Source organism: Panthera pardus, unplaced genomic scaffold, assembly GCF_024362965.1.
Source record: "Panthera pardus isolate Hobbes unplaced genomic scaffold, ASM2436296v1 HiC_scaffold_8, whole genome shotgun sequence".
In the NCBI taxonomy this organism is placed as follows: Eukaryota; Metazoa; Chordata; class Mammalia; order Carnivora; family Felidae; genus Panthera; species Panthera pardus.
The window spans coordinates 99,607,425-99,738,226 of record NW_026527013.1 but is presented as its reverse complement, the minus strand read 5'-3'; the positions used below and the strand labels follow the sequence as shown (position 1 = coordinate 99,738,226).

General features: G+C 42.2%; 2 protein-coding genes and 2 long non-coding RNA genes across 5 annotated transcripts; 2 read left to right on the top strand and 2 right to left on the bottom strand.

Moving 5' to 3' along the window:
• Positions 1 to 12,460: 12,460 nt before the first annotated feature.
• DLX5 (distal-less homeobox 5) lies at positions 12,461 to 17,010 on the top strand. Its single transcript, XM_019443395.2, has 3 exons — positions 12,461 to 13,118; positions 15,054 to 15,238; positions 16,330 to 17,010. The coding sequence occupies exons 1-3, from the start codon at positions 12,764 to 12,766 to the stop codon at positions 16,657 to 16,659; spliced, it is 870 nt and encodes a 289-aa protein (XP_019298940.1). The 5' UTR covers positions 12,461 to 12,763; the 3' UTR covers positions 16,660 to 17,010.
• Positions 17,011 to 25,467: 8,457 nt separating this feature from the next.
• LOC109263725 (uncharacterized) lies at positions 25,468 to 69,572 on the top strand. 2 transcript variants are annotated; one of them, XR_002078354.2, is made up of 2 exons: positions 25,468 to 25,905; positions 66,729 to 69,572. It is a non-coding gene; the product is annotated as an uncharacterized LOC109263725 (long non-coding RNA). The 2 variants fall into 2 exon arrangements; XR_002078353.2 differs by lacking the exon at positions 25,468 to 25,905 and adding an exon at positions 33,142 to 33,521.
• On the bottom strand, positions 26,684 to 31,965 carry DLX6 (distal-less homeobox 6). Its single transcript, XM_019443394.2, has 3 exons — positions 31,257 to 31,965; positions 29,786 to 29,979; positions 26,684 to 27,939 (listed from the first exon to the last, which is right to left on the bottom strand). The coding sequence occupies exons 1-3, from the start codon at positions 31,675 to 31,677 to the stop codon at positions 27,688 to 27,690; spliced, it is 867 nt and encodes a 288-aa protein (XP_019298939.2). The 5' UTR covers positions 31,678 to 31,965; the 3' UTR covers positions 26,684 to 27,687.
• On the bottom strand, positions 45,646 to 59,081 carry LOC109263726 (uncharacterized). The gene is made up of 4 exons (XR_002078356.2): positions 59,007 to 59,081; positions 55,623 to 55,680; positions 55,389 to 55,531; positions 45,646 to 46,606 (listed from the first exon to the last, which is right to left on the bottom strand). It is a non-coding gene; the product is annotated as an uncharacterized LOC109263726 (long non-coding RNA).
• Positions 69,573 to 130,802: the final 61,230 nt, after the last annotated feature.

The window sequence follows — 130,802 nt, the reverse complement described above, 5'->3', positions numbered from 1 at the left end:
CCCATGGTGCCTGAAACATCTAGAATGACTTCTGCTTTCTACACTGAACCCCAATATAGAGAAGAATGATCAAAGATGTAGAGGTGAAAAGGTTTGTGGTATAACATGGAACAAGGAAGAAATCAGCTTGACTGAAGAAACAGGGTTGGGGAGCTCAAGGAGATGGAGATATACTGGAACAATGTGGTCATAGCCAGACTCTGGAAGCCTTTCGTGCCAGGATGTGGAGCTGAGACTAGGTCTGGTAGGGAATGGCTATCACCGTGGAGTCAGAATAGGGTAGAGGGGGATAGAGTGGAACATGTAAGGGCTGTAAGCAGGAAGACTAATTCGAGGATATTGCAATGGCAGGGTTTGAGATGAGGAGGGCTTAGAATAAAGTAGAGAGGCTGGAGTGAAAAAGGAAAAAGTAAATTCAAAGGTACAAGAAAAGACTGAAAGTTGAGGATAACATATAAAAGAGGCAATATCCCGGACATCAAAAGTTCACTTGGTTAAAACGCTAATTTGTCACAAAATAGATATAACTGCAATGGACATACGTATAATCTCAGGAGCTACAACTTTATTCAACTGATGTTAAAATTTGTATTTTTCTCACTTGGTTTCTTCCTCTTACAGGCGGGTGGGGATAGGTTTGGTAAAATAGCATCAAAGTTAGACAAACTGGTTCTGATCCATCTCTAGGCTCCACCTGCTGACACTGCTCCCTTTCACTGCTGAATCACTGCAGACAGTGTCCAAGTAAAATAATAATCCCTGAGATTCTGGAATGTTGCCCTATCCTGGCAGTGTAAACCTAGCAAAAGAAAGGCCAAGAGTGAAGAAACGTCCCCTGAGAAGTCTGCTCCCAAGCCACCAAAGTTTCTGCCCTAGTTCCCAGGCTAGTCAAGCTCTCCCAAGTTATAGTAATCGTTCCTCTTTATTGAGAGCCTACTATGCCCAAGCACTGAGCCAAGAGATTTCCATCTGGCAATCTCATTTACCACCATGACAATCTTTACAGTAAACACTTTCTTCATAATTAGACAAATGAGAAAACTGAGGCTCAGAAAGTGGACAAAAATTTTGACTAATTTGTATAACCAATTTATACCATCACCTTAAAACTGGAAATGAGGGTGAATTACAGAACTTAGGAGAAGACAATTGGCTCACCCTCTCCTACCCAGATAACAGATAAACTCTCAAATATGGGTTGTCATTGGTCAGGCATTATCATTATTACATACTTTAGAAAAAGTATAAAGGAAATATCAAGGCTTTTCAATTATCAAGATTTGTATGGTCCTAAAGTTGCCTGTATATCATATAAGAAAAAATTACTTAAGTTTTAATCACATGATTTCCTGATTAGTGATTAAAACTTAAGTGATTTTTCTCAGACCAAATCAATTGCATTTTGTTAAATGAAACCTTTAAATAAGTTCAGATTATGTATTTATCAACATTCACAAAACCTAGTAGAATGGACTTTCATTAATTGTCATGATAATCATGAAAATGAAAAAGAGGAAAAGTGGAATTCCTAAATGAAGTGCAAGTTTCTTACATGCCTAGCCTTTCAAGACAGTGATTAGTAACTTCACATCTTTATACCCAAATTTTTTTAGGCTAAAAAAGTCAAATAAGTTAAGAAAAGTTCAGCCATTGCCTGGTCCTGTATATATTGTCTAATGAAAGTCAGTGCCTTTTATTATCCTACTTGGAAAAAAAAAAAAAGAATAATAAGTTTCGCTGGATCCCAAGAGCGTTGGGCAGACTAATTAAGAGCTATAAAATGCTCTCAAATGAAGAATACTATATCTGTATGTGCTAACTTTTTTTCAGTGATCATGTTAATACCCTATTCATTTCACTGGTAATTGTATAGCGCCATCACCATAGTGTAACGATGTGTGCCATGCAAAAGTCAGGTGAGATAATCTAATGATGTCAAGATGAAACGCTGTCAGTGTAAGTCTATAAAGATAGTATAACACTGTCAAAAATGAAAGGAAATTATGGCATTGTAAGTTCTACTACCATTAAAAGATGTTAGAAGGAAAGGGTTCCACAATCTGGGGCAATGTCTGTTATGACAGATGTACTCAAGCAACTTAAAAGACAAACTAGCATCCCTCATCTAATTTTCTTTATCCAAAGAGTTTTTATTAAAATTCTCTGTTAATTTCCTACATGAATATCTTCAAGCCCAGAATAGGACTATGATTCTCAAAAGCTATTTGTGTTTGAAACATTCATTGTTCTTTGGGTCTATGGTCCAACATTAATTGCACCAGATCATCTTATCTTTGTCAAGGGCAGGGAGAACATTTGAAAAGTTTTGTGAAAGGTAATAGTTCTCCAAGTTTCGCTTTCTGAAGACACCTTGGCAGTGAGAGAGATATCTTTGTTATACATGGCACACCTCACAGAAGAAAAGAAATACAGCCCCTTAACGCATGGTTAGTTTAGGCACACCATTTATCCTCCCTATATACCAGATTTGGAAAAGCCTTAGGAAGGTCCAAGCTGAAAAGAAAACAAAACCTTTCAATATACATTTGTGCATTTGGGAGCCTTGAATTTCAGTTCTCTGAAGTTTTCTATTATGTGGGGGATTCAGATGAAATGATTTTAAAAATGCAGAGGCGTGATCTCTGCCAAGACTATTAAAAAGATAATAATCAAAATGAAATAAGGGATTTAGAGTCAACACATAAAAAAGTCAGACAAAAGATTGGACCATGCTGTACTCAGGGATTCCATCAGTCTATGCAGTGAGAGTTAGAGTCTAGTGAAGTTGTGTGAGTTAGAAACAGATGCAACTTTCTTGGAGCAAATACAGCCCCTTCCTGAACACATGGCTGGTAAGTATGGTTAAGGGCTGGATTTCAGCTCCCAGTTTCCTTTCATCATGGCACCCTTGTGTAGTGCACAACTTGCACTACTACAGAAGGTGGTCCTGACTATTCTTAACTAATCCCCTGGGTAGAGGCTAAGTAGCTCAAATCCAAAGCACCTAGAAAATCTCTGCTCTACCTACCATGCAAATTCCCATGATGCCAGGCTACAGGACAGAACTTCCCAAGATGGCCTCCTGATAGACTTTGAGGAGTGTTAGAAATATACCATAAAAATCAAAGTTTGGCCAGAACCATCCCAGCTTATTCCTGTTATTGTAGGGTAGTTATTACCATCCCCTTTTCACTTTCAAAAGCGTCCTGGTTTGAATGATACAATATATAGTCACCTTACACACAACTGAGAAGAAACTGAAATTTTTCCCAAAATAGTCTATAAATGGGTGTGTGTGATACATATGTGAATGTGAAGGTGGATGGGGTGGGAGAAAGGAAAGAATGGAGGTAAATGGAGAAATAGGATCTCTAGCTCAGTTTTATGTGGGTTTGTCCGTAGTTAGTTCCAGGGACCAACTGCTCATTGACATTTAACATCAGTTATGGAATTAAGCTTTCTATTAGAGCAACTTAACCTGAATTTCCTGGCTCCAATGCTAACTCACCCCCACACTCCCAGATATAACTCACATCTTAGTTCAATTTCCTAAGTTGTGGATGCTAATATCCAGCAACGGATCCTAAAGAAAAGTGTGATTCATTACAGGAAAAGGAAATTGTTGATGTAAACAAACCATTATAACTAAAAGAGTTATTGCATGTGTCTGTAGTGTAAGAATACAAAGAAAAGGAGAAGATCAACAGAAATGTTATTCTGGTATCTAAAGCCAAAATTTTTGGTTTTCTTTTCCATAGGGTGTAGGATTTCTGATTTTGGAGATTTTCCCATGCAATAAACTTACTAGCCACGGGAGCCTAATTAAATTTCTTATCCTCTGTCTCTCATTCGTCAGTATAAATGGGTGAACAATGGCACCTCCTTATATTCTGTTGTAAAGATGAAATAAAATAACACACAGAAAGCAGTTAGCACACAGTCAATGCCTAATGGATGTTATTTTTTTTAAAGAGGAGCAAATTTGTTTCAGTTTAGGACTCTCTCTCTCTGTCTCTCTCTCTCCCTCTGTGTGTGTGTGTGTGTGTGTGTGTGTGTGTGTGTGTGTGTGTGTGTACAGATAGCATTTTAACGATGGAAAATTTTGACTAGTCTTAGGTAACAGCACAGTTTTATGTAGTGTATGTCAAATAGGAAGTTAGGAAGTCAGGTTTCTCAAAGCCCTACTTTCCTCTCAAGAATATTGTGAGGGAAAATATTAAATTATATGGGAGCCCTCTGTTTCTTTTAAGTTTAAACCTCTAAGCAAATTCAAGTATGATGATGATGATGATGATGATGGTGATGATGATGATGATGTGATGGTGATGATGATGAAAGTGGATTCTTGGGCTTCCGTTTATTAATCTGTCACATGGATATCCAGGAGTACCTTTAATTCAAAATATATGTATTTGAAAGCGGATAGTTATTCTAAAGAGCTAAACAGACATGAAGTCCCTAACTATGGTTCCTCCTGGTGCTTCTTCCCCCTGGCCCAACCACCTAGAGTGCAGAGGAGGCAACAGCTTGTCTTCCATGGGCATGGGGGAGCTGAGCCAGGCATCTCTCTTTCTCAGGTGCCCACTAACCTACAGGGACCAACAGAAGCTCAGGCAAACCCAATGCCCATGGAGAGACAGAGAATTGCAAGGATGGTGGTATGAAGAGAAGAGGAAATAGGCCAGGCTGGAGAGAGGGCAGCCCTGCATGAGCCAGCAATCCCATGCCCAGATATTAAAGACATGGTGTGGCATGAAAGGGACACTCACTTGGCGGCGTTCACACCAGCCCTCGAAGACCAGGTGCTTTACTCCTGACAGTAGTGCCTCACAACATTGCTACCACATAATGGCTCAATAAAGCACGCGGTAGGAGTGCCAATATGGAGTATGGGTTCAAGTTAAAGGAAAAGCAAATGTATCAAAGTTGAAGACCACACATAACAACCTGACATAGCTACTTCTTTAGGCTACTATGAAAGTAAAGTGAATTATGTAGTTGGAAAAAAAAACATTGAAAGGCTACAAAATTTGCAAAAGACATGCCAAATGTTTGTCATAATACCATAAAGAGGAATGGAGCCCAGCCTTATATTGGAAAAACTTGGAGAACTTTTTTTCCTGAAGTGTGATATCAGAGCCACATGGGATTTTAGTGACCCCAGTTCTAGTAACAGGAGAGTCAAAAGAAAAGAACCGTCATTAGCACCTTCTATTTCATTCATTCCAACTTCTCTAGGAAGTATTCCCCAAAGACAAACCTTGGGTGGACAAGTGTTTTTTCCTAAATGCCACCCTAATGTTGATTCTAATTCAGAGATGACAGGGTGGTTCTTAATGCCTGGCTGTTTTTATCTTTTTGCTTTCCATTCTTCCACCTATTTCCCTTCCAGTCTTTTCCATTGTTCTTGTAAGTTAGAGATTTACCAGGTGATTTTAATTGCTGAATACTTTTTTCCCTCTAGTTTCACACCTAATTCACTGGCTTCTACTAAAAATACTATCACTGGACAAAGATGGTTCGTTCACTTCTTTTCTCAGTGTTAAAAATTTCTCCCTATCCTCTCCAAGTTTACTATATAGCTTAACTACCAAAGACCTAGCACAGTTATTCTATGACACAACGCTGTAAGTGTCTGAAACTATTAAATGGCAAGTATGGAAAAGCTGTTAAAACCCCTGAAGCAGTGAGAGAGCCAAACAACAAAATGTAGAGAAAGAATGGTATATCCATAGAATATGTTCAGTTTTTCCATGTATGAATGCAGCTACACTCACCTGTATTTGCTTTTTGTTGATTAAATTTGTTGATCTTCATCCTCACTTTTTTTCTCTAGGAGAGGATTTAATGCAGCGTCTGAGGATATTCCGTGTGGCTAGCTGCAGTCCAGAGTTACATAAACAGAATTATCTTTTCCCTCTATAGTTCCAAGGATTCCTTGGAACTTATAAGAAAAATTCCCCATTTATTTTATTTTTCCTGTTGAAGTATAATGATGTATAACATTATATTAGTTTCAAGAATATAACATAATGATTTGATATTTATACATATTATGGAATGATCATAATAAGACTAGTTAACATCTGTCCCCATAAGTAGTTACAAAGTTTTTCTTCTTATCATGAGAACTTTTAAGATCCTACCCTCTTAGTAACCTTCAAATATGCAATACAGTACTATTAACTATAGTCATCATGCTATACATAACGTCTCCATGACTTATTTATTTTATAACTTGGAGGTTTGTACTTTTTGATCCCCTTCTCCCATTTTCATGTCCCCCCCATCCCACTTTAGACTAACCATAGTGCATGCAGACACATAGTATGTTGCCTGAAAAGAGGGGTCTGTTGAAAGTTACAACAGCAACGAAAGTGTTCCCTGATTTCTTAAGAAACCAATTGAAATGCATACATCCATTGGGGTTAAAACTGTGAAAATGCACTCAAACCATGGGTGCATGCAGTCACAAACCCAAAATTGTAAACCAAGATGTGGCAATAAATTATATGAATGTATATGTTCATATGATACTTTGCTAAATGCACCACCCAAGAGCCTGTTGAGACCATGTTGAGTCAGTGAAATAAAACCAAAGAATTAATGTTGCAAAAGCAAAATTTGACATAATATATATCCCCATGGCTAAATAAGTTGACCATAACTAAGATTCTGGATGGGAGAGTAATGTATCTTTTCTGCCCACAATTTTTAAAAGTGACTCCGTTGCTGTGTCAGCTACACTTCACTTGGAAAGCTATTGAATTTTCCTTTCTGTTGCCTTAATTTTCTTCTGCAGGAGCACAGAGGGATGCAAGTCCAGGTGGGCACTGTGCCTTCGACTGATTATGCTGTGTAACACAGCAGGGAAACCTCTTATCTCAGGCTGGGGCTGCCTGTTTAAGAATCTTTTTCTTTATAAAAGGTATAAGGTAGTAAACACAGCTGTAGAAAAAGACTCTGTATTTTCTTGCTGTTTGTTTTAATCTATTAAAATAATATAATTAAGAGAGAGCACAAAAACATCTATAACATTATACTATCTGCCCATGTGCATATACATTATGCGCCAAGTTTTACCCAGCTCACAGTGTTTGAATAATCTGAATGGATTTGACTTTAGAAGTGGTTTTTTACATCTTTGCCTACAGTGTTGTCAGATCATAAAAATACAGTGGCTTAGGATCAATGAACTTTAAAATTCTAAATTGATCTTGGAATTAGGATGTTATTAAAGATGACTTAAGCTTCACTCTTGCTATTTCCTTGCCAGAGTTGGATCATTGCTCTGAATTCCTGTCTGCCGATTACTTTTCTTTTAACTCCACAAGGGGTATTTTTTTTTAATTGGAATATTTATATATCTTTAAGAAGAATAAAGGTTTTGTAAATAGTATCACAGCCAAACCTTCCTTTCAAGAAGATGAAATCTGAGTTTAGGATGAAGAATATGACTCAATTCAGTTTGCAAAGACGTATAATAATATAATCCCATTTACTTCCTACTTAGATGAACTTGAAGTGTTTTCAGCTGTGGTATATTAAATTCGTTTCATAGAGAATAGATTAGAGTGGATACTTAAGGCCTTTTCCTAGCCAGTTATGTTTAAGTTAAATGAATAAACATATTTTAATGTCTTAATTATAAAAATAAAATGTGCAGAAGCCTATGATCTGCACTATCATTTGGAAATAAACTGAAAAACCCTGTTAGGTTGGAATTAAGTGGAAAATAGTTTCCCCCTCTGGGGATTTTTAATATATTCAGAATATTTCTATAATTGTTTGCTAGTGAATCCTTTGAGATGACTTTGGTAGAGACACTCTTGAACTCCAAACACGTTTTTCTTGAGGATGGGGGGCGGGGGGGGTACTGAAATTAATTTCAGCATGGGAGGAATCTTTCTACCTATCCTTTCCATCAACTCCCATACTCTTTCCCTCACCTCCCTCCCTGGGTGAGCTCATTGTCAATTCATAAGGGCTTCAAAGCATTTTGGGTTGGGCCTGGTTAGTTCAGCCTTGAGAATACATGGGAAGAACTTTAAACTTCGGTGGGGGAATTAAACAGTTTTGCTAACTCAGAGGGTGAACCACCTCTGAATGTCAGTTCCAAGCTGGTGTGCCTTGCTTTCTGTTGGGAGACACAAAGGCCATTCAGCTGAGTTGCCAAAACCAATGACCAACAACTTGTGATATTTTTGAAAGCTTTCACCACTTTTGAAACAATCGTTCCTGTCTTTTCACCTCACCTCAGTTCATAGAAATATATCTCTTCTAAACAAACATCAGATTGAATATTTCAAGGCTGTTACCTTAAGTTATTACGTGGTCTTAGAGACCTAGTTCAAAGAAAAATGAAACTCCATTGTAAATAGAATTATTCAGATCTATCTCCACAAAATGTATGACAGCCAGCTTTGTTGTGCTTGATATTTCTGGGATGAAAAGTACTCTACGTGGTTCATGATCAATAAAGACATAATAACAGTGAACTTCTCTGAGAGCTTTTTTCACTAGACAGATAAAGAAAAGTAATGGATAAAGCATCGCAAATAAAAAGTAAAATAAGCCAAGAATGGGACGTTTAAAAAGCAGGTAGTTCACTGATAAAAATCCTAAAGTCCAAAAGCACTGTATCAAGTTTGCACATATAATGCCAGTATCATATTATGGGTTCCTTTATCTACCTGAATGGCACATCTGATGGATGTGCACAATGTTTTAAATAAATGAAACAATAGTTTCCGTATTAAAAAGATCTTAAGTACATAAATTAAATATTTTCAGATGCAGTGATTTGACTGAACTTCAAGTCCCAATGAAAGGATGTTCTGCTTTTCACAAGCCTACAAGTAAAGAGTCTTCCAGATGGACCAGAGGGAGAAAACTGCATTTAATTCAGCTTATTAAAATAATCTTTCCCAACCCTTTCCAAGGCACTCCTCCTTCAAATTCAGCGGCACTACCATTTCAGCCCAGAGAAGCAGAGAATTACCAGCAGGCTCTGGAGCGCCTCATCCAGTTAGACGAGGGCCTGCTTCACTGTCAAGGAGATAAGATCACCGCCAACTATTCCCAGTCATCCCAGTTGAGCAGATTGAACGGAGCGTGTTACTCCCCCAAATCGCCAGATTTCGTACTGAATCCCAGAAAAAGCTGATCCGGTGGAAGGAGGGGAGGAAAAGTGTGAATGTATAAGTAGTAAAGGAAAGGAGCTAAAGGGCATGGGGTGGAGAGAAAGGTCTGCCGGAAGCAAAAAGAAGGAAAGCCACGTAGTAGTGTACTCGAACCCCAAAGACCCGCCAGCATTGTCCAGCCAGCGACTCACAGCTCGGGAAACGTTAGGCATTTGCGCGCGCCATCCCTCACGGACACTGGGTGGCGCTCACGGTAAAGACTTGCACTTCTCTTAGGGTCCATCCCGCCCCCCACGTCCGCCCCCTCTCGCCCCGTGCAAATTTCGGCTACCAGGAGATGGAATTACTCACATTCTTCCTACGTGTCTCAGTGGGGAGAGTACTTCTGGATAATTTTGCTGCCGTGGAGCTGTTCCTCCACGACTGGGCCTGTCGGTGGGTTTTGAAAGAGGCAACAGCTCGCTGGCCTTAAAGCAAAGTTCTAGGCCTTTGGTGTGATTACCACCCACAGTACCAGCAAAAGTTTCTACCCTGAGAGCCGAGATTCTCAGAGCTTTTGCGCCCGGGGTTTTGATCCGAAGCGGGGCGGTGGGGGGGGGGGGGGATGTGGGGGGGGGGATGGGGGGCAGGCCCGGTTGCCACAAGGACTCCAAAACGTTAAATGAAATGGAACTATATTGTGATCAAACTCCTTTTAACTTAGAGCTCCCTCCTCCTCCCGCTGCCTATGAGGAAAGGGTAGGGGGAACTGGAGTCCAGCTAGAAAAGAACAAAATCAAGAAAGTTAAGGCTCTGGATCTCCAGAGGCACACCCAGATTTGGAGGTCTCACACAGCAGCGGCCTCTGTGCCAGTGCCTCTAGTCTGGCATGTGGGCCAGCGCTTTAGGAATTGAAACAAAGACGTTAAATCCTTCCCTACCACCCCGTTCCTTTTTGTCTTGGATAAAATACGAGAATGTCTTTTTTTGACGGAGGGAAAAGCAAAATTTAGTAAGGTCTAAACTAACTTAAAAAAAATAAAAATAAATAAAATAACTTAACATTGTAACATTGTGTTCTCGACCAGATCCCTAACTTCTAAATCATGCCCCAAATTTGCAGTTTCCAATCTCGTACTAGTTGAAATCTGCTTTCTCAGCAAGGTCTAAGGACATAACCATTTGGAGCATAGTCGTATTGACCTTATTTCCCTCTGTCCAGTAACTTTTAAATCTATAACAAATAAAAAGTGGGGGGTGTGGGGACCCGCTAAGGCAGCCCAGCTCCCTGCTCCACTTGCCTTTGCCAGGAGGTGCTTTGACCCATCCTTGGCATTACTCTGGGGAAGCGATTCATGTAATTAAATGGCAGGATGTGTGTAAGGTGACTCAGTGGGTGCCAAGAACTTCTCCAGCACAGAGACCAGAACTGCAAGCAGTATGGGTTTGGCACTGCTTTCCCGATGTCCTGTAGTTCTTCACAGTTTAAACCCAGGGGGTGAACTACGATGCCAAAATCGACAGCGTGAGGCAAGGGGTAAACAGCCAAGGCTCTGTTTCCTGGTGGACTATCTCAGAGAAGTTCAGGGCTGCACAGGCCTAAAGCAGGAGGCTTGGGCCAGGGTGGGGAGGGGGGTGCAGGGAGAGGGGGAATGCTGTGGGGACCCTGTGACACACACCTCCCCTTCCCTGTGCATTCCTGTCCTAAAACTGTCCTCAAAGGGTAGTGCGGCAATAGCTGTGGTTTTACCACACCCAGACTGCAGAAGTGAGGAGTTAGTGCACGTGTGGTCACTCCAGTTCGCGGTTCCGCAGCTAGGCTGACATCCTGCTCTGAGTTCCAGAACCCTGGCTCTCCCTGCCAACCTATTTTGGGTCAGAGTAGCTCTATGACTAAGGTAAGGCTAAACTAGCACTAAACACAACTAACGTGGACACTTTCTTCGGTTGAGAGTGGGTGGGTGAGGGAATGAGAGGCCCCACCAGCCCAGGTTCTAGGTTCTGGGTCTTAGGTTCTCAGACTCCCTGGAGATAGATGCTGGGAGGGCCCAAATCAGGATCCAGCTCCTGCAGTTGCCTATTTTAGGGGAGTGGATATGAGGGTGCGGTAGTTTGACTTATGTTAAATTTCTAAGCTCCCAGCTGCATCACCACTACAGCAGTAGTGACTGTCATGAAAAGCAAACTCTGCACCTCCAGTACCAAGTGTTTGATTATGGAGCCTTTATTCCCTTTGCATATCAGTTGAGACATGTCTGCCACGCGAAATGAAGGGAAGGAGAATACAGAAAGCGGGACTTGGGAATTAGAAAGGCAAGCCCTTTGCTGCCACGTCCATGGAGTTTGGAGGGGGATATTCGCGGACTTCACACAACCTCACCCCAAACAGCTTTTGTCCCTACTTCCTAGTCTTCCTAGGGTTTCCCCATTCGGTACTGGAGTAATGATAGATCGTAAGTGAACCATTCACTTCTGCAGGAGTATTTGGCCACTGAACACAGTTATAGACCCTCTATTCCAATGGTGTCCGCGTAGACAAGAATATTGAACAAAATGTGCGGCTGCCTGCTCTTCTTGGGGACCAGCAATTTTGGCATCATTAAGTTATTTGTGCTTGTGACAATGATATTTTTAAGTGATTGTAGAGATTTAGGGTTGCAGGAACTCTCTCTGCCATTAACAGCTCAATGGACAGCGTGCATTCTTGAGCATCCTTATCCAGCCCTTGTCTGAGAAGTAAGTACTCATCTTGTGAAAAAGAAGTGCTTGCTGCAAATTTGTGTCATTCCCCAAATCACAAATTTTCAACACCCGTAAGTTGCAACTTGGTTCTCAGCACCCCACCAAAAATATTGCTCTCTATTCCTTCCCACCTCCGGTCCCACATCCCTGCTCCCTCCCCCCATACCCTGCTTTGATTCCTCATTTCAACATCAGCCTTCAGTTCCACACAAGCCCCAGTTGCAAGCCACAGGAGTGGGGAGGTAGGGAACAAGGAAAGACCATCGCCGACCTCATCCCCCAAACATGTGCACTTTCCGAGGCTGCTGATTGGAACACATTGTCTCCAGACATTACTGAGCTGGGTGTTGGGGCTCCTGCGTTGTCTTTGGTATTCACTGAAAACAGATTGTCTGAGACACCCTCCCCCAACAAGCAACAACAACACACACGCGTGCGCCCCCCCCCCCCGCGCGCGCGCGAGCGCGCGCGCGCACACACACACACACACACACACACACACACACACACTCCTCCCCACCCCCTCCATTTTTTTCTCCCTCTTTTTTAAGCAATGCTTTGTTGTGCTAAAACTAGTTGGACGAGTTAGGGTGTTGCTGCTGCTCCCGAGGCCCTGGCCAATGGAACCCGATCCACCCCGCTGTGCGTAAGCGCGCAATTAAGGATTTAACCAAGGCTGTGCTGCGCCTCAGCCATCAGTCAGCCAGCCGGAGACAGAGCCTCCACGACTCCCAGCCTCCTCCTCGCCGCCGCCGCCGCCTCCTCCTTTTCTCCTCCTCCTCCTCTTCCTCCTCCTCCCTCGCTCCCACAGCCATGTCTGCTTAGACCAGAGCAGCCCCACAGCCAACTCGGGCAGCAGCCGCCGCCACAGCAGCAAGGACAGCCGCCGCCTGTGAGCGATGACAGGAGTGTTTGACAGAAGGGTCCCCAGCATCCGATCCGGCGACTTCCAAGCTCCGTTCCAGACGTCCGCAGCCATGCACCATCCGTCTCAGGAATCGCCAACTTTGCCCGAGTCGTCGGCCACCGATTCCGACTACTACAGTCCCACGGGGGGAGCCCCACACGGCTACTGCTCTCCTACCTCGGCTTCCTACGGCAAAGCGCTCAACCCCTACCAGTACCAGTACCATGGCGTGAACGGCTCCGCCGGCAGCTACCCCGCCAAAGCTTACGCCGACTACAGCTACGCCAGCCCCTACCACCAGTACGGCGGCGCTTACAACCGCGTCCCGAGCGCCACCAGCCAGCCAGGTAGGGAGGGGGGGGGGCGGGATGGGGGCAGATACAGGGGCAGCCAGAACTCCAGAGGCGCGAAGTGGGGTGGGAGATTGGGGCCCGCGACAACCACTACAGTGGGGGCGCGCCCGGCAGAAGGGAGGGGGGCCTGGACTCTGCAACCAAGAGAGATTCTCCTGGGCCAGCATTTTAGGGATTCTTAGAAGAATCCTCCTTAATAGAATCCTCCACTCCGGCACCTGGGAGTGGGGGGCCCTCAAGTTTCTGGATTCCCAACTTGCCTGGTCTGGAAGCCAACTAGGCTGCAAAGGGGCTAGGGGTGGAGAGAAGAAAGAATCAAGCAGCCTGAGTGGCGTTTGCGTAATAAAGGGGAGGTTAGTCGTTGGAATTGTTGGTGAGCGTGCTCGGTTGGTGCGAGTGGGAGTGGAAGGCTGCCTCAAAGACTCTGTCGGGATTAGTCTGAGAGCAGCCACGAGCCAGCGTGGTGTCGGTGCCCTGGGCGCGCGGGGTGGGGGTTGAGGACTGGGGAGCTGCAGCCCGCCAGAGGAAGAACGCGCAGAGAGCCTTGTGGTTTATCCAGGGCATTTCCAAAAACAAAAAGGCATTTAAGGGTGGAGGAGGGTTGCTAAGGGGTGCGTACAATTTCTCTTCCTCTTCCCCACCTCCTCTCTTTTCGCCTTGAAACTTAGTTGGAGAGTTGAAGAGGGTTAGCTTGGGCGGTAAGAGAGGCATGAGGTCTCCTTGGAGAGGTTTTGCTGGTTGGGTTTGATCTCTTCCCACTAGCACATTAATAATCCTGCTAATATTAGAATCCCCTTCTTTGGCAGAATAGAGACCACAGCTCTCATTCTCCACCCTTTCCTCTCTCCCAGGAGCTTGCCACACACACACACACACACACACACACACACACACACACACACACACACACACACAGGGGAAAGGTTCTCCACCCCTTGCAGAGATGGTACTTTTGATAAGGTGGTACTTTTCGGAAAGGGGACTTGTGGCCCCAGGGTATGTTTGTAAGACAGGCTTTCAGAAAGTCTTCCCGCGCCCCCCCCCCCCAAATATATTCACGACTTTGAGAAATTCGTCCTGACCTGCCGCCCCTTTCCTACGAAAACACCCCAGCACCCAATCCTTTTCAATGTGTGACTCTTACTAAATTTTAAAAGAGAGCCCAGGGGGTGGTATGTCTTCGTTCCTTTCAGTGTCTCTTTATTTCGTGCATAAGTGAAAGATTTTTTTTTTCTTTTGGCCAAGAACTTATTAAGTCTATTTGTAAAAGAAACCAGACACATCTGTGCCCTCGCAGATCTGCAGGGAGATTATGGGGGCTGCATAATCGGCCCTCTGTCTGCAGCGGCCTGGACCTTTTGCTGCTGAATTGAAGGAGCATAGTTTGCTTGTGGGTCTTTGAACTTTGGAGACCTCGGTTAGCGTCTTCCCTGCCCAAGCGTCTGGTCTCTGCGGGCGCCCGAACAGACGCCGACAGAAGTAGCGGGGCGGAGGGGGGGGGGGGGGGATGTCAAGGCCCAGGGCCTTCCCTTGAAGCCCCAGGAGGGGCTGGCCACGCTCGCCCCAAAAACGAGGGTGAGCACAGGGTGGGCGTAACAACAGGTCAGGGTGCAACAGGAACGGCTGCAAGGGCTAAATCCCAGACTCCAAGAAGGGAGCTGTGCTGTACAAAGAGCTCTGCACAAGCCCACAAGAACCTGAATGAACAGAGTAGGGAATTAATCAAACCACCTGGCTTTTCCACGGTTTCGGAGAGGGGCATATTTCTCTGGGTCTTGTTAAGCAAAGGAGGTGCCACGGGGATGGAAGACTGCGTGGTAAACAGAACAAAACAACACAAATAAACAAAACCCCTAAGGACTGTATTTGAGGGTTCTGTAAACGAAACACTGTCGACAAACTCTAACCGAGTCTGTTTTGATTATTTAGAGAAAGAAGTGGCCGAGCCCGAGGTGAGGATGGTGAATGGCAAACCAAAGAAAGTTCGTAAACCCAGGACTATTTATTCCAGCTTTCAGCTGGCCGCGTTGCAGAGAAGGTTTCAGAAGACTCAGTACCTCGCCCTGCCCGAACGCGCGGAGCTGGCCGCCTCGCTGGGACTGACGCAAACGCAGGTAAATCCGCCGGCGGCCCGGCCGGAGCCCCGCCTCGGCTGCCTGCTGGGCCGCGCGGTTCCGTCCTGACGGGCTGGAACCGACTGGATAGCACCCGCCAGAAACTCGCAGACAGAGAGACACGGCCCCCAGCCCTTACCTCCACGAGCCCGGCCGGTGTCGCCGCCGTGCGACTGTGGGGACGGGATGGAGACGTCGCTCACCCCCCCCACCCCTCGCTTCGGGCCTCCAGGGGCGAGGGGCCGATTTCCTAGATGGGAAACAAGGGGAGGGTCATTTCTAGGACACTCTCACGGCCTTGAGAAATTGGTCCTCTTCACAGTGCAGAGCCTCTGGGGGTGAGCCGGCCCGGCGGCTTCGCGTTGGTCCCGGGCAGTGAAGGTCGCCTCCGGCAGGAAAGCTGAAAGGTCACGCCCCGCTCCTGCGGAGCTTTCGGCCATAGCAGCTAGAGGGTCTCAAAGTGGAGGGGGGGGAGGGGAGGGGGCGCTGTGGTGAGGGGGATATCATCCCCTGCTTGTCCCATTCCCTTCACCCCCACTGCAACCCTGCTGGGGCCTATTAAAAAAAAATGAAGAATGTTCGAATCGCCGCCCAGAGCTGCAGGCGCATTCTGACCTTTGGAAGCTGAGGAGGGAGTGGAGGGAATTGGGCGGGAGATGGGGACACCGCTCCTTTCCCTCCACACTCGCGCGCACACAGCCAGCCCCAAGGCCCTCGCGCGGCTCTCGAGCCATTGTTTTGGAGACCTTCGCGGCGCAGCGTTTCGCGCGCACGGCGCAGGCCCACACGTGGGCGCACGCCGCGGGGACCTTCGCGCCTCCCTCCCCCCGCGCGAACAAAAACTACAAACCGCGGCCTCCGAGTCACGCCCTTGCGGCGGCCGGTGAGCGCCTAGCCGGTCAGGGTGTCCTCTCGGGCCCCTGATCCGGACTTGGCCTCCTGCTCGGCCCCCTGACTTTAGGCCGCGAGCCACAGGGAGACGCCAGGTCCGGGCCACTTGGAGGCCCAAGATGCCTCCAGTCGCCGCTCTGGGGAAGGCGCGGGCGGCCTCTGAGTGACCCGGTAACGTGTGCCTTTGTTCCCCCACCCAGGTGAAAATCTGGTTTCAGAACAAAAGATCCAAGATCAAGAAGATAATGAAAAACGGGGAGATGCCCCCGGAGCACAGCCCCAGCTCCAGCGACCCCATGGCGTGTAACTCGCCGCAGTCTCCGGCGGTGTGGGAGCCCCAGGGCTCGTCCCGCTCGCTCAGCCACCACCCTCATGCCCACCCTCCGACCTCCAACCAGTCCCCCGCGTCCAGCTACCTGGAGAACTCGGCTTCCTGGTACCCGAGCGCGGCCAGCTCAATCAATTCCCACCTGCCGCCTCCTGGCTCCTTACAGCACCCACTGGCGCTGGCCTCCGGGACACTCTATTAGGCGGCTTGCTCTTGCTCTCTTTTTGGGACTGCTGTGTTTTGCTGTTTTAGAGAGTCATAAAGAAAGGAATTCATTTGGGGAAGGTTGGAAAATGGAAACAAAAAAGATTCATGTGTAAAGCTTTTTTGCATGTAAGTTATTGCATTTCAAAGGATCCCCAGCCCCTCTTTTTTTTACTGACGAACTTTTTTGCGCAACTGTGGACACTATCAATGGTGCCTTGAAATCTATGACCTCAACTTTTCAAAAGACTTTTTTTCAATGTTATTTTAACCATGTAAATAAGTGTAGATAGAGGAATTAAACTGTATATTCTGGATAAATAAAATTATTTCGACCATGAAAGCAAAATGTTTCTAAAAAATACTCCTTTTGCCCTCCTTATAATCGGCTAGTGACGTTTTATGCAGGCAATTAAAGGAAGGCCAACTCTGCAGGATCCAATCCAGGCAAAAAGGAAAACAGAAATTGGGGGCTGCATGGATGCAAAGCTGTACACGTGTATGTGTTGGGTGCTGTACTTTATGTGTTTATATACATATGTGGCCTGTTTATAGTCCTGCCATAAAATATATATTTAGGTGGGGTTTTGTTTTTTTTGTTTTTGTTTTTGTTTTTTTGCCTAACCACAAAAACATTTAGATAATTTTAAGTTTTACCCCAAATTGTTTCAGGTAGAAAGTAATGCTGGAATCTAAATCTGGTCCTCCCACCCTGTGTGTGAGTCAAAAAACAGAAATCCATCAATAATCACTCTGAATTCTAAGCTCAAAGCAATTATCATGGAGAACCCCACCCCCCCCCCCCAAAAAAAAACAGCCTCTGTGTATTGGCAGAGCAATTAGACAAATTACAATCCCTTCTAATGGGAGCTTCCAGAGATGAGGAGGAGGAGGTGGAGGAGGAGGAGGAGAGAAGAAGAAGAAAAGAAGAAGAAGAAGAAGAAGAAGAAGAAGAAGAAGAAGAAGAAGAAGAAGGGCAAGAAGAAGGAGAAGGGCAAGAAGAAGGAGGAGGAGAGAAATTATTGAACAAGAAGAAGAAATTTTCCTTCCTATTACAGTTTTTTTTTTTAATTTGAAATATTTGCAGCATGGCAAATGGTAGGGTCTTGGATGCCTTGGTGTATGATTAAAAATTTATTTCAGCTCTTTCAGAGAGGAAAGGATCACAGGGCTTGAGAACAATGATAAACCTAAATCAGTAAGGCAAGCAGGGCATGGGGGGGGGGGGTCATTTCTTCTGCCAAGAGAGGGAACTGCAGAGTGGAGGAAAGGAATGAAAGCATTTTGGCCCGGTTTTGATTTCATCTCGTGTGAGATAATATTATAAATATTTTTTTTTCCTCCATCCTCTTTACCACTCTGGTTTTTCCACTAAGGAGCTCTTTCTGCTTTGCTTTTACATAAAACAGTGGCAAAGCAGGTTCCAAACGATGGGAAATTGAATCTGTTTGCAGGGATTTCTCCTTTGTGAAGCCTTCTTAGGGCCAGAGAGGAAGGACTTGTAGCAACTTTGGCCTGTGTCCCATCCTTCTCCCTGTGGCCCTGCACAGAGACATCCACACTGTGACCAGAGATGCAGCCTGGTCTAGAGCTGTGCTCTCCGGCCTGACTTGTGGGCATCTTTTTGACTGTCGTTTAGTACGCCTGACTCTGTTTCCTCAGGATACCAAGGGAAATCCTATGTTGGGAATTACAAGATGCGTACGATATATTTTACAGCTAAGAAGTCGGCAGCAATAAATGTGACAAAAGAGTCTTCTTAAGTGGGGGGAGGGTTGGAGATTATCACATAAAAAATTACATCCTGTCATCTGAGGATTTCTGAGAAGGTTCTTCCAGGGTTGGGAAACTAGACCTGAAAAGGCACGCTACGTGCCCGGAGGGGAATTTACCTGTGTGTTCGCTTTTTCTCCTTCTCTCTTCCTCTCCTTTCCTCTCCTCCCCATCTCCTCGATTCCTTTCCTTTCTAGCCTGCCCACTTGCCACGGCTTGGGCCTCGGTGGGAATCTCAATAGTCTTCTTGCGCACCCTGCCGGGACCCCGGGGCAGCACCTTGGCCCAGGCCAGGGCTGTGGACCCCTCCTCCTCCTCCATCCCCAAGCCGCGCGGCCGCTTTTCTTGCCGCTGCTTTTCCTCCTCTGCATTCCCCTCCAGCCCTCCTTTCTTGCAAGAAGTTCCGGGTGGCGACGCACCTGGGGGCAAGCCTAGGAAACCCCACTTTGTTTTTTGCACTGGCAGAGAAGGGGAGGATGGTGGGGAAGGGGTGGAGGGATATACTTCCTACTTTGCTTTCTTCTTTTGTAAAGATTTTGAGTTTCCTTTACACGGAAGCCGGCGCTTTATAACCCGGGAAACCGGCTTCGAGAAACCTGCGCCGCCGTCGATCCGAGAGCAGCAGACGGACTTTCCCCTGGGCCCTCGAGTGCGTGTTTCGGGAGGCTGGAGGGGGCGCACCTACTGTCCGCCTCTAGCATTTCCCATCCACTGGCCGCCTGAGAGTGGAGGGAATGTGCGTGGAAGATGCTCCTTCCTTTTCTGCACACGGAGAGGGCTGATGTTTTTCTAGCCTTCCCTGTTATCTCCCCACCTCCATTCCTGGCTTCTAAAGGGGATCCCTTCCCTACATCCCCAGTCACCTAGATGGTCAAGCTGAGAGAAGGGTGAGTTCGGATTTTTCCCGGGAAAGAAGAGAGAAGCTCTTCTTTAAGGACCACCCTTCCACCTCCAGCCTTGACGCTGCTTGCTTTTAAGGACATTAGTCTGTCGCTGCGACACCGGCAGGCATAGCGCGGACAGGCTTGGTTTCAGGATTGCTTTCCGTGTGCTAATCTCACTTCTTCCACTCGCAATAGCCTCTTCTCTCGAGCGGTTGTTGGTGTGTTTTTTTTTTTTTTAACTTGGTCTGGGAGCCATGGACAAAAATATTCTGGCAAACCATTCTGCAGCGGGTTTTCCCTGGCACCATGGGGATTCTCCCAGGAGAATTTAACTCCCTGCAGTCCTGCGCCCAAGGATGTAAAAATAACAGATCTTGAGCAAAGTCTAAAAATATCTGTGTGATGTTTCTCTCCCTTGCCCTTCCTCCCACCTTCCCTCTTTCTCTTTATTGTTTATTCCTGTATCTAATACAAACGTGCACTACTCCCCACCATTATTTGCAGTATGCCTGACCCACCTCTCCGGGGCTTCTGTCTGCCCCTTCTGGTTCCCACTTGCCTAGCTTTCAATCTAGTGCTCCCAAGATGTTAAGCCCACCCCCAAGATTTAATTTTCTTTTTCGTGGGCCTCTTCACCATCCCCACCATACTCCCGAGCCTCTACGCCTATTTTCGGTCCTCCTTACAAAGCCCAGGAGGCCCGGGGCATGCCGGCAGGGCCAGTGCGATTCCTTGGTGCCCTCTCCGCCTCCTGGGCCCTCCTGTAAAAGATCAGATAAATTGGTCTTTGTTTGAAGCTCTTACGCGGATTTCTGCCCTTTTCCCCCCCTTTTTCCTGGCGGCCACCTCCTTGTGGAACAGGGGGCGGCTTGGGGAGCCGGGAGAAGCCGCATTCCTGTGGGTGCCAGGCGGCTCCAGTGCTGAGCCACAGGGCCTGAGACACACACACAGAGGAACCCGCAGACCTCGCTGCCCTTGATCTCTCTCTCTCTCTCTCTCTCTCTCTCTCTCTCTCTCTCTCTCTCCCCCCCTCCCCCTCTCCATCTCCTTCTTCCTCCCTCCTTCTTGGGGCACCCAGCCGGGAGCCTGTCGACCCACACTCAGATCCACCCAGGTCTCGGCCTCCGGCAAGAGCATGTTGACCCGCACACCAAACACACGCACACACCCCCTCCTGGGGACCATAGCCAGGCCAGGATCTCCCCGCCCATGCCAATCCTTTCTCTCCCGCCCCTCATCCCACAATCCCAGACGCGCCGGCTGGACTCCGTTGGCTCCTTTGATCCCACTGGATGCCCCACGGCTCGCGGCGTCCTGGCCGCGCAGTCCTGGGAGTCGCCCACGGCGCGCCAAGGCCTGGCGGTGCTCGCCTCCTCCCGGCGCGCCCAACAGTTTACTCCGGCCTTGATACCATTGGGTCTCCTGATCTCCCCCGCCCGAAGTGCAAGGGATGCCTCCTGGAACATTGCCCCTGACCCCCGCCCTCCATCAGTCCTTCCTTTTATTCGAGGAGAGGACCTTTAGGACTACCCAACCAGCACCCTCCCCGCCTCGTCCCCGCAACCCCTTGGATCGCGCGCCTCCCACTGGCCACTGGGATCTCGCCAAGCCGGAGCTCTCTGGTCCTCTCCAGAGGCACGCCCTGAGGGCAGACGCCCTCCGGCACCTCTGGGAAGCGCGCCACGACGGCGGATCCGCCTGCGGTCACCCCTCTCCTCCAGCCTAAAGCACCCCCCTGCCACAGCGGCTGGGTGGAGGCTTCCGCCTCGGGTGAGGTTGGGGAGGGGGCGCTGCTACTCGCTCCCGCCCTCCACTCTTGTTCCGAAGTTGCCTGCGGTCCTTGCATACTGTACTTGGTTTTTTTCAGAGGCACAGCGAACTCTGGGCCTCGAAAACAGCCCAAATAGCGGTAGCACATGTGGGATTGGCTAAATATTTTTCTACGCAGCCCTGCCGCCCCCCCACCCCGCCCCATCTGCGTTTTCTTTTGCATTTGACAAGCTTTAGGTTCCCCTGTGGTAAGGGGCAGAAAGTATACAGTGTATCTACTAAGGAGGGGCGGGGGTGGGGGGGGGGAGGCTTCCACTTCAATCATCCAGGGTTGCCAGCTGAAATGTAATAACCTGTTTTATAGGTCGCGCTCTAACACTGAAGATAGGAACCGGGGGAATTTACATGAATCTGTCTTTAAAGGATATAAGAATTTTGTTTTGCAGCGATTAATGTTTCTGTTCTTTTGTTCGCTGGGACTTCTTATTTACTTCTGATTGGTGGGGGTCCGAAGGAGTCTCTGCCAAAAGTGCATATATTATTGAGTCTGTTCCACATCCTAAACCAAGATTTATATAAAACCGTGAAATACCACACATTACGACCTTTCCCACAGGAAGGGGGAAAAATGGTTTCATAACATCAATACACACACACACACACACACACACACACACACTCTCCAAGTTTCAGTAATGATTCTATCTCCACAATTCACAGTCTAATGTATTTTTTAAAGAAGTGAGTGGGGGTGAAGGGCTATAAACAGTTCCTAAGCTATGATTTTTTTAAGTTTTTTTTTTTTTTTTTTTTTTTTTTTTGCTTGCAAAGGTGAGAAGACAGAAATCTGCCACTGGAAGCTTATTGTCATCCAAGGACTGTTTTGGCCACTTGCCATTTGCAAGGTGGGATATTAGGGGTAGGCGAAGAGGCAGAATATGGACTCAGCTTTCATCTATAAACAGGGGTCACTAAACAAGGAACATTTCATTTTTGCCCTTAAATTCATAGGCGCTAGGAAGTCTGCTTGCCACTGGAGGGTGGCTCTGGTTGGGCAGCTCCTAGGGCTGTGAGGTGGTAGGAGGAGGGAAAATCATCATATACTGTTATAGAGGCTGGAAGAGAGGCTCAGGAAATTCTCTGCACTCCTGGTGAGAAAACTGAGGTCTTGGAGATATAAGGGTCCTGACCAGGACATCCCCACCAAGAACCAGAACTAGACTCCAGAAGTTTCAACCAAGGAGGGCTCACCCTCCTGGAAGCCAGCTAGAACCCTGGGTTCTCTTTCACTCTGGACCAGCAGAGTACCCCAGCCTCTCTCCATACTCTTTTGCTCTATGTTTCATACTCCCTCTCTTGAGTCCTTCCGTGTTTTAAGGAGACTGACCTTGCTCTTTTACAACCATGTCTGGGAGCAAGAATAGTCCTTTATCAAAAATACTGGACTTACTGGAATGCAGAAAGAAACATATCAGTGACATATAGCAATAGAAGCAGCTGGACTAGTTTATACGGGGGGAGGGGGTAATTAATAAAAGTTAATGATAGGATTAAAGCCGATAGCCAGCCTAGCCAAATAGAGGAGACAGCTTCCCAGCCGGCTTTATTTAATTAGCAGCAATTAATACGGTTTCTGCTAATATCCTTTAGGCCTCTCAGTGACTTGTTCACAGTGAAAGAGAATGGAGATGGAGCTCAGGAACACTTACAAGCACCCAGGGCATTTTGCTCTGACAACAAGAGAGATTGCAAATTCATTTAAGCAAATGTTCATAAACAAGTGACAGGCACACTCTGAGGCAGCATTAGTGGAAACAATGGTGAAACTGACAAATATTCTTTGCTTAGGAGAAGAGCACTTTTCTTTTTTAAGCAAGGAAATGCTTTAGCAGAGAGGGGGGAAAGACAGGAGGTTTAGAAAGAAAGAATGAACGAGAAAGAAAGAAAGAAAGAAAGAAAGAAAGAAAGAAAGAAAGAAAGAAAGAAAAAGAAAGAAAGATAATTTCAGACTCCAGCAGAAGCACATACAGCAACCCTTGCAAACACATCAGCCCTACACATATTGAAGATTTGTACACGTAATGCTTCAGACCACTGATTTGCTATTTTCTTAATTCCCGCTCTTCTTTTTCCATATGAATCAAACAGTCTTTTGTCCTTCAGGGTTTGATTTGATCGCTACTGTTCACATTTCACTTTTGTATTTTCCTCTTCCTATACCATTACTCATTGAGTGCCCTGTGAAATTACAATCGTACATTTTCAACTCAGCAACCCATTTGCAGTGCAAAAATAGGGTCTAAATAATGGCTGAATTAGCCCTACTGGACAGTTTCAGATGTAACACTCTGTAATAATTATATTGCAGGCTGGATTAGGATGCTATTATCATAATCTGGACGTTTACAATTATCTGTAATTTGCAAAGATGCGCCAGGTCTTGATTACAGCAGTTTTTTTTTTTTTTTTTTTTTTTTGTATCACGCTAACCATCACTAAACAGTGACAGTAATAACAGCTAATTTTGCTGGCAATATAAGAGGTGCTGGGGTGTGCAAACAATTTCACACCTGGATGTGCTCACTCAACCAAGAATATAGAGAAAGAGCTTCTGCCCTGAGACTCAGACAAATATTCTCCTCTGCTTCTGTTCAGTATAGATTTCTAGACCCCGATCATTGCTTAAGAGATATTCACTGGTGGTAAGTTTTTATTTCTTCCATACTTCAAGGCACAGTTCATATTTCTATTCTCACACTTTCCAAGCTATATGTATTGCTGTTGTGATTTATTTTAGACTGCAACTTTGCTTTATTAGATTTTTCAATTCTGATCTTTTTTCCCCCTTTAACAGTAAAAGTGTTGTCGTTCTGGTGAGTAAAAGGATTCGGGTGAGAATGGGATCCTTAAGAACTCTTGTGCCTTTTTGTCTTTCTGTGCTGTTGATGTATTTGGTGCAGCTTGTGACTGGAGACTGAGAAAGAGACCAGGTTTCTATAAGGTGTGGAGGGAGCCGACTGGAGATTCCGAGCTAAGATCTATTTGAAAATTGTTATTCAAAGCTAGTCATACGCGAATTTAAGGTCTTTACATTTGACGATGATTTTCAGTTTTGGAGCGTCGGGAGAGCAAAGGGAGCTCGCCACAATGCTCCTTTGGTATCACAAATATGCAGACATTAGCAACGGCAGGTGTAGTCTGAATCTCTAGACTGTATAGCCCCCTCGACATTTTCCTCCACTTGGGAGAAAGTTTCCGGAATAACTGGCCTCTGAAACCCCTCAGGGCTGCTTTGCAAGGCCTTTGCCTCAAGCTGATGGGGGAAGGGGGGGAGGAGAGGGGGAGGGGCGGGATGCGGTTCTTACAGCTATTGCCTGCGGGTCCCAAACGCTGCGACCTTGGGGTTGGAGGGGCACGATTGGCTGAGACGCAGAACCGAGCTGTGGAGCTAAGGAACCAGTCCGATTTAGGAACGCACCAAGGAAGACTCTAACCAGAAGCGGTGCTGTTCTATCTATAGATGACGCTGTTTCCTGACCCAGTAGAGATTTGGAAGCAGCTACAGATGTTAAGTGCAGGAGCCTGAGACGTCTTCGGCTCCCTCACCCCTGTACAGAAAGGCCTTTCTCCGGCGGCGGGGACCTTTAGGCTAAATTGTGTCAAAAGATAATGAGATGCTTATTGGCGCCGGGGAGACATTTCCCCCTTCACCCGCACCCCCGCAGCTATTGTTCTCTCGTTCTTTTTTTACCTGGAAAATATGGTCAGAACGAGGCTCTAGAACACCAACTCCGCGGAAGTTTGAGCGTGGGGAGGCGTAGTAGGCATCGCGACGGGGCGATGCCTTTTACCCACCACGCCCCTCCCACCAATTTCTCTCTCTCTCTCTCTCTCTCTCTCTCTCTCTCTCTGTCTCTCTCTCTCTCATCGGTTTACTATGGGGTCAACACTTACTAAGAGCGAAAATATTAACCCTTCATGTTCAAAGGACCCAGAGGAAGCCCAATTCCAAGGACAGTTCTTGGGAGGACCTCTTTGCAGAATTTCTTGTATAATTAAACTCATGTTAAGAGATAGAGAGGTCGTTACAGGCGCATCATGACAACACCTTCAACGTGTTAAAATGCATTTGCTAGGTTTCAGAATTCCATGCACTCACAGTGGTTTGGCATGCGTCTGGTAGATTTTTTTTTAAGAAAAATTAGTGTTGGTTTCGATGTAGGGTAGCTTTTTCTCTAACGTAATTTGAATAATTCAGCAAAGCCCCACTACCAGCTGTACTTCTGCAGCCTCTTCCATTCTTTTCAGCATTATAATTTTGGTTAATTTTCAATTTTAGGTCCTACGTCTCTGCAATTTGTGTATGAATAACAGAATAATTTCCCTCTTTTGTTTCGCCTTTCCTGTTCCTGAATCTAAATAAAGATGGCTTTTTAGTATTAAAAGTGGAAGAAAATTACAGGTAATTATCTTTGACGGTAAAAACGCTGTAATCAGCGGGCTACATGAAAAATTACTCTAATTATGGCTGCATTTAAGAGAATGGAAAAAAACCTTCTTGTGGATAAAAACCTTAAATTGTCCCCAATGTCTGCTTCAAATTGGATGGCACTGCAGCTGGAGGCTTTGTTCAGAATTGATCCTGGGGAGCTACGAACCCAAAGTTTCACAGTAGGAAGGGGGAAAAAAGAAAAGAAAACATTTTTCCTAATGTAACAATGCGAATGCTAGAAAATGACAAGACTGATCGGTTTTAAACCATTCTGAGACTGACTGAGCGTGGAAGTTGCTCAACAAAAAAAGGAACGGGTATATTGGTAAGTAGTCTTTGCTTTGTGTCTAATTATAGTGACTGTCCTTTTGCACGACTGTATGTCGCTGTCATTATATGGAGCACTCTGAGTATCTCTATTGACTTCTGATAAATGGCTCAGTGGTTTCAAGGTTCATAATTTGAAGGATGCCCAGGTCTGTAGCCATTAATTCTCGCAGTATGGGGCTTCCTGCTTGTATGACGAAAGGGCTTTTCATTTTCATTATTTCTGTGCTTTCCACAAGATCGGAAGGATGTATTTCATCCAGGATCATGCATTTTCCTACCTAGCTAGCTTGCAAAGGGTGTAAACATGAAGTAGTTATAATTGTGCATTTACTTTGTTTTTTTCTTGTATTCTTTCCTCTTGTTTTAAAAAAAAAAAATTGCTTCCAAACAAAGACAAATACAGCTGTATTATTTTGACTGAGGAAAGGAAAAGGAGAACACTCAGTTTCAGCACTAGAAACTATTGGATGTCTAGAAGTTAACCTGGGGATAGATCATTCTAATGTTTTAAAAAATAGATAAATGTGTAGAAAATGTAATAAAAATATAATATATAAAGAAAGCTGAGAAAACATCCATGTTTAATGTTAAAGTACTTAAGACAAAGGCTGGTGCTGCAAACTGACATCTTTGCAGGCACTTGATGTTTATATATAGGGCTTCCCATATTAGGAAATAGGAGTTCTTTTAAGAGTGATAGAAAATATACTGGGAGGGACGGAGGAGGGGGTGGTGAGATGGAGACACACAGAGAAATATACAGGACACTCCCAGCGTTTTGTGGCTTTTACTCCATATATGAAAGAAGACAAAACCATACAAAGTATATGTACAACTAAAATTCAACAATATATACAGAAATGTTTCTCAATATAAACGTCCCTATTAGCTTAGTGAATGCCACCAATTCACCTAGTAAAGGTATCAAAGCAATAGAATGGTGATTTTGGTTGTTTCCTCTGTCTTTCCTGATTCCAGTTCAGGGTTTGGGGGTGGGGTGGGGAAAGAGTGGTTTTGTTTTGTTGTTTTTTTAAAAAAAACATCATCGTTCTTGCTCATTGCATTTTGTTAAAACATGCAGCGTTCTCTTTGTGGCAATGTTCTAATCTTACAGCCGATTTTTCCTTTTTCTTTAAAGAAGGGCTGTTAGGTAAAGGTTTTTTCTTTTTCTTTTCTTTCTCTTTTCTTTTTCTTGTTTTGTTTTGTTTTATCAGTCTGGGATTGGTAAATAAAAATGCAGGAGCCCGAAATGCTTCTTTTTCATCATGTAATGTCTTAAGCTCATTAAACAAGTAAAAACGCTGCCATGTTTGCGCAGATTCTTCTGGTGGGGGAAAATGTCTGTTAAAAAAAAAGTCGTTTTGATGGATATTCCCAAAGAGAAGAGGAGGCTCAGAGCCTGGATCCCAAAGGGTAAGGGAAAATGTCCTTGCAGTGAGGAGTTTCAGGAGCACTGGCATAGAAACCAGTTTCTCTCTCTCTCACTCACTCTCTCTCTCTTTCTAAGATGCAAAATCAGTTACTGAGGCTGCTCAAGGGAAAAAGCAGATGAGAAAAAGAAAGGGAAAAAGAAAAGGAGGGAAGGAAAGGAAGGGAAGGAGGAGAGAGGGAGAGAGGGAGAGAGCGAGAGGGCGAGCAAGCGCCCAGACTGTCTTGCCACACAGAAGAGTTCTCCAGAGCCTGCTCCTTCGGCTGGGTTTGGCAGATGCAAGCAGGTCCTGGATCCTCCTTGCCTTGTTCAGACGTTTCCCTAGGGTATCAATTTCCCTCAGACAACTCACATCATCTGTGGTCTCTGCATCGTGTCCTGGTGTGGAGAGGAGTACCAATGCGAATAGCCGGGCATGTAGCTGTTGGGGGGCATACTGACGCCCTTGGCTGAGGCAGAAACGTCCCACACTGGAGGCAGCGCCGGCGAGCGCGGTGACAGGGCCGCTGAGCCCGGGAGGGGGTCGCTCTCGTGCGGGTTACTGCCCTGCTTCAGCAATTTCTTAAACTTAGAGCGTTTGTTCTGAAACCATATCTTCACCTGGAACGAAAGGCAGCAGCGATCATTAGGCTCAGCGAAACACCGAACCAGTGCCTCTATTCCAGGCTTTGGAAGCAATACCCCCATCCCCAAAAAACAGAACAAACGAAACTGCAAACGCCAGGTCTCCGCCTTCCTCCACCTCTTTCTAGCCTCCTCTCTCTCACCCCGCCCCTGTCTACCAGGTATCTTGTCTGGATACCTAACGTTGTTGTGCTAAGCTCTTCAGTGGGATGCAAGTCTAGGTTTAAAACAGCGGCATAAATAAGAATAAAATAAGAATGAAGGCGAATGAGATAGTCAGGTTCAAAGTCTAAAGAAGGATTTTTAAAACAGAGAACTTTTCAGATTAAAGCCACACTTCCTCTGATAGTCTGTTTCGTATTTACTAATGCCCAAACCTGACATTTCTATGCATGTACAGTGAGCAAATGACTGTGAACTGAGAAAAACCTGTACATTTATAACCAAATGCCTTGAATATACCTATGCATATATTGCATGTGCATGAAGCATCTTTCTCCTGAAGTAAATATATCCTCATAATCCTGTAGGGAATAGGGATGGTACCTCCTTGGTTCCCTACTTTGTATGTTGTTTAGTCAAATTGTGGTCAACAATCATCACATGGTTGTTAGTGCGGTCACTAAAAGTCAAAGGACTCCTGAAAGTTAAATGTGAATCAGAAATCTGGGATGGAAGCATATCTAAGCTACTTGGTTTGAAGAAGGAAATTCTATGGTGCCACTTCTTTCACCTTGAAAATTCCTTAGCCATAGGAATCTGCTTTACCAAGAGTAATACAGGTTACTGAGTTGCAGGAACCCCCAAAATTTTTGGTGGCAATATGGCAAGAGAAAGCAGGCCGAATTGAAAAGAAGAGCTTTGGGGACATCTGTTCTAAGGCAGCACACAATCACTCACCAGCTAGAGTCTCCTATACCCTGGAGTCCCCTTGCTGAAGATCACCCACCTCACATGAGGCCTACCACCCCATGCAGCTAAGTTAATTGACAAGGACAAAAACCACAGGTGATTGCAGCCTGGCTTTATGACCAGGGTCCTAATATACCTACTTAAGCCCCTTCCTGTGAAGTCTAAAATGCCCCATATGTCTTTCAAATTAGTAGGACAGGAGAACTTCAGCAACTGTACTTAACTGAGGCTTCACCTGCTGTAATTTGGTGAGCATTCCTCTTTGATCTTCAACTCTGCCATTGCTCGCAAGTCCTGTACTCCAGGAAGGCACCTCACCAGCCTGCACCAGTCAGTCACCCAGTATGATTTAACCATTGAGCTTAAGGGCAATCTTCAGAAAAACCCACCTCACCTATCCTAGGATGGATAGTTTGCACTTTGGTTCCTTTAGTAAATCCTGTTGGAGCCTATACATATCTGGTCCTCCCCCTCACCCCAATTTCATAACTATGCCAGTGAGTTGAAATCCTTATTAAGTCCCATGACCACACAAACAGATCCTTAAGAAACATAGCTCTCATTCTGCATCCTGGCCTGAACATCTTTTTCTCCTACATGTTTTTTCTCTTTCGTGTCGTTCTGCTCTGGAATAGGACTCGATTAATTTATGAGTTTGGTCACCAAAGGACACTAGGCTGGGGTGGGGTCGCCGAGGGTTGGGAGGATGTGCAAATCCAATCCAGCATTAAATACCAGGTCATTTATTCCAAACTGTTGTCCCGGAAAGTGTGTAATGGAGCAAAGGCATTTGTCATTAAGCTCTTTCCATCCTTAGTTGACTAGGCCAAGAATTCCTCCTGATGTGCTCCCTGCCCGATCTGTAAGCAGGATCAGCATTTCAGGGATACTTGGGCTTCTCGGGAATTACCTGTGTTTGTGTCAGTCCTAAGGAAGCTGCCAGTTCAGCTCTCTCGGGAAGGGCCAGGTACTGAGTTTGCTGAAAGCGGTGGTTTAAAGCCTGGAGCTGCAGGCTGGAATAAATGGTCCGAGGCTTCCGAATCTTTTTCCCTTTTCCATTGAACCTGATTTCCCCGTTTTCAATCACTGTGGTTTTTTGTTGATCTGCAAGCAAAAAATACAGAGGAGCAGTCACCCGTGAGGCCACTGCTGCAGCCTTCCTGAGCTTGGCCTGGACTGCGCCGGCTCTTCCCAAAGACCCAAAAGGATTTCTTCGAAGCGTCCCCACGCCACCCTGACCTCTCTGGGTTCACAGTGCCCGGGTACTTCCTGTGGGTGCGAAAGCTTCTGGCCGACCCTGACTCTGGCCCTAATAACGTGGGGGGGGGGGGGCTGGACCGCGGGAGCGCTCTCGACCCTGGGGCAAACAGCCTCGCTCTGCCGCAGCGGAGGCGGCGCCGACCGCTCTCTAGGGCGCGCGGCGCTGCGGGGCGGCTGCTCTCGCCACGAAGCGGGGGCCCTCGGCCTGGAGTTACAGTGCCTTAAGCTGGGCTTGAGCCACCCTGATGTTTATGCGGCCAGTTGACTTGATGTCACTAGCTCCGAGCCCGGTGCATCAAGACCCTCGTCGAGTCCGACATTATTCTGCTGAGAGGGACCGAATCGAATCCCCAAACAAAACACAACCAGCCGCTCTGACCAGCTCCCCAACGGGCTGAGCATCGCACGGCAACTTTGAACCCCTCGGGGGGCTGAGCACCGTCCGCCCGAGGCCCTCTGCTTCGCCTCTCGGAACAAAGGAGCAGCCAACGTTGTAGCGAAAACCCAGAGGGAGGGGGCCTGGGCAAGGGTGGGGGGTGGAGGACATCTAAAAGCCCGCGGGAAAGAGCCCAATTGTCACCAGTTTAACCAGAGCTAGAGGCAGCGTCAACTTCCCTTCGGGTCACCGAAGCTCACCGGGCGCCACCCGCAAAGTAGGCCACTGGCTGTCCAGATCGGGTTGGGGAGCAAAACACGCTCCCCAGTTCCGGCTCAGAAATGTCCCCAGTCTTGCCAAACGCCGGTCACAGACCGGAGGGGAGGAGGGAGGCAAAGGGCGCACAGACCCAGCGAGCTGGAGCGCGCAGTGCGGACCAACTCGTAGAGCGAAGCCAGCGCGGAGCCGGAGGTGCGGCTCGAGAGGCGCACCGGAGACCAGGGAGCCAGGCGGGCCGCGCCGCAAGGAAGCCGAGGGTCCGCGGCGGCGAGAAGGGGCCGGGCTGGGCGAGGCCGGCAGGCAGGCGCCAGGCGAGCGGGCGCGCACGAGGCCTGGCCGGGGGCGCGCCGGGCCGCCTGGGGGAGGGGGCCGGCGGAGGCCCGGGCGTTGAGGAAGTGAGCGGGGCGGGCGGGGGTGGGGGGCAGCCGGGAGGCGGGAGAAGAGAGCTGCCCCAGCGGCCTCTCACCTGTGTCGTCCCCTCGCGTCTGGGCGGCCGCGCTGCTGTTGTGGTAGGACTGGAGGTAAGGGCTGTGCTGCGAGTGGCTCATGTAGGGGTAGGCGGCGAGCGAGCGGTGGTTGTAGGAGTTGCCGCCGCCCGACGCGTAGGGCGAGCCGTGGTGGTGGTGCTGGTGGTGGTGGTGGTGCGAGCCGGCCGCCGCCGCCGCCGCCGCCGCCGAGTGCAGGCAGTGCAGAGGGTAGTGCGCGCCTGCCATGGCCGGGGAGCTCTGCTGCGAGTGCGGCTGTGGCGGCGGCGGCGGCGGCGGCTGCTGCTGTTGCTGCTGCTGCTGCTGCTGTTGCTGCTGCTGTTGTTGCCCGAACTCCATGAAGGCGGATTTGGACGAGTCCTGGCCTTCCAAGCCGTCAGCCATCGTAGTCATGGTCATCATCAAAACTTTGGGGCTGGAGAAAGCCTTCTCCCGGGTTTCCTCCACCCTCCCCCCACTTGGCTCGCGCCGCTCTCCCCTCTGCAGCCACCTTAGCTCTGGGGATTCTTGCAAAAAAATAAATAAATAAATAAAAAATTAAAAAAAAAAAAGAGGGGGTGGAGGTGGTTCTCCCTCTCCCTCGCTCTTCTCTAATATATATATTTTTTAATATAAAGAGATATAGTGAGCAGGGCCTTGTTAACTCAAAGGGAGGAGGAAGGGGGAGGGATGGGAGAGGAGAGGGGGGAGGGGGGAATCTGCTCTCCCCCCCTTCTTTCCCCCCTTGGATTTTTTGGGGGCTGGTGCAGTTTAAGGCAGAGATTTTAAGGTGGATTCTGCGAAAGTTGCGCGTCTGCTTTCAGACTTGATGCAGACGCCACGAGTCGAATGGTTTGTCTCCAAAGGGCAGCGCCTCCCCATTGGTCAGTCGCCCCCTGACGTCACAGGCGCACGGCTTCTACTGGTGTGTGCGCCGCTCGCCGAGTTCTTCGCCTACCTTCGGCAACTCCAATCCCAGCACGGAGCTGCAGCCGGGGGCCGCGCGGCTCCGCGCTCAGTGCTGCCGGGGAGGGAGGTGCCTCGGCCGGGCCGGCCGCTGACGCCTCCCGGCGCAGCTCGCGCCCCCAAACCCGGAGCCTCAGTTCCCCGTACCGCAGACCTGGAACAGCCTGGCTGGAAGCCGCTCCCTCTCAGTCCCCTCGCACCCCAGCAGGCTGCCTGTTCTCAGAAGCAGTGCCCTCTGCATTTAAAGCAAGGTCCCCTCCCTTGACCTCCTCTCCACACCCCCCTCCCCCAGTCCCACTATAGTCCCGGGGGAGCGCCCCGTCACCGTGTATTCTTCTAGACGTACTTTATTGAAACCACAGAGGAAAGAAGACCCCCACACCTGGGCACCACCCCTTGGTTTGGGGGGAGGGAGTGTAAAGAAAAAGAAAAATCAGACCCTGTTTTGGCGAGGTTCCTGCCGTTTCAGGCCGTAGTTCCTATGTATTGAACAAGAAAGGGGGAACTTCCCCCCCCCCCCCAGAACGCGCAGTCTGTTCTGAAAGCGAATCGTTGGAGGACTGACAGTAATGCATTTTTTCCTATTGAAAACAGAAGCTACTGTAATGCTTTCAAATATATGCAAATGATACATGCGGTTAGTGGTTTGGCAAATCTTGATTACAATATAAACTACCCAAGTAAAAGTGCCTTCGTCCTAAATTTGTCTCTCGATTACAATTCCAATTGATTTTATTTTATTGTCAACATTGTTAATGATAAAAATAGAGTCGTTTTACAGTTATTTTTACTTTCTGGAAGGAGGCAATTAGAGTTCTAATCAGGAATACACAAAAATCTCCCATGATTAACTGCAGTACTTTGTTCAAATTGCTGCTATAAAATTCAGAACAATTTGCCTGTAATGATTATGGACTGGGTTTATTTTGGGAGGTGGAATAAAAGTGGATATAGCATAAATTATCCTCTAATTATACACCAGTGTCGCCTCAATTATCCTCTTATCAAAATGGTTGTCTAACTGCCGCATTTAGTTTCAATTCTCTCCTTTTTTTCTATAAAAAGAACTTCATACCTTGTTATTATTAATCCATTTATTATTTGCAAGGGGATTTATATCCGCACATCCAGGTGGTAGAACCACTTCTCTTTCAAAGATGGACTGGGGAAAGACATTAAGTTCGGAGCAGCCCAGGGCTGTGGATCTAGCCTTTCTCCGTCTAGTCTCCAGACCTACTCAGATCCAGGCAGCTGAGGAGAGACAGCGGAGTCCCGGAGCGAGGCTCAGGCCCGGCCACCAGGTAGGAGAGCCGGACTGGGGACCAGGCGCTGAGGAGGGCAGGCCGGGCAGCGCCAGGAGTCGGGTCCCGGAACTGCGGGGAGGCGAAGGAAGTCTGCATTGTCAGTGGATCGGGACTGGGTGGGCAAGACATGCAGACCCCCATGGGCTCGGCGCCAGCGTTCAATCTGCGACTAGACCCAGCCAGCGAGCCTTTGACCACACGGAGAAGTGTACAATCTAACATCTCCAGCTCAACATGTGTAGGAACGAGTCTGGGTCTTTGGGAAGACGCCTGGGGACTTCTTTGCACCCTATTGGCTTGGACCCGTAAGGAACCCGAGAAATTGACAATTTAGCGGTACCGCTCGCCCGGGTAACTCCTGGAAAGGTGGCTGCAGCAGTAGCAGCTTGGACTGTATTGACATACTGTGCGCACCTCTGCAGCATCGGCTTATGCTAATTGATTTACCCAGCGCCCTGCCCGGGGTCTCCAGGAGTCGCCAGGCTAGTTTGCCTTTTTCTTTCCTTCCTTCCTCCATTTTATCACATAACCTGAAGCTCGCTGCCCGTGGGCTTTCTCCAGGGTTCTCAGGACAGCAGAATTTACTCTCCTCTCCCCTCCCTTCCCCAGCCCGCCGCGCTTAACTTCTTGAGGCTCGGGAGCCGGTTCAGTAACTCTGAATTCATTTTTAAGTGGATTGCCTTGTTCCCCTTCTTTTAACAAGAGGTGCACTTTAACACGCGAACCAGTAACCCGATCCACGCGTTTACAAATCGGCAGTGAATTAAAACAACAACAAAAAAACCTTCCAGGAAAATGAAAGGTGGGCCAGGGAAGGGGGAGATGTGTGTAGGGTGTGTATATGGGGGGAGCAAACGGGAGGTCAGAAAAAGAGCAGGTTCCCCCCACCTTCCCTGGCGGGCTCTCTGTGCACCCGGGCTTTGCGCCGGGCTTGTTTGTGATGTCCTCAAAGCCAGCAGGTAGACGTGGCAATTTTATTGCTTTATACCCTGCAGCTTGCTGTTAACACGGTGAAGGCGTTTCTCTCCCCACATTCCCCCCCCCCCCCCACACAACCCCGTGCATGTCTATGTTTCTCTTTATGCTCGCAGGTGCACCTATTTCCTCGCTGGCTTCCCCAACTCTGGCCGCACCCGGAACGGGTCGGGTCGTGGCGGGCCCCGAGAAGGTCCCCGCACTGCACACCAGATCCAGGGCTCAGCAGCCTCTATTCAAAGGGTTTTCCCCGCTTGTTAATTCCTGAGGAAGCTTGGAGAGCTAGAATTGTCCGGGTTGAAGCTGCAGGGCTCTCATCCCACCCCCATTAGAGGATAAAACCACAGCACTGTGTTCCAGAGGAGCAAGTGTGCAGTTACACCGAAGTAGCAGTTGTTGCCAGTGGCAAAGGTCCTGCTGAGAAGCACATTGAGCCCAGTCAGTCAAGGGCTGGAGAGCGGCGCGAGCGATGGGTCCCTCCGCCTGGGTTGAGGTCTCGGTGCGACTGTACTGGATTGAATGCTACACTGCTTGAGCTTCCGGCTTTGCGGGCACTCCGGGAACAGCTAGCCAGAGAGCTAGTCCGGCCCCACACAGTGCGCCAAGGTGGCGCGCAGCGAGTGGCCGCCACGTGTGGCCTCTGCCACCAGCAGCCTAGGCTGGAGGAGTTCGCTGCGCAGTGGCTGTCTGCCGAAGGGGCCGCTCCCTGCGGTCGCTTCTCTCCGACCGAACCCGGCATCTCGGCTGCCGAGTCCTTCGCGCGTCGTGGGCGGTGGTAATGCGCCTAGGCAAGTCAGCCCTCGTTTGTTCCAGCCAACGCGCACCTCCGGCCCTCCTGAGAGGCACGAACTCTTGGATTCTTCAGGGCCTCGCAGCAAAGGCGCACGTCTCAGGGCCTCCAGGCCCCAGCGCTCGGCAGGCCGCCCGCCGGGCGCTGGCTCCTACTTCTTTGTCTTGCCCGCCGGGGAACCCTGGCCAGTTCTTGGGGGTGGGACGAGGACGGCAGGCGAGTCCCGCTCAGTCTTTATCATTCAAAATAGAAGTGAAGCCGGCAGTCGGAGTAGGAGGCCAAAGGCTCTTTTAGATCCTGCAGTAGGCGAGGGTCATATTCACTAAGAAGTTACAGAAGGCAGACTTTGAGGCCTATATTGCTTTTTTTGCTTTTTAAGGTGTCGAGGTTTGGGGACTTATATCCCAGCTGTCAACGTTATTTAGAGAAAAAATAACGATTGTCAATATAAGACCGCGTGGGTCGAGCCCAAGGCCACGGGTGGGAGGAATGGGATCTTTGGGACAGAAAATCCCCTGTCGTTTTAACTGTAGAGGGATGCTAGCACACTCCCTTTGGGTGCTGACGAGGGTTTGCAGCCTCTGCACCCTGGAGAAGTGCATTCAACCCCGGGCAGGCCCTTGGTTGGGTCTGGTTGCTAAGTTGGGCTCAGTTATCACGTTAATTCTAAGGAAATTAGACCTCAACAAATAGCCTTTGAATTCAAAGAAATAACTCGGTATTGATTTACATAGCCATGCTAAGAACCTCCTTCTCAAGAGGAGACCTTGGTGGAAAAAATTCCTGCTAGTCTTTCCTTCATTCAATGTAAACTTCTGTTTGTGTACTTGTGTAGGGAAAGGGTACTTGATGTCCTGGAAACCCAGGCACTCTTTTCCCCTCCCCCAACACATACACCTGGGGAAGCTTGGGAGTGGAACAAGAGAGCTGCCTCTTTCCCTTTCTTAGCCCAAGTCAGTGATGGTATGTTCAGGGGCAGGCAAAAGTATCTGACTAGGCAAGGAAGCACTGAGACTGTGGCATTATTTCCTTTAGTTATAAAACATAATGCCCATATTAGCACCCTACCCTCCCAGGCCCACCCAAACCCTCCCAGGATCCCCAAAACTCCACACGCAGAAGGAGGCTCACTAAAGTCTGGAAACATCTCCCTCATCTCTCCAGTTCAGGGTCCCAAGAACAGGTAGCTAAGAAACTCCAACACGGATGTCACTGGCCTTACTGGGCCAGTGATGCCCACTGGGAGCTTCGCAGACTTTTTCTAGAGTGTCCAATTTGGAGAATATTAATTAAGCATATTCTAGACTAGAGGCCCCTGCTCCAGGGCAATCTTTTCAAACCTGGATTCCAGGGAAGTTATGAAAGCAAAGCCAGTCAGGTCCTCAAATTCAACACATTTTGCCTCTCTCTGTCCCATTCCCAGACTGTGAGAGCATCCAAAGCTTTCCTAACAGAGGGAGCCAATATGTTGGGCATACAGTGGATTCAAGGGGGGAAACAACACATGTTTCTACCATCCTTGTATACAGAAGTCTGTCTGTTCTCTTTTTCTTTTCTTCCTTCCTTTTTTTTTTTTTTTAAAGTTTATTTATTTTTGACAGAGAGAGACAGAGCATGAATGGGGGAGGGTCAGAGAGAGAAGGAGACACAGAATCCGAAACAGGCTCCAGGCTCTCAGCTGTCAGCACAGAGCCGGACACGGAGCTCGAACTCACAGACCACGAGATCATGACCTGAGCTGAAGTCGGATACTCAACCAACTGAGCCACCCAGGCGCCCGCCCCCTCCCTCCCTCCTTTTTCTTTTTCTTTTTCTTTTTCTTTTTCTTTCCTTTCCTTTTTTCTTTTCTCTTTTCTTTTCTTTCTTTTCTCCCCTTCCTTCCTTCCTCCTCTTTTATTAAGCATAGGACTCCACTCCCTAATACACTAAATATTCTTCTTTCTTTCAGTCCAGGAAAAAAATAACTCAATAATGTTTAGACACTTAGATTAAAACAAAATGAATAGCGATGTTGGTATTTTTAGCCTGTTGGGTAAACCAAGGCTGAGTCCCCCAGATTTGCCATGCTGGGAAATGTACCAAGGCAAAAGGGGAAGGGATAGGGTGTTTGAAGTCAGCTTTAATCAAGCCAGTCCTTGGAAACTAGGACCTCCTGACCATTGGAGGATAAATGCAGCCCTGGAGTGGCAGGGAACAGGCATCAGCAGGAAATGGCAGACTATTTTTAGGGTAATAAGGAGTTAATATAGCTGGTCAAGCCTCTTCCTAAATGCCTGGAAGCATCCTCTGTTTTAATTTCTTCATCCCTTCATCAGCAGTAACATAAAAAAGTCATAACAAATGCCTCAACATTAAGGGAGAGCCAGTCTTGGATAGCTCTTGAGGAAAACCTGGGATGGAAAACATCCTCTTGCTATCATGTGAACTCTTAGATGGTTCTCTTGTTACAACAGAAAAAGAAATCAAAACTGTTTCCCATTAGAGACAGAGAGAGTTGTACCTGACTACCTTTGTGATATAGATGTTCTGGTGATTTTCATATTCATGACTATTCCTAGGTACTTCTTATCTATGTTTATTTCATATGTTTATGAAATCATATGTTTATTTCATAACATCCAAATAAATGGAAAGGTAATTTATTAGGTTTTTAGTAAAACTTTCCTAAAGGGGCAACTGATTGGAAAACTCTTAAAAGAAGTGAGGGGTTTGTTTATTTGTTTGAACCCATTCTCTCATCTGTGCCCTTTCTCTTTTGTTCAGAGCAAAATCCTTTTTTACACAAATCTAGGAGGAAGAACACCCCCCTTCCATCCTACCCAGAGGGCGATGCAATAGTACTCTTCCATAGGTTTCATAATTTTGTGCAGAAACAAAAATGCTTTCCCCCACCCCCTCTGTCAAGTGAGGCCCCCTGCCTCATAGAACTCAAAGCCTTTGCTTCTTTAAATACTCACTGAGAGTTGTGTCCATTTGGATACATATTCAGGTTCATATTTGAGTTCAGCATTTTTCTTCCCATATGCTCTGTGGAGAGGGAGATGGAGAGAGTAGAAAAGCTGGGAACATACAAAGAGAGTTGAAAAATACAAGGGAGTGAACAAGAGAGAATGAGTGTGAATTTGCTTCATTTGGAGAGTACCTCCCCTCGTTTTCCTGTCCATCCAGTTCTCTGGAGACCACTGCCCCACAATGTTAGTTGCTCAGCAAATAAAACCAAGTCTGATAAAAGCAGTCCTCTTTGCTCTGGGGGTTGGGGGATGGCTGGACCCAAACACCTAGCAGCCAGTTAGTGTTCTCTCTTGGACCTTTCTCCCCATCCCATTCCCATCCCTAACCTGCTTTCCCCTCAAACCCTTAGGGCATCTTGTTGCTCTCTCTAACAGCTGCAAAGTCAAAGGAGGAGGAACCTTTAAAAATTACAAAAGAGGTCACCCTCCCCCGAGAAATGAAGCCTTTTAAGAATGAGCCTCTGGAAGCTCAAAGGTCTTGGGCCCGAGAGTTAAAAAGCGAGCATAGTGTTTCAGGATTTCAGTGCAGCAGTCCCAAACAGACAGGCAGGCGTCCAGGGCTCTCTTTGGGGCTGGGGTGAAAAAAAGGACGGGGGAGGGCAGGAGCTGGGAGGGCGGGCAGAAGCTGAGGGCGACAGGAACGCCCGCGCCCGCAGCTGGCTCCCACGCGCCGCTGTCTGCGGGGAACGTGAGGCTGGATAATGGAATTCAGGAGGCAGAGATCCTCCAAGAGCCAGCCACTGTCTTGTACAGATTTGTAGAGAAACCCTCACTGTAATTAAAACCGTACAGTCAGATTAATTCAATGTGTTGCTCGGCAGCGTTTTTAATAGTAAAAATCCGCTTTAAAATTGAATTAGGATCGAAGAAAATTTCTGCGAGACTCGCTGGATTTGCCAGCTTTCATTGAAGCCAGCCAGAGCTGGACTTCGGCGGTGGCTGCACAGTGTCGCCCCCTCCCCCTTCCGTGGTCCTAGACAGGGATGGGATGGGGGGAGGTGGGGGGTGGGGGCTTGATCAACACGGGGTGCCAGTTTGGGTGCGATTCTGGGAGGCCCGAGCCAGGCCCAGGAGGAACGCAGGGCCTGCGGTCACCCTTCTGATGCCCAGTTTTGAGATTATGCAGACTTTTGACACCCATGACGCCTTCTACCCGCCGTTTCGCGAAGTTCGAGGCTCAGGTAGGGTCCCGCGAAAGAAGAGAGTTCTGCTGTATCTTGAAGCAATTTCCCACTGTGTGTTCCCGCGCTGGCAGAGGTTGGAGCCCTCCCTGTTTGGATGCTGGAGTGACTGGAGAAAGTTGTGGTTCTTTCCACTCACCCCCACCCATCCCCCTTTCACTTCTTGAAAGTCTTCCAAAAATTAAGAGTAATATTTCAAGCGCGCTGTCAAAATGTCTCCCAAGCTTTGATTTGGCTGGCCGCCCCCCTTTTTCTCCCTTCCACCCCTCATCCTTGCGTCTCGGTGGTTGTGAGATAAACGTTATTGTCATTCTTAAGGTTTCCCCTTTAAGGTTAGACACTTTGGAGCTGAAAACTTGCTCCAAAGTTCCTGGAAGAGGTGGCGGCTGAGTGCGAACCTAGAGGCTCTCACTTGAGACCCGCTGGAGTGCGGGGGGGGGGGGGGGGGGGGTGGAGGTGGGGAGGGGGTGAGCGGTTAAGGGAGCTTGACCCGGCACTTTCCCGGAGAAAAACTGTGTTTTCAGGGGAGCAGAAATGGTCCCAGCTTCCTCCTCCCCCCACGGACTTTTCAGCGTGTGTGTGCTGAAACACCCCACACCCACACACCCTGGGACGAAAACTCCCTAACGAGTTAGTCCCATCATCAGGCCTGAGAAAACAAAAACCGCTGTGGGTCCCTGCTCCTCCGGCAACATGTGCAGACGCTTTAATTGCCACAAATTGTCACTCTGTCCCCTTTTCATTTTCTCGCTCCTTCGTTTATTTTTAGTACACTTCAAATGCCTACACACATCCCTAGTAAGGAGAGCGCGGAGCAATTATTGCCTCTGCCTTCAGGGCCTGCTTTGCCAATCACTGAATGGGGATGGAGTAAACAGGGCGAAAAGCGAGGCGCGTTATTGGTCTTGCTTATTTCAGGTGGAGGGCGGTAAATAACTCTCCCTACTGCGCCACCCCCTTCTCGTTTCTTGGGTCCCAATTATCTAGAAGAAAGGAGATGCGCTTCCCTCCCTCCTCCTCCCCATCACATCCCACCCCATGTGAGCCGAGTTTTACTAGAATCCAGCAAACCCCGCCAGAATTGGCGGGTTCCTCGGAGAGTAGTTAGTAAAAGAGAATTCCACCGGGACCCAGCTCTTAATTCGGTATTGAATAGAAAGACGCGGCGTGTGCAGGCACCTTCCCTGCCCCCATGCTGGGAAATAGGGCCCTTTTTCTCTGAGGGCTACCCCGGTGATAGATGCCCCCAGGTAGGTGATAGAGAACCCGATAAGGGATCCTTCCCCGTCTAGAGAAGCTTTGAGGTTGGTTTGGAGGAGTTCTGGACAGTCTGTGAGAAGCTGTCCGATCAACATTGCTGTTGTTCTAAATATTAGCCAGGAATTCTTAAAGGAGAACTTTAAATTTCGAGACTGAAGTGTGGTCTTGAATGGTGTAGAGGTCGTCCTGTACCCAGCTCCTCTTCTCTGTTTTTCCTGGGATAGGCACAGCGGTGCCGGGTGGGGAGGGAGGCAGGTGTCTGTAGCAGCAGCCGAACGGGGTATCTGGCGTCCTACAGATGGATCCAAAACAAATCAGTGCGGGATTAACTTGTCTGTCTGCTGAATTGTCTGCAACTGCAAACACTGCGCCGGCCGCGCCTGCCCGGGCGGGTTCGGGTTACTCCGCGCGTCCTGGGCGCGCTGTCGCTACCATGTGCCGGCCTGGGCTGGCGGGCCGACCCGGGACCCGTCGGGCGCCCGGCCGGCTTGGCAGGACGTTTTAAAAGAACGCGGCGAGTATGAACTACTCCATTCTCACACACACCCCCTTCCTATTTCTTTTTTATGAAAACATTTACAAGAAATCTAATTTCAGATTGTGGAAGTAAATTTCATGCTAGGATATACTTTACAAAACATATAATCTTTCGGGCCGAAGACGTTTAATTAAAACCATACTCTGACAAGTTGAGTTTCAAAGCGAATTCACACCAGCGCAGAAGGCTAATTCATATTCAAGATGCAGCCTGTAGTCCGTGTTGTTTGAAAACGACAGCCAGGGCAATGCGTGCTCTATCTGCTCGCTATCTGCCCAAGGGCCGAAGGACTCCCAAAGGGTCCTGCGCTTCATCCAGAGCCCCCCAGGCTAAGCTGCTCTCCTGCGGACTGGCTAGGCTTAGCTGCCTGGTCTTGAGGAGATAGAGGAAAGCTCCTCGAGCACCTTTAGTGTCCTCAGAATAACTCCCACGGGATGGTAGGGGGGCCGGAGGGGGGGGGGGGAGGTTGTGAGGTGGGAGTGGTCCCAGACACCGGAGACTAATCCAGAGAGTAGGCAGGGGGCAGACCTGCAGTCTAGGCGCCTCAAGAAGAAGTAGTCCGGGTGGGAGAGAGTGCCAAGCCCCCTCGCCTCCTTATTGTTCCCTGATTGACCTGCTAGAGAAAAGGGAATCCCCTATCCTCCACCCCAAATCTTCATTCCTGAAGACCCAAAACGTGAAGGGGAAGTTTGTCCTGCTCCAGCTGATTTGTGGGCACCATCCTGAGTCCTCTAGGAGGAGGCAGCATTGGTTCCAGAAGCCTTCACAGTGTCAGTTGCATTCTTATAATCTTCCTCCCTCCCCTCCATTTTGCTGTTTCCCTTTAAATTGACCAGTCTCAACTCAAATAAGAGCAGTACAACCCCACATGGGAAGGATCTGCTCCCAGCTCAGCTGGTTTACTAAGAAGCCCTGATAGCACAAGGTGCTAATGGCCAGTCATGCCTGTTGGGATGGGCAGGAGCTAGTAGGTATCCTAAGGTCCACACTGATGGGAGACAAAGTGACTGCAAGATAGTTTGGGTTGGAGCTGAGGTTGCCTGTAAACTGCAATTCCAGACACTGAAGCTGTGGCCTCAGCTGGGTTCCAGGTCACTGTCCTCAGTCTACACCTCACTGTTCCCTTCCTCACTTCCAGCCTGCTGGTCTTTCCTTCTCTTAGAGGTGACAGTGAGTTGTCATTAAAGTTAGACCCCTGACTGCTCTGAAACCTGCCTCAAGAAAGAAGCTGGGATATGAATGAGACGTATGTTGGTTCAATTTTACTCCACATGGTCAAAAAGGTAAACTTCATATGGCAGCCACTCCCAACACAGGGAAGGAGGATTTTGCCTCAACTGGGGACAGTGAAATTATTGATTGGCTGATGGACTTTCTTTTAAGTCTGTATTTCCTTTCAAATACACCCTTATTTTCTATAAAGCACAAAGACAAGTCAGTTATAAGAAAAATCCTAAAGTCTAATGGTCAAGAAGGATTTAAAACAACGTGGCCATCTCATCTTGAAACCTCTTGATTTTATTGGGCCAATTTAAGAGAAAGCTTAATTTTTGCAAAGGCAATTCCAAACACAATCACGATAAAGTTTTCTCTCTCTCTCTCTCTCTCTCTCTCTACAGAGACTACCAAGTGAGTATCTCCTTAGAAAACAGACATGGATGTTGGCAGCTAAATGCTTAACAGTATGTCATTTTAATACTTATTGGTCAAATAATATTGATCTTAGATTAACCAGTAAGACCTTGAAGTCCACTCTTTAGTGCCTTGCATTTTGGACGTTGGGGTGCGACTCTCGTTCATATGCTCCAAAAAAAAAAAAAAAAAAGTTATAATTGTAGGCCTGGAGGGTGAGAAAGAAAGACCTTAGAGACAAACAGAGGCACTGCTGGAATGGTTTTAACATTGTTTGAGCTGAGCACTAAAAAGTGTGTACCTGACCAAATGCATTTGAAGCCTAATCCTATGTTGGAGACTTGTGAATTACACAAAAGGGGAGAGGAACTGCACATAATAATCCCCACCTGTTTTATTTCAGTGATATGAACAAGCAGTTTTCCTGTCACAGACAGGAGCGCTCTCAGGACTGTTGGAGGCCCATTTGTGGGCAGTAATTCTGGCATGGATATATGGTGGGAAGAGTACAGGGTGGTTGGTAACTGTCAGGGTGCTGCAGAGGGCAGGCAGCAGTGTTAGTGTGCAGAAGGGGCAGGATAGGTAATATTTCCCATCTGGCCCACCCCTTCTGCAGCCCCAGAGAATCAACCTCATAGTTTCCAGCTTCAGAGCTTGGGTGGAGGTGAGAGAGGCCCAGACAGGCAGGAGATTTATGTCATTTCTTTACCTTTCTAGTTCCCTCTGCCCTTCTTTAATTAGCCCCATTTCACAGATGTGGGAGGTAACACATGGACCTCAGTACATAGACCACTTTGGTGTCTGGGAAAGGGAGAAGGATGAAATGCAGGTGTTCTAGCTTCCCATCTCCCAGGCAACCCTGGGGGCTGGTGATGCGAATGGAGAAAGCTTTGGGTTTAGGGTTGGTTTCCCAAGACAGGCTCGCTTGTACACGGTAATGTTTCTGCTTCTGAGGCTCATTTGGTCAATGAGGTAGGTGGGATTTTCATGTGACAGACAAGGCTCGAGAGATTCAACTTCGGGCAAGTCTGAGGGTTCTGAAGGCAGCAGTCCCAGGATTTCTTGATTTCCCGCCAGTGTTCTTTGAACAGACTCCTTTCTCCAGTCTAATAACTTTCTCTTAAATTCTGAATACTTTAACCCTTGCTTGTAGTAAATGTATTTGTAGTCCTAAAATGTGTCTATTTCCCACAGAAATCTAGCGTGCGAAGGCGAGAATCGATACTAAAGTACTCTTTTTTATTTTTAAAATGGGTTTTAAAGGCCTATTGTGGGGGGAACCGAGTTGTCAATGTGACCCGGAGGCGCAGTGGAGATCGGGATTCTATTGGTTGCCACAGCGGGCCCGGGCACAGCCACAGCTGACTCACGTGTGAGCCTTATCATGCAAATCCGAAGGCTGGGCATGCGCACTGCATCTCGGGTGTGGGGGCGGGGGTACTCGCCTCCGTCTCTTAGTTGGGACCAAGACTTCCAGATGCGCAATAATTAGGTTTCCTCATTAAACAAAGGTCTCCCCATCATTCCCCTCCTCCCACCGTTCTCAGCCGCCGGAGCTCCTTACAAACCAAGCTGATTACCCGTCCCCCCGCACGCCCCAATCTCTGATACCCAGACTTCGGTCCACGGCTTCTATTTGTTAGGGTCTCCCCGAATTTTGGGGTCCTTTACATACCTCTCCATTATTCCCTTTCTTTGGGCCAACTTTAAAGGATATTAAGATCTGATTCTCTCTTCATTTTAGGTCCCCTCCCTCATCTCTCCTCAATTAAGAGAAAAAAATTCCCCAGAGGTTGGTGCGACGGCAAGAGTACCAGCATCGCTGCTCCCCATTCTCTTTGGGGCTTCGGCCATCTCCACCTCCCCTTCCCCACCCCACCCCCCCACCCCCGGCCATGTGGATTTCAGTCCAAAGTGCAGGAGCGTTGGATGGACCAAGAACTCTATGGGCAGTAGAGCCGGTCACCAGTCAAGCCGGACGGCGCACTCCCAGGCACGAGCCCCGGCCGCTAAGAAGCCCAAGACCAGCACCTGCAAGCCCGCCTGCGTGGGTGGGCGGCTGCTCCGCGGCTTCCAGCCCCCACCTCTCAGGAGAAGCGCCTGACTCAGGGAACGCCTGCAGGGATGTCCTCTAAACCTCTCCAAGACCCCCAGTGAGGGCACGGAGACCCCAGAGATCCATCTCCTTGGAGCAGAATGGCCTTTTCTGGAAAGGGATCTCAGTGGGCGACAAATAGCCACCATTACGCTCTAAGCCTCCCGCGGGAAAGCTCCGAGTCTGGGCGCTGAGCTCTGGCAGACCCGCGTGCGGCGTCGCGCGGAGGACCGCGCCCACACGCGCTCCCGGAATCGCAGTGAGCTCATTCTCCCCGGTAGGAACGGGCATCGCTCCTCTGGCTTTCAATTACTCTCAGCTTACCTGCAGGGAGAGCAGACTTGTATTTTTCCTCCGAAAAACCTCTTACCCTCGATTCCCCCAGATTTCCCCTTCCCCCTCAACCGACCTTAGCCCCAAGAAGGGCGAGATAGCGGCTTGATTCTTTGATATGACACGAATAGTTGTTGCATCATGTAACTTCCTGCATCTTGGTTTTAATTTGCCGTGAACCAAACAAAGATATTTGCAATTTTAAAATAAGCACTCGATTTAATAAATGGGAACATTGTGCAGGGAAGACTATGCTCCCCCCCCCCCCCCCAAGACGTTATTAGCTCTGACAGCATGCCGCTCAGGTTTGCGGAGAGGATTTTGTAAAGGGATGACAGACAGGAAGGCCAGCAATCATGGGCTCCTTGGGCTGAAGCTTTTTTTTCTTTCTTTCTTTCTTTCTTTCTTTCTTCTTCTTCTTCTTTTTTTTTTTTTTATCAGAATGTTCTGTTCGATGCCATTTATCCTTGATGATAGAAAATTGCGCTGTTGCCAGGACGCTGCTGCCGCCGCTGAAATAGAGGGCAGGAGCCACATTTCCATTTTCCGGCTTGAAAGCTATTCAAATGAATTTGTGGAGAGGTGGGGGGAACGTCTAGCGATAAACAAATGAGAATAAATCGAGTTCCCCTTTCCATTCTCTCCTTTAAATGGGTACTCTTCATTTCCGATATAAAGATTTTTGTTCATCAGTGTTTAGGAATACCTGGGAGATAGTGTGAGCCAACGTATAATTTATTTTGATGTTCTTAAAGTGACTAACCACGTAAACATTTAAAAGGGATGCATGTCTAAACATATATAAAGTATAAGAACTATACATACAGATCCCGTACATACATACCTTCACACAATTCCAAAATACAATGGAAGATCAACTCTTCAGCAGAGTTTCAATCGAATACAATTTGCAAGCAATGCTGGCTGTTGGTAGTTGTGGACTTCTTGTTAGTTGTGTATATGCAAGGATTGTTAGATGGGATCATTTTTTAAAGCCCTCCCCATATTATATATTTCAGAATGCTATCTAATTTTATTACTCTGTAGGTCTTAACTGATTTAAACACCCTCCCCTCCAAAAAAAAAAAAAAAAAACTGATGAAAGTCACCCTTTGTTATGTGCTTCTTTCAAGTTAATTTTCCAAATTTACCTTTAAAGTTTTCTAAGTTAGCAAATACAAGTCAAAAGAGTTGGTAAACCCTACTTATAACGAATTGAAGAGAGGCTGAAACCTGCACTTCCCTTCCTTAGAATTTCGATTTTCTGCTGGATTAAAAAGATCACATATTAATAGGAACTTAAGGAATCATGCCCAAAACATGAAGTTTTAAAAATGAGAGCTTAAAAAAATACAACCCATGAGAATATATACATACATATTAGCAATGTCTTGGCAGAAACTGTAAAACTTACAGGGCTCCCACTGCGCTTTAATAAGTAACTTTTACTAAATTCTAACTCCTATATTTTGCAAAGTCAGACACCGGCGGTTAGAAATGTTTCAGCAATATAAAGTCCTTTAAAATACAGCGACTAATTGTACTTGAGTTTTCAGGTGGTCCTTTAAACTTCGGGAAAAAACACCCTGCAATATTTTAAAACTTAACATTTTAAAAATGAATTGTGGGTCTCTAACTACTATCCTTTTAGCTACAGGATGGTTTCCGAGTGATAGGCCACCGCTGTGCAAACCAGGGCTGCAGAAAGAATAATAGTGTAAAAATAGGGAATGAGAGGGGGAGGGTGGGTGGGCTGATACTGATGTTGGGAGCTTTTCCAACAGAATTTTCGGGCTGAGTCCCTCAGCCAGCCAAGATTCCTAGTTACCGATTCCGGAATAATCCCTGTTCAACGGAAAATTTCCTTGTTAACAAATTAGCATGATAATGAGAAAACAATTATCAACACAGCCAGCTGTAGCTAAATAAAGCAAGGACAGTCCAGTTTGCTAGTGTTTGTTGTGATTAAAACAACTGGAGGTGAGCGTAGCGTGTTTAGGCACTGAGAGAGATTCCTCCTCCCTTATCTTGGCCCTGGGAATTGTATTCCGGACAAAAAGCTTCACCATCGGGCTGCTTATCCAGTTGAGGCAATTCACCGGGTTCCTTGTTGAATTCCCTCTCCAGGTGGGAGCTCGGGGCAGGCAGCGGGAGTCCGGCGCCGCCAGGACGCAGAAGCGAAAGTTTGAGCTCTCGGGCGGGGCTGCAAGGACTGCAGCAGAGGAGACCCCTGGCCTCGCACTCCTGGCCCTGGAGACAGCCTGACTCCAAGCTCCCCGCCGCTCCGCAGGGGACAGGCGTATTGGACGTTACGCAAAAGGAGGTGGAACCTCCATGGGTGTCAGGGCGGGGATACGCGTGGGAAGGCCCCTGGGTCCCCGCCTTTGGGTCCTATCTAGACCTTTATCCCCAGCGTGTCATGAGGTGTCTTCTTCTTGCGCCACTTTTTGGGCTTTGGCCACGTAGCCTCCAGCTGGGTTTGGAGAGACTTGGTGAAAGGGGGAAAAATGGTCTTCGAGCACTAACCTAAAGGAACTTGGAAGAGCGAACAAGACGAAGGTGCTCGCAGGAAAAAGCAGGGCTTAGCTTAGCAGTGAATGGGCTATTGGAGTTGGGGACTTCTTGTTGTGCGAGTGTCTTTGTGTGGCTAGGCGTGCAGAGTTGCGGAGAAGGTGAGTTTGGGGTGGAATTACGTAAACCAAGAGTGGAGACCGTGGGGTCACATCCCTGATTGAGAGAGCCTCCGCCCCTACCCGCGCAATCCGGTTCTCCCCTGCTGTACCGAGTCCCTAAAAACTGCAGCGCCCTCTTCTAGGCAATGCAGCTGAAATCACAGTCAGGTTTGGCGGAGGGGGGCTTTCTCTACCCCTCCAAGAGGTGTATACATTAAGCATTAAAAACGAGAGTGATTTTTCCTTCACCTTCGGAGATCCCAGGAATATAAGACTTGCCTTTTTTTCTCAGGAGAACAACGAGCACCTCTGAAAGGCTGCAGAAACACTCTTTAGGGGTTCCGGCATCCAGGAATGTCACACGCGGTGGAAATACAAAAGCTCATTTTGATATTTTGGAAGATTTTCCCTTCTTTTAAATCCTCTGCATAAATGTCTGGTTGTAACGCGAAAGGGCTTTAGTGTGAAAACATGCAGGGTTCCATTCTCTTATTATGTGTACTAGCAGCTGCAAAACATTCCCAATGAGCTAGAAGGTCATTGTGGAGACTTATTAATATGACATTTAGTGCTGGCCTCATCAATTAGCCAAAAGCCTTGCCCCAGAAAATGAGAAAAGAGAAAGCAGAGGCGTTTAAAAATGCAAAGGACTTTAAATTCTGCATTGCTTCCCAAATCCCAAATAACTTTTCGTAGTTATCCTTTGGACTGTTCACCCACCACATTCCTATTCTGTTTCCCCTGTGTTCCAGGGCTGCATCTCCACTTATTTCCGAAGTCTCCAGAGCTCTGAGATGTGCAGGGCAAACAGTAAAGAATCACATTAATCCTGCTTTGATCTCCAAAGGGAGATCGTAGCAAAAATGAGGTCACCACACAGATAGGCACTGCTGTGAAAAGGAGCCCCCTCCCCTTTCTCTCTTTCTTCTTTCTTTCCTTTGTGTGTGTGTGTTTCTATAAGATATCTTTCTTGGCTTCAGGACATCCACTGCTAGTTGGCAAACTGGAAAGTGTCAGTGTGAACTATAACTTTTTATTTAAAAGCTCAAGGATTAAGCATCTTAGATGGAGCCATTTTTTTGTCTTACAGATCTAGATACTGGAGTGTATGTACTCCTCTTGTCTACCTGGTTATCTACATAAATACATTGGACCACTTTCCAAATGCATGCCCCAAACACAACCTCCACAGGAACTTAATTGCCTGAAAAAAAGTTATTATTTCCTCTGCCTATCTTTACCCCTGCATCCTGTAGGCATAGAATAAGAGTAGTTAATCTGCTTAGATAATTTAAGACTTAAATATTAGAAGGACTATATTGACAATTTCAAAATTTGAGTCTGAGTGCTTTGGCTAAGCAAAGCTTAGGGGATGACAGATGTGATAAAAGAACTGCCAAAAACTAGACTTTATTAAAACTGAAAAAGTATGATGTTTTTGTGGCTTTGAAAGAAATGATTGTTATAGTGCTCACTCAATCCAAATGTGTCCCTAAACAAACAACTATAGGGTATTTTATTTTATACTACCTGATATTTATACACACAATACAGTATTTCACTCTGCTTGCATATGCACACACACATTCTAGTGCTTTTCAAACCACCTCCCATATATATAAATACAGTTAATCAGTATAGTTAGTATAGCTGAGCTACGTACTCAACACGAGTGATGTGTACATAATCATAAACATTTGTGCTATGTGCACATCCTTCCCCTCATTTCTCAATTTTTTGTCAGCGCATCAACATCATATAGCAAGAAGCTGCTTATGAAGCTGTAGCTGCTGTCCAGCTTTTTTCAGAACTTGTTGAATGGGAGGAATACCTGCAGATATCTGAATGTGTTTTTAAAAAATGCTATTCTGTTTTACATCATCCCTATTAGAGTTGATTTTCATTTAATCTCGGTGGGCCAGCCTCCATGGCAGCCCAATTCACACTGACACGGAGGCTACCCAAATGCTTCTTCTCCCCATAGGACAGAGTGCACTAAGCTGCTTTGCCTCAAATATGTCCTTTTAAGGTGATTTTAGACAACCAGTTTGGGAACAGCTTGGAAGGTGGACTACCATGGAAAGAGAGCGATCAGGAAGGAAGAAAGCAAAGAGAGAAAGCAGGTGAAGGAAAAAAAAAAAACCCGTGAGTGATTACTTAGGCTGAGAAACCTTTTGTGGCCATAGATCCTATCCTGTGAATTGCTGAGTTTATTTTCAAACTCAGTGTCTGTTCTCACCTTAGTGGCCTCCCTTTTCCTTGATCCATTCCTCTAAATATGCTACCAGTAAGATCAGCTTCTGGAGAATTTGTAGTGGAAACTACCAAAATATTTTTTATAGGATGCTGGGGATATTTTATCGGATATAGATACATAAAGCACAGTGTTAAGCCTCTTAGGAATCCTCATCTTGGTGATATTTAACTGCAGAACGTTATTGTCATGTTCCTATGAGGTGATTTGTGTGTTGTTACTTGTGACTTAACCTGCCTCTACAGTTTATTTTATAAACTAACTTTACACATATTTTCTCTCTAGAAAAGCAACAATGTTTGATACCTGTTGGTCCTTAATGATGGAGATAAGCATTACATCTTAATTAGCTTTAGTTTTGCTAAAAATTCTAATTTCTTCAATCTGCTCTTTTCCTTTCACCAGAATCCGAAGGGCCTAGTATGTCGTATGTGTGTAAGGAGAGGAGAGAATAGGCCTCCTTGTCTTTTTAATTAAAGTTTATGCAGCTTGTAGAAAGTAGTAATTTTCTAGAAAATTAGATCATTTTAGATCACTATAGTTATACTCTACTATTTTAACCATGGTTCTAAGCAAATCTTGCCCTTTAAAAACCTTCAATTATAAAGAAAGAATACTGAAGAAGTACTCTGAATTTAAATTATTCAGATTTAGCAATCTGACCCTACCTCCATGAGAGTAGTTATAAATGAAGTATTCTACAATGTATGCATGGCATGACAGCCCAAGTTGGTTTCTACACAGCATATCAGAGTGACCGACAGCAGTTCCCATCTCTGCTTGTTGGAAATAGTATTACTCTTACCTCTGTCCTAATTCTAGGGGTTATGATTCACATGCACAAAGGGACTTCTTAAGTCACTGTTCTTTTTCTCAAGTTGGAAGTCAGATTTAACCAGAAAGCAATCAAGGTATTGGACTATAGGATTAAAAAAAAAAAAAAGGATTACTTTAAGTATATTCACCTAAGATTTTTAGAGGTCTCCTATTGCCTATAAAGCAAAGACAAACTCCATTTGGGGTTTGGGGCATTCCTGTGGAGGCTTAGAGCTTAGAGGTGAGGATCTTGGGTTCTCGAGTCAAACTGCTACATAATCTTGACCAAATTATATTTCTTCTCTGAGTCCTCAGTTTTCTTTTTGTACAACTAGAATGACAATAGAACTGACTTATTTGGTAATGGTGGAATTAAATGAGATAAATGACTGTAAAATCCTTAGTAAGGTGCTTTGTGAAAAGTACTAGCTAATGCTTACCATTAACATTAATATAATGCTTAACAAGGCCTTTTGGTTTCTCCTTCTGCATCTCCTTCTGCTATTCCCTTATTCTAGAAAGCCCTCCCTGGCTCATTGTGCACGAGGCTATGTTCTCAGCTCTCCAGCTTTGCTCAAGTAATAACCCTCCAAAAGTCTTCTCTGATGCTTGAAATTAGGTGTCTGTCTTTATGACTACATAGCACCCACTGCTTATTTCTTTTATAGTATTTGTAGTTTTGTGGGGTTTTTTGTCATTGTTGCTTTATTAACCTGTGTCTCCCTAAGTAGACAATAAGCTGTGGTGTAAGTGCCATGTAATATTTATCTTCCGTTTTCAGTGCTTATAACTGAACCTGATGGATAGTAAATACTTAATATATGTATGTTGGATGAATAAATACTCAATCTTTCTGTTTTGTTTGCATTTATAACTAAGTTGTAGTTAGATGGATTCTTCTACATTTAGTTTACTTAGTGTGCCTCAAGGAGAGTATTCAAAGAGACCTATCGTTCCCATAAGTAACATTATGAAGAGTTTTGGTTATGGGCTCTGTAATGAATTGTTGGTGTTTTCAAGACAAAATATCTTCAGCTAGCTTCTCAATTTAATTTAAGAGCTCATGAACAAGTTGGGTTTACCTGTGAAATCCTTAGACATTTGACCATACTATTCAATGTATGGCTTTTGTATATTCCTTGGATAGTGATTTAGATTATCTACATGATTATCTACATGAGTGTTCATAGTTAAGTTTCAACTATCGCAATGTGCTGGACAACTGGATTGCAATTAATCCAATTGTGCCACTGGTTTAAGGGACATATATATATATGTAAAAGTCATTAACAGAGATTGCATGGATCATAAGTATCTTCAAAAGACCATTTAGGCTTATTTGACTGACATCTTGGGTTCATACAACTCTAGAACAGAAATACAGAGAAACCTTCATTACAGCAGGCTAATTTGAGGGAAGGTCAGTATATACCATAATATGTCAGAATTAGAGAATACTGTGTGTAACCTACCATATAGAAAATATTTGCTCAGTTCATGATCTCACAGTTTGTGAGATCGAGCCCAATGTCAGGCTCTGACCTGACAGCATGGAACATGCTTGGGATTCTCTCCCTGTCTCTCTGTATACCACCCCCCCTTGCCTATGTGCTCTCTCTCTCTCTCTCTCTCTCTCTCTCTCAAAATACATAAATAAACATTAAAAAATATATTAGGAAATATTTACATAATCCAGGGACCAATATTCTGTAGCCAAGACCTTATAACTTGGGTCTGCTTTAATGAGTAGGCCAGGATTCTTTGTAATCGTTTCATTAATTGTCAGAAACAGTTATTACTGGAGTGTTTGAAAGCAGTTTGTTTTCTTAAGATTAATCACCCCCTGCAAAGCTCACTTAATTAGATTTGTTAACTCTCTCACTTCCACCAAAGGAAAAGTTCAGTCAATTCCCCATCTTGGAATTACCAAATGTTTCAAAGGCTCAGGTCTAAATTAACTAGATTTTCCTGGAACAACTTAATAAATATATGAGTTATGTGATAATAATGATGATTCCTACTGTTCTGTTCATGTAAACCATAATTGATTTTATAATTTTTCTCTCTCCCCCTTGAAAATAAAATGAAGCAATACAAAATTTAAAAATAAATTCATATCATTGTGAGAACAATAGAATTTCCATTGATGATGAAGAAATACTATGCTCTTCAAACTAAAGAACGAAGTAAATATTTTAATTTGATTGCAGGTCGAATGAATGAGTCTCACAGAAGCTGCAAGAAAATCTTGGGAAAGGTCATGTGGTCTATTTTCTTGCACTCAGGCAGGGCACTCCTCTGCCATCACAGAGTCAACATTACTCAAAACCTAGTACAGCTCTAACCCTGCACTTACATGTTCCCATGAGGCATTTCATTTCCTGGCTCAGACAAAGGAGGTCAAAGAAAGGAAAGGAATGGAGAAACAGGAATTTGTATTTTGCAACTGGCATAAGACAATACAGAGTATGGGATCCTAAGATTAGGAAACTGTAGATAACTAGTCAGGGAAGTGGTAAAGTTTGCTGTGCAAATGGATCTTTGCATTTCTGCCACCTCTTTTGTGGCACTTCCCATTTATATGTGCCCCACATCTTTCCATGAAGGCTTTGAAGCAGCTTTAATAACTGACATGTAAAACAAAATGGATTATTTTACTCTTCTCTCTCTCACTTTAGACTCATGCTATGGAGTTGCTCACAGCAAGATATTTCTGCCAATGGAACTAATCTTTTACTAGTTTTATGATTAACAAAATGACATGCATAATAATCCCTTGCTTTCTTTTTCCTATGTAGATAATATTGGTCCAGGAAAAGACAGCCTTTTTCTTCCCTCTCAATATCAGAATCAATTTTTGTCACATAAATATGGCCTAAATAGTCCATCTATCAACCATATTTAAAAGATATTCAAACAAGAGTCTACAACTTCCCTTGGAAGCCTATTCCTTGTGGTTGCTGAAAGGATAGTGTGAAAACTTTTTATTGTTTTAGATTGGACCTCCCAAGCCTGACTGTGAATTTTTATGCCTGAGTACCTAAAATACTCCAAGAAAAACATAGCTCAAACCACCACATTTTGCTTGCTTTCAGGTTCAAACCCTATAAAACCACCACATTTTGTATGGTTTCCACACCAAACCATAAGCTGGCATGAGATCCCACTAGATGCTCTGTTCAGGTCTAATTGAGATGTTTACCAACCTTGACAACATTTTTGGCTAACTTGTCACTAATTTGGAATGCAGGTGAAGCAAGCTGAGTTCTCAGCAATAATTTCTTCATTTGGATCCCTTTACTTGGCAACCCTACCCCCAACCCCTGCCACCAACTAGAGGCACAGAGCCATTGCATTGTCTTGGGTCAGTCATTATTACTTCCTCTGTGACATTCTACTGATGCTTGCCTTGCCTTGGACCTTAGTCTTCCCTTCAAAACTTAGTTCTGCACTTTGAGGCTAATTGGATAAATCCACTTTTGCTAAGGTGCTAATAGATTTAAAAATTCTTAGGGAATGCATAGGGCACTAGATTGTAAGGTCCTTGTGGGCAGGCATGGTCTCTTGCTGGCCATTTAGAGTTGCCAGATCAAATACAAGATTTTTATTTGCTAAATCTGGCAACGCTATGGCCATTGTATTTCCATCTTCTAAAAACCCCTGCACAGCAGGTGCTCAATAAATAATGGTTGACTGAATGAATGAAAGTAGTTGAGGGGTATATATCTTGGAATCTTTTGATTTGCTCTAAATTATATTGCATAGGGAGCTGGCTTACTGTGTAGGCTTGAAGCTGTTTTTATATGATCTTAGGCTTCTGACTTTTTGATGGAAACTGAGGTGTGCCAGTTCTGCATTTTGTGTGACAATTGTTCTAGAAGGGCATCCTTCTTTGGAGGAGCCTGTGGCATAGAAAGGGGTGAGGAAGAGAATACCTGCTGTTAGATCCTAGTTCACTATGACAGAGCAGTCCCATCAATTGAGTTGGGAGGCCTTGAGAGAGAGGGGAAGAGTCTTGCTGTCTTTCTTTCCTCACCAGATTGGGGATCTCCCTTGGTAATCACAAATATACAAATAGAAGGCTCCTGGGAGTTCACAGGTACAGGGAGGACAAGTAATAAAAGTAGTTTGGGCTGACTAGAATATTTTATAAATAGTCCTAATGCTCCCAAAGTCATCATCATGAGGATTCTTAAGGCCTCTGTGGATGGGGGAATACTGTCTCAACATGTTTATTTGATAATTATGTTAAATTATCAATTACATTTATTATTGAAACTGCTGTAAAATCATAAGGGTTCTCTTACTTTAAGAGCGAGGGGCCATTGGATACAAAGGCAGTGTTGACTTTTTCTTCCTTTATTGCATCTACTGTTTCTTCAGGAAGTTTCCAGAATATTCCCAGTACTTTATTATGCTTCTCCTTGGTGTTGGTCAGTCAGTATTTCTCCTAAAAATGTGGTTTGGAAAGTTAAGGAATTAGTGAGTAAAGTTCTTGCTCTTCAGGGACCTCCTGAATATATCAGATATTAGCATGTTACCTATTTATGTAGAGCTGCGACTAAAGCTCATGGCGGGTGTATCTTCCTGTATTAGCTGCTGCTGAAAGACAAGAGAAATACTTTAACTTTGACACAAGTCAACTCTGAGCCAGACTAAGCCTAGAATTCACATTTCCACCCACACATTCCCTCAAGTTCTGCTTCGTGAGTGGATTATCTCTGATGCTTGTTTATCTGATTTCTAGAATCTACTTCTGTCCTCAGGCACATTGTCAGATAGAGGAAAACTATGTGCTGTCTGGCTACTGAATTCTGTCCCTCTAACAAAACAAGGTCGAAATGACTTAAAATCTCATCCAGGAAGAGTGCTCTCAAAGGTGTAGAATTTTGGTTTCCTACGCTTGATCATTAAAAATGTGGGTTTTGCAAATGAACAAACAAACAAAAGCAGAAACAGACCCATAAGTACAGAGAACAAACTGGTGTTTGTCAGAGGGGAGGAGGTAGGAGATGGGCAAAATGGGCAAAGGGTAGTGGGGGACACAGGCTTCCAGTTATGGAATGAGTAAGTCAGGGGGATGAAAGGCACAGCATAGGGAATATAGTCAATGTAATGTAATAGCGTTGTATGGTGACAGATGGTAATTATACTTGTGGTGAGTACAGCATCACATACAGAACTATGGAATCACTATGTTGTATACCTGAAACTAATGTAACTTTTTGTGTCAACCATAGCTCAATAATAAAAAGAAATAACAAGAAAAAGAAAATGATGGGACATTTTAAAAAACTGTGGGTGTTGGAGTCAAATCTACCTGGCATGGAATCTTGGATCGGGCTCTTCAGTGGCTTGAATCAAGTTCTCTACTCTTCTAAATTCTAGTTTCCCACTATGGAAAGGAGAGATAATTATAGTATCTACTGCATAGGATTATTAGAATTAAATGATCTATTACATGGAGAGTCTAGCCCATACATAGCAAGCGCTCAACAAATGACAGCCATTATTGTTCAGAGTCTGGAACAGAAGATTTTCTTTTTAAACAGAATCTCAGAATGTTTCTGTTCAACAAACACACCTGTGTGGCCTGGATTCTGGTTGTGGGCCATGATAGAAACTGTGGCAGTAATGTCCCTGCACCTGGTTGGCCACATTCCTGGCTCCTCCCCTGAATGTCCAGCTTCTGGTTTAACTGGAAGTTAGGATGCAGGGCTGGGACACCCTTGCACCCTGTTTCATACCCACAACTAGAGCCCAGCAGGAAGGTGGGTGAGTGCTGGTGCCAACCCCAATTGCTTCTGAAATTGCTGGCTGCTTCTCTGTACCTAACTTTTACGGGTTGGGTGTTTTGGGGACAGTACATTCCCAGTGCTGTAGAGGAGGTGGCTGAGCCCACTGCCTGAGGCTGTGCTGGGTTTCTGGCCCTGCCCCCAAACTTCCAACTGCTCTTCTGGCTCAACCAGAAGTTCAGGTGTGGGGTGGCCTGGGAGAGTGGGTGGGGTGCAGTGGAAAATACTTGAGCAATGAATCTAGAGGCCCTGGGGAAGTGTTTTTGGTTTTGTTTTGGTTTTTGGTTTTTGGCTTCTAAGTGGGATTTTACTTTATGCCATTTGTCCCTTCTACTTCTTCTGGGCTTCCCAAGGGTTTCCATCCCACCAGCAGTGTAAAGGCCACTGCAGGTGAGTTGTGAAAAGAGAGATTAGAAGAAGGAAAAAGTTGAGATGGTTCCTCCCTTTAGCAGAGTCTCTTCTGGCATCTCTTGATGTTGTCTCTCTTCCTAGCATTTTTGATCTTTTTAGTCTTTCTAGAATGGTCGTTCACTTCTGGTTGTCCACAGAAATAGAACCTGAGGTTAAAACACTGAGAGAACCTCACAATTCTTCTTTTTTCATCTTTGTTCACCTTTCCCATCTTATCTTCCATTCTCTTTAGTATTCTTCTTTCTTAGAAAATAGGTCCAGGGAGCTTTTCAGAAGAACAGCAGGAAAAAACAAACAAAACAAAACAGAGGGAAACTAGGCAATAAAGTAAGGAAGATGGAGAGGAGGAGGAAGGGGGGGCGGTGACCCCCTCAATCCCAAGTTAACAGGAAATGGTCCTGAGTTAATACAGAGCTGGCAAGGCTTCCTGTCTTACTTAAACTACAGAAAGGAATTGGCTGAAATTTGATAAAATTGTAAAGGAAAATCCGTGGGGGAAAACCCTCCACAAGAGTAGTGATGATATTAAACCACTCAACATGTTAAGGAAGTCTGGCTATACGCCTGCAGATGACCTATCCAGATAGACTAAGAGGATTAAATTATCTCTTGATATTGGACTGTATGTGTATGTGTGTGTGTGTGTGTGTGTGTGTGTGTGTGTGAGTGTGTGTGTGTGTGTGTGTGGTGATAGCTACGTGTATTTTAAATATAAGGTAAGAATTACCTATAAGCTTGTTAGAATGGGCTTTATTTTTTATTAAGCATAAGTTTAGTTCACATTTATTCGTTTATTTATTTACCAGCATATTCAAAACACACAACAATTCCGGTAGCATCAGAGCAAAATAAAAAGATGACTCCTCTATTCATGGAAGACTTAAATTAAACAGGAAGCCACCAAAATATGATAAAGCTAACTAACTTTAATCATAATGAGTGTACGGGGAATACGGAGAGGTAATAAAAAGAGTACAAACTTCCAGCTGTAAGACTAGTGAGATCTGAGGATCTAATGTATAACATGGTGATGGTAGTTGATAACACTGTATTGTATAATTAAGCATATAAATTATCACCAAAAAAGAAGATCAATATGTGAAGTGATGGATGTGTTAATTAACTAGGTCAGGGATCCTTTCACAATATACAAATCACCATGATGTATACTGTAAATATCTTACAATTTTGCTTTGTCATTTATATGCCAATAAAGTTAAAAAACTATTAAGAAGAGTAAATGTTTTCCTTTCACAGGATTATATTACTGATATGGATTTGTATAATAAACTTTCTAAATGCTACTGCAATGGTAAAAGACCCTCCTTGGAAAGAATCCTAGGTGTCTCATTTCCCCAGCAGAAGGGCAGCAGCTCATAGGCAGGAAGTGGCCACGTTTATCTTTGTGCCTCTCATGCTGGGACAGGGCTGGGCACATATCAGTGTTTCTTGAGCTAAACCAAACTGGGGGAGAATAGTGAAGGGGAAATTCTGAGGAAAAGTGATTTAATTGTTTGCTTATTTTAGCATCCTTATTGTCTGGGTGGTTATTGGATTTAGAAACCCACTCCCATTTTTCTCCTGACACTGAACTCCCAGAATATTCTAATTAAAACAATTTCTTTCTGGTCCCCATTTATTGAGCACTTCTTATGTGTGAGGCTTTTAAATATCCTGGGTGCTCAGTCCTCATCACAGGTGATACCATTTAACACTTACACAGGCCAGAGATGTGGGGATCCTGACTGTTGTACACAGCATCCTGCTCGTTGCCAGGACTCAATACAACTTAAACAATAGCAGCAACAGCTGTGAGAAGAATCCAAGGACCAATTTGTTGGAATAAAGCAGAACAAGACTTTACCATATGGTAGATATATCTCAGATGGGTTTATTAGATGTAGGATGATTTTTCTTGTAGCCTAAGGGCTTTCTGGAGGGAATCTGAAATCTTTTCACTATGCCCACATCATTGCCAGATGTGGATATAGTGAAATAGACCTTATTCTGTGTGTGTGTGTGTGTGTGTGTTTTGTGCACGTGCACATATGTGGGTGCAAAAGTAGCAAATTCTGATTCCCATAACAAGTTTCAGTTATCTCACTTTCACTTTCTTATGCAAAAATTTCTTCTTGAGCCTTTCAAATGTGCAGCAGGACTCTGTCCCTGCTCCATCAGAATATGTTATGGGTCATAATCATGTTCACCAAAATGTAAAACTAGAGGCAGTAAAAGAATGATAAAACATGGCAATTTCATAAAGGGCTTTGTTAGTCTTGTATTCTAACAGGATGTATTGGAGTCCTCCACCAAAACTTAAAAATTCATCGTGATTACTGATACCATTAATCAGAATTTGCCATGTGAACAGCTCAGAGCTCTGTTGTATTAAGCTGTCATGTGGTTGCAATCATACCTTTCTAACTGCCATCAGAGGTAACTGTCAGCAACACCATGTCTTCTCTCCAGTCTATTGCGGCTCCAGGTCCCCAGGGTTCCATCCTGAGTCCAAGGTGATTTGTACGGTACGCTAATGACCTGCTGATTGTCTGCACAAAAGCGTAATTGTACACTGTTCAGGCAACACTGTGATTCTACACAAAAGCAAAGGACTGTCTGGTGTCAAAATAATACCATAGTCTAACTTTGATAAAGGTTTTTTAACTGACTACAAGGTACTATTTGGTGCTAAAGCATGTGGCAGAAATAATGTTTATTCAAATAACTAACAAGTTGCCAGCAGGGGGAAATTTCAGGAGTGTGTGTGTGTGTGTGTGTGTGTGTGCAGGATGCTGTTTGATAGCTGTTTCTGTTCAGATTTTTGTTCTAATTTTGAAAGGTATAGAAACTAGCAAATATCTTTGTTTCAGTTAGATATTTATTCATGGCGCTGATTATCAATGTACATCTTAAATAAGATGTCACTGAAGGGTTTTCCTACTAGGTAATAAAAATGTGTGGTGAACACTATCTTGATCTATTTTCCTCTTTGTCTTTTGACCTACCTCTCTGATTTGCCTCAGTGAGCAGGTGAAGCCATCAATACTCTTCCATGGGTGTGACTGCCCCCGTGTCTCCCCTCTAAACCTGAGGACAGAGGAGAGAACATGTCCAGTGATGGAACAATTGAAAGCCACTGACAACCCTATCCTGCTCCTCTTTTTCCCTGACCCCATGCTCTGCTAGCTGAAGTCTGGCCAGTTTGTGTGTGTGAAATGGGCTGGTTCTTCCCTACAGGGACTTGTCACTAAGTCATTTATCTGTTTAGTGATAGAGGAGAATTCCTGCTGAGACTTTGACCCGATTCCAAAGCTTGATTCCAAGACTTTACTTGTTTCATTTCTTCATTCATTTGTTTATGCTTTCACACATTTGGTGATAGTTTTAAACCTGTTGTTATATATCAAACACTATGCTAGCCAGGATGATAATGATGAATAAGATTTGGCCTCAGGTCTCAAGCCCCTTGTTGTCCTATAGGAGTCAACTGGCTATTACCAAATGCTTAAGAGACTACCAAGCATCCCTTGTCAGCTCAGTTCTGAAAGGATTTAAAGAGAATGTGAATTGCAACATGTTGGCAAAATGAAAGGTTCTCCATGGGACTGTATGCATATTTAGGGCAAGAAGCAAGTCTTGTCCTTGGAGTTATTTATGGCTCTGAGTGCAGGAAGGACATAGAGCACATGTTCTATAAATGTTGATTTTTTTTGAATTTTTGAATTGGAATCAAATTTTGGAATTTGGAAAAGAATCTTTAGCAATGGACAGTAAATTGAGGATGCCAAGAGTAGGGGCTTTGGGGTCAGCTATGAGTTTGGCCTCTACTGATACAGCTTCACTTAGTAGTCAGTAATGGCCTTTGTCCCATCAAATTTATTTGTCCATTTCAGAATCTTTGTGTTTAAAACGTGTGATATGTCAGTGCATGTGCTAGGTGTTGTACATTCAAGAGTGAACAAAATGGAAACAGGATCTTTCCTCATGTAGCTCCCAGTAGAGGGGGTATGGGGATCTCAGAACAGATTAAGAGGATTCCAATAAGGTGTGTTAAGTTTCATGAGAAAGGAGTCCTACTGTTACCAAGGAGTCATCCTTGGTGACTACAAATGGGAGGGGTTGGAGGTCAGGCAGACAAGTTCTCCAGCACATAGGGACAATGTGCCGAGCCCTGGAGGCAAGAATGGTCAAGGTGCATTCCAATACTTAAATATATCCAGAGCCATTGAATTTTCACCTGCAAGGAGAGGAGCTTGAGATGAAGCTAGGGAGGTGAATGGGGCCAGACCTTGCATGGCCTTGTAGGGAGTGCTAAGTAGTCTGGACTCCACCGAAGACCAAAAGGAATTTATTGAAGGGATTTGAACAGGCAGCACTACAGTGAAATTTGTATTTTTGAACTATTGCTTGGGCTACATATTGGATGAAGGATGGAGGAGGTGAGAGATATACCAGTTAGGAAGGCTTTTGCATAAATCCAGGTAGGAGATGGCCCATAGTGAGTGTGGTATTGCGGAAAATGCATAAGTTTGAGAATCCAGTAAGACCTGGCTCTAAAACTTAACTAGCTTTGTGACTGTTAGCAAGTAATTATTATTTTATATAACCCCCCCACCTTCTTCTGCAAAACAGAGTAACTTTGCCTATTCCCAAATGGAATACTGTAACCAACCTGCCAGATATTACATGACACACACTTAAATCCTAGCCCCTTCTTGTGCCTAACAGTAATAGCCCTCCTTCCTCCTTGCTTGTATTTCTTCTCCTTTGATGTACAACTTTGTGCTTTAAAATCTTTTTAATGTTTATTTATTTTTGACAGAGAGAGAGAGACAGAGAGAGAGAGAGAGAGAGAGAGTGTGTGTGTGTGGAGGAGGGGCAGAGAGAGAGGGAGACACAGAATCTGAAGCAGGCTCCAGGCTCTGAGCTGTCAGCACAGCTGACAAACCGCAAGATCATGACCTGAGCCAAAGTCAGACACTTAACCTACTGAGCCACCCAGGTGCCCCTACAACTTTGTGCTTTTAAATAGGATATTTTGTTACTGTTGTTGGTCCTTTTTATTCCTGGACCATGTGTATGGAGAAGAGCCCTCTTTTTTCTTTCTGCCTTTGTGACTACTATAGTTCTCCCAGAGCGTTCTGGGCCATCACAAGGTTACCTCTGAAGTTGCTTCTGTGGAACACTTCATTCTGTTCTGTGTGATGTTACAACCAATGAAAACCAAGCTTAGTAAAGATGAAAATCTTTGCTCCCTTCACTTTTGGAACTTTCTGGTAACTGTATTCTCCTCCTCATACCCTCGGAATGCAGCTTTGGTATTATCTTTGGCTGTCCTCGGGGCTGCTTCTTAAGCACTTGTGGAGAGACAACTTTGTATTTTTTACAGAATAGACCTTATTTTCACTCGAAGAATATTCCAAAATCCTGTCATATTTTCCTTTCTGACATCTCTAAAACTCATCTTTTCCCACTGGTCTCTAATAGCTAAAATCCTTTCCCATATTTTGGACCTCTTTTTCTTCTACTCCTTATAAGTCCCTCCATTGTGGTCTCTATTCTTGAGTTCTGTCTCTGTTAAAGCAATCTCCTTGGTACCTTCATTACAACATCTTTTTAAAATGCTCTCCCCAGTTTCTCTCCTCTGCATTAAATCTGGACTTCAGGGACTTTCACTGGTCTTCACTGCCTGATTAGTTTTTCCCTGCTGGTTTCTTATATTTCTTCTTAATTTCTTAATACCTGACCTCTTTATATGTGTTCTTTTTATTTTACTCATTCACTTTTTGTTTTCTTAGGCAGTTTTCAAGCTGTCTCCTCCCTAGCCAAGGACATTTTCTTTCCTTTTTATATGCCAAACTCAGCCTCAAACAAGTCGTATCCTGAAACCCCTTTCTTATTTTTCTCATAACATTCTTCCTTATTTGCTAATGCCTCCCTCTTCATGATAATGGTCTTTTCTTCATCAGGTGATGCTACTGCTATTTAATAGAGTGTATGTATATACTGTTTTGATATAAGCAGATCTATTACTTATTAAGGAAGGTCTCTGTTATTAATTGACTTAAGTCCATTCTCTCACTTCCATTACCACTGCTTGTTTGAGGTTGACAATTGTAGTTACCTCCCATTCAGTCTCACTGCCTCAGCTATCTCTCCCAGCTCCTCTATCCTTAATATTATTCTCAGAATGTCTTTCTGATCTGGTGCATTTCTCTTCTAAAACAAAACAAAACAAAACAAAACAAAACAAAACAAAACAAAACAAAACAAAACAAACAAAGCTTCTGGCTTTCCCTGGCTTGTGGAATGAGATTTATCTTCCTTAGGTGTGCTTCAAAAATCTTCACACTGTGGCCCGTCCTCACCATTCCAGGTTCACCCTGTCACTTTTTGACCCCAAATCCCAAATTCCAGTCACATGGAACAGCTTAAGGATGTTTGCAATACAATTTACTATATATAGAGGTTGAGAGCGGACTGCTACATATCAAATTTAAGCTGCAGAATTCTTTGCCATTTTTTTAAAAAGTCAAAAGATTTCATGTAAAAACCTGTCTTTCTGGTTTCTCTCAGAAAATATGGCAATACTGCATCATATACATACCTGGCAACAGAAGGGTGGAATTGAATGGTGGCCGCCCCTTTAGACGAAACAGGCTTTTCTCCAATTTGCCCGTTTCTGCCACGTGTTTTGTATCCTCAATGTTGAGGCAAAGGGGCACTTGCCATCCACCATTGCTCTTGTGCTTTGTCTTGCCTGACAGTATTAAGACACTGTTGTTCTGCATCTCTCCACATAAATAGCAGATGGGTGGATGCTATTTTGTATTTCAAGAAACATATGGGACCTACTTTACTCTTTCATCCTTGTGGCCCCTGTAGGCATCTGAATTTGGCTCTCTGACCAAGTGCCTTGCAGTAGGGTCTGGCTCCATCACTTGCTAGCTGTGTAGCTTCAGGCAACTGACTTAAGCATTCTTTGTCTCACTTTCACCTTAATAGTGTGTACCTCACAGCTTTTTTGTGAAGATTATGTGAGATAATCTATGTAGAGAATTTAGTAGAAAAATTGGAACATGGAAATAATTAATTGGAACATGGAAATAATTAATAATTCTTAGCTATATCATTATCACTATTATTATTATTCTGTTTTCCCAAAATCGAATAGTGGGAATATTAGAATCATGAGGGACATGATTTTGGACAGATTCTTTTGGTGCCTACTTAGCCACACTTTTCTAGCTATCAGTTTTGTCACTTACTGGCTATGGGCCTGGTCAAGTTGTTTAACCTTACTGTACCTCCATTTTATCATCTGTAAAATGTTAACAAAAACAGTATAATAATAGTATCCACTTCTTTGGTTATGATGTATCATTTGAGATAACCACATACAGTGTATCACAGCTGTCTGCCACATAAGAAGCATGCAGCAGACCTAGGTGTGATAATAATCAGCTGCCCAGGCCTCTGTTGCCCAGGGGAAGTCACCCAATAGTTGTGAGGACCCAGAGAGCCAGGTGATCCACCTGCCTGTGATATATGGTGCCCACAGGTCTACATGGGTTTTTCAAAAATGGAAATATAATTTGAATACCATAAAATTCACTCTCTCAAAATGTATAATTGAGATTGCACAAAGTTGCAAAATCATCACAACTAATTCCAGAAAGTTTTCATCATCCCCCAGAAGAAACCCCATACCCTTTAGCTGTCATTCCTCAAACCTACCCCCCAGCCCTTGGCAACCACTGATGTGCTTCATTTCCATGGATTTGCTGGTGTTTGTCTTCAGGGCTCTGACTTGTGCCCCAATTGTCAAGAACTGTTAGATATTTTGGCTTGAGAGGATATCCCCAGGGCAGCGATAACAAAGCATAGGGGTGATTCCAACACCTCACAGATCAGGCTCTCCCTAGATTCCTCAGGGAATCTGCCAACATTCCGGTGTCTCCCCCTGACCCACTGAACCAGACTGTTGTCCAGGAAGGGGAAATTACTATTCAGAAAGTACCCAAATACCGCTCAAGAATTGGTTGGAAGAACATGATCCTCCTGTCTAGAGCAAGGACAATGTGTTGTGCTCATGAAGACTTACTTGGGCTGGGCTGTGGGCTGGGATTTAAGAGATTTAGGCTCAGTCTTGGCCCTACCTTTCAGTCAGTCCCTATGTGACACTGGATAAGCCACTCACTTTTCACTTTGTTTCTTTGTGAAGGGAGGGATTTGGACCAGGCAGACACCTGGGAGGCAGACATGATCACTGGTATCTGTAGGAAGCTTTTCTGTAGGTTAGACATCAGTTCTAAAAAATCCTCTTTATGTGCTCTGAGGACAGCACTGCTTTCTCAGTCTGGGCTTAACAGCTGTTCAGATTGTTTGTAATGTGGAGGCAACATTGCTGAAGCCCACTGTTTGGAGTTTTGGTGGTTGGTGTGGAGCAGTGTTGAGATTCAACAAGAAGCATGGGAAGCCCCTCCGCTTTGCTTGCTCACTTGTCCCCTCTCTCTCTTCTTCCCATATTCCAGTAATGAAGATTGCAGGTAATTTTAAATTGCAAATAGCCCACAGGAATGCTAAAGCCACCAGTTGTTAATAGTCTAGTGTGAAATACTAAAATCTAACAATTGGAAGACCTTTGGTTTAACCAGTCTTTGTCATATTAAAGACATTTGAGTGGGTAGATGATGGCACGTGCACACTGGGTTCCTGGAGCCCCAGGACAGGGACAGAGTGATGCAGCAAGGGAGGGGATGGAAGCCAAAGACAGTTACTGACATGGCAGTTTTGCTCAGTCCCTGAGTGGCGGCACTGTAATACATCTGCTTTTGCTTTGGGCAGGGATGCCCTAAACTAGTCATGCTTCATCTAGATCATCTTTGGGTGAGGTTTTTATCATTCTGTCTTACTTTGTTAATGACTCTGAGAATCAGTCATTTTGGTTTCCAGGAACAGACTAAGACCTGGGCGACTGTGCTTCTAACTTTTCATAGTATCTTAAATCCACTTGTCCCAAATATTATCATTTATCTCTCACTTAGGTCACAGAACCACAACTCCATTCAGGTCAGCTCTGTGAAACACTGGGAAGAAACAGCAGCTGTTTCTGGATTCCGGTGGTTCTCTTTCCTTTTTTCTTAGTATGTCCCTCCCAAGCCCCCTCATTCTACACCCTTTCTGCATGCAGATTCACTTGCATTTAATTTCAATTACAATTTTTCCTCTTTCTTTGACAAAGCAAAATAAATGAAGGAATAGAGAATCCTTAGGCATACTTTGTGTGTCCCTGTAGTCTCTGCCTCATTGTTTGGAAACCACAGACTTCATCTAGATGCCAATGAATCCATCACCGGGGTTTGATTAAGCCATGTCTTTACCAAGATCTTCCCCTGAGCAGTGGCTTAACTTTTTAATCTTTGATTTATAATTTTACAGTTGCTGAGACAGAAGGAAAACCCACACTTCTTTGGAGGAGCATGACCTTTTCCCATATTGCTTCCCACTGGACTTCCTGAATCCTGGCCCCAGACACCATCATCAAGAAGACCTTATGGATGGGCTACCTATCCCTGAGAGAAGAGGAACATCAACGGCAGTTTCTAAAGAGATTGCCTTCTTCATTTCAAGTAATGGCTGCAATCAGGGTCAGATTAAAGACAGACCAGCTGGACAACTGCTTGGAGGACCAACCTACGAGGGCACTAAAATGTCCATAGTATGCTAACACATACTTTATATTTCCGTGGAAATATAAAGAGAGGAAAATGATACTAGCACTAATTTTAGGGAGAAGCCTGTCCTCTACTAAAGATCTGGCAAGTAGTAGTTTGATGGAAACACCAATTTATTAGCCTACATGTCTCTGCACTCTAGGGCTTGAAAATGAAAACATAATCAGAGACTATCTTCCAGTTCTAGGATGTTAGCCCTTATTATGTCTTCATTCACCTGGAGGTAAATGTTAACTAACACATTTAACTAACATAGATCAAATCAAATAGAGCTTGAACTCCCTGCCTATGGGCTGGTTGATTGGACTCTGTGTTGAGTTAATTAGATCAATGGAGACACTGGGTGGAGTTGAGATCTTTAAAAATATTTGGCTGAAGGGTGATATTACTGGGTATTTGTAGATGAGGACATCAACAAACATTCTTAGAATCATGAAATATGGAACCGGTGGTCACATTAAAAATTTCAACTAATGGTTAAGTACTTATTGGACACCAGAGACTTAGGTATAAGATAGACATGGTTCCTACATCAAGGAGCTTACATTCTAGATTTCTCTTGGATATAAAGAGCAGTGGCCATAGCAAACAACTGAACACAAAGGTATTCTTGAGTCCAGGATTCCATTTAACATATTAATTCCTATTGCCTTAATCAAGCCTAGTGAGCATACATTTATAAGACTTACCAGTCTGCATTCTATAAATGCTCTGTGAACCTGCCTAGATTGTTTCCCTAGCAAGCTGCGTAAAGTCCCATGGTGCCAGAGGAAGGGGGTAGGGTTAGTTAGAGATTCTGGGGAGAGAGATATCAAGTGACATGGGTCAGGAAAAATGAAGAGATAGAATTCGGGAAGCAACTATTGCTTCTGTTTCATGTGGGGAAACTGTAATGTGAAAAATGCTAGGCTGGGAACTTTGAGACCTAGATCTTTATTCTAATACAAACAAGCTGTATGACTGTGGGCAGTCCACTTGGGGGCTTCTTCGGCCATCCAAGACCCCTTCCAGCTCTAAAAATGTTAACATCAGGCCCCAGTCTACTGGACAACTGGCAAATTTCTAACTCAGCTGTTCTTAAGCTGTTAGGTTAGTAGATCTGCAACAGTCACTTGATTGATTGATTTTTGGAGGAGTTTTTATCAACCTTACAGGATACAATAAATCTGCTTCTCCCCTTAGAAGTTGAGCAGGTTCTAGAAACACACCCTGTAGAGCTCAGAGAGGCTTTATTCCTTCCTTTACCCTTTATTCTCCTTCCTTTACCCTTTATTCTATCTGTGCCTCTCTCCCTCTCCTTTCCTTCATCACACTTCCTTTGAGCATATACCACATGAAATGTACCAGGTGTGTGCTAGGTTTGGAGATACAAGCTAAACTTGACATTTCCCCACACTCCCACGCTCCTTTCACAGGAGAGGGTACAAAACCCTCCTTGCTTTCATCTGCTGGCGTTTCTTTTAGTGAGAATCAGCCATGTCCCAGGGGAGTGTGCTGGTGGTACTGCTGGGGTAATGAGTTCTGGGCAGATGTCCCATTCTGCTCAAGCAGTTTTGAGGTGCCTTGACATATGCCCCTAGGCAATCACTTAAACCCAGGGTCCAGAAAAAAAGGAAGAGACAATCATTTACTTCTTGGGATAAATCTGTAAAGGGATAGTCCTCCATACAGTGATGGCCACTGTCTGTCATACCTCTTGCAACCCTCTCTGCCCAGGTGGGGAGAATGTAGGTGATTACTGCCTAAACTTAAAAAAAAATACCTCTTTAATAGATAGACATCTTTCATTATACTGTGCTTTATATTTCATTATGACCGGTGGCCTTTTTAAATATATATATTTTATATTTTTCAAGATCAGATGGCTGATAGGACTTAGAAGAGAAACAAAGAGCTTGGTAACTCACATAGGTGGAAAGTTGACCATGGAATAATCGACAGCATATTCAAATATCTTAGTGAGTGCTAGCGGAGCTGCAGCGGAAAAGGAAACATTCTGTCAACCATCTCATATTTCCAAATATCTGGATACTGGCCATTGTGAAGACAAAAACTACAGATGATGGATCTTTCCAACTCTCATCTGCATGGTCTGAAGTCTTGTAGCTCCAGCTGTTGACTCTAAGCCAATTTACATTTGTTTTCTTTAGCCCTCTTGAGAGAAAATAAAAATCTTATTTTTCCAAGCAATTAAAACTCTTCTGCTTCAGCTAGAATGAAAGAATTAGGAGTTATTTCTCCTTGTGTATAATTGCATGTTTCATTTTTGTTGTTTAATGATTGACAGAAAACTGATAAATTGAGACATCTTTGAATCAGGTTGAATGTACTCTCTTGGTGGCTCCATTGCTAATTTGTTTGACTATTTCACAGCATATTTTGCTCTGTAATGGAAAGGTTTATTAAATATGAGGGGCGCAAAGCTGTCTGAATACTAATGAACTTATTTGCCAAAATTTAAATGTTCCTTCTTATTAGGAAATGCCTGTCTCACTTAACAGGATCCAAATTGAATAATGAAGAAAATTAAACTATATTGTATCCTCAAGAGACATTGTGTGTGAACTGTAATAGAATAGTGATGGGGGAAAGGGATCACTTTTTAGAAAAAAGAGTAGATAATTTGGATCATATAAGAAAGGATAACTCAGGGGTGCTTGGGTGGCTCAGTTGGTTAAGCGTCCAACTTTGGTTCAGGTCATGATCTCATGGTTCATGGGTTCGAGCCCTGCGTCAGTCTCTGTACTGACAGCTCAGAGCCTGGAGCCTGTTTCAGATTCTGTGTCTCCCTCTCCCTCTGCCCCTTCCCCACTCATGCTCTTTCTCTCTCCCTCTTTCAAAAATAAATAAAAACATTTAAAAAATAAAAAATTTAAAAATAAATAAAAAAAGGATTAACTCAGAGAAATCCAACTTTTTTTTGAAAGAAATATACTCACAGAAATTTAATGAGCAGGATTGCCTACTGCACAGATGATCTATACCTTTGGCTAGTTTAGAATGAGAGTAAAGTCATAATCATACAGCAATGCATGCTAGGTTTCAATGGTTACAATTTACTAACCTTATTCCAGTGTAAGGCATTACATATACCTTATGGAATAGGAAAATCAATAAGCTTGAAAAATGAAGACAGATATCTAGAGAAGTACAATAGGGAGATAGAGTTTGAGCAATTGCCCCAATTCTTAAATTTAGCATGGTGTTATGAGGCTGCCCCTTGATTAATATATTTACTTCCATTCCCTTGGTGTTACCACTAATAAAGTTCATGATCAAGATACCCTTCCCTTGCCAGCATTTGAAGGGCATTGTGGGAGCAAGATGGCTGCCCACTAGACCAGGAACACAGGCTGGGAGAACTTCAGCAGCCACACAGACTGTTGAATATGGTCAGTGACAGAATGTATGGAGGGAAATAAAGTGACAGAGGGAAAGTGAGGGAGAATGTTAAGATGAAACTGTGCAAAGATGGGAATTCATTCCTGTCAGTCACTTAAATAGGAAGGTATCCACTGGAAAAGGATGAGATGAGAAAGGACCCTAAAGAAGAGAAAATAAACGGAAGAATGAATGTTTCCAGAGTTTGCTAAAATTAATTATCCTGAGATTGCAGGAGGAGGAAAGGAATATCAAGAGAAAAAGTAGTCCCTGAAGCCTGTGAAGTCTCAAAAACAAAACACAAATAAAAAAAATTTTAAAACTAAAATCATACTCTTCTAGAAAAAGAGGCTGTGCATTAACAGAAAGTTTGATGACAGCAGGGTTTGTATTTAGGGATTTACTTTCAATCTCTAAGAGAAGTTTTATGTGACATAGTTTCAAAAGACAATGTGTCTTGTGGCCATAATTCAGGGCTTCAATTGTAAAGGGGAAAAAAAGAATGGTCGATGCATCTCAGATAAATACCAACGAGCTGTGCAATATTTCATTTGAGATTTGTATTATCCCCAATTAAGTTTTAAAAAGAGAGACCTAGTGCATTTGATTGCCTCTGTGGGAAGGCTTGAGAATTATAAACTTAGATTTCTCCCTTGGAGTGAAAATTTGCTCTGAAAAATTAAGTAAATAATCTGGGGACATTAAGATTCATCTCTACCGTTTCAAATCATGATCTGTTCCTTCAGAAAAAAAGAAGTTGGAAAGTAGGAAGCAGAGGGGAAAGAGATGACTGATGGGTGGGTGAGCAAGAAGGGTAAATGAATACTGCAAACCGAATAGACTATACAATTTGTGAGAAAATGAACAATAGAGTTTGAAGGATAAGTGGGTAATGTGGAATATGAGATAATAAGACATTTAAGCATAGGAAATTACTAGGGAAAGGGAGGATGAATTAAATGGGAGATGATTGAGGGAGGCAGGAAGGTGAGGAAGGGAAGAAGTCATTGGAATGGGAAACAAAATGTGACTAATGGCTGTAAAGGGCAAGGTTGAACTCTTGATGGCATGTCCCCCAACCTTTGGAGAGCATGCACAACCTAGAAAGAAAGGAAGAAAAGATGAAAAGAGTTCATGGTTAACATAGAATCATGAGGGCAATAAAAGAAGTAATGTGTATCATCAGTCCTCAGGAACAAAAGCATTTCTAGAGCATTGTATTAGTCTATCTTGTCCATTCATCTATGGACAGAATCGTCTTCATCTACCTTTTGCAAAAGGTTGAATTATAAAATTAATGCCATTAAAGGAAAGAAAAGCATTATTAGGAGAAGTTGAAGAAAAGATTACATCCAGAACAACTGAAGTGGTGACTAAGTGAGCAACCTGTTCACAGCCTTTTATAAAAATTTTTAAAATTCAGCCACTTAATGAAAGAGCTGGAGATAATGTACCCAAATAGAAATGTGGGCAGCGATGAGGGAGGAAGTTTTAACTGTTGTAAATATTTTATAATACATTCTTCCACAACATTCTTTCTTTTTTTCCCTCATAAAAATGAGTGAGATTAAGTAAAAATCTTCTGGGTATTGCTTTAAACACTGGATGAGAGGATTTATAGCAATGCAAATATTCCCAATAGTAGAAATAACATTAATTTTTCAAGAAGATTAATATCTGGAGGAGATCTAAATGCCTGTGATTATCCTTTTGCTTTCTTGTGTTTGTGCAGGGGATTCCTTTCAGCCAGACAGTACCAGACCCCCTTCGGAGGGAAGCTGATAAAGTAATTTAGGTGGAAAGGCCTAATGAGATAATGATGCTAAGGCCAGTTAACACCTAATAAGAACATAACCACCAGGGATGATATTGTTGCTTATTAATTATAATGATGATGTGGAGGAAAGAGACAAGGTGGCACTCATTTAGCAGAGAGCACTCAGGAGTAAAGCTGTTTTCCCAAAGGGCAAGATGCAGTCAGTTAGAGTTAGAAGTAGGCAACATTTAGCAGGGTCTGAAATTTATGGCCATTGGGTTATCCTGGCGACTGCAGAACTGGAGGCTGAGTAGGAGGTAATAGATGCCTTCCTGAGGTGGCCCCAGGCTGGAGATGGGACTTCTGTGGTTGCAGGGCCAGGCCATGTGTGTAGGCAGAGACTCCAAGCTGATTTTGGGGGGCAGTCTGCTTGCCTTAGATTCCACAGTGGTCATTTGTGGGCAGACAGGCAGGTGTCCAGAACTGGACTGAGGCTGCTTTCCATTCTGGACCTTCTCCTCCACTCCACTCAGTACTGTGAATCAGACCCGTAGTGCAGCCCTTCAATCAGTGCTGGAGCCCTGCCCTGTCGAGGGAGCCCAGAAAATCTGCTGGTCCTGTTTTTAGAGGCACAGATCTAACTTCCATCTGCTGATTTGAATTCAAGGTTTCTGGGTATTAGTCACTGCCTCCACTCTGCTTCCTAAATTCTCTGTGGGTCTGGGCACCTCCATGTTCACCCAGGGCAGGGGAATTGTAGTATCAGTTCATTGCAGATACACTAATATCTGTATTAATCACCCAGCAGGAGTCAAGAATGGGAGGAACAAAAGAGCCATGTGAAAAACCATGGGGCTTTTGGAAATCCTGTGAATCCTTAAGGGAGGCATAGAAACTTGAAATCCAGGATCAAGCTGGGGAAACAGATTTGTCACCCAGGAAAGAACCTGAAATTCTCTTTCTTATTCACGGTCTTTCCCCTCACAACATGGGTCTCCATCTGGATCCTAAACCCTATGCTATCACTCACTTCTTTCTGGGTCTGTGGATACCACATTTGCAGTGATGGCAGTGGTTTTCCACACCTTTCTGTGTTATTAATTTTATTAGCTGGATGAGTGCCATTTCACAGGATTTTTCTTGCTGTATGTGATGATGTCATTGACTCTGCCATAGAAAGGAAATAACATCTCATCATTAACTTTTAAAAGCAAGTATATTTTATTTTTATTAAATGTGTGGTCTGAGAGTGGCAAGAAGTAAAAAGCACTGAACTGGCAGACAGAAGGTACACCTCTAGTCCTGATCCTTATACATATACGTATGTATCCTGTAAACTTGGATAAATCTCTTGTTTTTGTGAGCCTCAGCTTCCCTGTAAGGGTAATCTTTATATATATAGTTTTACAGCCACATCCAGCCTTTAAATTCTATATATATGCATATATGTTCATAAGAATCCTACACCTATTAAATCTTTATGAGAGAAGTAATTGGTAAACCCATAGGATGATAAATATTGCCTTAAATCCATGGTTCCGAGTGAACAATAAAGGTCGGGTGTTAGCAATAAACCAATGGCAGAACTATTTATTGAGCATTAACCATGTGGCAACCACATGCCAATCTTAAAGGCAGGCCCTTTACAGGTGAGCAAACCAATGGGTTCAAAAAGTGAAATAGGTCATTCAAGATCATATAGTTAATAAGGGGGTGGAGCCAACATTCAAACCGAGGTCACCCTGAAACTGAAACCCTTGACCTTAATCACCACTTGTGTGTATCTCTCTCTATTTAGAACCCAATACTTATGTCCCATACCTGATGGCACTGAAGTTTTTTCAGTCACAACTGTTCTTAACTGGTGATGGAAGGAGGAAGTGAGGCAGGGAATGGTATGAAAAATGTCCCCAGTTGATTCTGATGCATACATCTTTCTGCCTCTAAATCTGCCTTGAGACCTCACTTGAACAGAGTCATAATACCATAATTACATAAACAGCACCTTACTCTAAAAGTTCCTGCCGTGAACAGTTCTCATTTTTGCTCCTTTCAACATGGTTTTGAGGTAGGCAAGGGAGTCAGACACAATTATTTCTCCTGTGTTCCAAGTGGGAAATTGAAGCAAAGAGAATTGATTAATGCAACTTCATGCACCCAGTGGTCACAGAATTGACATCAAGACTCATACCTTAATCCATTCGTCAGTTGATGGACATTTAGGCTGTTTCCATAATTTGGCTATTGGGTATGGAAACCAGTTTGACAACAAATTATATATGTATATATATATGTGTATATATATATATATATATACATTTATATATATATAATATATATATACATTATTATATATATATAAATGACTTACACCTTAAGACTCCAGCCACCACAAGGCATTGTCTTTTAGCCAATTCAATTAATAATGTATTTCATATAAGGAAACTATGTCATTTTGTTCTTCCTGGGAGTTTCCTAGTAGATGTAGCATTTCAGTGACATTTATTTATTTGGAATATCTGTAAAATCAGCCTCTCTGAATACTGCCAGTTGCAATAGTCATTGCCAAATGCCAAATGGAGGAAAATGGTTTCCTAATCAGGCATTTCTATGAACAAAACAATAATGTTCTAAACCTTCAGTGACTAGTCCCAGAAAAATGCATCATCAAAATTGTTAAGAGAATTTAGGTACCCAAAACAGAGAGGGCTCTTCATTGTTCATAGTCTTTGAAAGTAATACAAAGAATACATTTTTTTGTAAGCAAGAATTATTAGCATCTAGAATTTCAAATTGCTTTTCTTTTTTATGGTTTATTTATTTGTTTTGGGGGGGGCAGTGGGTGCACGAGTGGAGGAGGGGCAGAGAGAGAGGGAGAGAGAAAGAATCCCAAGCAGGCCCCATGCTGTCAGTGCAGACCCCAACTTGGGGCTTGATCTCATGGCCCTGAGATCACGACCTACGCTGAAATCAAGAGTAGGATGGTTAACTGACTGAGCCATCCAGGTGCCCCTCAAATTGCTTTTCAATAATTTATTTTAATGCCACACAGACAAGGCCCTAGATTTAGTTTTAATTCATGATTCTTTACAATTAAAAACATTTCATCTTCTTTGTTTTGCTTTCTGCTCTTTCCTTTTGCTAAATAAATTCTAAATTCTTGCTCAGTATGGTTGTCTTTAGTTACCTGTGAAAAATTAGAAATATATAACTACAGGATTTGATTAAATAAAGGTACGGTAGGATATAATATTGCCACTTAGAAGAATCAGGTAGCCCTATATGGAATGATCTCCAAGATATATAGTTAAAATTTAAAAAGCAAGATCTAGAACAGCATGTATGGTAAGCTTCCATTTATATAAATACAAAAGCATCTGTTTGTATACATTGCCTAGCTGTAGAAGGACATCTACGGAACTGGTAATAGTGGTTGCCTCTGGGGAGAAACCGACTGCTGGGAGACTGGAGGGAGATGCTATATATACACTGTTGTCCCTTTTATATAGCATATCATGTTCATGTACTACCTATTCATTTTTTTTCATAAAGAAGGAGGTAGAGCTATTTTTATGGAGATGGAAAAATACAAAAGACATATTGTTAGGTATAAAAAGCAAGTTGCAGAATAGTATGAATAGTATATGATTTTATGTTTATAAAGTAATTGTCCATACATATATGTATATATATACTTACACACATCTGTAAGGATGTGCACTAAGTTGTTAACAGTGGTTCCCCCTAGGGAATACAATGTGAGAATATGTGTATGTGTGTATGTGTGTGTGTGTATGGACTTCTATTTTATATCCTTTGTACTTCTATATTGTCTGACTTTTTTTTATGAAAAGCACATACTCCTTCACAATAAATACGTCATATAACTCAAACCCAACCAAAGGATGGTACTTGATTTCTACACACCTATAAACAAAATTTCCCGGATAAGCCTTTCCAGCCAGCCATGTTTTGTTTTTTATATCCCACGTATTGACTTCACATCTCCTTAACCTCTTTTCTGAAGTATCCTGAACTTTCTGTTCCTTTATCTTTGCTTTCCTATATCTCCCTTTATCAATAGGGCCCAGCCAAGATCATGACCAAGAAATCATGGTAATACTACTTACAGTTCCTCTCTCAACTTCTTGCCCTTTAAATCAACCCAGAATTATGCAGCTAAAATCCTCATTCCTACTTTAGAGACTTCTGCCTCCTGGGTCATTCCTCTCAGCACACAAATATGCTATATAGTTCCTATCTGGTTTGTTAAGTTTCAGTGGTAAAAACTCCACTCAAACTCTCTGAACACCACACCCCTCCAAATACCATCCTATTTCTCTGAACTTTACAGTAAGTCTTGAAAAAGTTGGCCTTATTTTTAAAAAGACACTTCCTCTCCTCTCCCCCATTAATTTTGAAAACCACCCTTCTTTCAGCCCTACCACTCTCTGTCTTGTCAAGGTGACTTAGGGTATTTAGTTGCCGAAGCCAGTGGTAATTTTCCCTCCTCATCTTTGCTATCTCTTAACTCATTGGTTACAGTTGATCTGTTTCTCCTTTTTTTAAATTAAAAAAAATTAATTTGTTTTAGAGAGAAGGACAGCATGAGCTGGGGAGAGGGGCAGATGGAAAGAGAGAGAGGGAGAGACAGAGACGGAGAGACAGAGACAGAGAGACAGAGAATTTTAAGCAGGCTCTATGTTCAGTGTGGAGCCCAATGTGGGGTTTGATCCTATGACTCTAGGATCCTGACCTGAGCTGAAATCAAGAGTCGGACTCTCAACCGACTGAGCCACTGTGGTGCCCCCTTTCTCCTTCTTGAACACTTTTTCTCTTGGCCTTCTGGGAACCTCTCTCTTGGATCTCCTCCTACCTCACAATCTGCTTCTTTTTAGTGTCTTCCTTATCCTTTTTACCTTGAATTATCAGCACTTTTCAATGCTCAGTTCTTGAGCCACCTGCCTTCTCTATTTAAATTCATTCCCCTGGCAATCTCATCTAGGCCCATAACTTTGAATCCCATTTCCATGCTGATGTCTTCCGAGTTTTATGTCCAAACCCCAACCTGGCCCTGAACTACTAATCCCTTGTCTTCTTGACACCACTATTTAGCTTTTTATCAGGCATCTTAAACTTAGTATGTACGAAATAGATAGATCAACCACCCCCACCATCCTTTCCATGTCAGTAAATGGCATCTCGATTGAAACTACTTTCAAAATATGTCATGAATCTACTGCCCTTTAAATCAATCCAGCCACCATCAAAGCCTAGTCCAAACCTCAATACCACTCATTTGTATTACTTCAATAAGTTTTTGGATGATTACGTGTCAACGTAGGTTCATCAGTTGTAACAGATGTACCACTCTCGTGAGGGATGCTGATAATGGGTGAGGTTGTGCATATGCAGTGTGGGTGAAGGGTATGAGAAATCTCTGTAACTTCCCCTCAACTTTCCTGTGAACCTAAAGCTTCTCTAAAAATAATTTAAAAAGTTTTTAAAAACCTTAAGAAATATGTAAATGAGGTTATGTCACCGCTCTACCCAAAACCCTGCAATGGGTTTGGGAAACCTTATAATGTTTCCCTCTACCCACTTTACATCTCTGAACTCATCCTCTATCACTGCTCTTTCACTGTCCTCATGCTACATGGACCTCCTTGCTGGTTTTTGAGCATACCAAAAATGCTCCCACTGTGGGAACTCTGCGCTTGCTGTAGTAGCATCTGTCTGGAATGGTCTTTTCTCCAATATCCACGTGGCTCAGTTCCCTCCCTTCAATCTGCCCAAATGTCACCTTCTCAGAGATCCTTCCTTGAACACCTTTAGAATAGCACTTTTCTCGCTCACTGTGTCCTTTTACCCTGCTCTATTTTTCTTCTGAGCAACTACCATCATCTGAAGCAGTATATATCTATTTGACTATTATTTTCTCATTATATATAATAAGCACTGGAATTTAAACTCCATGAGAATAGGAACTTTGTCTTGATAACCATGATATCCTCAACATTTAGAAGAATTACAGAGAAGAGTGCTCAAAAAAATATTTGCTGAATGTTGAATAGAGTGTTGAGAGGCTCATTATATCTCCTCTAGCATATTCAAATTACACGGAATTTGTCTTAAGACATTTATTTCTCCATCTCAACTTTTCCATTTCTTTTCCTTTTTAAAAAATTGTTTTAACTTTTTATTTGTATTTATTTATTTTGAGAGAGAGAGAGAGAGAGAGAGAGAGAGAGATAAGAGAGAGAATTCCAAGCAGGCTCTGCTCAGTGTGGAGCCTGATGCAGAGTTCTATCCCAGGACAGAGAGATCACGACATGAGCTGATATCAGAGTCAGACACTCACCCAACTGAGCCACCCAGGTACCCCTTAACTTTTTATTTTAAAATAATTACACACTCAAGTATTTGCAAACATAGTACACAGAAGTTCCGCATACTCTTTATCCAGCACCCCCAAGCACTACATCTTTTATAACTATCCTTTTATAAAATATATTTCCTTTGTTTACTTTATTCACATTTCTCCTGTTTTCTTCCACAAGTCTTTCTAAATGGGCCTTCACAATAACTCCATCTCTTATTTCACAGTAAAGCCACTGATCAACTATCTTCAAAACAAACATCAAATCCCTTCTCAAAGATGACTGTCCTGCTCAAGGGAGACATAGAATACTTCAGTTAAGCGGGAAAAACATTTTAACTTATTTTTAATACTAATAACCCAGAACAGAAAAGCCGTTTCATCTCCTAAGTTTGCAGGTCCTATGGAAAGATGCTGTCTCTCCTATAATTTCTAATAGCAACTTGTTTGCTGTGACTTTTAAGGATGGAGGAAATGATAATTTGTTGACTCTAGTGTGTACTCATTTGTCTCTTAATATGCAACTGTTTAGGAAGAGTTGAATACAAATAGATATGTGATTTCCTACATATGGCTATATTTCTGTTTTGTTTTAAATTCTTATTAAAATTTTTTAATGCTTATTTATTTTTGAGGAGAGAGAGAGAGAGAAAGAGAGAGAGAACAATCAGGGGAGGGGCAGAGAGAGAGAGAGAAACAGAATCCAAAGCAGGCTCCAGGCTCTGGGCTGTCAGCACAGAGCCCGACGTGGGGCCTGAACCTGTAGACTAGGAGATCATGACCTGAGCTGAAGTCGGATGCTCAACTGACTGAGCCATACATGCACCCCCATGTGTCTTTTCAAGAAATTTTTATTCCGCAGAGTACCTGTCATTCATTTATTCAACAAATATTTATTGTGTACCTGCTGTGTGCCAAAGCTCTATGCTAACAACTTATCTCCCAAGATGATCTTGGAGGAACATCACCTTTAAGATACTGTAAATACTAAAAGATAGATTGCAAACTCCTCCCATCTTCCAGGTAATTAGGTTGCTCTCCATGGAATGTTCAGAAGACAAGGGCATTATTATACTTTAATAACCGGTCCAGGGTTAAAAGATCAGTGTGCCTTTCAATATACTTAAAATATATAAAATAACCTACCATTTGAGAAGATAAGGCCCAGGGATTTAATGATCAATAAAAAGAGGACATAACTGGGACATCACTATCCTCTATCATTAAAATGAACATGTATTAAATGCCTTATAAAAGCTGCCTTCATGTTAAGCATTAATTAGAAACCTTCCCTGTGTCAGTGTTCTCCCATAATCAAATCTCCTTTCCAGTATTAGCAGGGTGATCATTCACCCCATTTCCCTGAAATGTCCTAGTTCACACCTGTTGTTCCAGCATAATTGTTAACTGCACCTCTTTTCACTCTGTAAAGAATCTTGATTTGGACGATAAATTACATGGTCAATCTAAGTATTAGGGTCTCTGGGATAAATGATCGAGGCGCCATTCCTATTTATTGGTATTACCTTGTCACAAGCTGTAAAAACAGTTTTCTTTTTGATTGTTTCTTCCTGAGTTGTCACAAAGACCTTCACATAAAATCGCTCTGTCCCATTAAAGCAATTATTGAAACCCCCTTCAGTAATGACCACTTGTTTTAGTTTTCCTCCTCAGATTCCAAAGACCAAACGCAGACTTTGCTTTTGCTGGGTCAGCATCATAACTGTTCAGAGGCATAGCCTTGCACAGAAAAAATTTTGCCTATCTAATCCACAAGAATCTTAAAGAAACATTTTTCCTTGGTAACATTATCTGGTAGAAAGAGTCTGTGACTGACTACTAATTTTAGCCTAGAAAATGGAAAGCCCAACATACTTAATTTCAATGGAACATATGTATTTCTGGACTAAGATACCTAATGTCTCGAGGGTGCTACTGGAGAATAAGTAATTGAAAGGTGAATTTGGGTGAATTTGGGTGGCCTCCTTAGATATAATCTGTTAAAACTATTTAATCTCTGTGGTTCACAAAGAAAACCTTTCTTGAGTTGAGGAATGGAATGAAATTTCTTGGACTACATGTTTCTACAGGTAGATTTTTTTTCATCAAATCTAGTAGCAGCACCATCATTGATTCATTAATTTTGAAAATTGATCACCCTTTTTTTTTTAAATCTAGGGCTGTGTCCTTATAGCACTGAAGCACCCAATCAATTTGATGTTTAAAAAAAGTCACTTTTTAGAGATGTGGGATTATGATAACAACTAGTGAGGGAACTGAACTGTTTTCACCTAACTGGCTCTTTCTTAAACTATGTGTAGATAGTGGTGCTGCTTTTTGCCTTCCTGACAATTGCTATGAGGGTAAATTACATACTTAATAAAACATGAACATTTGGGATAACAGAGGCTGAATGACTTTGTCATTCTTGTTTGGAGTTTGCTTGAAAAATTAAGTTGAATGAGATGAAGTGGTTGAAATGCGTTTTTCTTTCTTTCCCTTTTTTTCCCCTTCTCTACTTAAAATGAAAGTATATCTTTTAAAGATGTTACTGAGATAGCTTTATTGTAAGACACTGATGGACCCTGAAATATCAACTACACTCCTTTGTTGTTGTTGTTGTTGTTTTGTAAATCCCATCCTTTTATCAAAATTAAGAAGGGATCAGGAACACTGGATTCCTAAATTCCTTTTTAACCCAAGAGACTGTACTGAAAGCTAAAGAAAAATTTTCTTGATAATTATTCCTCTTCCTATTTCAAGGTATCAACTCTACCTCCTTCACACTAACTGATCTGTTCCCCTAGAAAACCCATTGCAAGACCTGGAGAGGCTCCTTTCTTATGAGTCAAAGATAGCTCCTTTCCCAGCAGTTCTCGGGCCTATTTGTGAAACATGGCCTTGGCAATTGCCCCAAGAGTCCCAGAGTCCTGAGTGAATGTGGATTTTCTATGATTTGGAAGTAGTGGCATCAGGTGGTGGGAGGGGATGGGGTGATAGACCAGGCTTCTGGTCTTCCAGGAAATCAATTCCATTGGGATAATCTTAATAGCTCATATTATATATTATATACTAAAAATATCTGCAGTTCTCTTAAAGGATAAAGACCTGCAAAAAGAAGGTAAAGAGCTGATATGATAGAAAAAATATACATATTTAATATATTTAATAAATATATTTTTCTGAATAATAATGAGTCATTCCTAATTATGGGACAGGAACTACCCAGAAAGTACCAGATCTTCTTTCAGCAAGGTTATGCTGAGGAGCCTATGCACATCTCTGCAATGCTCAAGAGATCTACTTGCTATCTTTCAGCCAACAGTATGACAAGAATTTACTGATGTGCCAAGATCAGAGCCTGGGTGTCAGAATTGGGAAATCTGAGACATTATCATTTGGTTAAAGAACTCTAGGTTCCCTAAACATTCTTGTTCCATGAGTGGTTCACAAAAAAACCTTAGAGGCTACCATAGTAACTGTAAGTTTCCCAAATGGGAAACTGGGCCAGGGGAACAGAGCAGGGGTGGGGTATGTGTTTGTGGTGGAAGGGTGACATTTTTCACAATATATTTTGCTGGAAGGTCTACACTCTAGCAGGACTGGCTTTAGGAAATGCTGGTTAAGTGGTTCTTTAGCAATATTTGCTTATTTTGGAACCACTCTTCCTCTCTCCTACTTCCTCTGCCTAGAGGTGTAATTTTGTAATCTGGTTACCCAAGGTCCCCTCACTGTGGCCCTCACCTGACATGTTCTGGACCTTGTCCACCTCTCATGTTGACCAAACTTCCTATCAAATTCTATCTGTATATCATGTCCCATTTCCACTGGATATTTATTTCTGCTTTCCAAGGGAGCAGGAGGTGATCTGGTAATCTAATTAGAATGAGAGTTCAAAAGGTAAAAGCAGTTGAATATACTGTCCCTGGTACAGTGGAAATAGAATGTTGGGGTTTACACTTCCATGAGTAGAAGCAGCATTTTAACTTAAAGATATGAATTTTTAGGGGTGAAGTTTCAGGAGCTATGTTTTAAATTAGCGGGAATAGTATTTGGGGGACATGGACACATTTTTTTAGTACTCTTGAAAGCATGCACAGACAAACACCTACTCTGAGAGTAAGGAAGGCCTGGCCCTTGAGCTTGGGAGAATCAAGAGTATCTGTTTTGCGTAGCCAGGTTTCATCACTATTGAGGGAGGAGGTGCTGGTAGGGAGTAAGTCCGCCAGAGAACGTGCCTAACTGCTCTGTCAACAGGAAGACCAAGGTACATACCTTTCTGGGAGTGTGGGGGGAAGGGTTGGCATGGAGAGAGGGTGCTTGGCACCCTTCCCACGTGCACATGCACCCTCACCCAGGCACTCCCAGCCTCACCCTGTGGTTTGCCTACAGGCTGGTTCCTAAAAGATCAGAAAGACAAATGATTCAGAAGTGCCTGCAGCTGATTCCTACTTAGAATATGTAATCTCACAATCCATGCCTGTTTTCTTTTAAATGCTTATACGCCTCTGATCAAATCTTCACTTCACTCTCCAACTGTCCCTTTGAAAACAGCAGCAATGCTTTATTTCTGATTACATAACGACTTAAGCCAAATAACTTAAAAAAAATGCCCACAGCAGTTTTGATTTGACACTGTTTATGTTTCATTTTTGTTATCCTAATCCAAGATTTTCTGAATATCTTCATAGTTTAGCCAGGACACATTTGCTGAGTTATTGACTGGGCAGGGCTCTGATTTAAGCTCTTAGAAAAATTTCCCATGTGACTTAGAGTGATTTTCAGGGAAAATCAAGAGCACCGTTGTTGGTTCCTAATAATTTTGTGGTTTCTATATGTAAACATATGTCTTTCACACACATAAATGCACACAGGGCATACGATTTCCAGCACTGGCTCAAGTGCACACGTGCACGTGTGTACAAACACACACACACCACAAATCGCTGGTCTTCATTTACTAACCATTCTCTCATTTGAAGTAACTTTTCCATTGCCCCCATCACTATTAAACAATAACAATTTCAGAAAGATGCTTAACTAAAACAACCTAAAGTTATAATTGTTCAGTTTTTTAAAGTTTATTTATTTTTGAGAGAGAGAGAGAGATATGCAGAAAGAGAGGAAGAGAGAGAATCCCAAGTAGGCTCTGTGCCGTCAGCACAGAGCTTGACACAGGGCTCAAACTCATAAACTGTGAGATCATGACCTGAGCTGAAATCAGGAGTCATATGCTTAACAAACTGAGCCACCCAGGCACCCCTATAATTGTTCAGTTTTAAAAGAGAATGGCATTGAAACTGACACACATAGCTCAACAGGGTTTTTTCTGGAAAAGTAACGCAGTAAATACATTTTTTAATTTAAAGATTTTATTTTTGGGGTGCCTTGGTGGCTCAGTCGGTTAAGCGAGCCACTCTTGGTTTGGGCTCAGGTCATGATCTCACGGTTCGTGGGTTTGAGCCCCACATTGGGCTCTGCACTGACATGGCAGAACCTGCTTGAAATTTCTGTTTCCTCTCTATCTCTCTGCCCCTCCCCCACTTGTGTTGTCTCTCTGTCTCTCTCAAAATAAAGAAATAAACTTAAAAAAAGATTTTATTTTTAAGTAAATTCTACATCCAACGTGGAGCTCGAACTCACAACCTGGAGATCCGAAAGCTGCACGCCCTACTGACTGAGCCAGCCAGGTGCCCTGAGGTAAATACATGTTAGAACTTAATAAACAGCTTCTGTTTTATTAGCAAAGGAATAAACAGGTAGTTTTATCATTCCTTTAAATGGTGATAAAGCATGAAGAAATGCCGTTCAGAAGGTTTTTTTTTTTTCCAAATGTAATGCAGATCTATGTGCATAAGCCACATCCTTCTTACTGTTTCCTTTTATTAAATACTGCCAAGAGATTATTACAGTGGTGTGCACAAATCTGCAATGATGCTAAATTCACAAAGTTCTCAAGGGGAAAACATACATGAGAAAGAAACAAAAAGACTGAAACAATTTTAAATTAGGTTCAAGACTACCTACCCCTTTGAGAGAGGAAGTTATTGGTTATTATTATCATGCCATATTTTAAAAATTCTTACAGCATCTAAGTTGCTAAATAATAATAGAGAACAAGATTTGAGTACTACCTCTGTTCTGAGCACCATGCTTAGCACTTTACTTACTTTGTTCTCATCTGAGCCTCGTCATTTTTCTATGGATGAAACTATTGCTATGCCCATCTTATAGATGTGCGCGTATTTTGGAAACATGTAGGTGTAACAGCCAATATGTAGAACATGTGAACTTGAAATTCTCCGGAACAGATCTGAGTGACTTATGTGGGAGCTGTGTGAGGGTATGTAGAAGAGCGTAATTTTTTTTCTTCAAGTCACTACTGATGTGCTCGATAGCATCGTGATGTCTCCATGCGTGTGCACATGGAGAACTTTTAGAACTTTTAGAACTTTAGAACTTTAGAACTTTTAGAACTTTTCAGAGGGATGCTCACTTTTTAAAACACAAATGCTGGGGTGCCTGGGTGGTGCAGTCGGTTGAGCCTCCGACTTCAGCTCAGGTCTCACGGTTTGTGAGTTCGAGCCCCGCGTCAGGCTCTGTGCTGACAGCTCGGAGCCTGGAGCCTGCTTCGGATTCTGTGTCTACCTTTCATTCTCTCTCTGCCCCTCCCCTGCTCATACTCTGTCTCTCTCTCTCAAAAATGAATAAACTTAAAAAAAATAAAACACAAATGCGCATGAAGTCTTACACTCACTATGAGAGAAACGTTATGTCTCCCGGTGCCATCCCCCAGTTACTGCACAGGCCATATAGGCTAATGTCATTGTAGCCAGGGCCCCGCCCTGTTCCTTTTCTTTCTTGTGGTTTGGGGCCTTTACAACTTTCGCATCTCTTTGCCTGTCTCTGAGATCAGGCTCCCTGACACTGTACCTCTGTGTTGCTTGGAGAGGCAACTTAAAATATACAATCTCCAGACGGGAATGATTTAGCAAAATTAAAAACAGACAGGGGGCAGAGAAGGCGGGAGGTGTCAAATGTTTCTTCTACCCCACTATCAGTTTGATGTGGTGGCCTTGTTCCTACCTAGTCCCCCTCTATGATGTCCATTGCCCAAAGTTAAAATGCCTGAAATGTTAACACAATACACATGGATAGAGATACATACACCCTTCCTTCTGCCTCCTAACCCAACACATGGAGTTTTAATTGTGGCTTATTTCAACTTAATTTTACTTCACCGTTAGGATAAAAAAGACTTGTTTCAATAAGTCTCAAGAGGTATTGTAAAACATATAAGTACTGAAAAAGTCTGCTTAGCTATCTCAAAAGAAAATCATTACTTTTGGTGGATATTGAGCATTTGCTTTGGGAGTGAGCTTCCTTCCTCTTTACAAACACAAACATGGTCATATTGATGAGTTGATATCAAAGTTGCTGAATGTATAATGCACACTCTTACTCATTATTAATGCATATGAGTAAATAAAATCTCTGTTCTGGTTAGAAGCAAATCTAATAGAAAACAGGCAAAAGAGGTATGGATAGAGAAACAATATCATGTAATGTATCCTTTCCTCAGCCTCTCCCTGGGGAAAGATGGAATCCAGCAGCTCAGGAGTGCTGGGAGGTTTTATTACAAATGGAGAATTTCCCAGTTATCCCAGATCTTAAAATCAGCATGGCTCGATATGATACAACAAGGCATCACTGGGCTCAAGGTGAAGACTCACATGGAGATGTGATGGCTACCACTGAACACAGAAATGATTATTAAGAAGCCCATGAGAACTACTATTTTCTTCATGGCATTGCTCCACTGTTTTCATAATTTTTTTAAACGTTTATTTATTTTTGAGAGAGACAGAGACAGAATGCAAGTGGGTTGGGGCAGAGAGAGAGGGAGGCACAGAATCTGAAGAAGACTCCAGGCTCTGAGCTGTCAGCACAGAGCCTGACGCGGGGCTCAAACTCACAAGCTGTGAGATCATGACCTGAGCCAAAGTTGGATGCTCAACCGACTGAGCCACACAGGTGCCCCTCTACACTGTTTTCAGATCTTATGTTCATTTTCTTTCTTTTTTCTTTTTTCTTTTCTTTTCTTTTCTTTTCTTTTCTTTTCTTTTCTTTTCTTTTCCTTTTCTTTTCTTCCTTCCTTCCTTCCTTCCTTCCTTCCTTCCTTCCTTCCTTCCTTCTTTCTTTCTCTTTCTTTCTTTCTTTCTTTCTTTCTTTCTTTCTTTCTTTCTTTCTTTCTAAGAAGGCTCCACACCCAATGTGGGGCTTGAACTCATGTCCCCAAGATCAAGAATCGCATGTTCTACTGACTGAGCCAGCCAGGCACCCCATAGATCTTATATTCATTTTAAAATCCATACCAGGCAAAAGGCTGCTATGGGTTAGGTCGCATCTAATGTCTAGCATGCCTCCTGAACATAGCCATAGTATGTACTTCTAGTTGTATTAAGCTGTGACCAACTTTCAAGGTGGTTTCAAACACAATTTCTGAGTTCTAGTGGGGATGAAAGCCATTATATTTTGCTCTTGTTTTTTGTTAGTACCTTGCATGACTTTCTGCAGGATATGACCCATGGAATCCTGTAGCACAAAAACGATAAGATGTTCAGTATCTTTCATTTTCTGCAAATAGTCTGTATTTACACTACTACTCTAGTGGTTTCTGACTACCGCTCAGGGCAATTTTGCTTAGCCTAGCGGAATGTCCTGGAAACTACTGGCAGTGATTTAGCCTCCAAAATTGGAACGCATTAGTAGAGACAGAAAGCCTATGAACAAATAGTGGGCGTGAGCCAGAGTAAATAAGTGTGGTTCATGAGCTGCGGTTAGAAATGTCTCTCTTTCAGTATGCAGGGCAAAACTTTTGCCAGCATTTGCCATAAAGTCATCACACAAAGCAGTTTTTCCTCTCAGTAAGACAGACTCAATGAAAGAGGGCTTCTAATCTCACAATCAACTGTTGGGGCTATAGTCATAGGTCATGCCAAAGTAGACCTGAGCTGAGGGGTCCTTTTTTCCAGCTAGCCTTTCATACCCTGGCCACTGCCAAGCCTCTGTTAAAAAGAATGAAACCCACAAGGGAGTGAGGAGGAGGCTGGAAGGGTTGGAAGAGGAAAGACTCTTTGTAACGCTGAAAGCTCCTCCCAGGATCTCATAACAAACCACAGAGTCAGTTTGCTTCCTCTCTTTTCCAAACCCAAACTTGGCCCTTACTGTATAACTCCTTCGAAGCACTTGGTGAAGCTATCATTACTGGGTGAAGCATTAAGACACCTTCCTCTGCAGAGATCTGTTGGAGGCTCAGAGGCTCAAGGAGACAGACATACATGGTTTCCACTTTATACTGCTTGCATTTTCCTTTAGAACTTAACTCCTTGACCACACATTACAGAAGGATTTAGTACATTTGGATTGGAATAGCATGATTTCTGGTGCAGTGTGCATGCTTGCCCTCTGAGCTTGGAGTCTGGTTTCATGCAGTTTTTTATTCCTGTGTAGCCTGTGCAATCTTAGCAACCACTGAAACCCAAGAAGAAACTTTTTTTTTAAACTGAAGAAGCCATTAATCAATACTCCCTAAGACTCATTCACTGTGGGGATATTGTTGTAGGGGCATGTGTAGTTTACCTTTAAAAAAAAGGAACATAATGAGAGATGTCATTTTACAAAGCCTTCTTTTTTTTTTTTTTTTTTTTTTTTAATTTTTTTTTCAACGTTTTTTATCTATTTTTGGGACAGAGAGAGACAGAGCATGAACGGGGGAGGGGCAGAGAGAGAGGGAGACACAGAATCGGAAACAGGCTCCAGGCTCCGAGCCATCAGCCCAGAGCCTGACGCGGGGCTCGAACTCACGGACCGCGAGATCGTGACCTGGCTGAAGTCGGACGCTTAACCGACTGCGCCACCCAGGCGCCCCTACAAAGCCTTCTTTTGATCACCATTGTCATCATACCATAAGAGAGTAAAATACAGGTAAATATTTTAGAAAAGCCTCAGACATGACAGCTTTAGGAATAAAAAAAATCTGAAATATTATTTCTGCACTAGTTAACAAATTTCCTAATTCATTTCAATAATTATGGATTTCACATTTAAATGCAACTAATATTCATTTTACATCGACTATGTGCCAGGCATTATGCTAGCTACCAAGAATGCAAAGATGAAGAACAGAACAAATCTACCAAAATGTTGACAATTGTCAGTTATGAATGGTGGAACTTCAGATTTTGCACTCTGTTCAATTTAGAAAATTAACTGAAATGTCTTTTTTTTTTTTCCAAAAAGAAAGAAAGAAAAAGAGATAGTCTCTTTAAGAGCTCATAGTCGATATGGAAATGAGTGACCCAATGATTTAAATACAGGATGATAGGCAGAGTAACAGAGGGATGCTCAGAGATGGCCCAGTGTCCTTACAGAAACAGTGCTGAGTAGGATATGAATCTGGTATTCTACCCTAGAGCGATGAGAACTGGCTTAAGAGTTAGAAAAATCAAGCTCTGTTTTAGACTAGTTTCTTGCTTACCCACGTGATTACAAATTGCTTAACCTCTCTAACTTACAGTGTCTTCTACTGTCATAAGGGGTTTTATCTGGTTTTAGGATTATCTGGTTTTAGGATTGCTGAAAGGATTAAATGTGCATATGTATATATTAAAGGACATAAAGAACTGTGCACATGATAGAAATGTAAGATGTCATTTTTATTATTGGTCTCAGAACCTCAAGCCTTACTTGCTGAACAAACCTGCATAGCCAACAGCACTTTGTCATATATGTCAAATAAGTTTGACTACAGAAAGCTATGTTTCACTTTTCTTTCATCTGAATATCTCCAAACCCTTTTCCCCAAGTCCTATAACCAAGGACTCTGAGCTCCTTAAAGGAGAAACAACTAGACTCATATTGAACAGGCCTAGTTCTCAGCTGGGAGAATCAATAGGCTTCCAAGTGAAGTTGGAAGGCAGAATGACCTTGTGGAATGAACATGGGCTTTGGAATAAATGGACCTGAGGTATCTTAACATCACTGCATCTCAATTTTTACATCTGTGGTAGGATAATATCTACCTCAAGGTTCTGTGAGGATTAAGTATGTGAGATAGTTGGAACATGGAGGCCACTCAATAAATGCAGCCCTTTCCCTAAGTACTAGTTACATTGATCCATAATGATCTCAAATTTTATTTCACTGTGCTCAAGTCCCCTTCTTACATAAGCAGATGCTTAGAAGTAAAATAATCTGAGTAGATATTTTGATATTAAAACTGAAGTAACAGTGAATAGAAAAGGAAGAATGGAAAAAGGAAAATGGAAGGAAATTTACACGCACCACACGAAGTTAACTGATATCGGGGTTCTGGGTTGGCCTGAGTACTAAGTGAATGGTGCAGTAAGTGGGAACTTCCAGGAGCTAAATAGGGTTTGCTTAACCTTAAAACTGGGCATTCTAATCTTGCTTTTTTGTTTGTTTGTTTGTTTTTGGACCCCCAACTCATTCCTTCAATTTCATTCCAACAAAAGGCAAACATTTTTCCCTTTCAGTGTCCCAATCCTTTTAAAGTTTACACATAATGTCCTTTTGTGCTGTCTCCAGCATATGCAATAATAATTTTTTTGGCCAAACTGCTGCAATGAGCCTGGTAACCATATGGCTTCTGCACTTGCTTTCTCCCTATCAGTCACAGAAAAACAGATGACATGTATTCAAGATGCACAGGCAAAAATAATACTAATACTAATACTAATAAAAATAACAACCAATTACTGGGAGGACAAAAAGGTTTCATGGTGTAAATGTCACTTCTATCCAAGGTTCTGAAAATTCTGCTATGTTGTCATTGTATTCCCCACTATGGTACCATACTCCCCAGCTGGGGATGACAACTTAGTTTAAGACTGGAAAGATGCATTCCACATGACAAATATTCAATTCTCTTCAAAGTGGTTTCATTTTTTTAAATCACTCAATTTAGTGATTTTTTTTTTTTTACCAGTAGAAATACTTTTTCCTTATTCCACTAATTGTTTTCTAAGAATTTCACTCTAGATTACATATTAGCAAAGAATTGTAAGATCTGGTGAAGTGTGGCAGAATCAAAACCTAGCTATCATTATTTTGAAAATCTCAGGCATATCCTATGAACACACTAAAAATTTGATTTGGGGGCACCTGGGTGGCTCAGCTGGTTAAGCGTCTGACTCTTGATCCTAGCTCAGGTCATGATCTCATGGGTTTGTGAGTTTGAGACCACATCAATGGTCTGACAGCCTGGAGCCTGTTTGGGATTTTCTCTCTTCTCTGTCTTCCCCTCCCCTGTTTATGCTTGTGTGCTTTCTCTCTCTCTCAAAATAAATCAATAAACATTCAAAAAAATTGATTTGATGAGTCCTTTAAAATCTCCTAACAGTATTGGGGAAAAAAAGGCAGTCTAGAACCTGGTAAAAGCAATGCATCAGATTAAATTGGAAGGCTAAATAATAGGCTATCGGTTTTGTCAAACTGAAATAAACAAATAAGATTGTTTTGGCAAAGAAGAATTCACACCACACACACGCACACGCACACCTACAGACTAAGTTTCCTTACCTGTATTTGTTACTGTATCTCTCTTGTCCTTGCCTGACCCTGCGTACTTCCAGTATTTAGAATATTTGACTCTCTATTTATTTTGGTAAAAAATCTGTTAGGTATTTCAAAGACATAAGAGAAACACAATTGAGAAATGGTGTAAATCAAATGGATCCGCCTTTCTGACTTGCAGTGTAGGCAGGGTATCTGGACACTGTCAGGGCATTGTAACCCATATCCCAAAGTGACTTTGTTATATGAGAGGAGTTAAATTTTTCTCCTCTTTGTAACCTTGTGAAATTTCCACATTAAAAAGCAATCACATCTTTCAAACTGGAAATGATTGTGTTTGGCACTACAGCCTCTGGTGTAATGGGTTGAGCTTGTTTCCACTAAAACGAAATCAGCTTTCAAAATAAATCATCTGTAACAACACTCTACTCTCCAAATCGTATAATCCTATTAACAGAGTTTTTTGGTTTGGTTTTTTTTTTTTTTTTTCATTGTCACTGGGCTGACAAGATTGGCCAAGTTTCAACATGGAGAAACAGAAAGCTTTGAAGGATCTGGCCAACACAAGGAGAGCTACCCAGCTCCTTCCTTGCCAGGGCTTAATGAGCCTTTAAATATAATCATCTGTGTTTCACCTCCACCTAACATGTTTCATGGGTACACGGTTATCCAGTCACTCAGCAATTCAAGCCACTCAACAAACAGTCCAGTTGGGACAACCAAAGGACAGTGGGTTCCCATGGCTATTCCAGTGAATAAGACTTTTATCAACATTACATAAGAGCATCAATGTGCTGAATGAAAATGTATCCCAAGTGGGTGCTTTGCCAGGAGTGTAAATTATGTGGCAATATCTAAAAGAGAATGTTATAATTCCAGATTTCTCAGGAAAGCATATTTTTCTTTGGGGGTACAAAGAAGAAAAACATCTTATTAGAACCAAGTAGATTTGTTTTCTTCTTTCAGCAGAAAGAAAGAACTCCTAGAAAATGTTTAGGGAATTCCCAGACAAAACACACTGTTCTGTTTGGTGTTTGCCTCTTGCAAATAGTGTAAGACACTGCGTTTCGGTTTATCAGTCAGGCAACTGACAGTCTGTGAGCAAAATGCTCTTATTAAAATAACCCAGCCGAAGCAGCTGGAAATGGTGGTCATTTATAACTTTCCACAATAAGTGACAGATCACAAATGTTAGCTCTCACCAGGTTCTATCTTGGATAGGCTGCTCCATTTGGGGCTGAAATTTGCAGACAACACATCTTGTTTCTCTGGAGAATCCTCTTTCAAGTCAGTCCTTGGGGAAAGCTTTTTCCATGAGCCAATATTTTCTGGCACAACATTTACATGTAAGGCTTCAGAGTAATTCAGTTCTTCTGAGTAAATGCAAACTCGATGTTGGTGTGATCTTGTCTTTTGGAAGCTTTCCCCAGGACTGAGGCTCATGTGAGATTCCTTGATTTTCAGCTTTGCCTTCTCTGTTGCAGAATGGCTAACTCTGACTCTAGAATCAGCAGTACTGGGTTTGGATTCTGTCTCTGCTAAGCAGCCTTATAAGCTTGGTCAAGGCATTTAACCCTGTAAGACCTCAGTTTCTACATCTATTGAAAAGGTACAATAATATTGCCTGGCTTAAAGAATTATTGTGGGGATTAAATAGTAACTGTAAATTAGCAGTTACTCACCCTCCCTTACCATAATTGGGACCATTTTGCATACAATTAATTTACTACCTGAGTACACAACAGCAAATATTAGAAACAAACAATTTTGTAATCTTAAGTCTCTGAAAGCATTTCCCTCAAACTTCTATTATAATAAAAAGGGCAAATAGATGCAAATGGGGGGTTCTAGATGTTCACCATTTGCCTCCCATGAATTCCCTAGAGATAGAATGGTTTTCTTACATTACAGATTAAACAGTAAGAGTTCAACTGATTTCCTAGACCACAAGAAAAGCAGCAGTTTTCTATGGGAAGTTATTTTGGGTCTGAACTAGTTTTAGATAAACTGGCAAGGGTCACGGAGCTTGAATGAATGATAATTGGCTTTTGTAAGGTCTCCCACTATTTAAAATTTTATGGTCATTATTTCAAACCAAGGAAAATGGAAGTTACATTAAAGAAAGAAGGATATTTCTCTTTTGGCATAAAATTTAGTAGCTATGCTAAAGTGGACAATTTCCCCCTCTATGTAAGGCCGCTAGCCATAAGGCAATAGGCTGTACAGCTTATGGAAATTTTAATTTAAAAAATTATTATTGGGGCGCCTGGGTGGCTCAGTCAGTTAAGCGTCCGACTTCGGCTCAGGTCATGATCTCGCGGTCCGTGAGTTCGAGCCCCGCGTTGGGCTCTGTGCTGACAGCTCAGAGCTTGGAGCCTGTTTCAGATTCTGTGTCTCTCTCTCTCTGACCCTCCCCTGTTCATGCTCTGTCTCTGTCTCAAAAATAAATAAACGTTAAAAAAATTTTTTTAATTATTATCTTCCTATAAGAGAAATTTATGTATATAATTTTATCAGAATATCAAGCAATTATACTTAAAAGGATGGTTGCAGCATTCTTTCCGTGATCATTTGTAAGTTATTCTTATTTTCATTCTTTCCCAATGATCGAAATACCTGTCTCCATTTACGTGGTCTACATGAAAAACATATTTTGATTTTTAAAAGCATTCTTTGTGTAGCTAGAGATATGAGCAAACAAATGTTTATTTTGATTTAAAAAATGGTTAATTGTACATAAACAGATCAGATTTTGACAAATAGTTTCTTATGAAAAACTAGAGCACTTAGGGACCATATTAATGGCATATTTCTTCATAACTGGGTTGGGCATGAAGTTAATTCAAACTAGTTGTCAAAATACCTGAAATATCTGAAAGTATTAGATTGGCTACTTATGTATTGTTTATTTAACAATATTTGTTGTTCATTATAAACATAACTATTAATGTTTATTGGGACATATTTTACATACCATAAATTTTTTCCATTGTAGATTGTAAGTGTACAATTACTTATTTGGAAAGTAAGATTATATAGAGTCATGCAACCATCATCACAACCCATTTTTATAATGAAATGACCAATTATTGATCCGGTGTTTTAGATTGTTTAGACTGAGCCTCAAGGATGTACTGCCAAAATGCAAAGGTCCTCAAACAAGTTCACCATTCCTGGGTTGCATTATTAACCTCTATCATAGAGTGATGAAATCATTTGGATACATGTCTGTGTTCCTGACTAGCCTCTGAGCTTTCCAGGCTGAGAATCTGATCTGGCACTAGTATATACTTTAATGACTTTCCTTAGAATATCAGAATCCGAGAATGTCATCTTTGTAGATGGCAGATCCAGTACCAACGGCAGCCTTAGTGTTTGAGGCACAGAGATCCAGCATCAGACCTGCTCTCCTGCTTCTTTAGCTTCTCTAACTTTTGGTTTACCTTTCTTCAGTGTGAACATACCTAATACTGGAAGTATTTTTCTAAGTGTAAAATAGGCAAAGGCTTCCCACAACTTTGGGATACCGATTTAGCATTTTTGAATTACAGTGAAACAAGATTTTTTTTTTTTTTTTTTACCAGCAAACAAAAAGACAGTGACCTGAGAAGGTGGACATGGGCCATTTCTAAATCCCACACAGTGGGCGATCTGTCGGTGCACCTACTTCCCTGAAGCTGCTTCTGTCAAGGACTTATCTTGGAGTTCCACTGTCATCTTGGTCAGTATCTTCACAGAGCAAAGGATGTATAAATATCATACAAAAGTCATAGTTGACACTGCTACTCCCGGCAATAATCATTTTGCTCCCAAGCTACCAGATGTCGAATATGGCACTGCAGTCATTGAAACTGGCATCCTTCACTCTGACGACAATAGCATTCAACTGGGGACAGATCATCTAACCCTCTTCTTCAGGCTGCCAGAACAATTGGTTAAAAAGTAAAAATGCAGTCAATCAGTTCACTGCTTTGATACATTCTGGATCTGCCCACCCCCCCATTCCCACCCCATAGACCAGAGTCATTTGAATGGCTTTTCTTACAGAATTGGCAGCCATTTTGGCAGCTTGTAAGGAGAACCTTGATGAGAAATACTGTGGAACACTTGCTGGCCTCAGGGAACCTGATGATTTAAACCTTATGCTGCAGTAGTCCTGGGTAAAGCAGAGCTACAGGCAGGCCAGGTATTCTCATAACACAATGCCTGACAGATTTCTTAAACAAAGTAAAAAAAAAAAAAAAAAAGGCTGTCAGCACAGACTCTCACCTCTATGGGTCTCTTTTCAGACGAGAGTCTTAGAAAGGAGAATGTTTGTAGTCTGCTGAAAAGAGGGACAAACACTCCATTAAACATGAAATCCTATAGTTACCTGAAGAACATTAAATTCTGACCCTTACTGACAAAAGACAGAACCTATACTCAATAGTTTACAAAGTTAATATAGCTCTGAGTTGGAGTAAACAAGGACATTACCCCATTAACCTTCGACAGACAACTGAGCTTATATCATGGTTTGGAATATTGCCCTTAGAATCCACAATTGCTGTATATTACATGATCTCTTGCCTGCAAACAATTATTCCCATGTGATCGAATGACATTTTTCCCTCTGCTCATAATAATATGCCAATTTTCCTGGGGCACAGGTGTCATCCAAAGAAGGTCTTCTCTCCTAAAAACTTTTTTTTTCAGAAGTCTGCCTGGCCAAATGGCTACCACTTACTTCAATGTTTCTTTTTTTCTTCTTCTTTTTTTTTTAACGTTTATTTATTTTTGAGACAGAGAGAGACAGAGCATGAACAGCGGAGGGTCAGAGAGAGGGAGACACAGAATCTGAAACAGGCTCCAAGCTCTGAGCTGTCAGCACAGAGCCCGACGCAGGGCTTGAACTCACGGACCGCGAGATCATGACCTGAGCCGAAGTCGGCCGCTTAACCGAATGAGCCACCCAGGCGCCCCAACTTCAATGTTTCTATATTCCCAATAAGGTTTCCTGGCCCAAGTATGAATATGTAAAAGAAAAACAGACGGACATTAGGCTTTTAATGCTGTGGTAAAGTGGGTGGGTCAAGACCAGAGATCACGTAATTAAGACTTTGCATTTGTGAGAATGACATGAGTTTTGGCCAATTCAAGATGGCAGCCTCTTAATTTGAGCATCTAAAATTTCCAAATCATAAGAAAGATCCATAGTGTTATGCCTGCTGGCCAGGTTGAAAAACAATGGTAACCTTAAAAGCCTAAATTTGCAGCACAGATAGCAAAACATAGGACATTTCCCCTTAGCTCCTATCCCATAATACTCTATGACACAGCTTGGAGCTTGGGTTGTATTTAAATGTTGTACACGGTTGTATTAGATACACTGTTGTGCCTATGGTCACATATTTATTGATTTGTGGATATTGAACCAGCCCCACATCCCAGGTAAAAATCCCACTTGATTGTAGTGAATAATTCTTTTAATGTATTGTTGGACCTGGTTGGCTAGTATCTTGTTGAGGATTTTTGCATCCATGTTCATTAGGGAAATTGATCTACAGTTCTTTTTAGTGGGGTCTTTGTTTGGGTTTGGAATCAAGGTAAGGCTGGCCTCATAGAATGAGTCTGTAAGTTTTCTTTCAGTTTCTATTTTTTGGAACAGCTTCAAAAGAATAGGTGTTAACTCTTCTTTAAATGTTTGGTAGAATTCCCCTGGAAAGCCATCCAGCCCTGCACTCATTTTTTGGGAGATTTTTGATTACTAATTCAATTTATTTACTGGTTATGGGTCTGCTCAAATTTTCTATTTCTTCTTGTTTCAGTTTTAGTAGTTTATATGTTTCTAGGAATTTGTCCATTTCTTCCAGATTGCCCAATTTATTGGCGTATAATTGCTCATAATATTCTCTAATTATTGTTTGTATTTCTGCAGTGTTGATTGTGATTTCTCCTCTTTCATTCTTGATTTTATTTATTTGGGTCCTTTCCTTTTTCTTTTTGATCTATCTGGCTAGGGGTTTATCAATTTTGTTTATTCTTTCAAAGAACCAGCTCCTGGTTTCATTGATCTGTTCTACTGTTTTTTAAATTAAATTTAATTTCTTAAAAAAAAAATTTTTTTTTTAACGTTTATTTATTTTTGAGATGGAGAGAGACAGAGCATGAACGGGGGAGGGTCAGAGAGAGGGAGACACAGAATCTGAAACAGGCTCCAGGCTCTGAGCTGTCAGCACAGAGCTCGACGAGGGGCTCGAACTCACGGACCGCGAAATCATGACCTGAGCCGAAGTCGACCGCTTAACAGACTGAGCCACTCAGGCGCCCCTAAATTAAATTTAATTTCAATAGCACTGATTTCTGCTCTAATCTTTATTATTTCCTGTCTTCTCCTGGTTTGGGGTTTTATTTGCTGGTATTTTCCCAGCTCTTTAAGGCATAATGCTAGGTTGTGTATCTGAGACCTTTCTTTCTTCTTTAGGAAGGCCTGGCTTCTATATACTTCCCTCTTATGACCACCTTTGCTGCACCCCAGAGGTTTTGGGTTGTTGTGTTACTATTTTCATTGGCTTCCATGTACTTTTTAATTTCCTATTTAACTTCTTTGTTAACCCAATCGTTCTTTAGTAGGATGTTTTTTAATCTCCAAGTATTTGTTGTCTTTCCAAATTTTTTCTTGCTGTTGATTTTGAGTTTCATAATATTATAGTCTGAAAATAATGCACAGTATGATCTCAATCTTTTTGTACTTGTTGAGGGCTGATTTGTGTCCTAGTATGTAACCTATTATGAAGAATGTTCCGTGTGCACTCAAGAAGAATGTGTATTCTGCTGCTTTAGGATGAAATATTCTGAATATATCTGTTAAGTCCATCCGGTTCAGTGAGTCATTCAAAGCCATTGTTCCCTTATTGATTTTCTGCTTAGATGATCTATCTATTGCTGTAAGTAGGGTGTTGAATTCCTATACCAATATGGTATTATTATCAATGAGTTTCTTTATGTTTGTGATTGATTTATATTTTTGGGTGTTCCATGTTGGAGGCATAAATGCTTATAATTGTTAGGTTTTCTTGGTGGATAGACCCCTTATTTATGATATAATGCCCTTCTTCATCTCTTGTTATAGTCTTTTTAAAAAAAAATTTTTTTTAACGTTTATTTATTTTTGAGACAGAGAGAGACAGAGCACGAACAGGGGAGGAGAAGAAAGAGAGGGAGACACAGAATCTGAAACAGGCTCCAGGCTCTGAGCTGTCAGCACAGAGCCCGACACGGGGCTCGAACTCACGGATCGTGAGATCATGACCTGAGCCGAAGTCGGACGCTTAACTGACCAAGCCACCCAGGCACCCCTCTTGTTCCAGTCTTTATTTTAAAATCTAGATTGTTTGATATAAGTATGGCTACTCTGGCTTTCTTTTGGTGACCATTAGCATGATAGATGGTTCTCCATCCCTTTACTTTCAATCTGAAGGTGTCTTTAGGTCTAAAATGGGTCTCTTGTAAGCAGCAATATAGATGGGTCTTGTTTTCTTATCCATTCTGATAACCTATGTGTTTTGTTTGGAGCTTTTACTCCATTGAAATTTAGAGTGAGTATACTGAAAGAACCATAAGAGACTCTTAAAAACTGAGAATAAACTGAGGGTTGATGGGGGGTGGAAGGGAGGGGAAAGTGGGTGATGGGCATTGAGGAAGGCACTTGTTGGGATGAGCAGTGGGTGTTGTATGGAAACCAATTTGACAATAAATTTCATATTAAAAAAATAAAATACAATAAAAGTAAAAAAAAAAAGAGTGAGTACTGAAAGATAGGAATTTATTGCCATTGTATTGCCTGTAGAGTTGGAGTTTCTGGTGGTGTTCTCTGGTCCTTTCTAGTCTTTGTTGCTTTGGTCTTTTTTATTTTGTTTCATCTTTTCTCCCCTCAGAGAGTCCCCCTTAAGATTTCTTGCAGGGCTGGTTTAGTGATCCTGAACTCCTTTAGTTTTTGTTTGTCTGGGAAACTCTTTATCTCTCTTTCTAATTTGAATGACAGCCTTGCTGGATAAAGAATTCTTGTCTGCATATTTTTCCAATTCAGCACACTGAATATATCCTGCCTCTTCTTGCTGCCTGCCAAGTTTCTGTGGATAGGTTTGCTACAAACTTGATCTGTCTTCACTTATAGGTTAAGGATTTTTTTTCCTTTGCTGCTTTCATAATTCTTTCCTTATCTGTGTATTTTGTGAATTTTATTATGATATGCCTTTTTTTTTTTAAATTTACATCCAAGTTAGTTAGCATATAGTGCAACAATGATTTCAGAAGTAGATTCCTTAATGCCCCTTACCCATTTAGCTCATCCCCCCTCCCACAACCCCTCCAGCAACCCTCTGTTTATTCTCCATATTTAAGAGTCTCTTATGTTTTTGTCCCACACGCTGTTTTTATATGATTTTTGCTTCCCTTCCTTATGTTCACCTGTTTTGTATCTTAAAGTCCTCATATGAGTGAAGTCATATGATATTTGTCTTTCTCTGACTGACTAATTTTGCTTAAAATGATATCCTCTAGTTCTATCCATGTAGTTGCAGATGGCAAGATTTCATTCTTTTTGATTGCCGAGTAATACTCCATTGTGTGTGTGTGTGTGTGTGTGTGTGTGTGTGTGTGTGTATATATATATATATATATATATATATATATATATATATATACACCACATCTTCTTTATCCATTCATCCATTGATGGACGTTTGGGCTCTTTCCATACTTTGGCTATTGTTGATAGTGCTGCTATACACATGGGGGTGCATGTGCCCCTTTGAAACAGCATCCCTGTATCCCTTGGATAAATACCTAGTAGTGCAATTGCTGGGTCATAGTATAGTTATATTTTTAACTTTTTGAGGAACCTCCATCCTTTTTTCCAGAGTGGCTGCACCAGTTTGCATTCCCACCAGCAGTGCAAAAGAGATCCTCTATCTCCGCAGCTTCACCAACATCTGTTGTTGCCTGAGTTGTTACTGTTAGCCACTCTGACAGCTGTGAGGTGGTATCTCATGGTGATTTTGATTTGTATGTCCCTTATGATGAGTGATGTGGAGCATTTTTTCATGTGTTGGTTGGCCATCTGGGTGTCTTCTTTGGAGAAGTGTCTATTCATGTCTTTTGCCCATTTCTTCACTGGATTATTTGTTTTTTTGGGTGTTGAGTTTGATAAGTTCTTTATAGATTTTGGATACTAACCCTGTATCTGATATGTAGTTGGCAAATATCTTCTCCCATTCCATCAGTTGCCTTTTGGTTTTCTGATTGTTTCCTTCACTGTGCAGAAGCTTTTTATTTTGACAAGGTCCCAATAGTTCATTTGATATGCCTTGTTGATGGTTGGTTTTTGTTGAATCTATTAAGAATTCTCTGTGCTTTTTGGATTTTGATGTCTGTGTCCTTCCCCAGCTTAGGAAAGTTTTCCGCTATGATTTGTTCCCATAAACCTTCTATCCCTTTTTCTCTTTCTTCATCTTCTGGGACTCCTATGATTCAGACGTTATTCCTTTTTAATGAGTCACTGAGTTCTCTAATTCTTATATTGTACTCTTTTGCTTTAGTTTCCCTCTTTTTTTCTGCTTTATTATTCACCATAATATTGTTTTCTATATCGCTGATTCACTGCTCTGCTCCATCCACCATGGCATCAAAGGGATGCATCTTTAATGCCTTGGTGCCAAAGATCTGGGTTGGGGGATTTCCCTTAGTTTAGATCATGAGGTGAAAAATAACTCATCTTCCCATTTTGGCTAACTGCAGCCTACCTTTAAGCCATTAAGTGTTTGTCTTCCTTTTTGGAACCTGGGTCAAATATAGTGTAAGGTCACCTTTAACAGATATTAATATAAAATCAAATTAGTGAAAAATATGCTTGAAAATATACTTATAGTTTTAAAAATCAGCACAAAAGGCCAGAGACCCTATTAGTGGTGTAGTATCATTAACTATACTCTCTATCGTACCTTTTTATTCCCATGACTTATTCACCCCATAATTGGAAGCCTGTATCTTCCACTCTCCTTTTCCCATTTTGCCCATTTTGCCCATCCCCTACCCCACGCCCCTCTATCAACCATCAGTTTGTTCTCTGTATGTATAGGTCTGAATCTACCTTTTGTTTGTTTACTCATTTGTTTTGTTTTTTTAGATCCCACATATGAGTGAAATCATATGGTATTTGTCTTCCTCAGTCTGACTTATTTCACTTAGCATAATACCCTCTAGGTCCATCCATATTGCTGCAAATGGCAAGATCTCATCCTTTTTTTATGGCCACATAAGTGTGTGTGTGTGTCTATCTCACATCTTTATCCACTCATCTATCAATGGACATTTAGCTTGCTTCAATATCTTGGCTGTTGGCTATTATAAATAATGCTGTGATAAACATAGGGGTGCCTGTCTTTTTGATTTAGAGTTTTTGTTTTATTTGGATAAATACCTAGTAGCAGAATTACTGGATCACATGGTATTTGGATTTTTAACTTTTTGAGGAATCTCCATTACTGTTTTCCACAGTGACTATTACAATTTACCTTCCCACCAATAGTACATGAGAGTTCCTTTTTCTCCACATCCTCACCAATACTTGTTATTTCTTATCTTTCTGATTTCAGTCATTCTGAAAGTGGAAGGTGACATCTCATTGTGGTTTTGATTTGCACTTCCCTGATAATTAGTGATGTTAAGCATCTTTCATGTGTTGGCCATCTATATGTCTTCTTTGGAAAAATGTCGATTCGGGTCCTTTGCCCATTTTTAAATTGGATTGTTTGTTTTTTTGGTGTTGAGTTGTGTGAGTTATTTGGGTTTTTTTTAAGTATTCATTTAAATTCCAGTTAATTAACATACAGTATACTATTAATTTCAGGTGTACAATGTAGTGATTCAACACATCCATACACGACCTGGTGCTCATCACACGTGCACTCCTTAATCCTCATCACCTATTTAACCCATCCTCCCACCTACCTCCCCTCTGGTAACCATCAGTTTGTTTGCTATTGTTAAGAATCTGTTTCTTGGTTTGTCTCTCTCTCTTTTCTATGCTCATCTGTTTTGTTTCTTAAATTCTACATATGAGTGAAATCATATGGTATTTGTCTTTCTCTGATTGACTTATTTCACTTAGCATAATACATTCTAGCTCCATCCACTTCATTGCAAATGGCAAGATTTCATTCTTTTTTATGGCTGAGTAATATTCCACTATATATATATATACACCACAACTTCTTTATCCATTCATTAATCAATGGGCATTTTGGTTCTTTCCATAATTTGGCTATTGTTAATAATTCTGCTATAAACATTGGGGTGTCTGTGTCCCTTCAAATCGGTATTTTTGTATTGTTTGGATAAATATCTAGTAGTGCAATTGCTGGATTGTAGACTAATTCTATTTTTAACTTTTTGAGGAAACTCCATACGGTTTTCCAGAGTAGTTGCACCAGTTTGCATTCCCATCAACAGTGCAAGATGGTTTTCCTTTCTCCACATCCTCACCAACCCTGGTTTTTCTTGTGTTGTTGATTTTAGCCATTCTGACAGGTGTGAGGTGATAGCTCATTGTAGTTTTGATTTGTATTTCCCAGATGATGAGTGATGTTGAACATCTTTTCATGTGTCTATTGGTCATCTGGTTGTCTTCTTTGAAAAAATGTCTGTTTATGTCTTCTGCCCATTTTTAATTAGATTATTTATTTTTGGAGTGTTGAATTTTGTAAGTTCTTTATATATTTTGGATACTAACCCTTTATCTGATATGTAATTTGCAAATATCTTCTTCTATTCCATAGGTTGCCTTTTAGTTTTGTTGATCGTTTCCTTCACTGTGCAGAAGCTTTTTTATTTTGATGAGTCCCAATAGTTTATTTCTGCTTTTGTTTCCCTTGCTTCAGGAGATATATTTAGTAAGAAGTTGCTACAGCTGATGTCAGAGAGGTTACTGCCTGTGTTCTCTAGGATTTTAATGGTTTCATGTTTCACATTTAGGTTTTTAATTCACTTTGAATTTATTTTTATGTATGGTGTAAAAAAGTGGTCCAGTTTCATTCTTTTGCATATTGCTCTCCAGTTTTCCTGATATGAAGAGATTGTCTTTTTCCCATTTAATATTCTTTCCTGCCTTGTTGATGATTAATTGACCATATAGTTGTGGGTTAATTTCTGGGTTTTCTATTCTGCTCTATTGATCCACGTGTCTATTTTTGGGCTAGTACCATACTGTTTTGATCACTACAGCTTTGTAATATAACTTGAAGTCCAGAATGGTGATGCCTGTGTGAGTTCTTTATATATTTTGGATATTAACTCCTTACCAGATATATCATTTTCAAATATCTTCTCCCATTCTGTAGGATGACTTTTTGTTTTGTTGAGGTTTCCTTTGCTGTGCAAGATAACTGCGAGTTTTATGTAACATGACTTCTCCTGGATTTGTGTTTAAATTAAAAAAAAATTTAACATTTATTTATTTTTGAGAGACACAGAGATACAGAGTGAGTGGACAAGGGGCAGAGAGAGAGAGGGAGACACAGAATCCAAAGCAGGCTCCAGGCCTTGAGTGTTCAGCACAGAGCCTGATGTGGGGCTCAAACCCACGAACCCTGAGATCATGACCTGAACCGAAGTCAGATACTTAACGGACTGAGCCACCCAGGCACCCCCTGGATATGTGTTTAATAGGTACATTGAAAACCTGATTGTGTTTATTCTGTACTTAATTTACTATACTTTTTACCCCAAGGAGCTCAGAGTGGTATGTCAGGTATCATTTTATTCATCTTCACTATATTTCAATAAAGTGGCAATAGTCTGATGCTAATTGTGGATTTTATAAATTAAAGGCAAAGAGAAGTTAGATTATTTGACACAGGTCAACACAGGCCAGACATTCATTCATTCAAAATTTAATAACTATTCTTGAAACATGCTCAATATATCAGAATGGAAACAGAAAACAGAAAAAGTGATTCTATTCCTGTGCTATCTTCTCTGTAGTAATACTCATGTGCCAAATATTTATAGCTTATACTAGTTAGAATAATACTAGCTGTTATAACCAGCAGGTGCTAGAATGTGTAAGGGCTCACATACAATAGAAGTTTGTTTCTTGCTCAGAATATGTCCCAAGTTGTTTAAGGCAAATGGGGAGTTAGGGAGGAGGGGCTGTTCCCAGTCATTCAGGGGCCCAGGTTAATGGAGGCTCTGCAGTCTTCTGCATTTAGCTTCCAAGGTCATTGGGTGATTTTCTGTGTCTGGTGGCTGCAGGAGATTAGCACCATGGGGGAAGTTTGGAAAATTGTACCAGTGGGCCCTGGAAGTGGCACATATCACTTCCATTCACACCCCATTAGCCAGGTCAGGCATATGGTATTGCTAAGACGCAAAGCAGGCTTAGAAATTATATTCCTGGCTGCACAACATATTTTGCCACAATTTTATACTGTGAAGGGGAAACACATATTTTGGGGAACAGTTACCTGTCATTGTCATAAAATATAAGTCATAGGTGGATTTTCCTGACCCTGTCCTTTAAAGGTTTTCACCAGTCTGCCCTCTCTCACTGGGTTACCAAGGCAATGATTTCATATCAGGGCAATGTGGGCTCTGATAAACAACAACAGCCACATTAAGGGTCACGGTTTGCATGTGATTTCTACCTGACCAATTTCTGTTATTTAAGCCTGGGGTTTCTTAGGTCTTTGGCTGTTGCTAATTTAATGTCAGGGTCTATGTCACTGGGGTTCAAGCTCACTTCAGTGACTTTGTGTGATATTTGCTAAGGCATTCCCATCAACTCCAGAGTGGTTTGCATTCCTGTCTGTACTGTGCTGGTGGACCCAATGATGTATGTTGTGCATCATTTAAGCTCTTTTATAAATAGCTGGCTCTTATGTAAAGTGTAATCATCTCCTGCTTTTTGCTGTTTATCATTGGCAAGTCTCTTGGGAGCCAGAAAATAACAGTTCTTCATTTGGAAAATGATTCTTTTTTTTTTTTTAACTTCTAGATCTGTTTTCTTCCTCCTTATATCTTCTGAGGGCTTGAAGTTACCTTAAATGTACCTACAGGGTCTTTTTCAATTACATACATGAGCCAAAAATGAGTTTTCCTGGATGCTGAATGGCCAGATAAGTAAATAGTGAGAGAAAACCTACTTTATTCAGGTGTCAATTACTATGGCTAACATTTATTGAACATGGAGTACTTGCAAGGCAAAACGCTGAGCTCTCAATAAACATCATATCATTTAATTCTTATAATAACTTTTGGAAGTTGATGTGTTTTTTTGCACTTTACACACACTGAAAATGAGGTAGAGAAGGATTAAGTAACTTGTCTGGACTACAGTTGTAGTGTGTGGCAACTAAAAATGGAGCCAAAATTTGTGTAAATCCAAGTCTGGATTTATCACCATTCTGATGTTCTACAAATGTATTGGTTCCCAGCATTCCTATTTTTCATGGGTCCCCATATAAAAAATCCACATACTCTGTTAATGTACTTGGAAAATAAATGGTACACTAGGTAAAAACAGATATTTTAGGACATGTTTCTTGATTGTCTTATTCTTCACATTAAATTCTATGCACTAAGGAAAGAACAGGTTTCTTAGAATCCAGAGCACATTTCCCACCAGATGAGTCAAGATTTGCAGCTATAACTGCAGTACTTGACAGCATCACTTAATGAAAAGATTTAAATCCACCTACCATTTTATGCTCAATAACAGATTACGCCATCTGCTAAAGGCAAAACAGTGTGAGAAAAGTGATAATGTAACTGTTCCCTGGTGGGTATTGATTAAATGTGAGCATTATGAGCTCATTACATTTGTTAATTTAGACTGAGAATATTAACTCAGGTTAAGTTCAACTTGCTACTACTGACAAAAATCCCAGAATATAAACAGAAGGAATAGATGACACATGTTAAGCCATAATAAAATCCATTTTAGGCCTTGATGTATCTGAAAGATATTTATTTTCATTTACTTATTCTAATACCTATCTGGAGTCAGAAAGCTCTGACACTGTGTGTGACTTTGGATGGGAAAGTTATATAACTGTTCTATGCCTCAGTTTCCTCATATTCAAAATGGGGACAATAATAGTGCCTACCTCACAGGATTATCGTGAAGATTAAATGAGATAAAGCACATGGAGCACTTGGTGGTCACCAAGCGATATTAAATGTCTATCTTAGTCTGCCCGGGCTGCCATCACAGAATACCACAGACTGGGTGACTTAAATAACAGAAATGAATTTTCTCACAGTTCTGGAGGCTACAAGTCCAAAATCAAGACACTGTCAGAGCTGGTTTTTGGAAAGACCTCTCTTCCTGCTTTATAGATGGCTGCCTTCTTGCTGAATCCTCACATGGCCTTTCCTTTGTGCATGTGTACAGAGAAGATAGTTCCCTGGTGTCCCTTCTTATAAGAACTCTAGTTCTCATAAGGACACTAGTCTTAATGCATTAAGGCTCTACCTTTATAGCCTTAGTTAACCTTAGTAACCTCTTTATAGGCCTTAACTCCAAATACAGTCACACTGGCATCTCTAGGGCTTAAACATGAATTTCAGATACAATTCAGTCCATAGCAATGCTCAAAAATAGTACAATTGTCACTTGTTGTGATGAGCGCTGTATGTTACATGTGAGTGATGAATCACTAAATTATACTTCTGAAACCAATATTACAAGTATGTTAACCAACTAAAATTTAAATTGAAAACTTGAAAAAAAGTAGTACAGTTGTTTTTTTTTTCTTCATTATTTCATTTTGATCATGTATCCACTTGGTACACAGCTTTATCTTATATGGAAATGAGACCTTGTCAATGTTTCACAGTAACCCTGACTTAGCTTCCTTGATGGACTTGCCAGAGCAATAGTAGTTTAAGAATTAATCAGAGTTACTGGTAGAGTGACTCTGGAGACATGTGGTGGTGGTGACAGTGTGTGTGTATGTATGTATGTGTGTGGTGCTATCTGGAGAGCACAGCACAAATAAAGTCTTGAAAACACTGGATCACTAGAATTGAGATTTTAGGACATCTTCCATGATGAAGCCTCTGATGAAAAACCAATGTTTCTTTCCTTCACTTTCACCATTTTTCCTCCAGTTAAAATTGAGCCAGGACTGTGAGCTCCCATTTTGGCTAAATTGGAAATCTGGAGTTGATGTTCAGCTAAATGATTTTTTTTTTTTTTGCATTTTGTACACTGCTGTCTTCTTCCTGCCTCATCCCATTTCAAGCATTTGACAGGTGGTAGGGCTCCCTATCTTGAAGAATCAAGCATATATTCTAAAGTTCAGTGCCTGAATTATTCATTTGGATTCCGGCATTTGGGGGTTATTTTGCTGACCACTTAAGACCGACAACATAGAGCAAATGTTAGCAAGACGACAGGCTTTGGCTTCTTAGTCAAAGCAATTTTGAAAGCAGGTCCCAATCTTAAAAGGGCTCTTTCCAAGGCTTAGAAGTGATAGGCTGCCTGGGGGGAAATGTGCACTGCTGGGAAGAGCCACCTGCATCTCCCTGCAGAATAATTTTGAAAGGATTTTTTCCCTTCTTCTTTTGGCAGGACATTAGTTATCATAATAAAGATCTGGTATTTACCAGATCCTTTTAAACAAATAATCTGGAAGCAACAGGAGGAAATCTGCAATAACTTACAATCAGCACTTAATTTAGAACTGTTTAGATTTTTCACAGCATGCCTGAAATGAGCAATGTTTATATGAAGTTCAAGAATTCCACAAGCAAACCTGCTTTGCCGAAGGTGACAGCTTGCTCCAGACACTCAGAAACTAAGCTTGCAGTTTCTTTTTTTTTTTTTTTTTAAAAAGTCTACTTGAGAGTCAGTTTATTTTATTTTTTTAAATGTTCATTCATTTTTGAGACAGAGAGAGACAGACCATGAACGGGGGAGGAGCAGAGAGAGAGAGAGGGAGACACAGAATCCAAAGCAGGCTCCAGGCTCTGAGCTGTCAGCACAGAGCCCGATGCGGGGCTTGAACCCACAAACTGTGAGATCAGGACCTGAGCCGAAGTCAGACGCTTAACCGACTGAGCCACCCAGGGGCCCCTAAGCTTGCAGTTTCATGTCATGTTCTTAGAGCAGTATCTGGGAGACAGGTCTCAAGTTCTTGAGAAGGGTTAAGAGGGTGTAGGGGTCGGTGAGACTCTTCTCCTAGAGTTATCATTTCTATTACTTCAAGACAAGTTAATCCAGATCCACGCTGGGGGTTTGGGAAAAAAGGGGGTTTAGGAAGTCTTATCCCTAATCCCAGTAGCATATAAATGAAGTAAGATGGCAGCACTATGGGACTATCAAGACCCTATAATGAAGTGCTGCACAATGTGAATGCAGAACCCACTTCAAAAGCTTTACAGAACCAGAAAAAGAGAAGATCATTGTGGACTGAAGTGGAAAAGGCAGGGCTTCAGCTAAGCCTTTTCATTCACTCAATAAATATCTATTGAATACTTTCTATGTGCCAGTCACTGAACTGAGTGGAGACTGGTAAAAAAGAAGATATGGTCCCTAGTCTAAAAGAACTTATGTTCAGGGGCATCTGGGTGGCTCAGTCAGTCAGTTGGGCGTCTGACTTTGGCTCAGGTCATGATCTCACGGTTTGTGGATTTGAGCCCCATATTGGGCTCTGTGCTGACAGCTCAGAGCCTGGAGCCTACTTTGAATTCTGTGTCTCCCTCTCTCTCTGCACCTCCCTGCTCATGCTCTGTCTCTGTCTCTCTCAAAAATAAAATAAACATTAAAAAACCCTTATGCTCAAATAGGAGAGCGAGGTCTTAAAGACTTACAGGTTAGAAAGAGGGCAATGAGAAAAATAAATAGGGTTATTACAGAATAAAAAGAGAGGTAATACTTTAGACAGTGTGGTCAGGGAGGGTCTCTCCCAGGAGGTGACATTTTAGCTCCTTTGGACGATAGGAAAGATGGAGCCATTAGAGCATCCAGAGGAGGAGCACTGGATAGAGGACCACTCATGTGAAGGATGAGGGTGAGGAACCTGGGAGTACATAAGCCTGAGCATGAGTTGTGGGAGATAACCCAGAATTACTGATGCTGGGTGTGGGGAGAGGGATGATTTTAAGGAAGAAATTGACTAGCCTAGAGTTGTACCTCATCCTTCCACCTGGGCCCCTTACTGATATGCTTTCCCTGCAGAGGCATGCTAAAGAATATGTCCAAAACTTCCTGAAGCACAAAAAATAGAGTGAAACTGAAAGCTGACTGTTCCATCAACTGATCATTCACAGACCACCTTCACATCTGGGAGCCCAAGTCTCTAAGTCTTCTATCTTCCTTAAAAAAATTTCTTTTAATGTTTATTTATTTTTGAAGGAGAGAGACACAGAGTGTGAGTGGGGGCAGAGGCAGAGAGAGAGGGAGACACAGAATCTGAAGCAGGCTCCAGGCTCTGAGCTGTCAGCACAGAGCCTGACACAGGGTTCGAACCCACAAACTGGGGGGTCATGACCTGAACCGAGATTAGACGCTCAACTGACTGAGCCACCCAGGCACCCCACTTCTATGTTCCTTCTAAAGAGCTCTCATCTTTCCCACATCTGTGAGAAGAGGAGATGATTTATTGTGATAATATTTGTTTATCATACAAATGTGAAATGTGTTTTCCTTTAAAAATTTTTTTTTAATGTTTATTTGTTTTTGAGAAAGAGAGACAGAGTGAAAGCAGGAGAGTGGCAGAGAGAGAGGGATACACAGAATCCAAAGCAGACTCCAGTCTCTGAGTTGTCAGCACAGAGCCTGACACGGGGGATCGAACCCACAAACTGAGATCATGACCTGAGCTGAAGTTGGACGCTTATCCAACTGAGCCACCCAGGCGCCCCATAAAATGTGTCTTCCTAAAAACAATGGTGTGTGTGTGTGTGTGTGTGTGTGTGTGTGTGTGTGTGTGAGAGAGACAGCCTTGCATCTCTGAAGTCTGGATTGGGGTGGGCCCCAGCTTCCTTCCCTTGCCTCCTGCTATTCACTCATGTGTCAGTTGAGATCTGCCAGAGCCCCTCTCTAATGGTTCCCAGGGCTGTGCTTAGAGCCATAGAGCCAAGACAGCCTTTGTCCATGGGGTTCATCACTGGAAGTCCTTTTTCTTGCAGTTCTGTGAAAGTATTTGTTTTAGCGTTTCTGGCCCTCATTCTTTGGAAACCATTGTGAAGCGCTTTCATCATAGTACTCAGTACTGGCCCACCCAACTTGGCATTGCATCAGCTGAAATTCTGTCCCTGATTCAAGGGTGTTGCATTATTTCAAATAGGTCATTAACCAAAAGACTCTGTAATTCCCCTCATGGTGCTACCTTAGAGAAGAATATCACCTTGGCCTGCGTTTATTTGTAAATAGCCTCAGGTCCTGAAGTATAAGCAAGCCCTGCACCCATGAGATGTGCAGGATTAGACCCATATATCCTCCTGATTTGTCCTGGAAAGAGATTTTTGGTACATTTTTCTGTACGGACCACAATCCCTGCTCTTGAACAAATTGCTTCTCAGACTGCCTTCCTACAAAACAGTATGTGTCTCAGAAGAGAATCCATTGCTGAAAAAGGAGGGAAAAAAACAGGCATGCCAAATCTTTATAAAAGGTAACTCCTTCATAATAAAATCTTTAGAAATTAAACCCTAAAGATGAGAAGAGGTGAATCACCTAGTCTCTCCATACAAGGGGGTGGGACATGCTAATGTTATTAGGATACAACATAAAAATATAAACTTTATAATTAATAATCAAAGGGATAAACATAAACACCATGTTCCAAGAGTGGATAATCTAAAATATAAGATATTTATGGCATAGTCTATATTTTTAGGAAGGGGATCCTTTTTGTGTCTATGCATAGAAACATAAGAAAATATTTTTAGTGAAAATTAAATTGATTCTATGATGACTATATTGTTAAGGATGCAGTATATCTGCATGTACTTACTTCTCCCAGTGCCTTTTTAAGTTCCAAATTTGAAGCTCACAATACTACTTTGACTAAACACATGTCCTTCCTCTGAGGAAATTCACATATTTTGGGGATACTAGTCCATCCTGAGAGTGGAGAATACACAGGGAATTTTGTTTAACTTTTCAGGTGAGATTCAGTAAGGTGTTTTTTGACTAGAAATGTCCAGTCCATTGGTCAAAGAGGACGTGAGCAGTAAATCAGTGCAGCAAGCTCCATGAGCCAGGATGGATAGGAAAGGTGACCGGCCTGTGACCATGCTGCCCCATTCAGATCTGTATTGTCAATTTATGGCTTCCTGCTGGGCACCTGAGGCTGGAAGCAGCGTCGTCTAACTGCACCAAGTATTAATGGAGTGTACAGCTTTGCTCATCACTGGGAGATTACCGGATTACATGAGATAAAAAAAGGGAAGGTCATCAGATCAGCTGACATCGGGTCCAATTTAGGCTTTAAAACTATAACAACTTCTCGGCTTTTAAACAAGACTATCAGCAACTTTTCTTTTTCAAGGCTAAAGCCACCTTTTCAAGGGCTTCTCAGAAGTGAAGGCAATGAATTTACAAGTGTTCCCAAGAGTGCATAGTGGGTAGGTATCCAAGTTTCAGTTTCCTCATCTGTAAAATCAGAATAATAATATGTACCTCTTAGGGCTGCTGAAGGATTCAGACAAATTAAGTAAAACTCATGGTACTGCCTAGAATAGAGTGAGCCCTCAGTAAAAATGAATGGTTATTATGTATCAGGAATCTTGGTGCTTTTTACACATTATCTCCTTTTTTCTGGAAATACAAGTGTTTTTTAAGAAGTATGACTTGGTCCCATTTAATTTGTTTTACACTGAGCTATAAACAGATAAACATATTTATCCATCCATCTATCCACCCATGCATGCATGCAATAAGTATTTATTCGGTCCCTATTAGGTTTACTCTGTGCCAGGCACAGCTCCAGGTGCTAGAAGGATAGCAGCAAAAAAGACTGACAAGGTCTCTGCTTCCGTGGAATATAAACTTCTCTGGAAGAGACAGACTAAACAAGAAACATATATGCTATGTGAAATGTCAGGTTATAATAATAAATAATAGGAGGAAAAAGTGAGAAGGCAGAGGATGCCTGGCAGAGATGGGGGTTGTCTTTGATAGAGTGGTCAGGGAAAGCCGCCGTGGAGGTGACATTTAAATGAAGACAGGAATGAATGGAGAGAGTGAGGCATTTGATGATCTGGGAAAACAGTGTTCAAGACTAAGGATATGGGAAAAGCAAAGGTCATGAGGTCGGAAGAAGCTTGGAGTTTCCAAAGAAGAGCCAGAGAGCCTCAAGGTCTTTGTTCATTTCTTCTGCTACAGCAGCCTCCTGGCTGGTCTCCCTGCTTCAGCTCCTAGTACAGTAACCAAGAGCTTTTATTTCTTTCTAAACTTAAACAGATCATGTTATTTCCCAGATCACAACACTATAGTGGTTTCCCCTCTCACTTGAAAAAAAAAAATCCAAACTCCTCATGTGGCTTTCAAGGGCCACCCAAGATCATCCCTATGTTTTCTAGTGGCCTATGTTTTCTCCCTCCTCTCCAGAAAGGAGTGAAGACAGCATGGTGAGATACCAGTTAGGAGCTGCTGTAGCCAAGGTAAGAGCTGGAGGCTGGAGTGGTAGTGTCGGGGTGGGGCAAAGCAGAGTGGGGATATACTGAGAGAAATGCTGACAGGACCTGCTGAAGGACTGGCTGTGGGCTCTGGCTGTGCAGCTCCTTGGTTTCTCCAAGTTGTCAAGTGCTGTTAATGGCTCCTCCTAGTTTGGGCCTCCTGTTTCCCTGGAGGCATTATTTTTCTGTAGCATACTAAAATGCTACACATGTAAAACTTGATTTTTTAAATGAACAAACTTTCCCTCATGAAATTTCATCTCTGTGTGGCCTCAGAATTGAAGCCAATTCTCCATAATTGTAGTGAAACATCACCAATATGGGTGGACATTCTGCAGGGGGATTATTCAGGGCCCTGAAGGAGGGGTAGAAAGGGAAAACAGATGAATATTCCATCATGTTTATCAGCATTATTTATACATCACTGTTCTGATACAAATATTTTACTGAAAGAGATTTGACAGTGTTGGCTAAAAAAGAGTTTTGAATTATCTGTCTCTATTATTTTGACTATGGAACTTATTTTACAAGGTTGAGAATATTAAATGTAGGAGAAGGTATTTTGCAAACAACCAATGTCCTAGGCCTGGCAAAGTAATCTGGTTCTCATTCCGTCTCTCACTCTGCTCCATCCATATTCTTCTCATTGCCATTTCTAGAACATGCCTCCTTAAGTATTTCTACCAGCTATTATTTTTGCCTGGAAAGCTCTTATCCCAGATACCAAAATGCTAACTCACTCACCTGGCTCTAGTCTTGCTCAAATGTCACCCTCTCAGTGAGCCGTTCCCTGATTATTCTATCTAAATTGCACCCAGTTCCCTCCTCACTTCCTTTGCTCCTGATCTCTCTTATCCAGTTCTATATACTCTACAGCACATATTCTAACCTACTATATAACTTACTTTTGCATTTTGTTTTGTTTATTGTTTCACTGGGATGAAACTCCATGAGGGCAAAGATTTTTTTTTTTTTTTTTTTTTTACCTTTTTTGCTCATTGACATCACCCAAACACTTGGAATAGTGTCCGAAATATAATATGAGGCACTCAATGAACACTTACCAAATGGAAGAATGAACGAATGAAGAGTTATTGTTGTTTTAACATGGTGAGGTAAGAAGTGGAATGAAAGAAATCTCAGGATAAGGACGTAAGCTATATGCCTATCATAAATTCAGACATGACTTCCCATGAGAGGTATTCCTAGAGATCTAAAATAGCCTCGTGGGGAGCAGAAATGGGTGAACAGAGCCACATAGCTGATCCTCTGCCTTTTGGCGTTAAATCATTGGGGGTTAAAGATGACCCTCAAGGCCTTCCTACTGTGTACTAAATGAGGACGTAACTCATTCTGGGGAGAAATTTCTAAAACAAGGGCATCAAAGGAAGTTGGCACCCTCATTACCTCTGAGCCCTCCCTCTTTGGACCAGGGCCAGAGTCCTCAGGAGATGAGGCTGGAAAAATAGTGGGGCTAATAAAAAGCTAAGTATAAGGCAGCACTGTTTTGCAGCCTAATAGCAGGGTGTGATGGCTGTGGGGGGAGGATATTTCCTTACACACCCACTTCAGTTTGGAAATTACTGGCATATCAAGGAAAAATGGCCTCATAGGACAGTAGCAGAGAAGTTGCTCCAAGAGCGTCATGCATGTCTTCTGGTAGCTGGGTCTTAAGGAGGAATACAGGGGATTTGTGCAAGTGCACAGTGATTTTCCCCTGGGGCCCCTAGAGGAGGGCAGATGGATTGTCAGAAGTGAAGAGATTTAGAAGGGACTATACCTTGGCCACCCAAGTAGGGTCACAGAAGACCCCAAAACTGGTATATTATTTTTTGTTGCTGAGACTTTGCTATACCAAGAAGGATGTGCTTTGAGGAAATTCCCATTTGGTCAGGCTTATTGCTAATGATCACTATCAGAATGGGAAGAAATTAAAAATCTTGGAACCACTTAAAATAGAGGATTTCTAAGCCAAAGAAGGTCTTTCTAGGCTCTATATCAGCCCCTGTAGGGCTGTAGCCAGCCCCTGCTTCTCTATTCTTATGTAGCAGTGGAAGAAATGAGATCCCGCACTGATGAGTATGCCTAATATTCCCGATCACTCTACAATAAAAGCAGTCCAAAATTACTTGGGAATTTGGGAAAGGGGTCAGAGACAGGACACAGAATCATACTAGTCCCGGCAGATTTCCATATCAGTGTCATCAGCTCTAAGTTCAGAGTGGTGCGGTGGTGAGACCTTCCTACTGAATGTGGAAATCACACATGCAAAATGAAGTTGGTGGCACCAAAAGGAAGAAAAAAGAACTAAAAGACCTATTTCTCTGAAACTCAACTTTTCCTTTTCTAGACTGCTTGACAATATTTCAGAAAGCAACTCTCTTTCTAGACTTTGGCATTTTTGTTCCCCCAGGAGAAAATGAAAAAGGATGCACTGAGGCAATAGGCAAAATTGTTTGAGATTTCCCAAAGTCATAATACTGAAGTACAATTGCACTTTTCCTTCAGTCCCTTGAGGAAGAATACTTAAAGGGAAGTAGCATGGAAATAAAATAAGAAATAGAAAAATTATGGAAATTTAACTTCTTGAGTACTCATGCAACAAATCTGAGATGATTTCTAGACCACAAATGGGAGAAGCTCCAAGTTGGTTTAGGTTTTAAAAAATAAATACTCATTTATTTACTTTGTAATGCTATAATGTCAAAAAGGAGAACTCCACACCAATTGTAATGGGCATTATAAAAACCTCTAGTTTCTATTAGTTCCAATACTTTTCCCTCTTCTTGCCCCGATACTTTTTCCCGACTAGTATTTTTTTGTGTAAGTGATGTCACAGAAATGCAAACTGACAGCACAAGAAATTGCTGAGTTCCCTCAGAAGCATCATGGTCCCAAAGTTGTACAACTTTGTGAAGAGTGTCAGGAAAGGGAGACATGATATTGCAGAAGGACCCTTTTTGAAGTCACAGGAAGCAAATTCTTTACATTTAGAAGGACTGGCTATCTCATGGACATGGACTTTGTGAGGTTCCATGATTTCCCATTTGTTGATAGAATACAACAATGTTCCAGGGCTCCCTAAATTGTGTTGGGAGTGTAAATAAGTACAACACAAAGTATAAATAAGCACATGAATAAAAATACACACTTCCTTTTTGTTTCCTCTCTGGCAGCAGCAGCATGCCTGGCTTACTGCCGAGTAGGGGGAAAGAAGCAGACAGAGTTATGTTTCCTTTTAGACTTTGAAACGATAAGTTTGACCTCTCGGCAGCAGTTTCCAATCCAGGCAGATCTTCTGAACTACTCTAAGGAGAGCTTTTGAAAATTATAATCATTGGGTTATACCCCAGACTTGCTGGGGGTGTGATGGGAAAGAGACATCTACATTTTAAGAAGCTCCCTGAATGACTCTTGGGGAATGCAAGGGTCTAATGTCTAGAAGTTCCATGGAAGGGCAGGTTAGTTTAAGGGATCTCCCTGAAATGCTAGAGATGCCTCTGTGGGATGTGGGGTTTGTGTGTGTGTGTGTGTGTGTGTGTGTGTGTGTGTGTGTGTGTGTCTGTTTAAAGAGATGGGAAGGAGGGGTAGAAAGTAGGCAGTTATGTCCTGGGATGTATACAGGGAGGATAAAACTTTACAGAAGTTCTTACAGAACAATCACCATTCCAGAAATCCCTTGATTCTGGACCTTATCTGAGAAAGAAGGAAAACAAACCATGCTAGCCTTCACTGAATGCATTTTAACACTGTGCTAGGTATATGAATTCATTTATTCATTCACAATCAAGAAGCTCATCCCACGTGCCAAGCACTGTGTTAAATGTCAGGATTACAAAGAAAAAAAAGGACAATCCATATTTTTAAGGAGCCCACAGGTGATCACTAACCAGAGAAAAAATGTGCTATGATTAATGGGGCATGAGGTGCTTTGGGAGACTTTGGAAGGTGCTTTCAATTCAGACTGGGTGTGGTGAGAAGATGAGTCAGCGAAGCTTTCGGAGATGTGGAACTTAAATTAAATCTTAGATAATTCTAATTCGAATATTAACTACTATAACTATTCCAGTATGGTTGGAGCAGAGAGAGTTGTAAGAGGGATAGGAAGGGGTAGAGGAAGGGATAGAGTGAGAGGTGAGATGGGAAAGGGAGGTGTATTGGAGCCAAGTAAAGAGTTGCCTTGACTTTACTCCGAGTGCAGCAGAGGAAGAGTCAAAGCAGCCAAAGACAGGATCACATACATTGTGGTTGAGAAAGCACAGTATGGTGGCAGCATAGAGAGTGTAGGGGGTTACATGAGAGATGTGAGCCTGATGGCCTGAGAGGAAGCAGTGGGAGTTGGAGTGGAGAGGAAGGGACTGACAGGTTGGCAGGGAGAGCAACACATCAAAGGTGGTGCTCCAGTTTCTTTTTCAGCAGCTGGATGGATCACAGTGTCACTCACCATTCACTATTTGCTTTAACATAGCCCTTCAGTTTGCCTTCAAAATAACCTGATGTCATTTTTAACAGAAAAAGATAGGAAAACTCTGAGAGATCAAACAGAAAAATGGAGAAAACTCAAGGTTTCCAGCTCGTAAGCTGGGAGGTGGGATCCAAATTCAGGTTGGCCTGAGACCATGTTTCCAATGCAGATGCAAAACTTAATACAACTAAGAAGAAGAAGAAGAAGAAGAAGAAGAAGAAGAAGAAGAGGAGGAGAACAAGGAGGAGGAGGAGGAGGAGGAGGAGGAGGAGGAGGAGGAGGAGGAGGAGGAGGGAGAAGAAGAAGAAGAAGAAGAAGAAGAAGAAGAAGAAGAAGAAGAAGAAGAAGGAAAAGAATATGGCTTTCAGTAGGCTACATGCACAATAGCAACAACATAAGCTAAGATCTGAAAAGCAGAATCCCAGTACCTGAAATTTATTCCTGACAGCAGTTAGCATGGTGAGATATGACCTCCTTTTTGACAAGGTTGTCAATGGTCTCTCCTGTGCTATGCAGTCTTTTTATACCTCACTGATGGCAAATAGGATTGAATCAAGATTTTAAAGAGGAAAAAATGTGCTCATAAAAAAAAGTGCAATGACACATCTTAACTTTTGTCTCACAGATTTTGCCACCTCTAAAATAAATTTGTTTAAAAACAGTTATCATGCTGGAGGAATTTAATTTAAAATTTTTTTGACAGAAAAATAGATCTTTACCCAGAATCTTATATGGTAGTAATGTGACATGATACTTTAAAGGGAGTACACTGAGGGTCTAGGCTCTCTGAGCTAAAGGGTTATACAGAAGTCGTCATGATGTCAGGACATTGACAAAGATGTCATCATTCGAACCTATCTGGGCAATGTATAGGTTATCTCTGCAGCCACCAAGTCTACGTCTGGCTGTTTGATGATGTGGTCTGAGCTTGAACTTTTGCTGGTTTTTCTGGCTGGAATTGTATGTAATCTGTGTGTCTTATATCTTTGAATTACTTTCTGCCTCTCAGTTTTGCTGGAAGCAGCTTCTTTATTAGTGGAGTAGGAAACTGTCCTATATAGGAACATTTGTACTATTTCTTGAGTCCACGTTTTCATGCTTTGAGTTGGCTGCGTATTAAAGATGGGTTTGATTTCGATCGGCTTCCTATATTCCCCCTCCCCCCAGTGTTTATCTGTATCTAACTTCTCTCACTAAATATACTTTTCGTCTCCCATTCAAGAACAAACACACCCCCACTGGGAGTTAAATTTGTTGGTTTAAACAGTCTATTGGTTCATCACTCCCTTTGCTGGGCTTCAACTTGCTGAGACCTGCACTGGGGCTCCTGACGCTTGGTTTTCCCATCTGTTGGACTGCCTTCACTCACCTTGAGAGGTCACTGTGAGGCATAGCTCATAAATGTCATCATAAACTGCTCTGCAAAACTGCGTTTCAACATCGGTGATGCCAGATTCAAAAGAGCTTGCTTGTGTGTATCTTGTCCAAAGAAAAATGTGGTGGCCTTTTGATGCTGGACAGCATAGTGAAGAGCTGGCAATCTTTACATTTCCTATGGCAGCCTAGACTGCATTTTCTTTCAGCTGTCCCTGTTAGCAGTGGCGTTCTAGCATTCTTTCCTATTAATAGCAGCAAGCAGGCTTGCAGGTCAATTTTTTTATTCTCTGTTCCTTTACTTAGTTGGAAGGGACTCCTTTCCTCAGTTTTTAAGAGCAGGGATTTTGAGACAGTAACCCCACCCTTCCATAGCAGGTCACGTAAATGCCTAGACACCACCCACCCCCCATGGGCAGCTGGCCCATTTATGCAAGAGAACAATAAGGAGATGGTTCCTTTGCTTCTGCTTCTTTGGCAATGTAGGAGAAGGAGGTGGCTGAAGCCAGACACGTTGGCTCCATGCACATGCCCAAGCCGTTTTCAGTCTCACCCTGTTGAGCAACAAGAAGGCAACTGTCTCTATGTTAACATCACCAATGATGATGTTATAACTGGATTGGCTAGGTTTTTTCACTGAAACGCTGGCTTAAAGGGTGTGTCATGTGTCTGTAAAACATAAATGGAAAGAACCAAAAGAGAAGAGAGGCAAAGTAAAATCACTCCTTTCTTGGCAAGGAAAAAAAGATTCTGTTTTCGAATAAAGGCAATTACCACTATAGCTGAACAAAGAACTAGTCTGAGACACCAATCAATCACTTCAATATGGAGGTCTTTAGGTGTGTGAAACTCAGTCACATATAAACTGAACGTCTATGTAACTGTTAATTTATCATTCAGGCCAAAGGCACTTCCTACAATCATTTTCAAATTCTTCTGCTGAGCTAGAACTTTGCCACATCTGCTATTGCCGGCACTTTTTTGCTTTCTTGCCTTGGTGCCTGCTGTTCTTTCTTCGTGAAATGCCCTTCCAGTCTTTTTCATTTGGGGAATGTATATTCACTTTCTAAATTCCATGTCAAAGATCATCCCTACCTTTTCTGTGCTCCCAGGCAGAAATTGTTGTTGCAGAGGGGCTCTGTTAAAATTCAGGCTAGCATTGGTACCTTTAATCATCCCACAGCACTGTGACTTCCTTGAGTTGAGGGGTTGTTTCTTGTTCATTTCTATATCCTTGGTGCTTTGTACAGGTCTACACATTCATAAGGGTAGAACTCACTCCCCTGTAACCATAGGGTAGAAATGTTTTAGTTGTCCAGATTTTAGATGATGATATTTGTTAAAAAGGGATCTGCTAGAAACACATGCTCTGGATTTTTGGTTTCATATAGTTTTTCCCGTTTTCATACAATCTGAGGGTAAATGTGGGGGAATTTATATTGCTTTCAAAAAAGCTGTACTCCATAATCAGCAATATCTTCCTTTCGAGTAGAATATATGACTGGCATTTTGCCATGTAGGTGAAGAGAGAGAGGTTCAGACATGGCTGAGAAAGCCAGTGTAAGCTGAATAAAAAGAAGAATGGGATCAAAAAGGCAGACTGTTGTCTTTAGTACAAAATGATGTTTCTTAAAATTGGGTGTGTTGCCCAAAGCTGCCTTCAGGCAGGTTTTACTTATGTAAACTGCATATATTCAGAATCTAGATTTCGACTGACCTTAGCTTCAAAGACAGGTATTTTTATGTGAATAAGCTCTTTCATCCATTTATTAGATCAATCATCAGTTTTCTTAACAATTAAGGCACATTTATCTCTCCGCATTCTTTTAAATATAGTAGAAGAAAAACAGAGTTCTGAATTAATCTAGTTCCTCTCAGTACTTTGTAGTTTAAAGAATTCCCTTAAAATTAAAAAAAAAAATCCACATAATTTGTACAAAAATTTTAAAATGTAAATCAACAGAGGCACCTAGGTGGCTCAGTCAGTTAAATGCCCGACATCAGCTCAGGTCGTGAGCTCACAGCTTGTGAGTTTGAGCCCCATAATTGGGTTCTCTGCTATCAGCACAGAGCCTGCTTTGAATACTCTGTACCCTCTGCACTCTCTGCCTCTCCCCCAATCGCTCTCTCTCTCTCAAAAATAAAGAAACATTTGAAAAAAAATGTAAATCAGCAAAACACACACCTATAATATTGATATCTGGAGATAACCACTGTTAATGTATTTATTGGCTCATTTATCAACAGATATTTCTTGGTGTATAAACTTATTTCTAGAGATTTTTGTTGAATTTATATATACACTCCACACATTTTTATTCACAGAAATGGAATCATAATAATAATATCCTTAATGTACTATCAGTACTTAATGTACTATTTGTACACTTTTATTCCAGCCATTCTGTTGTATGATTATTTAACCAGTTCATTATTGTTACTTAGGCTGTTTCTAAAGTTTTATTATTATAACAAAGATGCAAGGAACATGCTGTAGATACTTCTCTGTCTTCTTGTCCAATTTTTTCTTTAGGAAAATTTTTAAATGAAGAATTCTGGCAAAAAAAAAGGAATGTGATTTTTAAAGATTTTGGTGTATTTGGCTAATTTTTGCTCAGAAAGATTTTGAGTGCCTGTTTTTTCCATACTTTTACCAATACGTTATCAATCTTTAAAACTTTTGCTAATATGATATTTAAAAAAATTATACATTGTTACAGCTTTTATTGACTTATTGTGTTGAACATTTCTTTATATTTGTTGTGCATCCGGGTTTCTTCCTTCATGAATTGCCTGTATACTTTTTTGCCCCACCTTTAAAATTGGAGTTATTGCTTATTCTTATTGGTTTATAAAAACCCATATATATTAAAGACATTAACTTCCCTATGTAGTAAAGATAGTCCTAAGACATTAATGTTTTATTTATTATTTTTTTGTCTATTACTCTTATATTACTCATTAGAGAACTTTCATGAAAAACAAAGGAGAAGTCATAATATTGTTTTTAATGTTGAATTTTTTTTCTGAAGACTTCTGATTTGTTCTTCCTTTCAGGGTATGTAAATTGAAAGCCAGAAAAGTGCTGATCAAACTGAAGATCTAGATATGAAATCCAAAAAGCAATATGCTCAAGTCCCTTTTCTAACAAAAGTGCTTCATTTTCACTTCTGTATCCTCCTTTTGGTACTATGTGACATCATGTGAAGATATTTCTATAAAAGGTAAATGTTTATATGCTAAGGGAATATTTGTACAGTTCCATAGTTTGTTGGATTTTGAAGAAATGAGTAGTGGTGATATTCAATATGTTTGGGAAGGATTTTCTTTGCAGCTCTGGATAAGAAATATGTACTTGGGTATTCTTGTAACCCAGGCAGAGAGATGGACTCTTCCAGCACATAAGAAGAAACACGACTCCAGGGCAAAAGTTTTCTCTATCAGGTCTTGAAATAGGAATGGATTCTCTTTCCTACTCATTCTCTTCCTCCCCACCTTCTCCTTCTCCTCCTTTTCCCATTCCTCTTTTCTTTCTTTCTTTTTCTTTCTTTCTTTCTTTCTTTCTTTCTTTCTTTCTTTCTTTCTTTCTTGTTCTTTCTTTCTTTCTTTCTTTCTTTCTTTCTTTCTTTCTTTCTTTCTTTCTTTCTTTTTCTTGTTTTCAGTCAGGTTATCATGAATAGATTTTTGTGTTACTTCTTCATCCAAATGAAATATTTCCATTTCATCTCATTTTTTTTTGTTCTTAATATGAATTTGTTTAAAGTAATATATATTCTCTTCTATCTCAGTTCTTTGTTTCTTAGACTTGGATGACCTTTCAGTCCAATAGAATTATTCAAATATTGACTGTTATTTCAATAGGGATAGAATTATTAAGTATATATGCATGTTTTAGCCTTTAAAAAAACTTAAATTTTGGGGCTCCTGGGTGGTTCAGTCAGTTAAGCAATTCAACTTCAGCTCAGGTCATGATCTCACAGTCTATGAGTTTGAGCCCTACATTGGGCTCTGTGCTGACAGCTCAGAGCCTGGAGCCTGCTTGGGATTCTGTGTCTCCCTCTCTTCTGCCTCTCTCTCACTCGTGCTCTGTCTTTCTCTCTCTCTCAAAATATATAAACACTAAAAAATTTCTTTAAAAAGTTATATTTTCCCATCATTCACATTATGTGTGTTAGCAATACAGCCTGGGGAAGTCTCGCTCTGTTTGAGCACCATCTGAAGTCTTGAAGGAAATTACCAAAAAAAGTTTTCTTCAGCCTAGAGGAAGAGCTGATATTCTATCTACAGCATTTTGAAAACAGAACCTCCAGGGTTGCCTGAGTGGCTCTGTTGGTTAAGCATCTGACTCTCGGTTTCGGCTCAGGTCATGATCTCACGGTTTGGGAGTTCAGATCTTACGGTTGATGGGTTTAAGAACCCTGTTGGGCTCTGCGCTGACAGTGCAGAACCTTCTTGGGATTCTCTCTGCCCTTTCTCTCTGCCCCTCCCCTACTCACACTTTCTCTCAAAATAAATAAATAAACTTAAAAAAAATAGAACCTCCACAAAAACTTGTGTCAAAAGAGGTAGCTATAGCAATGAACAGTTAGAGAACATTCATGGAATGGTTAAGAATTCATGATACTTAGCCAGCTATCTTTATGCAGAGCATTTTATCTTTAGTGGACTCTGATTTTTTTCTTCAAAATATTATATACAAAATTTCATAAAAGTAGGGCTATAGTTAGTGTATTACAAAAAAGTCTTACTTTTTCATCTTTGTGAGATATCTATATTAGAACACTAATCCATGCTGGTTGGGACCATGTCTCATCTATGGCCTAAGCCTAGTATTTCTAAATTCTCATCAGATCATAATCTTTGGGATTCAGGAATAAGAGATCAAAATTCCCAGGAATTCTCAAGAATTCCTGAAATCATATGTTGTCTTTGTCTTTAAAGTACTTCCAAACATTCTTCATATTCTTTACTCATTATTATACACATCTAAACATTTAATGGGTAAAAAATAGTAAGTTTGATAGTATTTACTATGAACTTTTTTTGCCTACAGCAAATATTCAAATGCTCTAAAATACCTGCCAACATTATTGGGTAGTATTCAGATGATGTAACATTTAGAACTCTCTTTGTTTAAGTTTACTTATTTATTTTGAGAGAGAGAGACAGAGAGAATGCATGCGAGTGGGGCAGGGGCAGAGAGAGAGAGAGAATCCTAAGCATTTTCTGCACTGTCAGTATGGAGTCTGAAGTCGGGCCTGACCCCATGAATCTTGAGACCATGACCTGAGGCTAACTGACTGAGCCACCCAGGTGCCCCTAGAGCTCTTAATACTACACAGAATCATATCTCAAAATTGCCAATTTAAAAACTTATATTGCTTCCAAAACTTGTTATTTCTTGGGATACCACTCATAAGATTTGTTTATTCTGTGTGTATAAATATACTAATGTACATTTGTACTAATGTACTAATGTACTAAATGTATTTATTTTATTCACAAAAACGACTCATTCTTAGCATCAGGCAGCATCATGAATGTTGACTTTTAATATGGCATACAAGCCAGACTGATGGATTAGATCTTGACCTCTTCTTCCCTCTGTGTTCCTGTTCAGCAGAGATGGACTTTAACCTTCAACTCTGTGCATTAACATTCCCTGCTTCTGCTTTCCACCTAATGTCAGTGAAGTTTTTTAAATCAGAACACCTCTACAGTGATGGCCACATTTTAATTATTGTAGAAGAATTAGGATATTCCTAATTTCTCAACAGATTTTTCTTGAGATTTAGAAAAAAACACACAAATCTCTCAAGATCTACTACAAAGGAGTTCCCCCATGGATGCACTACCCAAGCCTGACTCTTCCAGGGTGGACCAAGGCTGCTCCTTGAAGACCCACATTGGGTGGAAGGCAGAGTGACATGACAGGGCCACATAGATTGGGGTTCAGGAGCCCCAGATTTTAATCCTGGGTGCTCTACTGACAATAGTCGTGTAACCTGGAGGCAGTTTTCTAACTTCTCAGATCTTCCACTTGCCCATATTTGAAATGAAGGGCTCTTGTTTGTTAGTTTAAGAGAAACTGATGGTGTGTAGGAGAAAAAAATAACATTCTATTTTTGTGAGGCCTCAAGGTCACTGCGAGGGGCAGGAGAACAAAGAGCTGGCAGGAAAGTCTCCTTGGGTGGAGAGTGGGTTCTGATAAACCCCCATGGAGAAGCTGGTGGCTGGTGGTCCTTCTTTTGTATTTTCCTGGGTGTGCTCCAGCCAGTGGTGCAATTGGAAACTGGGGGCTGCAGCCAGGAGCAGACCCCAGCAATCTGACTAGTTAACCTGACTTGCCTTTCATTCAGACATTTTAGGATTCTTTGTGATAAATCCATTCAGACACTTTAGGATTCTTTGCGATAAATCCAGACCAGAAATAAACTTTATTGGTTAGTATACCAAATAATGATAAAATAATAAAAAATCTCTACCGTAGGACCAAGTTCCTAAGCTGAAAACAGCAACAGCTATTATCACTTTGAATGTTTTTGGAGATTTGATGGACCATGGTGGTGTGGGAGAGCAGTATGCTTTTCCTCATAAAGGTAAAGGGGTTGGTGGTAAGTATATTTCAGTGAAAATTAATAATAAATGTTTATTTGTTTCTGAGACAACACATGTTCTTTAATGTAGTTAGGTGCTGCTGTTTGCTTATCTAGGTTTATCAAGTTAACTTGTTTCAAGTAGGAGGGTCCCTGAACAGTGCAGGAGGAGATAGATTAGAAAAATATTTTGGGAAAGAGATAACTAGCTTACATTACCTTTGAATGTTTAAATTGCTATAAAGTGTTTACCATCCACAGAAGAATTAAAACTTCTTGGTGAACAGTCTCAATTTCACAAATATAATTAAAGTAGGTTATATATCACATACACACACACACACACACACACACACATACATCATATTCCTCCTTCCAGTCTCTGAAGTCTGCCCAGAGAGCCTCCAGGTCATCAAGCACTTCCTGAATATTTCTGCAACACCTTATTCTTTGCCCATCAGAGCAGAAATCCAAAAAACTGCATGTTCTTCGTGAGTACAGGTCACATGGCTGGCTGTCCATTTCATGGCTGTATCCTCACCAGAATGAATACACAGAGAGTAACATAGAGAATGAACTCAATACATATTTACTGTGGGCCAGATGCTGGGCCAGATATATCACATACAAAATCTTACTCAATTCTTTCAACAACTTTTTAGGATAGGAATTAGCATCCCAATTCTACTTATGAAGAAACTGAGGTCTTGAGAAACTAAATAATTCATGGATAATAACAGGGCTACAGCCAGTTCTTGAATATGGCCCACTGGCCATGTGAGTGCATTTACTGATTCAAAGACATGAAGGACACATTCACTGACCTCAAAGATCTTACTCTTGAGTAAAATAATTCTATGTATATATCCAGTCATAGTCACTAATTCTTGGGAATAAAATACAACACCTGCTTTGTTCTTGAGAGATTTTTAAAGAGGCACTCTTTAGAAACATTTTGCATAATAAAATTTTTCCATAGGTTTCCTGCAGGTGGGGTAACTCTTGCCTTTGTAATTTTGTTACACATTTTTCAAGAGGATACCACATAGTTGAGCTTGGTTTACTGGCTGATTCTTTATAGCTCTTTGACATTTACTGGTCTTTCTTAAAATTAGTATCTTTAAATTTTGATTTTATTAAAACCTGCTCAAAGCAACTTAAACTAAAAAGCTTAGCATAATCAAATTATATGGCTACACAGAACACACGCTAACACATTTGTAGTTAAATATTTCATGATTATTTTTTGTAGTAGGTGCTGAAAGTAGCTTATAAGGTGATATAATAAATTGCAGAAGGATGAAATCAACAGCATTTTGGAAGAGAGGCATTTTTAAAGTTTTTGTTTAAATTCAGTTACTTAGCATATAGTCCAATATTAGGTTCAGTAGTAGAATTTTGTGATTCATCACTTACATACAACACCCAGTGCTCATCACAAGTGTATTCCTTCATACCCATCACCCATTTAACCCATCCCCAGCCTACATCCCCTCCAACAAACCTGTTTGTTCTCTATAGTTAAGAGCCTGTTTTATGTTTTATTTTTAAAGAAATTTTTAATGTTTTTATTTTTGAGAGACAGAGCATGAGCAGGGGAGGGGCAGAGAGAGAGGGAGACACAGAATCTGAAGCACACTCCAGGCTCCAAGCTGTCCGCACAGAGCTTGACGCAGGGCTTGAACTCACAAACCGCGAAATCATGGCCTGAGCCGAAGTCTGACTCTTAACCAACTGAGCCACCCACATGCCCCAAGAGCCTGTTTTATAGTTTGTATCTTTTTTCCCCATGTTTATCTGTTTTGTTTTTTTATAACATTTTTTAAAGTTTATTTATTTTTGAGAGAGAGAGAGAGAGAGAGAGCAAGTGGGGTAGGGGCAGAGAGAGAGGGAGACAAAGAATCTGAAGCAGGCTCCAGGCTCTGAGCTGTTAGCACAGAGCCTGACGTAGGGCTTGAACCCACAAACTGTGAGATCATAACCTGAGCTGAAGTCGGATGCTTAACCCACTGAGCCACCCAGGCATCCCTTGGTTTTTAAATTCCACATATGAGTGAAATCGTATGGTATTTATCTTCCTCTGACTGACTTATTTCACTCAGCGTAATACACTCCACCTCCATCCATGTCATTGCAAATGGCAAGATTTCACTCTTTCTGATGGTTGAGTAATATTCATTTTCTCTATCCATTCATCAGATGGACATTTCAGTTCTTTCCATAATTTGGCTATTGTTAATAGTGCTGCTGTAAACATTGGGGTGCATATGTCCCTCTGAATCAGTATTTTTGTACCATTTCAGTAAATACCTACTAGTGCAATTACCAAATCATAGGGTAGTTCTATTTTTAACTTTTTTAAAAGCTTATTTTATTTATTTTGAGAGAGATAGAGCATGAGTCGGGGAAGGGCAGAGAGATAGGGAGAGAATCCCAAGTGAGTTCCTGCTTGGGGTTCAATCTCATGAACCCTTAGATCATGACCTGAGCCAAAATCAAGAGTCAGTTACTTAACTGACTGAGCCATTAGGAGCCCCTATTTTTAACTTTTTGAGGAACCTCCATACTATTCTCCAGAGTGGCTGCACCAGTTTGCATTCCTACCAACAGTGTAAGAGGGCTCTCCTTTCTCTATATCCTCGTCAACAATTGTTGTTTCCTGTGTTGATAATTTTAACCATTCTGACAGGTGTGAGGTGATATCTCCTTATAGTTTTGATTTGTATTCCCTGATGACGAGTGATGTGGAGCATCTTTTCATGTGTCTGTTAGCCATCTGGATGTCTTCTTTGGAAAAATGTCTGTTTATGTCTTCTACCTATTTCTTAACTGGATTATTTGTTTTTGGGGTGTGGAGTTTGATGAGTTCTTTATAGATTTTGGATACTAACCCTTTACAGAAATGTCATTTGCAAATATGGAAAAGAGGCATTTTTTTAAGAGCTAGTTAGCAGTTGTGGGGGTTTATGGGATCAGGAATCATGAGTGAATGAAAGAGGATTTATAGATAACCCTGTTTCTTGGGGAGAGAATCAAGTCAGGGAAAAGAGTTAAGAGGCTATTCCGGGATGATAATTGGATATTTAAAAGGGAGGGGGGTGCATGTGTGTGCCTTTCAAAGGACCTGTCTTTTCAACTTTAGACAGAACTTCTGACTTTCATAAGTCCTCCTTCATGACAAGTGCCATACACATGGATTCACCCAGTCATGTTTTGGGCCTGGCTACTATGCTTGCTTCTTGTAAATCCTTGGCTTTGGGCTGAATTTCCCACTCATGAATTTACTCTAGGATGCTGATATTCTAAGCTCTTTCACGTTGAAGTGTACTAATGTGAGCTGGGATGGTCCATTCACATCTATTTCATTTGATGGACCATGTTTTATCACCTCATATTTGACCTTAAGTAGCTGACATAGGCCTTTTCCTGGGTCAGGTCAGGATTTTCCTCTTCTGTCTTGCAGCAAATGCTCTTAGGGATTTGATTCTACCTTGCTGATCACAATGGAGCAGTGCAAGTCTGAGGAGGGGTGTCAGCATCCAGAATGGAAAGGAAAGATTGGTATTAACGAGTACTTCAAATGAAAACTTAACAGGATATTGTAACTAATTGGATGTGGGTGGTGAGAAGAATCTGTAAAAATAGGTTTTGTGCTTCAGAGACTGATGAAATGGTGCCATCTATAATAATATGAGTGGAGTAAGAAGAAGGGCTTATTTTGGGGTAAAAGATATTGACCTTAAGACATCAGTGGGGCATCTTGTCAAGTATGTATAGCAGAAATTTGTGGCTTTACAGTGGAAACATGAAAGAGCCAGGTCTGGGATAGAGGCTAGTGATTATTGAAGTTCTATGACTAGAAGAAGTTTCAACTAAAAGAGAAAAGAAGGTGGCTTTAAAATGGAAGCTTAAGGTATGCTCCCACAATGGAATGGCAAGAGGACAGGAGTCTTTGAAGGAGACTAAGCTAACCTTGTGAGAAAGGAAAGAGGACAACCAGCTGAGGGCTTTGTAAGAGAATATGAAGGAAAAGACAGTGCCCAAAAGTAAATGATCAAAAGTCAAGGAATGCAGAAAGCTTGAATGGTAAGAAGACTGACGATTGTATCTAATGGTGGGGAAAGTGCTGCTCAGCTGGGAACAGTAGTATCAGGAGAGGGTCAGCCTAGTTTATCTTGAGGCCTTGGAGGAACTGGATTTTGTAGGGGTAGGAAGAAGAAAAGAGCTTAAAATGCTATCCTGGTATGAACGTGAAACCAGCATGCATGGCCATGAAGAATGGGCTATCATGTGTGTCAACAGGGATGGTAATACATAACTAAACTTGAGACAGAAAGTTCTATCTCCATAAAGTTAGTATTCTTTAGCCACTAAGCAAAATAGAGTACAAAGGTTGGAAGCCAAAGAGATTGTAATGGTCTCATAATATAAAGTTAACCATACATAGTTATTGTTATAATTTAATCTATTTATTTTAATCCAACAACTCAGCACATTTCCAAGAATAAGCAAAAGCTGTTATACAAATTTGTACAAACTTAAGATCCAGGGCCAGAAAGACTAGGTCCAAAGATTTCAGTTGGAAAGGACAGTGAACACAAATGTTAAAGAGTGAAGCTGTATTCTTAGCCTGAAATGCATTCCTTGGCCTTCCCTGTGCTAATAGTATCAGTGTTTGTGCAGCTGCCATTGACACTGAAGCAGGCACACACATTAGCATTTGATTAGAAATCTGTATCACATACATGGCTGATGATGGGCACCAACTTCAGCTGCACTTAACTTACGACACAAGTGAATGTGGGCAGGGATCTGACAGCTACAGAAAGAACACTACCTCTTCCTCTTCACTGGGCAAGTAGAATGACACATTGTCACTTAACCTCTGGGTTTCATTTCCTCATCAGAAAAATGAGGGAGTTGGATGAGATTATCTGTCTTCTCCTTCCAGAAGTAAAGTTCTGTAATTCTCTGACTCTAAGATTCATCTTTTTATATCCATTAAAGAATTAAAAGTTCACTACAAGATGTCTGCTGAGCTTTTGATAAATTTATGTTTGAGAATAGGATGGATGAGTACAGTTTTTGCAAGCAGACAAACATTTATGAAGAATGGTAGTCTTTAAAATTATTGATTTTGTATGTCCATTGTTAAAAAATGGAGCACAAACGTCAATTATTATATGCATATTTATTTATAAGTTATATGCATATATTGCTGGGTTTATAAAAATATTAAAAAATGGATACCAAAAAATGACAAAGTACAGCATAACAATAAAAATAAGTCCAAAGCAAACTTCTAGGGATTTCCCTCAACATTACATCTAAAGTATGATTTTGTACACTCCCTAGGACAAATACAACCTACTTTGGAGATGATTTTGAATAAGTATTTATTTGCTACCTTAACACTAAAGACTTAATAGTGTGGGTAATAACTTTTCCACATTAGCAATTATTTTATTTGATAAGAAAGTCTTTCTAAAACCTAAATATATTAAATTATGAAATAAGAGGAAATTAATAAAACATGGTCATTGCTTGCTTTTCTAAAAGACAAA

What these genes read in the sequence shown, in the direction of transcription:
- DLX5 (XM_019443395.2), top strand. Translation starts at nt 12,764, where the DNA reads ATGACAGGAGTGTTTGACAGAAGGGTCCCCAGCATCCGATCCGGCGAC. An exon ending in GAGCGCCACCAGCCAGCCAG is followed by an intron (nt 13,119 to 15,053) that starts GTAGGGAGGGGG and finishes TTGATTATTTAG; the next exon opens with AGAAAGAAGTGGCCGAGCCC. An exon ending in TGGGACTGACGCAAACGCAG is followed by an intron (nt 15,239 to 16,329) that starts GTAAATCCGCCG and finishes TCCCCCACCCAG; the next exon opens with GTGAAAATCTGGTTTCAGAA.
- DLX6 (XM_019443394.2), bottom strand. Translation starts at nt 31,677, where the DNA reads ATGATGACCATGACTACGATGGCTGACGGCTTGGAAGGCCAGGACTCG. An exon ending in GACGCGAGGGGACGACACAG is followed by an intron (nt 29,980 to 31,256) that starts GTGAGAGGCCGC and finishes TTTTGCTTGCAG; the next exon opens with ATCAACAAAAAACCACAGTG. An exon ending in TAGGACTGACACAAACACAG is followed by an intron (nt 27,940 to 29,785) that starts GTAATTCCCGAG and finishes CTTTCGTTCCAG; the next exon opens with GTGAAGATATGGTTTCAGAA.